Raw genomic sequence first — 121,896 nt, forward strand, 5'->3', positions numbered from 1 at the left:
CATCCTCTGAGCAAACTCATCTTTATCCAAGGCACAGTCTGCAGAGCCTGCAGATGCCCTGCGGGAGGAAGATGTCTACATCAGTGGAGACAGAAGAGTGCTGAAAGCACAAGGACATTCCTTTTCAACCTGATTTAAGCTTTGGCTTTAAGCTGTGTTACCCATTCAGCTGGACTCCAGTTAGACTGTCTCATTGAGTGTGATCCATGGAAACTGGGTGATTTCAGACTTGTATCACATTTAGTCCTGGATAATATTTTGATCACGTATAAATGAGTACAAGATTTGTATAAATGAGTACAAAAACCAGATACACAGCTCATAAAGCACTAATTAGAAGCCAGGGAAGTGGAAGCCTAAGAAGCAAGTGCACTCGGTGACAGGGCCATCAATAGATATGTTATCAACAAATTATCTTCAAAAAGTAGCATCAAAATGGACTGAGGTATGTCTATTACACTGCTACCATACGAGTGGAAGCAAAGTTAGTCAGACTAACACTTCAAGTGCTTTATTAAGGCCAAGTGAATGATGTAGAAGTAACCATCAATAATTTAACCATCAATTTCCCCAAGCACCAAGGGATTTAAATTTTTAAGCAAATGCACTTTGACTAATTCATGGGACTGGATTTATAATGTGATAAAATTATTACTGAAACAATTTGAATGGTAAAGGATGGCTATTAATTGAACACTGTTAAACTGCACTGAGTTGTGTGTCATTTGTCCCTTAGATATATTTATGCCCTGCACCGAAACTCTTCTGCTGTGGGCATGTTCACATCTGCATGTTCAGACATGCTTGCCTTGCATAGCCCAGTCTATGTGCTTGCTACGTTTGCATGCACACAATCTCCTCCTGCCATAAATGCAAAGAAGTTATTGAATCAGTCTAAATTGTTCTGATACTTACACTTCTTTTTCCTCATATTTTATCAGTCTGTGCTTGTGCTTATCTTGTTATTATCTGGTTGACACCATAGGTGTGTGGCCGTTCTAGAGTCTGCTTGTCTGGAACAAGCATGCGTTACAACAAGTAACAGAAAAAAACTATCCTGACTGGTATTTCACACTCAATTTTATGCACGGCAAGCATATGGTGTTGTGTGCATGCTTGGTCACTGGTTTCAGAAGGGGGACTGGGGGCATGAAAGGCCCACAGCACATGACACTGCTGATAAAACAGGCTGTACACCTGAACTGGCACTGGGAAAACTCATGGGATTTGCAGCTGCTTCTGACACCAGACCATGTTCTCCGGTCCCAAATTCTCAGTCACATACTTGTGCACATGCATGAGCCTGAAAGGCCATGGGTTTGTTCCCCAAAGGGGGATGGTAACAGTTTTGGAGTCTCAGAAATCGTAATGGAAGTGGAAAACCCCTTCCTGGCCAACCTGGGTCATGCTGACTGTTATGCAGCATGCAGCCCAGGGTAGAGGCTCAGCTTGCAGGCCACAGCTGCCCATCAGCACCTAACCCATGCAAGCCCCCTGTGACTCTGGACAAGGCCCCCTGAGCTTCATGGAGTGACCTGGGAATGGCGTCTCCTCTAGACATTTGGAGGACATTTGCTCTGCCCCAGGCAATCTGCATGGGGCAGTGGAAGTTTTACTAGGTTCTTCACTAGTGCACTACTAAGCCACCACCTTCTCTTACAGACTTTTGCAACTAGAAGACCGAAAAAGTTATTTTTCTGAAGTTTCTGTGGTTACTTCAGATTGTGATATATGGTTGTTTTTTCTTAATTTTGGCAAGCACAGACTGCTTGTGGTTGATAAAGGAAGAAGGGAAGAAGGAAAAGAAGATGGAAGGAAGGAAAAATGGCATGGTAGGTTGGCTGGAGCACAAACTAAGTTGAATGTGTGAAGAATATTCAGCACAATGAAGCAGTCGTCTCTTCATATGACTTTCAGATGTTTTTCCAATACAAACACTCTCAGTCGTAACAAAACAACAATTAATAAAGGTAGCCAAGTTATTTCCTCCTTATTCATTTGTAAAGGGTCACAAAACTATTTACTCAGCTCTCTGCAAAAAACACATATCAAGAACACTTTGAAAAGGCAGCACTTTCATGGCATTAACCTAGTTTGCTCTTGAATACAGAGCATTCTTTATAAAACAGCAAACTGAGCAACACAGACATCTACAAATTGTAACAGACTCTTGCAAAAGAACTGCATCTTTATCTCAATGTACATCTGCAATTATAAAGGTTGTGAGAAAGCTGCAAAATAAACCGCAACCCTGGAGGACCTGGTTCTTCACATCTACTTTCTTATGAACCAAACGGAGCTTACAGAACAAAAACAAAGACAACAAAAAAAACCCTTTATAAGAAGCTCAGAGAGCATTGAAAATTGGAAAAAAAAAAGAAAGAGAGAGAGAGAAAAAAAAAAAAAGAGTTGTATATTATTTGTGTATCCAAACAGTTTCCCAGAATGGTTTCAAGTTTTACAGTTAGTTTTTGTGAGGAAAGGAAAAGAAAGATAGTAACCTTTACAGTGGATGACAGTGCTGTGAAAACTCAATACCATGTGAAAACATATTATATTACAGATTGCATCATAAACTGGTTTAATTAATTAGACAATATTAGCTTCTGTTGACATAAAGTATTCTTATTTTACTAAATCAAATTATAGACGGTTTCGCAACCAGAACAACATGTTTTTCACCATAGGGAAAAAAAAAAAAAAAGTAATTCTGTTTTAACATGATGGCCTCAGTTCTCAGGTTGCATTAACCTGCACTCTGCAAGAGGTTCATGGAATCTCTGGATTTTACCCTGGACAGAGCTTCCTCTGCTTTCAGAGAATTACTGTTCCTTTATATTGGAAGAAAAAATAATCCATATCAGAGACACAAACTGGGTGCTCTATCTTCATCAACATAATTTGTTGGATAAGTACTAAAGTCTGGCAGCTCGGGAAGAGGCCGGGATACACAGTTCCTGGTGTATGTGCCATTTTTTATACCACCACTCTTCACAAACATTCAGAAATCCCATAACTTTTCTGTACATCTGCCACCTACTTTCTGAATAAGTCCAGTGCTAACTTCACCTTTGTAAGGAGCTTGGAGAGGAATAGATGAAAGGCATAATCTTCATCCTATAGATTATCATTATTATCATTACTGAAAACAGTGGTTGAAATATGTGTGGTAAGAAAACTATCTAAACAAGGGATTTAGCAGATGATGTGTTCTGGAGGAACATGTCAAAGGAGGTTTTGTACAGTGACAGTTCACTTGACATAAAATCATGGAAAAGTACAGTGGTAAAGGACTTCAGTTACAATGCTATGCAATAAGGCAGCATCAAGCATAACCACAGCATCCCAGATAATATTTGTCAAGTGGCAGGGATATAGGAATAGGGACAATAGCATTGCCACCATGTTCATAAGTAATTTGTTCAGAAGCAAACTACATCTGTTGTTGGAAAAGTTTTCTTCCTGTCTAACGTTGCTGACCTTTAATTAAGTTAATTGCATCTTATCTCACCCTTAGTGAATTTGGCAAGCAATTGATTCCTATCTTTTGTTTCATGGGTAGCTTCTATGTCCCTTCTCAGCCGTCTTTTGTTCTATTCAGAGTATATCCAAGTCCTCCTAAGTTGTGTTTTCTCTTGATGTTCTCTCTGATCTTCTTTGGACTTTCTCTTATTTGTTTACAACTGCAAGTGCTAAATCTGAGTAGAAATCTCATTTCAACTGAGGAGCCTCACCCAAGCAAATGCAGCAGTTACCTCCTGTGACTTTCACATGATGTCCCCGCTCCTCCAATATCTAATGGCACAATATTTGCCTTTTTTTCCAACAGCCTCACACTGTTGATGCCACTAAAACCTTGAATTATTTTAGCAGGAACACTTCCTACTCATTTTTCATTGACCTCTGCATCCTAACTACAGTGTGTCACATCTGTCTTAATTAATAGTTATTTGCTATTTTTTACTCTTTTTCCCTGTCTAGAAAGGCCTTCTTTTCATCTTATCCTATCCTACAAAGTTCTGGCAATCTTTTTAAGCCAATTTTGTAGGAAAACACTTTATTCCCTCATCAAAATTATAACCAAGGGTACTGAACATAGTGCTCCAATGCAGACTACTGTAGGCATCTGAGAACATTGAGTTATTGATGGCGCCTTTCTGAATGCTACAATTTTAGCTAATTAATTATCAAACTTAATGCATAAGATACATTCTTAATTTGCTCATGATGAGAAAGAATGATATATTGGTATGAAATGGAGAACACAGAATAACAATTCTTTAGGAAAAATAATAAAAAAAGACTTTTGCAGTGTCAAAAATGAGGACCACTTTCCTTCTATTTTCATTATTTTATATTTTAACCTTAAAGAAAGACAGAAATTAACAGAGTTGAAGTCATTGTTTACTGTTTGTGTGTTTGATCACCAAACTCTCATCCTGTGGCAGCCAGTACTTCTACATTCCCTGGACTTTTGATGTCATTCTTGTGAAAGTGAGCATGTTTTTATGAATTTCAAATTCAGTGTGACACCAGATTCAGAGTGGCCTCAGTTCAGGGCTGGCTGGCTTCAACCTCTCTCCATCTCTCCTGGAGCACTTAGGTGACTGAGCTCCTGCCTCCACCCCTTTGTAGAAAACCTTCCTGCTCACCGCTCACTCAGGGGTCAGCAGCCTCTCCCCTGCTGGCTGCGTTTGCCTCAAGGGCTCATCCTGACACAGCTGCCTTGCAGGATGTCCCTTTGGGAGCTGCGACTGCACTGATCCCAAACGAGGCTTTTTATAAAGTATAATTAATTTCTACAGAGGTTACCATGGCAAACAGGGTTCATGACAGCACAGCCCATACTCCCAGAGGAAGGAAAGTCTCATTTTTTTTTCCTGTGTCTTGGGGGAGGTTTGAGCTTTGCTTTCCATCCCATGAAGTGCCAGTGCATGGGAAGGTGCACATCCCAGTGAGTGCCAGGGTCTGAGCCATAAGGTCCCTTCCTTCCCACCAGCCTGGTGCCTGCTTTTGGTGGGACCAGTCCCTGGTAGCCAGTAGCAGTCAGCACAGACACTAAACTAAACCTCACATCTTCAGCAGTGACAGTGAAAGCTTCACATTTGACAGTCATGTGAAAATAAACAGAAGAGCTTGCACTGGTGACAGAGACATATGCAGAGATAATCCATTGGTCAGTATAGTCCTTTCTCCCTTTTAGTGCTGGCATGATCTGTGCCTGCATGCAGCTTCCCTAAAACCCACCTACAACCATCTGCTTGCCTTTCCCCTTTGGAGATTAAGTGTGCAAAGCATTAAAATGGCAGATTCTGACTCCAATTTTGCTCTGATTTAACTACTTACCATTTGAGGAGGTGAATCAGGGTCTCTTTCAAAAATGTGCCATCTAATAGCAGTGCTGATATTACATCTCTAATCTTGTAGGCATGGAGAAGTTTATAGGATGCAAAGTGCAATCGTAACATTTCCATGCTGAGCTGCTAGCACTGGACAAGTGGAAATTCAGCTCTCTGGTCCTTCCCTGGTAACACAGACACACCTAGAGAAAAACAACAGAGCAAGCTGTTTTTGGATACCATATTAAGGCTAAATGACTCTGCTGAAGACCTTCTGAACATTGTAGCTGAGTCAATAACATCTCTCCAAACACTTATTCTATTGCAGGCTGCTACCCAAGCCAACATTTGGAGAAATCTCTCCCAGCCCATAGAACCTGGTCTCTTTGGGCTGCGTGCTTTTTGCTGCAAGGTGAACTGCAGCTAGCTCTGTGTCTGTAAGAAGGGAGCACCCTACAGCAGGCATGGTGTAGACTAACCTTGGAAAGACAGCTCTGGGAGAGAGGAGTTGACAGGGATGGCTGCTTTTCACAGTTGTCACATGAACTGCTGAAGTCCTGTGGATTGAATTCTGATCTTCCCCACTCTGTGGGGGTCTCTTAATTAATTAATATATTAATGCAAAGTATGCTCTTGAAGATCCCATCCACTCTGCACATCCCCCTGGATGCTGCTGCTGGTCAAAAAGTAAAAATGTCATTCAAGACTTCCCCCCCCCCCCCCCCCCCCCCCCCTCCCCGCGTTTCTGACCCATATAGAAGGGTCAGAATCTCAGTGAAAATGTTCAGACAGCTTTAGCAGACAAGGAGAGCAGATCATCTCCCACACTGCTTCCAGCCACACTGTTCCCCTATTCTGTGAATAACGAACTAGCTTCCTAAAGCCAGTTGTTCCGCCTGCACTTATAGATATGGTTAATTCATGAGTTTGTGCATTAATAATAAAGCAGAACATCACTATAGAGAGAATATTGTAGTTACTACTAACAACTCTCCAGAGATCTGTGGGGTGCAGGACTCTGCTGCTTTTAATAAATAATATATTATTTCTATAATATGCCACTGAAGAAGATCTCTTTTAACCAGCTTCGCTCACCATCCTTCACCTGCTGTATAATTGTTGTGGTTTGTCTAAAGGGGATTACTTATCTCCCCTCGCCTCCTCCATTTAGCAAGGACGATCTCTTTTCTCTCAACTATTATATTGTCATTTTTTCCAAGGGGACAACATTTATATTGCACCCAATATATTGTCCAATATCCAAATGAAGGGCTGAACTTGACCAACACATTTCCGCAGGTCACTCAACAAAATCCTGAATGCTTGTACATGTCCATATTTAACTGCACAGTTGAAGCTGGTATAGAATAACATACAGCATTGTTTCCTTTCTCCCATAAAGGAATTAGCAATGCTAAATAAGGTAAACAAGAGTCATTGCCCTTTTTAACCACTCACACTTGAAAAGGTGGTAGCATACAAAGATGATGTAAAATAAAAACAGGAAATTTCAGAAGCTGAATTCTCTTCATTTTTTTAACCCTGCTCAGGCTGTTTTTGATTGCAGTTGGAGAAGGCAGATGTATATTGAAATGTGTTCAGAAAACAATTTCCATACAGAACAATTGCTGCACGGTGCAATCACATTTGAATTTGGGTATCTGGGAATGCAAGACTGCTATGTTGCCATGCAAAACACACTGGAAACTCACCTTACGACACTCATCTGACATGAGCAGGATAGACACATGTCTGGAGTAGGAACCTGATAATTTTCTTCCTTGAAAAGAGAGTATTTCTTTAAACCACTGATGTGTTCTGACATGGTGTCAGATTGTATCAGGGTGTGTTCCATAAACCAATTTTGTGTGTGTGTGAGATGCTGTCCACAAAAGACTCACCACTGAAGTAGATAAATATTTAAATTTATTTAATTTTTAATTTATGGGCTGTTTATGAATACCATTTTCAAGTTTTTCAGATTTCACAGGATAATCCAGTGTGTCTCCTCTTCTTCTCCATGGCTTACTGTTTGAAACATAAATATATAGAGAAGATCAATATTCTGTGTACTTACCCACAAGGGCACTACCCACAAAGAAAGCTCTCCTGTTTGGCTTTCATTATTGTTGCTCAACATTAAGATAGAATACTGTTTAAAATCACAATTTTGGTGGTTTTGAAAAGTGCTCTTAGAAAATCTAAACATAAAAATTACTGTCTCTCATCTAGGAGCTGATCTTGATCCCACCCCAGGCAATGGAAAAGCTTCTGATAGCCTAAGTGGGGAGAAAGGTGGGCTTGTCTCCATCTCTGATTTCTGTCTGTGTGGTGGGATTTTTCCTCTTGAATTCTGCTTAAGATAATGGGTGGTTCTTCCGAGTTTTACTGAATGTTTAAACATCCCTCTTACCTCAGGCAGGAATATTGGTGTAAAATTCCACCAAGGTAACAGAGAAGGGGAAAGCTGTCTGAACAAAATCATTCGTGGCATATAGCACAGTCTTTAAAATAACCACATATCACAAAGCTAAAGCAAGATATGAACAATGCTCAAACCAATAAGTCATTTTAATATGGGCTCCAGGAATCGTGAAAATTGCGTAGATCAAGAAACAACTGTCATGAAAAAGTCTGCATATAAGTAAATTAGCACATTGTGCTAGCACAGTTCACAAGATTTCTGGGACTTATTTAGCTCCTCCCTTGTGGAAAGTAAAAAGCCCTATCCAGGCCCAGCCTGGAAGTGGATGAAGTGATGTAAACCATTACAGCGGCAATTGCTTTATGAATCTGCCAGTGGGCATGCCTGGTGTACTCTGTCCTTCTAAAGACATGGTGCAGATGTGCAGAGCTGGGGAGGATGAGGCCCATGGGCTCAGTGCTGCTGCTGCAAAAATTGTTATGGGCATCTGGGGAAAATCCTGCTTACTCCCCAATCCCACAGCACATGGACTCACTCTACTGATTCTCTTGTGCCTTGCAAGGGACAAAACAGGCACCAGTTTAATGCCCATCAAGGGATACAAGCTGCCAACTTGCCAAGCCAGAAACAACACATGGCATGCAGAATTTCAAGCTAGATCTAAATGCGAACTGCTCAGTTCTTTAAGCAAAGATGCCTAAAACCAGCTGGTAAGATTTTGATGAGAACCAAAATAGCACTGAGGAGCTTCAGTGATGAATACGTGGATTTCAGGCGACTATCTACAAGAAACCGAATTTTCAAAAACCTGTCTAACCTGCTGAGGCACTTGAAATACCAAAAACACAGTTTCTGGCAAAAACATCCTCAGGCAACTGTAGCTGTGCTATCTTGCATGCCCAATAGCAGCACTCTCTTGGCTGCTCTGACTATCTAGGCACCTATCTCCTTGCCTATGGCTCTGAAGGATTCAGAAATTAAGTGCCCCTGTACCTAAATCTCCTGAAGAGGGTGATTTTTTATGCATACCAGGACACACCTAAGACAAACTGAGAGGCTACATCTGTTTTGGGGAAGAATATGGGTTCTCTAACCCCCAGGGTGGCTAGCAGGGCACAGTGTGCTCACACAGCTTATCTCACTTCCAAAGGGTGGCCAGAGTCAAGCTGCCCCTGGGACAGTCACCAGCATGGGCTAACCCTGCTACTGGAACTTGTCTGCCACTGCCAGGGTTGTCAAGAGCCAAAATGTTACAGGCATAGTCTCAGGCCTACTCCTGGCCCCATTCAGTATATTCACACAGACGTCCATTCCTGAACAGCTCTCACCAATACACTGGGATGCTCCTGGCTTTGGTCCAGGCAGTCAGTTAGGGCATGTGCCTGGGAGCACACCACAGGGCTGTAGAGAAATATTTTGTCTCAGACCATGTATCTGGCTTTTAGACAGACAAAACTGGAGATTCACATTTTGATAATTGCAGCATAGTTGCAGTGCAAGGAAGACAGCACTTACAATAAGTCAGATGTCCCCATGGTACCCTGCCCGCTGTCCTGTGCCTCCTGCCAAGGCTACCACTGCTGCTCTGTGGTGATTTAATTTCTTCATGTATATGGCCAGCTGTGCAGGTCTGGAGGGGAAGCCCTTTGCTGGCCTCCCTACCCTCTCTTCAAACTTTTTGCAGCTATTCAGGAAAATAATAATAATAATAATTAATAATAATAATAATAATTATTATTATTATTATCATATAATATAATAATAATAATTATTATTATTATATAATAATAATAATAATAATAATAATAATAATAATAATAATAATAATAATAATAATAATAATTCAAGTGTCTGATTGCTTCTCTGAAATCTGCTTCAGTGGAGGGCATTCCTCCCAAGTGCTAAACCCCGAAACCCAGTTTGCAGGGAGGAGAAGAGGTGATATGCCCAACGATGCATTTTTGAAAGGCTGAGGGACAGAAAGGAGGGAGAAGAAGAGGAAGGACAACTCGGGACAGTGAGACAGAATTGTTTGTAAAGGCAAAATAAAAGATATGGTAAAACTTAGAAGTGGAAAACCTGCCAAAAGTCAGGCTAGTCACAGTAGCAACGCTCAGAGAAGGTAAATTAATGGAGGGTAGAGGTTGCTGGAAGGGTAAATAAAGAACTCTGTTGTTGTTGTTTAATGCAAATATTGTTTTATTATTTAATGGCATGTTCTGTGGCCACAGCAGGCCACAGTTTTACCAATGAATTCCAACTCCTGGCTTGCAGGAATAGAGGAGAGAGTCAATTTAACCCTTCTTAGAGGATGCCCTTGGTGACCTAGCAGAAAGAAAGGGAAAGAGGACAAAAAAAATGATATGTTCTCCTGTGAAGAGGATGAGAAAGGGAAGTGGTTAGACAAATAGTGTGTGCATTTTTTTTTTTTAAGATCCTGACCAGAGATAAGGTCAAAAGAGTGATAGAAAGGTAAAGTGTCTGAGGGTGCTTGAGGTGGATAAAAACACTGCTAAAGATAAAAAACAGAAGTGAAGAGAGCAGAGCAGAACTGGCTGGCTGGAGAGAGAAGAAAAAACAAATGTGAGAGATGCACCTGCGAAACTCACAGCACTTCTGCTTGGCAGAGCACAACCATCAGCAAAGAGAGGGTGGGACTGTGCATGCAGGTGGTAAAACAGCAATGGGGAAGGACAGAAAATGGCTGAGCATGGAGATCCTGGGGACAGAAGAGAAGCCAGTTTCCTCAGATGAAAGCTGCAGAAATGGCTGCAGAGACATAGCACGTTTGCACCTGTGCATTAGGCACAGCTCAAGCTCAGGCAGCCACATCTCTGTGCCAGCACTGTTTGTTCCTTCTTTCAAGATAGGGGGTTGTGCAAAGTTGGCATGGGCTGGTCTCTGTGTTAGGGCCTGGGAGGGTGCCTGTGCTAGCAGTAGGGGTGGTGGGCATGGTGTGGGGGCTGCTGCTTCTCTACGGGTTTAGCAGTTATGCATGGAAAGTGCCTGGAGACTGAAGAGGCTGAGGCCAAAACCAAATTTAGGGGAGGTTGCCAAACCAAGCGCATAAGTTATTTGGGAAAAAAAGTCAGCAATTCAAGTATCTTTCATAAACAGATTGCCGGTTAGACTGTGCTGATGGGAGTACGCATGTGTGCTGCTGCCAGTAGCTCACGTATTTGGCTTTCACAGATTTATGGAGATTTGTGCTACATGGGCCTGAACTTGAAGGGTGCTAAACACTCTGATCTTGTGGCTGGCTGCTCCAGCAGGCACTGTGTCCTCTGCAGGGTCTGGCCACTGCCTGGGCTGGCCTCACCAGGGCCAGAGCCACACATTTCCAGAGGAATAAAGGACACTGCCTTAAAAGCAGTGTGCTAATGTGAGAAACAAAGTTGTGTGTTTTATTTATTTATTTATTTATTTTTTTCACTAGAGAATTACTTTTCTGTATTCCAAGGTAGTTGTGCAGTCATAATGAGGAGAAATGCTAAATAGATAAATGGACAGTAGAAGACCTCATTGTTCCAAAATAAGGTAGAAGCTTGAGAAAAACAGGATGAGCAGTGTGAGAACAGTAAAACAAAGATCACAAGTTCTCAAAACATAAGAAAGGAGAAATTAAAGGGTTGAAAAAAAGAAAAATTGTACATATATGATATAGAGGAGTGTCGAGTAGCTTGTGAACCTGTATTACTCAGCCAATGAGGAAACAGGGGAGGTGATCAGGTGTTGGGTAATAGGGAATAAAAGGTTATGATTTGTTTACTAAAATGTGCTTCTGATTGACAGAATGCCCGCCATTGCCATCGTGAATAAAATAGCTTCACAGAAGAGCCTGTCTGAAGAAAATTATTTGAGATGTTTCTCACACTAATGTGGTGAGTGAGAAATGAAGAATTATTACAAGAATTCACGGGTCACGTTTTTTTATCCAGGACCCTAAATCACAAAGCAAGACCCCAAAATCTTAAGTGGCTTAGGCCATGAAGTGGCCTGACATTTCTAGGATCGCTTGCCTCCACTCCCTCACATGCTGAGTAACATACTCCTTGCATGCCCTTAAGTAAATACATACAGACACACAGAAGTCACACACAGAATTTCTAGGTTGGAAGAGACCTCAAGATCATCGAGTCCAACCTCTGACCTAACACTAACAGTCCCCACTAAACCATATCCCTAAGCTCTACATCTAAACGTCTTTTGAAGACTTCCAGGGATGGTGACTCCACCACCTCCCTGGGCAGCCCGTTCCAGTGTCTAACAACCCTTTCAGTAAAGAAATTCTTCCTAACATCTAACCTAAAACTCCCCTGGTGTAACTTTAGCCCATTCCCCCTCGTCCTGTCACCAGGCACATGGGAGAACAGGCCAACCCCCACCTCACTACAGCCTCCTTTAATGTACTTATACAGAGCAATAAGGTCACCCCTGAGCCTCCTCTTCTCTAGGCTGAACAAGCCCAGCTCCTTCAGCCGCTCCTCATAGGACTTGCTCTCCAGGCCCCTCACCAGCTTCGTCGCCCTTCTTTGGACCCGCTCAAGCACCTCGATGTCCTTCTTGTAGCGAGGGGCCCAAAACTGAACACAGTACTCGAGGTGCGGCCTCACTAGAGCCGAGTACAGGCGGACGATCACCTCCCTAGCCCTGCTGGTCACACTGTTTCTGATACAAGCCAGGATGCCGTTGGCCTTCTTGGCCACCTGAGCACACTGCTGGCTCATATTCAGCCGACTGTCCACCATCACTCCCAGGTCCTTCTCTGCCTGGCAGCTCTCCAACCATTCCTCTCCCAGCCTGTAGCTCTGCTTGGGGTTATTGCGCCCCAGGTGCAGGACCCGGCACTTGGCCTTGTTGAACTTCATACAGTTGACCTCAGCCCATCGGTCCAGCCTATCCAGATCCTCCTGCAGAGCCTTCCTACCCTTGAGCAGATCGACACACGCACCTAGCTTGGTGTCATCTGCAAACTTACTGAGGGTGCTCTCAATGCCGTCATCCAGATCATTGATGAATATGTTAAAGAGGACCGGCCCCAGCACCGAGCCCTGGGGGACGCCACTAGTGACTGGCCTCCAACTGGACTTGGCTCCATTTACCACAACTCTTTGGGCCCGGCTATCCAGCCAGTTTCTAACCCAACGAAGCGTAACATCTAGATACATAGCTATTAATACAGCCTCTGCTGTGAGATGGTCTTTGGAGCACATAGTCCCTAGACAGATAGTTTGAGCTACTCTAAAAATTATTCCTGTTTGTCAGCTTGCTCTAACCTTTACTGCTGTATCACAGTGTATACTAAAATGTAATGCAGTTAAGATGGTTAACAGAACAACCTTTTTTCTGCCATCATTTGGGACATTTCACTCTTACAATCAGATTATCTCTGTTATGTCCTCCCTATTATGTGCTACTGAACCTCATTCCTGCTCACGTTGGCCACAGCCAATTTGGTCACATCACTTGAGGTGCTGGAGGCTCCACACCATGCAGTTCTCCACACCATGGGTTTCTGTGTCTCGGGGAAGCTGTGCCGCTCCTCTGGGCTGGGATCCTCACCGAGGTGGGTGATCTGGGTGAATTGCTCAAGAATTAGAGGTTCTTCTGGTGAACTAACGCTTTTCCTGGAGGTCTTTATTGCACAATCCACAGTGATTAAGGCTTCCATGTTCTCAAAAGGAAATGAATATTTTGTAGGCTACGTAAGGAAGAATTTGGGAACTTAGAAGGCTAGGAGGGACAGAGTACAAAAGAATGTAATTGGGTGAAAGATGAAACACTTCAAAAATTGCTTCAAAGGAAGGAGAATGAGAGGTGGTGAAATACTTTCAGTTAGCAAATTCACTGAAAGCTGTAGAATGTGGAAGAAACAATTTGCAAATTTTGACTGGAATCAGTCACCATTTAGAAAACAGGAGTTTGTTGTTGTTTTTGCTTGTATGTTTGTTTGTTTGTTTGTTTTTTAATTTTCAAAAAAGTTTAAGTGTTATGAAGGCTTTGAATTGTTAGCTTTCATTCAAAAAAAAAAAAAATCAAGGCCTAGTTTTTCAAATTTTGAAAGTTTGTTTTTCCACTTTTTATTTGGTAAAGGTCCTTCTGAAATAGACCCAAACATTAAGAAATAAGATCAAAATAGAAATATGCAACTTGAAAGTAAAAGAAACATATCAAGTGAAAAGAAACAAAGAATATTTTTTTTCATGAAAAGTGAAAAATTCCATTTCAGGTTGATCTACATTACATCTAATCCTCTCCATAATTTTGGTATGATCATCAAGGCAAGAACACACTATAGTTGTAGCTCTAATGAGTTACAACAGTGAGCTCCAATTTCTTCTTAGAAATAGCCTATATAAAAGATGGATCTGTTGTGTGAAACCCTGTTACTGGTGTGAAGTATGCTAAGTACCAAGCCTTTTAGCATACCTTATTACCTTTGGCAGACCTGGTGCACACTGTTGTGTCAATAATGTTGTTGAAAACAGACAGAATGCAACTTGGTCTGCATTTTAGTAGCCAAAACTAATTGCTAAGATTTGACCCCCGTAGCAGGGTATGGCAAAGCTTCCCGTAATATTAATGCTTAGGAAAATGTTTGTCTCATTCATTTTCTTGACAAGCTGTAGTTGAAATACAACTTCATCTCTTAAGAACACGTACAATGCTTACAATCTTTCAACAGATCATTTCTCATATCACATTAAAAACACATACTGAAAATCCTGTTCTTCCTTTTACAAGCTTTGTAAGGTGGTGGAGTGTGTAGGAACACAACACATCTAATACAGCTGAGGATTTATCCTGTTATCCTCTTTCTGACTATGGTACGGAGGTAGCTCGAGCATAATAACAGCTCCTTTCTTAAAATAGTCCATAACATATTGGCTAGAAAGATCAAGGAGGAGGAGTTCAAGCTTTTGCTTGAAATTCTTCATAATAAGTACCATTGTACTGCTCAAAGTTTAATGAGGTTTAATAGTATCACTTGAAGGAAGGGTGTTTCCTCCCTCCACAGAAACTGCCTTGTGAATCTGTACAGAAGTGTCCTATTCTTCCCCCAGTGAACTGAGGCTTTGGTTAAGATTGGTTTCAGCGGTGCACTTTAGGAATGAAAAATGCACATTAATATGCTGCTGAACATGCTGTGAAAATTTTGCTGGAAAATTCCTTCTGCGATGATATTTCTGTAGCTGCACATGAAAATCTTATTAAAGTATGCTTTATTTATTAACTTCTATTTTGAAATAGAGAGGATTTAGGACCAAGAAACTCATTTCATAAAAGATAGAGGGAGGGGGTACTTGATCTTAGATAGGCTCATATTACCTTTAATTGTGATTATATTGTAGATAATGTAGTCATAGGGGTGTCACATGATGAAGAAATGGATACACTAAAACTGCATTTAAATGAATATCTAACTCATCACAAATATTAGAGAGGAGGCAGAGACAGCATGTTGAAAACAAAGGAAATCTTCAAAGAGATGTGGGAGTTTGAGGCATGTGAGACATGTCTGAAAGATTACAGACAGTTAATTTTGAGGTGAGAAACTGGAAATATATATAAATAGCTGCCTAGGCTGGAAAGGCATACTACAGCAGTCTGTTAACATTTCTTATAATGGAATTCATACCTAAGAAATGGATGGGCAACCAATTTTAAATGTAGGAATGGGAAATTGTATTTTTCCTTATCTTTGCCTTGTGAAATTCACAGCTGGAAGATATTACTGTAGTCAAGAATTTAGCAGGAATTTAGCATTCCTTATTTATCCAAGAAAATCACTTAAAGAGAGAAAAACTACCTAGATTCATGCTATAAATCAGTAGATATGAATACAAGGGGTGGTTAGTTAGCAGACATATTTTTCCTACATAAATTTTCTTGCTCCTTACTTTGAACCACTTATACCTATTCTCTCTTAGAGGCAAGATGCTAGACACAAAAGGACATCCAACTGACTCTGTGTTAGCTCCTATTGCCCTTCCCCCTGGAAAGAGACAGTGGATACAGAACACTTTTGGGTGGAATAAAGAGCCAAGATAACTTAGAAAATGTTGGCCCGCTGTATGTGTGAGATATAAATATTCCCTCATCATGGCTGGAGGTTTGGGAAGCTTCAGACTGGCTGGAGACATCATGTTGTCACACGCCAGCCCGTTGGAAAACAGCTGGGAAGTCACCACAGAACAAATTACTATTCACAAGGCAAAACCCCCAAACAAAGCCTGTCCTTCAAATCCTGGTGTCCGAGTAGGACACAGCACGGTTTAGGACACTGAGGCATCAGCTGCACAGCCGGAGGACCTCCGTGGTCTGTCGCCAAGAGCCCGAGGGCCACATCTCATTTGCATGTGCAGGGTCAGATTTTAATCAGAGCTCAATGCACACAGTTAGAGCCTTGCAAGTGAAAACAGCACTTCTTCAAATCCAGAGAGAGAAAGGGTATGCACCTTGCTTTGAGAAGCAGGGGGACGGGATGTATCAAAGGAGAGACAGGCGTGGGGCCCACTCTCTGAAATTCAAGTTTTGTTTCTGACACAATGCATGGTGGTTTCAAACTGTCAGGTGAATGTGTTTTCCAGGCTTGTGCAGACCTGTAATAGGAAATGCCTGCTCACAAGTACATAAATATTTCCAAAGAGCCTTGCACAAACAGCAGCACTTCTACATACCTAGGCAGCTACAAAAATTCACCACGCTTTCTTGACTGTCTGGACTACAGCACCATTATTCAATCAGTTTTGCCTTTGTCACCTAGATTTTCTTGGAGCAATCTGGTAAAAGATGCTTCAAAGTCAAGGAGAAAAGTTGCCAGAAAAACCACTGGAGATAGGAGTGTGACTTTGCCCAGCGCTTGCTTTGAGGTCTCATACAGAACACACTCTTCTGATCTCATTTCTTATGCACTATGGAAGAGATGGAGGAGTCCATTGGAACTGAACATCCCTTTTCTACCCACACTCTACAGGTCACCCTCAGCCTACTGGGGAGACCAGCAGAACTTGTATTCAGTGATGTTGTTTGGGGATCAGCAGCATGTGGGGTAACTGCAGCTTCTGGTATATCTTCTCTTTGTTTACCCATATTAATCAGTGGGTTTGCAAAGAACTCAAACAGCTGAAAAGCTCTCATGTTAAAAGAAAATAAAGAGCTATTTCATTCTCAATCTTGAGTTTACATACTAAGTTAATTTAGACACAGGATCAGGCAAGCTGGTAGGATCAGAGTCACTCCCAATGTTCAGAATGCCAACAGACTAATTCTTCTCATATACATATCAAAATGCTGAGAGATATAATGTACTAGCTACTAGCTAAAACCCACTACCAGTAACTCATTCAGGGATTGATTGTATTATCTATATACTTCATATCTGTGTACTCTTCATATTCTTCACCTTTTGTTAGCTAACTGAAAAAAAAATGTGGATGAGATGACACATAATTTTGTTTTACCAAAGACAAGGTAAATTAATTGTGTATCTTAGCATGAGATTTGCTAAGATCTGTGTGTGGAATAGTCACTGATTTGTTGCTCCAGTTCAGGACACTTTCTGACCTGCAGTGACTGATGCATTATTTCACCCAAACTCCAAGCATGAAGCAATATGGTAACTTGTTCTTGAAGAAGGAAGTTAGCTGGTTATCAATATAAAAACAAAATGAAACAGCAAAAACAACAAAAGCATAGCAACTATCACTGCTTTGATTATCTCCAGTGTAAAACAAGTCAAGAGATTTTCTTGACCAAATTTAATTTATGACCTAGCTACACTCATTTTAGACTTCCTAGACTTCCTTCAAGGCAGAGTCACTTCCCATTACTGTCACAGACAGCTTCTTCTTTCCTAAGTGAATTCACTTGGAAGATTTTATGGAGATTTTTTTCCTACATAATTTAAAACTCTTGAAAAATGAAAAAGATATAGGCTAAAAACAGGACATGGAAAGCTTAGAAAGCATTTCTCTGCACGGAAAGTACTGGGGGTAGCTCCAAAAGACTGAAGGAGTGCCACAGTTAATGCAAAAGTTTAATAAAGGCCTGAGCTTCACAGGAGTGAAGGGGACTCTTGGGACTCTTACTCTCCAGTATGACAGCAACCCGTGGAAGCAGGGCTGCAGTGCAGAAAGCCCTGGAAAATCGAGAAAATGCTCTGAAATAGCACTTAAGGAAAGCAGAGAATCTGAGTGAAGATGTGAAAGGACAGACAGGGAATGTGATCTCCTCTTCAGTGACTTAGAAAGAAGGAACTCCTTGAGTCTCTCCCCATAGAGCAAATTCTGCACTCCTTAGTCATTCGCAGTGCTCTTCTCTGAGCCATCTTCATTGCTCCAGCATCACTCTGAGAGGAGTATGGCTATTCAGAGAAGCAACAAGAAGAGCTGCAATAGTACCAAACATAGGTAGAGGCACAATCTGTCTTGTGATGGCAGGTAACATTTTGGCACCCCCTGCCATGGCTTCCTCCAGGCATCATGAATTGCCTGTGTATTCTTCCCCTCCACACAGCCAAGGAACCACAGTATACCTGGTGTATGGAAGAGGAAAGGAAGGCCACACTTTGCACAGAGGTTGCTGATTTGTTGTCCTTCCCCTGTCTATGGCCATGACTACAAAACTCATAAATCCTCTTGCTCTAATCAGAGAAGCTCCATGTAGCTGATTGTCTGCCAGGCTTTCCAGCACCTCTTCCCAGTGGTTGCTTTCTCGTCCTGTAAGCCTAGTTTGCATTTGTGCCCAGGCATATCGTCTTAGGGTTGGCTTTTCTGAAATGAACATTGCTTTTCTGTGGAATCCTCCAGATCACAGTGTATCTCCATCCCATATCTCTTCCACATCTCAATTTTTATGTCAATTGAAAATTCATTTTTTTAAGGCCATTGACCAAATTATAAAATGGAATAGAACTCAGTGGAAGTACCTTTAATGATATTACATTTGTGACATTACGTAGAGTATTTAATCTGCATAATGCTCTGATGGTCTCTCGACACTTAAATAAAAATATCATATGGGACCAAATAAACATATTTTTTTAATGTCAACTACATAATAAGCACTCAATGAGCAATCTCAAAAAGAACAGCAGCCTACCCTAGGAAGATGGATTTACCACAACTCTCTGTATCTTGGCTTTAATTATATTACCATCTCCCAGTTTTTATTAATTGAAACCTATAACAACATTAATTTTCCTAAGGTCAAGAACAGGATAAGTCCTAGAGTTACTTATCTGTTTTCTGTTTTTAATATTAGCTCAGCAGTACCTGCCTTCCAGTTCTTTGGAATTTCTCCAGGGCTCCAGGAGGTATTAAAAGTCAACTGTATTGATCTACAAGCCTTTTATAATCTTCAGGTATAAATAGTCTTGATTTACTGACTTACTTAAGACTTTTTTATTAGCTTCACTTCCGTATTATCCTTTAATATCTTTGCAATTAATAGTGTTTCACTGCTATTAGTAAGTATGGATATATATTTTTAATATGTACTGAGCAGTTGTGATACTCCATCATAATTATTAAGTTCCTCTATTTCAATCCACAATTTTGTTTGTTCTGTCCCTGAATATCTCTTGCTACCCATTTTAGATTTCTTCTTGTGGGATTTTTTTTCCATTCACTGTTAGTCATTTACAACATTTGTCCTCCCGATTCATTGGCATCATTTTTCTTTGTTTCTTTGAATTTTGTATTTTCATCTCTTCCCCTTTTTAAAGTCATTTTTAAATCAATGTAAATTTCTTTTCTGATTAGAGATTGCTGCTTTTAAGCTCCACGTATTTGTGAATAAGTCTCAGCTGTTAGCCACAGTTTCCTGTTTATATTATTCTCACTCATTATTTTCAAGTTTGCAAAATAGTCCTTTGAAAAGGTGATATATATATTTAAGTATTTGTTTGTAAGTGCAAAACATACCATATACACATATATTTGTTAAAGATAAAATGGCAAGATCATGTACCCTAATCACTTTATTATTAATAAATAAATAAATAAATAACTTGTAATTTTATATGCAATTTTTCTTTATCTGAGAATATGAGAGGTCTAATACAGAATCCCCTGGGTTGGATCTAACCTGTTTTGAGGCATTCTTAAAATTCCAGGGATACTGAAACACTGTCAACATGAGACCACCAAAAAGTCAACAAGAGTTCACTGATCTCTATGGCATAGGCCGAATGAAAAATTTATCGTTGTCATTTTCCTTCTTCAGTGGAATTTGATCAATTCCAGAAATTATCCTGCTTGGAAAAGCTAGTAGGTACGTAGTTGGAGTTTAGCACATGCTGAAGAACTTTACAGATGAGACTGAATTTAAACATATATTCAAATTATTCCCTAGGACCTCTAGTATCCACCTGAAAAAAAAAAAAAAGAAAAAAAAAAAAGTCAGAAAAATAGAATAACAGCAACTGCTATTAGTAGATATAATTCAATTGCTTAAAATTAGGCATATACTTTACATCACTCCTATGCTGCAGTAGGTGACACATGGCTGGTTTGGCCTACAGCTTGTAATATGTTACAGTATAGCACCCATGGGTAATTAAGAGGTCAAATATATATACGTCTTACAGACTCGCATCTGAGAGTGTGTAGACGAATGTTCATGACCTGCTCTCCAGAGGCTTGATCCAGCAATGTACATTGGGATCTTCAACAATGAAAGCAAGTAAATGGTCACACTAAATCACAGGGCTACAGCTATGTTTAAAGGCCTTAATTACCAATTTGGGACTATAAATAGCAGAGTAGTACTATGAGTTCTAACCTTCCAAATTTCCATCATTAAAACCTGCTATCATTCTTTCTGAGTTAACGTCTGTCAGAACTCAACAGTGTCCTGGCCAGCACATCTACAACTGCTTAGCAGTCTTGTACTGAAACACAGTTCTGCACTGAAAGTGTGCCCTTGCTGGAATCAAAAATAGCAGCAAATCAAAACATCAGCTGCAGCAATAAATGATCCTTGGCTCCTGAAAGGAGATTCTGGAGAAAGGGAATGAAAAAGAGAGCACACATGCAAGCCCTGCTGCAGAACCACAGATATGCTGAGCTTCACCCAGAGAGGGAAAACCCTTCTACCATGCATATTGCTAGTGCCCAGGGCAAAACTCTTCTTTCTAGCCCAATGAATGTTTAAGTACTTACACAGTGTGAATCAACTGTAGTGGGAAAAGTTTTCTCCTAAATGAAATCCCAGTATGAATCAGGTGAAGCAGGGATTTGAACCTAACATGTCAGAGTTATAAAAGTTATGTGCTGCAGCCTCTCTGTTGCAGAATTATAAGAAGGACTGCAAATTATAAAGGATTTTGTCTCTATGTGTATCTGAACTCTTGAAGAATGTGAAGATAAGAAGTAGAATGAAGCTGATTGAAAAGCAGAAGCAGATGTAGCCCTGACTGAAGTCATGAAACTATGAGTTTGCAACCATGATACAAAAATGAGAGCATGTGCGACACTACCTGTGCTTTGAGGGTAGGGAGTACAACCCCAGACCTCTCCTCTTCCTCAGATCAATTGCATTCTTGCTCAAAGTGAGAAAGTGAAGCAAGACCTAGCAGTATTTTTGGTTTTGTCTTCTCTTCCTTGGCTTGTTTCAGATAAATAAAACCAGTGGAAGAAGTGGTGAAATGTCTGCATTCCTGCTGAACTTGCTTGGCCTTGGAAAGCAAAATGAAAATAAGGACCATCTAACCCATGAAGCATGAAGTTTAATGGTACAAGGGGCTGGACCCTGCCTCTCTGCCAGCTACCTTGCAACGTCAGTGCTTACAAACACATCTGCTGTAACAACACCCCCAAGCCCTGCCTCTTTGGGGGATGTTCTGTATCTCTAAATCACTCAAAAAATTCAGTCTAATTTGAGGAATGGTCAGTGAAATAAGTCATCTCCAACGATATGAGAGATACAAACACATGGTGAGCCAAGCTGATAATGCAGAAAATAGCAAAACTCTATATCATGTTTAAAAGCAAGCTGAAGTAAAATTGTTAGAGAGTTTCTCTCTTTAGACAGTTCAGATAGTTAAGTAGTTAAGAGCAGTCAATACAGAAATTAAACAACATTTACTGTTGATTAAGGAAGGACAAAATTTAAAAACTGATTTGCAGTGTCCAGTTGAAAACACCTAGCAGTACTCCTAGTTGCACCCCTTTGCTCATCTGCCAACCCCTTGAGCAGAGTTGCTCTCCTGAGCTGTGCGCCGGCGCATCCAGGCACTGCCAGCTCTGGAATGCCGCTCTCCCACCGCTCTGTTTTCCCAGTTGTCAGCTCTGTTTATAAATTGTCTCTTTATAGAAAATCCAGCACCTGCTATGGACACCTCAAGCTGCCAAGTGCTTGAGTACATCTCAAAGTGAGCCACTCCACACTTTAACAAATTATGCTCAACCTTTTATTTATTCTAAAACAGCTTCCCAGGATTTCTGAGGGCAAGTTTAGGCTGTTGTGAATGACCTGAACAAGCCATTAGAGTTGCAGAATTAAGACTGAGGGTGTTTCTTCTCTGAATAAAACAGCAGATCTGCTGGGCCTTGAGCATATCATACCATTGTCTGTAAGCCTGGTACTTTTACCATTACATAGCACTTAAAGATGAATCCAGAATATTTTTTTTAAACCCATTGAATCTTGTACTGTTTATTTCAACTGATTTGCAATTTTGGTATTACTGGAATAAGATGATTATTCATGGATTATTCCCAGGTGGAAAATATCAGATGCCTGGCTTTGTTCAAACTCGTTCCCGTCTTCCTTTAACCACCCTCCCTCACCCTAGAGGTGTTCAAAAAGCAAGAAGAAAATGCCCTGTAACACAGTAGCAGAAAATGTAAAGGATATGTGTCAGCCTTGCTGCTCGACTGGCCCAAGCACAGCCCAAAACACAGGCTGTCTGTGTAGGGGTGAGCATAACCCAGCTCTGGCTACAAAATCAAAGCAACCCCAAGGGAAACTCTAGCTGCCAGCCTGCAAAGGCACAGGTCCCAGAGGCACTAGTAAGCAGCCTAGGGGGGAGCTGAGGCTGGTGCATCTTCAGTCGAGGGAGGGATTTGGGGAGGCTGCAGAGGTTCCTCAGTCATGGAATTCACTCCTCCTCCCTTTGTACAGAAATAGCTCCAAATTCTTGACCTTCAGGCATAGTATAATCAGTCCATTTATTAGTCTGAGCTTTCGGGGAGGCTTCAGATGTGCAAAGGGTTACTGGGCTCAGAGATTAATGATTTTCTTGGGGTGGCTGCTTTTCACTGGGGTTAATGATTTGCTTCTGCATTTCTTACATTTTATGGGGCATAACTGGAATAACTCGAGGCTGTCAGAGTATGACATGAGCTTTCTTCATGTAGCCAAGTCAGAACTGATACAAAGGTGAATGAAATGTGTCCTTGAATGTTATAGATTTCTGATTCTCTCTGGACTGTTCATACCATTTGCTCCAGTGCAAAGTGAGCACAAAATGCCAGTGAATAAAAATTCTCCAACAATAATAGCCTTTTACCCAGGTCAGGCTGATTGTACAACTCACCAGTGACTCTGACCTATTTTGCACTGTAGTGCTCACAGCTGGACTACACTCACACAGGAAGGATCTGCACACCATGAACAAGGTGGTCCTGGTGGTCTCTCTTCAGGAAAGATGGCACCGAGTAATGCTGAAGAGTGACAGCCTAGAACCACTTTGTTAGGGGTTCACTGCCCCAAGATAAAAGGAGGTCAAGTGCTCAGTAGTAGTCCAAATAGATTACAGAATCACAGAATCATCTAGGTTGGAAGAGACCTCCAAGATCACCTAGCCCAACTACTGACCTAACACTAACCAGTCCTCCACTAAACCATATCCCTAAGCTCTACATCTAAATGTCTCTTAAAGACCTCCAGGGATGATGACTCCACCACTTCCCCGGGCAGCCCATTCCGATGCCTAACAACCTGCTCAGTAAAGAAGTTCTTTCTAATATCCAACCCAAACCTCCCCTGGCACAACTTTAGCCCATTCCCCCTTGTCCTGTCACCAGGCACGTGGGAGAACAGGCCAACCCCCACCTTGCTACAGCCTCCTTTAAGGTATCTGTAGAGTGCAATAAGGTCACCCCTGAGCCTCCTCTTCTCCAGGCTGAACAAGCCCAGCTCCTTCAGCCGCTCCTCGTAGGACTTGTTCTCCAGGCCCCTCACCAGCTTCGTCGCCCTTCTCTGGACCCGCTCAAGCACCTCGATGTCCTTCTTGTAGTGAGGGGCCCAAAACTGAACACAGTACTCGAGGTGCGGCCTCACCAGAGCTGAGTACAGGGGGACGATCACCTCCCTAGCCCTGCTGGTCACACTGTTTCTGATACAAGCCAGGATGCCGTTGGCCTTCTTGGCCACCTGAGCACACTGCTGGCTCATATTCAGCCAACTGTCCACCATCACTCCCAGATCCTTCTCTGCCTGGCAGCTCTCCAACCATTCCTCTCCCAGCCTGTAGCTCTGCTTGGGGTTATTGCGCCCCAGGTGCAGGACCCGGCACTTGGCCTTGTTGAACTTCATGCAGTTGACCTCAGCCCATCGGTCCAGCCTATCCAGATCCTCCTGCAGAGCCTTCCTACTCTCGAGCAGATTGACACACGCACCTAACTTGGTGTTGTCTGTGCTGCTCCTGCAAGCTTCTAGTTGTATTTGATATTCACAGATGATAGCAGAGAAACCATAAGATTTCAACACATTATCCAGACATTCCTGGAGGTGGGAGAGAGAGAGAGAGAGACTGACTTTATTTGATTTCTCAGAAGCATCTGGCAAAGCCTAGTAAAAGAGAAGAAGACCACCATAGGGACATTGTTACTATATGACCATTCCCAAACACTTCCAAGGAGCCGTGTACTACTACTTGCCAGGACCTAAGCACAGGGGCAGTGAACACCACTGCAGCTAAACAGAGTCCTCACCATCACTGCTGCTCAAGGGCCTGATCCAGCACAGATGTTCTTACAGGGCAGCTTCTGTCACTTAGCCATAATCCCCACTGGTCTGGTAGATGCCTTGATTATCTAATGGAGTGCGTTGAAGAAAAGAGACACACAGGCATAAGATACCCTGATCTTGGTTAGCCCAGGAGGTGAGAAGTGTGCAAATTATGAGCAAAATATGAAGGCGGAGTTTTGGCTGGATGAGGCTGAGTACAGTGAGGATGTAGTAGGCTGACTCAACTGGCAGCCGTAGCCCCGTATGCTTGCACCTCAGAGGAGCCAAAAGCTGCGTCCTAGCCATTTGTCCTGCTGCTGAAGAAAGGTCAGGAGCCAGGAGCTGCCTCCTGGCTTGATGCATTTCTACCACCGCAGCTCTGCCTGCAGCCCCAGGCTTAGGCACGTAACAATGTTTTCCCTGAAACATTGTTAAAATGCTTTGAAATCCATTGGTGCAGACTGTTTTTATGGATTTGCTCCTCCCCTCTGAAATCAAATAGATTTGTATATTGTATGGGGAAGTTATGCAAGGAAAACAATATTTGTCAGGTTTCCCAGATATCACTTAAAATACTGAGATAATATTGTGTTAAGCATGTGACCTAGACCTTAACGCATAGTTTTGAAATATACTTCTTTACTCTATATTTATTACGCCGAAGAAATCTAAGAATAAATTCAGAGACTTGAAGCATACATTTAGACCCTTGATGCTCTGAATCGACCCATGTCTAATTTTGTTCCAGTTAATTTGAAGAAGCTTTAAATTGAGTGCATTGCCTCTAACTTTAATGTTACTCACTTTTGCAGTTCTGTTTTCAAACAAAGGTATTGTATGGACCATAATAAGCTCACTGGCAGTCCAATCCTTCACACCACAGATTTGCCTTTCAGAATTCAAAAGTCATTTTGAAGCACTTAAGAGAGGTCTAAAAATGCGTTACTTTTTCTGAGTATGGATTAGCAGTGGAGAGAGATTATGCAGATCTAAATTTGTATACTGCAGACAAATATAGGGAAAAAGGGAATCTCTGAAGCCCAAGAACAGCTAAGAATAATTGCCAGTAAAGAGATGGAGTCACATGGATGGGCAGTAATACTCACATTGCAGCTTAAGGCAACTTTCACACTGAAATAAGAAACCAGAAAATACTCACTTCAAAACAACACTTAGCTTTACTAACCTACTTACAGTACTTCTATGCCTGTGGGTCATCTCATATGAACTGCTTTCTTTTCTTTTGTTTTAGCATTGGTAAATAAAATTTCTTCCCAATGTAATCCTGAAATAATACTATGTGTAGCCATACAGTGGTTTTAAACCCTATTCACCAGTGAAGAATTTCAGAAAATGACTACTAAGGCATACTAATACAGGTAAAAATGTTTACTAGAGTTTTGTTTTGGAAACCACAATTAAAACTATTTTCAAATCACGAGGTTAACTCTCATGTACCCATTAACGTTTACTTCCAGATCTTCCAGAAAGCTCAAAAAGTTGTGTGTCAGGAGAGTTTTTTGGAACACAGCCATCAGTTCCAAGCAGAGATGGTTGAGTGAACACTTTTTTAAGTGCTTGAGGGCTGCATGCTGGAAAACATGACCTACTTTGAAAATCTGGCCTACTGCAACAGGGAGAACAGAAAATATGGTGACTGTCAAAGGGCTCATTTAGCTATCAAGCAACACATTTCTACAGACTACTGTAAACATTTACTATTCTGGAAGTTATTATATTGGGATGGATTCATAGTGGAAATATATTGAGGAAAGTGTTATATCTGCCTGGATTTTGGCAAATCATGTCCAACAGGTATCCACTGACAGAGAACAAATAACTGTTGCCAGATTTGAGGACATTCAAATTTTCAAGGTTAATCTTTTTGAGTGTGTTTGGATATTAGAGATGACAGTTTTACTTGTCACATTGTACTGACGTGACAGATACCTGTATTCATGCCACACAGCTTGTGCAGGCATGTAGTCTTTAAAAGAGGCTGCAGCTTTTGGCTCCAATCAATAATACGTGCATCTTGACACATTGCTTTTGTTTAGGGTCTTGGCTGAAAGCCTAACCTTTGGGTCATTGAGTCAATGCTACACAGAAGATATTTTCCTGTATTTGGTAACACCAGTTTTCCTCACAAACAAGCCAGTAGTGCTAAGTGCACACTTTATTTTTCTATTTCATATTTTCATACATATGTCTCAGTGGATGACATTGCATACCATCTTTGTGCGTTGACTTGCAATAGCTCCCACTGACCTCTAGTATCTGTTCAATGCTGACCATCGATGAGCATATATGACGATGAGCATCTGTGACTGTCCCATGATGTGCACCCTCCAGTAGTGATGTTTCATGCTGTGCTGCAGAGCACATTTCAGACCATGCTTTGGAGTAGGTAGTTCTGCTCCACAAATCTCTCCTGGAATTTGCCTGAAACATTTTTATCTGCAAGAATTAATACCCATATTGCCATAACTTTGGCTTCCTTTTCTGTTACTATAATCAAGTTCTATACTGCATGATATTCTCTCATTCAGGCTACATGGGAACACTACTTCTAATGATACATGTATAAGACTCTACTTTCCTCAAATCCAACAGGGAAAAATCAGGCATAAGCTTTACGTACAGAATGGAGATAGCCAAACTATGAGCAGTGTGCTATGAATAATACACAACAAATCTTAAAATGCTGCACAAATTGTTCCCATGCAACTAAATGTCTCTTTTGAAGAAATAGGGAAATTAAAGTTGCAGCAAATAGAAATCTTCAGCAGCTTCCCTTCTGTGCAGTGCTCAGTTTGAAAACAGAAACATCCCAAGAACAGCACAAGAATTAGTCTAACTGTCTGAGATCGGAGAATAACTTGTGAGACCAAGTCCTTTGTAGCAGACTAAATCCTACCATGTTAATTCACTTTTTTTCAGAGTCTATTGTTGGATGCACCTCAAAAAAAATAAGCTTTTTTTTACGTCTACCATGGCTAGCACCCTTCTGGGCCACCTCAGGCAAAGCACCACACACTCCTATGTTTCAGTTTCACCATTTCTGCAATAAGATTAGCAATGTCTCCTTGTGGAGAGTGATGATCAGATGTTGAGAAGAGGTATTTTACCAAGATTTAGGAAAAAATCATGTAGCAGCATAGTGGGAGCTTTGCACAACTAAGGAGAAGACGGGTACTTTCTCTGAAGGTGGTGATATCACAGGATATGATATTTCTGAGGTACAGAAAATCGTTTTCTCCCTACTACTGTTAGGGAACAGTTCACAGGCTCACAATGCTGGTGGAGTGTCTATGTCTACCATCCATGACATCCACACACAGCCTCACCAGGCACCTGAATTCCCACCAGTGTCCTGCTGTAAAACCATATTGTCTCACAGCAGAGACTGTGATCAAAGCCTTGAAGGACCAAAGCAAGAGTGAAAATAAATATTCCCTGTTTAGGTGAGCTAAGGGCACAGTCAGTTCACGTCTGAGCGAAATAGATATGGGTGTCTATCCTAAAAGGCCAGTGGCTGAACAACTTGTATGTGTGAAAGGTTAGGAGAGATGACAGGCCTCTCAGTCCTTTGGTGTGACTCTTTTTTGTCTGACTCACTCACCATGTATTTATTGGTGAGTGTAGATGCTGTGTACCTGAATGGTTACAGGAGCAGGCTGAGATGACAAATATCAATGCTAGGGTCCCATCTGAAAGAAAACTACACAGAAATATGGAGTTCAGAAGCAGTCACCAGACACATTTAGTTTTCCAAAGTAGAGCATGGAAAATATGAGGTCAGGTTACCCATCTGAATCAGACAGAAAAAGGACTTGAACTGAAGTCTCTCACATAAGTAGCCTACAGCTGCCTATTGTGTCTCAGCCACAGGGTGGAAATACTGAAGGAGGGAAGGATGGGAAGGAGGGGAAGGATGGGAAAGAGGAAAGGAGGGAGGGAGGGAGGGAGGGAGGGAGGAAGGAAGACAAGCTTCAGATAAGGCAGCACTTCGCAGAAGATAACTGGTGCTAGAAACAATGTTCCTCAGTGCTTCCCCAACAAGGACTCACAAATACAGCATGCTGACCTTCATGGGCTTCCTTGTCCATTGGTCATCCTAAAAGATGGTCATCCTAAAAGACACTTGTCCTTCCAGCTAACTCAGATTTTCCCATTACCTTGTAGAGTGTTTATGTGGATTTCCCAGTGCACCTGAGGAACATATTCAACAGAAAGATAAGAAGTCATAAGAGATAAAGAGAAATTTTTTTTTCCAAAATTCTTCATCTTTCTGGCTATTCGCAAGTAGTCAGAAGACCCTCTTCTCCTCTTCTAGGAATAAGGTATTATAGTTAAATCTACCACGCAGTTCTAAAAATGCTATAGATATAAAATCATTCTTGCTGAGTCTTAGGTATTTGGGAAAGGAAAACAATGTTATGCCCCACAGCACGGTAAGCAAAACATATTTCATTTTAAAGTAGACTACTAAAAAAGTAAATACTAACAATTGTTATATAAAAACCTCAATATATTCCCCAAAACGTTTTCTGACCTTTTTTTTTAATAAAAATGGTTGTGTTTTCTTTTCCTTTTATATAGAGTCTACACTTTCCTTCCTAAGGGGTGAATCTGTGAATCTTTGCAGGAGGGTTAGAGTTTAATATTAAGCTTATTTATTTATTTATTTATGGCTAGATATATAAATGGCACTTGGTTGTATTGTTTCCTTTGATTATAAGTAATCAACATTTTTCTTTCATGTATAGCATTTCAGTCTTCCTTTAGGAGAGTTTGACAATAGTTTAAATGCATCAGTACTAGCAGATATAAGCATACTCTGAAATAAATGCACTAAGGTGCAACATACATTTTAGTCTCCCTTTAATTCCAATTAATCATTTAGTAGAAACTCTCCTACAAGGAAACATAACCACTAGCAAACTATTTTAATGCTGTGAGGACAAACAAACTCTCAGGCAAAGCTAAACACAGCTCACTGTAAATTACAGGTCAGTCCTTCCCCAGTTATGAAGGGATATAAGTAGACTAAATTGTCTCTTTCCATGCTCACAAATGAGGAAAAACATGAGGCAGAAAGAGTAGCCATTCGTCTAATCCTAAAATAAAGGTACCCAAGATAATGTTATAATGACAGTTTTGTACATACTAGGTATTACTTCTCTGTTTTATGCATTAGCCTATGCCCATCCTTGCAGACTGCTCTCATACGTGCAAGTAAAGGGAACAGGAAGCTCCCTCATAAAAAGATCTGACAAGACTAGAGAATATGAAAAACAGAGGAAGAGGAAAAGCTTACCTACAACAGACCTAACGGTAGGGATGTGATGGACCTGTACCATGACTAACATCACACCTAGCAGAGAAAGCGGACATTGTAGGACAACTATTTTTTTCCATAAACAGCTACTTCTGCATTCTGACCTCTGGGCCCAAGAAGATTTTCTTATTTAAGTTCACAGGGCAAATGGAAGAAGTGAACATGGCCTGGCAGGTTTTGAAGGAGAAATGCCTTAAATACATGGAAACAGATTGTTTGGCTGCCTGTGGAAAACTAACTCTGCTAGTTAGGCTTGATGTAAACTGTCCAGCTTCAGAAGAGCTTTCCCATTTAGTGCTCATGTACAAGATAGTTAACCAAACTGAAATCACGTGTATTTCATTAATAGAAGTTGCTGCTAAAATGAAACACATTTCCTGCATTCTTTTAAATAAAGCTTCCAAAAATAGTCTCAGACCACTGCCTGAAAAGTGAATGCAGTCCAAATTCCCATGGAAAGCATCAGCATGTGGTATTTTCTTCAGCTGGTATATAATTACTGACAAAATGAAATGTCATGTAACTCACCTGGAGTCCAGGAGCCACTGCCATGATCCATAAAAAGAAGGCTGTGTAGCATTCTATTCCTTTCTTCATTTAGTTGTTGAAAGAAAAACAATTATAATTACGGAGCATTTGCATCAACATAGCATTAATAGGGTCATTATATATATCAAATAGTAAATATACACTTTCCTGAAAATATTGGCAATGGCTGTACATCAAGACTAGGAAGAATAGCAGTAATACATGTAGAAAGCTTAAGTCCGAAGGCCAAGTCTTAAGAGATACTCGCCTTATGAGCGGTCTCACCTTGCTCAGAGTACTGAGCATTGTTTAGTCTCTGTAAATACCTTCAGTAACTCAATGGAATAAGTCACATTGCCAAGTCAGAAAGACCAACATAACCAACATAGATTCTCCTTAGCCTTTTTCTAGGAAAAAAAAAATAAAAATTATATATATATATATATATATATATATATATATATATATATATATATAATAATAATTATTATTATTATTATTAGTTTGTGTGTGTGTTTGTTTTAACTGACCCAGACCCTTAGTTTACAGTTCAGGGATGCTACTTTAACTCTCAAAATCCCTGATTTTCAATATAAGTCATCTTGGGGTGCTTTAGATGCACACAGATGGCCTTGCAAGCTATTCTAAAGATCAGTACTTAAGGTTAAGGTGGTACATTCAGATATCTCTGGTAAGTATAGCAGAAGTGTAGCAGTTATTTTCTTTGAAATAGGACATGAAGAATATTGTTTCAGTTGTGATTTATTTATTTATTTATTTATTGTGCAAGATATGTAAGAAACTCTTATCTTTATAACTATTTTCATGCAACACAACATAGTTCATTGTGACTGGAAGCAGGAAACACTATAGAAACTGAGGATGGTTAATAATTAGAACAATGTTAATTAAGTAGTGAGAAATTAGCTGGAACAATGTTTCTGAATTCCTTTCTGTTTGGAACCCCCTAAAAATCTGTTTGTGGGTGCAAATTGCCTTTCCAAGTGATTCCAGGGTTAAAAAAAAAAAAAGCTTCTTTCTAAAGTACTTGTGTTTGGGTTGTCTGCTAACCCTTAAGAGAAAGAGAAGTAACTGCTAAGCTATGACATTGATATGGAGGCTCCCTTACAGGTAATGTATACTTGATTTGATATTTCCTGTGATCATGGATTGAGATGAAATACTTCAAACGGAGGCATTCTTAATTCCCAGTGTTAGGTAGCTTTAGTTCTAATGCCTAACGGTTACATAGCCATGACCTTGCTGAATGATGTAGTATAATGTGACTGTACTTAATGAACATTTTATATCTTAGAATATGTATTTGTTCAATAAGACATATTTTTTCAAATATGATATAATATAATATAATATAATATAATATAATATAATATAATATAATATAATATAATATAATATAATATAATATAATATAATATAATATAATATAATATAATATAATATAATGTTCCTTAAAATATAAGGATCAAATACTGTTACTGTTAATTTCTACCTTCTTTTCTCTTCTCATAGTTTACCTAGTAAATGTCCTTTCTGTATTTCGACTTTCTGTGCATCTGAAGACGAAGTAGCTAGGGCTTCTCTGGGATATATGACACAGATGATAATCAAAATATCACCTATAATCATTCCCTACTCAAGAAATAGCCTTGATCAGTTTGCTTCTCTTCTCCTATGTATTTGGAGGACTAGACTTCTAGGATAATTACCTCACATTTTAGAAGGATTTTAGGCTCCAGTGCTATTTAAAAACAAGAAGCATCCACACTGTAGGCATTCTTTCTCCTGCAAATATGCAGTAAAGATTCATTTCTTACATACATACACCCTGCTCCTGTAAGCTTGAGAAATTGTGATTCCTTCTCAGGGTGAATCACAATAAGCAGTTTCTTGCTAGACTGAATTTCAACAGAAGTGCCTCTGGCCTTCAGCATTAGTAATCAAGCATTGGTTATTTTTCTGTCGATGAGAAATTTTGAGGTTACACTTGAATGTAACTTTTTCCATTTCCCTGTATCTTCATGTTCTTAGCATGTTTTTATTTGCAGTGTATCAACGTTGGTTAGAGAAACTGCAAGGAAACAAACTGGAAGGCTTTTAGTATGTAGCCACTTTGTTACATAAAACTGTTGCATATAATACTGTGTATCGCTAAGAAATTAAAATATCTAGTGTGGATAAACTACATATGAATATTTTCTGATGGCCTAAAGTCTGCATCAATTAAACATCCTTTGGTTTTTGCTTGGAAGTATAATTTGGTTATTTACTGTCATTTTCAGTAGAAAAAGAGTAATTTATATTTCTTATTTAGCTTCTTCAGCCTCCAAATTTAAAACATTGCCCCAAACAAAGAAAAGAGAAGGCACAACTTGGCATCACAAATTGACACTTTAAAAAAAGGTGTTACAACATAGAAACATTTTTATGCTCAATTACATTTCCCCAGTGTGAGAAACAAAGTTGTGTTTTTGCAATAGAAGGTGTTTTTGCAGTGGAAAATTCTGCTAACCTTGCATATTCAAAAGTGATTGTGTGGTATAGCAATGGGGAGTATGTTAAGCAGATAAAGGGAAGGACTCACTGTCCCAAAATAAGGAGGATAGTTAAGATAAACAGGATGAGCCATGCAAAATCAGTAAAAACAAAAATCACGGTCCCTCTAGTCACCAGAGAAGGAAAAACAAAATAAAAGGAAATGGAGAAATTAACAGTTGGTTAAATAAATCGTATATGTATGGTGTAGAAGGGCGTCAAGTAGGTTGTGAACCTGTAGTACTCAGCCAAAGAGGAAACAGGAGAGAAATCAGGTGTCGGGTAATAGGGAATATAAGATTATGATATGCTTTTTACTATGCGTTCCTATTTGCAGGATGCCCACCATTGTAATTGCAAATAAAATAGCTTCACAAAGAAAATGGCTGAGATTTTTTTCACACCAGGTTTTAATGTGCTTACACAGACTATCCAGTTTTGGATTGGAAATCAGGTTGTCATAGAAACTGCCCCAGTTTCTCCTTACACCTTGAGACTTCACCAAGGCTGTGGGAAGGGATCACCAAAGATTCTTCTGCTTTTCAACATTCACATAAGCATGTATCTTGATACATTTCAGTTTGTAACAGACAGATGCATTTTTACTTGCAATCACTGTGGAGTTTGGTTTTCCAGCATGATGACATGCAATAAAGAGGTTCAAGGTAAAAGAGCAATGGGCTAGATTATTTATCACAAAATACAGTGTCCTCCTTTGAACCCAGATTGTGTTGATTTTTTTTCCTGACAACTGCTAAAAGGCTTCTTTTGATTCACCATGCAGAGGTTTTAGTGTAACCATGTTGATGATCTAGGATATGAATTGAGTGGATACATGCAAAGAGAGTACTTATGATATCTTTCTTCATGTGGAAAAGATCACGTTTAAAGAAATGTCTCCAGGGAACCTAAATCTGAATATCTCCAGAGAAATAACTAACCAACAAAGTAGCTGATGAACTTAATGAGTCATCTGAAGACTTGAGATAAAAAAGGTAATTTCTTAGAGGAAGAAAAGATTAAAGATTGCATGTTTTAGGAAAAAAAATCATGTTCATAAAGTCAGTGAGAGAGAAACAATCCCAAACTCTTCAGCCAGTAGCAATCCTGATCTCGGAGTGCTGAACCCAAATTTGTTAAAAAAAGAAAAAGTGGAAGAAGTTGTTGTTTGATTTACATATTTTCTTAACCCATCTACTGTGTTATGTGAGTTATCTGTTGTTTGTCTGAAGAAATAAAGCAGTGAAACAAAGCAGATACTTGATCGGGCTCCTAGAAAGCCTGAAGTGCAGAGATGAAGCATTAGCATGGCCTCTGAGATGTGAGGCATCCAGACCATGAGGATAGCCTGCAGGACACAGAAGGACATCCAGAAAAACTCAGCTCAACTTCCCTGAGATGCAAGGAACTGAGGATTTAGCAGGGGGAATACAGACAGTCACAGCCCTTGTAGCCTTGCAATTTGAGATTGTGGGTAAGCAAATGCAGTGGGGCATGGATTGCCTCATTGGTTTTGGATAACACAGTGGGACTTGCATCTCAGCTGGAGCTCTCAAGTACCACAATAAAGCAAATAATGACACTCACCACCCATAAAGCTACAGAACCCCTGACTTTCTTTCAAGGAAGGCACCAGGATTATTAGTTCCTGGTTGGGTAACAAGACTAAACTCTCATAATTTCTTTTTTTTCTTTCTCTTTTTATTTATTTATTTATTTATTTTTCTGTCTGATGTTCTCAGTTAACAAAAATAAACCACATTTTCTGCAGCTAAATACAAAAAGTGTAGCTTTTATTAAAAGTGAATTAAATAATTCTATCTTTACCTCTGTTTTAAATGTACTTGGTCAGAAGGGAAAAGTCTAAATAATGTAACCTTGCAGAGTTTGTCTCTAGGGCAGAGAAATGCAAACGACAGCCTAGTTGTACATGCCTGAATGAGAACTGGGACTGAGCAGACTAGCCTATATTAACATGTTAGGATACTTGAATCAAAGTAGTATTATAGGCTTAAATCTAACCAAAGGTTGTCATGGATTTTCATGTTATACGTAATCCCATCGAGTTCTTTAATAATGAGCAAAATATTGGGAAAATAATCTATAGAGAGTTTTGTAAAAGAGTGATTTTAAAAAGCATTCTCTTTTCCTGTAAGATATGAAGTTTACAGGCTACTGACTGTGAGTACTATAAAGGCCAAATGAACTCATTTCTAAAATCAGGCTACTTATTTAATTGCTAAGTATAGATTTAGGTGCATGAATGTAAACATGTATTTGAAAATCCTAAGCCACTTTTCAGATATGGATCAAAATATGGTGATGTAGTCACATGCCTCAATTATATTCAGCAATGCATTTGACACTGAAGATGGGCTTAAATAGTCCAATACCTACATGGGGAGGGAGAACAGGTACTGCACAGGCTTTCATGCCTTGCATTGTAACCTTGTTCCCCAGGTTTGATTGAGCTGTGAACCTGCCACTAGTTCAGTGCCTGGATGTGCTTGGGGACCATCTGTGGACCCACCGGTCTGATAGTCAAAAGATTCTGATAAGGGGTGAAAGCCATGTCTGAAAGTTTTCTGGTGAGCTCCAGATAGTGAATAGCAGGCTTCCACCCAGGATTTACCTTTATTTATGTACTTTACAATGTCTTTCAATCCTATTTTTTCTGTCTAGCAATTATCGTGTTTATGTACAAAACCTGGCTTCCCCAAAATTACTTTTAAGGGGACTACAAGTTATTATTTTCACCAGACTGATTACAAGAATGACTAATAAATAGTTATCAGAACTTCTTCACGTCCAAGCATTTTAACAGTCCTGCTGTACTGATGTTGGATAGATTTCTCATGTTATTTCTGTTTTGAAGCATGGCCCTGGATCATGCTTGTTGTTGACCCAATTGCTGCTGTGAGGCCACAGGCCCCTGTCAGTTCCAGGGGTCAGACTCTAAGAGGTCCAGTTTCATGTCTAGTATCAGGTAAAATAAGAGATATTTGGGGTTTTCTTAAAGAAATTACAGGTTTGCAATATTAGTGTGGTACGTTCTCATGTCATAATTCATTCCTTAAGACAGATCAGGGAATGAGCACTTCAGCAGCTTGTGCTCTTAAATACAGAGAGGTACGAAGTCAGTTTTTCTCAAATCATAAATCTAAGGGGTAGAAATAGATGTCATGCTGTTGGGCGCATCTCACTGACAATTTCCAGTTGCCAGAACATTTTCTATCTGCTATCTGATGAAATGTCATTAACTAAAAGGCAAACGTGATGCTTTTGTGAACTAATTTAAAACTTTCATTTTTTTATTGGGTGGAGAATTGAAGATGACATTTTGAAAGACAAACAAACATCTTTGTTTTTTATCCTGTGAAAGCTGGAATGTTGTTTTTTGAAGTGTACAAAATAATAACATATGGTGCCATTTTAACAACATGTCTTTTCTATTACTGGTCATGCAACATTATTTTAGTTCATTTACTTTTGAGGCACTTGATTTAAGTACTGACAGGTCAGGATGAATGTGAACTCATTTCTTTTTTCATAGCACAAAAATATTCTCAGAGAAGTGAAACGCAAGGCTGTCTTCATTTTGTGGGTCTGCTTAGCTTCCAGATCTTTAAAAAAATAATAATAATAAAAAAGATTGCAAGTTATAGTTTCTACTGTTATAAAATTACTACTAGATGCAGAAGAAATGGCCAGAGGAAACTCAGGTGTGTAACTAAAATTTCCACTGCCTGTCACAGCAACATGAGACGATTCCTGCCTGAAATACTTGGACTGTAAAATTTCTCACAGTAAGCAGATCATTCTTGTCAAAGAAGCTGACTTAAGTGACTTAAATGAAAAGAACAAACATAAAAGCCTTTAATGTTTTGACATCCCTGGTAGTTTATGTTGTTTTCTCATACAATAAAATATTTATAATTAATCATAAAGGTTGTTCATGTCATGCTTTGTAGCTCTTAGGGCTTTCACTGCAAGCACTCTTATAAGAAAAGTTTCTGACAGCACTTACATTTCTAACAGGCTTTCTGTGAGTTTTGTCTACAGTTTAAAATAAAGTATGATGATCGATCTTCCTGCTAAATTCTAGGAGAGGAAATGTTTAACAGGCTTAGTGACATCCTATGATCAATCAAAGGGAAACTGTAAATGCACAATGGGTGTGTGAGTAAGATACAGTTTTACACTACCATCACTTTTCTGTTTTGTTAGTATTCAGATTTGTTCTCCAAAATATGGCCAACAACATCCCAGATTTCGTAAAATTATGTTTGTGATCATGGCCCACAGGTTCAAAACATACAGAAATAATACGTGTTCTCTATAAAAGATAAAAATCAGACTTTTGGTCTGCCTGCTTTCTGTCTCCAGTTGTGTATTCTTGTTTATCTCTCTGATATGTTATCACCTCAAAGTCTCCATTACCTGTGCTGTATTTTCTCCTCATTTTCTTTCTTCCCTTGGTTTTGATTTGGACTTGAATGGCCTTAGGGCACTGAAGGCTTGGAGGTAACTTCTTGTCTAAGGACAATGTAAGATGAACTGCAGAGCACAGCACAGTCACGCAATCCTGCAGCTCAGCATAAGCCCTGGTTTGTAGGGCTATCCTGTCCATGATCAGCGCATAACATCGTAGTAACTGTGTAATATGCTCTTGCTGCAACCTTGCATCTTCAGCAGCACACAGGTTTATAATCAAGCACATCTTAAATAAGATTTTCCACAAGCCCACAAGTATATAATCTGAAGTACAGTTTTGTAGTAGATAATACACAAACTTGCATCCACATAACTTTTTCATTGCATATATTGAAATGCAAATGCATAGGGTTTTACTCCAAGTCAACTATAGGATTAATGATATTTCAGCATGCATGTACAGCAAGTAAGTTGGAGTCCCTGAGCCGCTCTGCCTCTCTTGGCTCACAATTGCTAGGAGCAGTTTATGCATAGAGACATCTGAAGTACTAAGCAGTGCTTTGAAAAAAGTAGGTTCAACCTGCTGGGAGTGGTGAATTTCCTGAATGATATAATGGCATTGAAATTTCAGCTAATCAGACACCCTTTAAAGCATGTTGAAGAAATTCAGATATAATGTGCTCTGTAACCCCTCAGGACATGAAGATGGAGGTCCCATCATTGATTCATAGACAATCTAAAGATTTTTCAGGGTAGTGTTAAACTCTGAATATGCTTATATGATAAGTACTTCCTGAGTAAGTATGATAGGAACTTTCATGGACAGTGTATCCGATGTTCCCCAAACAACCGGGTATCAGGGTATCAGGATACCACGAGTGCCAGCTAGTTTAACTTGTTCCAAAAACACAAGGCAGAGATAAAACTTTTTGTAAGCCATCTTCAGTATTTTGCAAAATACAACTTGACCAAGAGGCAGATTTTGAACTTTTTATTCTCTTTTTCAGTCTGGAAAAGTGTGTTTCACCTTGAACAATCACATTACTATAAAAAATACTTAGATCAAATACCTCTGCCTTCTCACATATCTATGTTCATGTGTTACTTTACATTTTTAAAGGAAAATTACTTTTCCTCTGTCTTTAATTTAAGTGCCGTAACTATATGCTTTCACATTTGCTCCAATGTATATCGTATTCCAAACATTGTAATGAAGATGAATATTCCATAATTCTATCTGCCTGGCCTCAGCATTATCTGGATATTGTAGAAGAGTGGAGCTGAGGCCAATATGGTCTAACAATAGAGTTCAGACCAGGCACCCCATGCTGTGCAGCAGCACTGTGCTGTAAGAACAGTCTGATCTTATATAAATTGTAAATTCCTTTCCCTGAACATAATTCTTTCTTGTGTATTAAACTGCCTCAAAAAGAAAGTGTTTTCAAGGGTTTTCTGGAGAGAGGGTGGGGGCTTTCTTTGATTATTTTAATTTTCTAGACATGAAGATAATTATTCCCCCAATTTTCTGTTGGGGTAATTGGTACAATGAGAAACAAGTTGTGAAGAGTCATGCATTAAGCTTGAAATTTTCCCTGATATGCCAGAAAGCCATACATGGTTTGGCAGAAAATAAACCACTTAACTTAGGCTCCAAGTATATTTTTGATAAAGTTGTTGCAGCCTTTAATAAAAGTATTCTGTTGTTATAACTGGAGAAACTATGAAGCTCCCTTATCTAAGTGGCTTATCACAGGTTAAAATACAAACAGCACCAATTTCTGAATACACTGCTACTGATGCAACCCTTTCCTGCCTTGGGAGTCTCCTGACCTCTCATCTAGAAAGATGATTTATTCTCATGATCATTCCTTTGCCTTGGTTTGTGAGCAATACAGAAGTAGAGATGTGGATATATAGCTCTTAATAAATGGAAGAAGATGGACATATAGAAATCCCATAAAGTAATTACTACTATGATCTACTCCAGAGCTAACTACAAATTCTTCTGACTATTAAACTGATATAATTGTCTGCAAAATAATTGATACCTTTTACTTTGTATTTTCTGACATGGTCAATCATCACTGGCTTTTGTCTAAAGGTTTACTTTATTGACTATCTCTGTATGAAGCTATAACAGAAGAACATTAAAGATAATTAAAATTCATTTGTGGAATTTTTTTAAAAATCTTTTTCCTTGATCTTCTTATACCAAGGATCAGAAGGCATGTCACCTTGTACTTTCTGAATAAACCTTAAAATATTACAGAGCTCTGAATGCTGAAAAAAAACAAAATCAGAAAACAGGGCAAAACAAAACAAAACAAAACAAAGAAACCTCACCACTTGTGTCAATAATCTTTCATTTACTTTTAGAGGATTTGATAGGAAACCAAATTAGGGAAATTAGGGAAAATCAATAGGGAAATCGATTCCCTAATTAGGTAGTTTTGAGTGATTTGTGTGAGTAAATGGTATATTATCAACCCCCTTGATCATTTCTTTCACACAGTGAAGTTAGTATCTTTTGTAGACAGGGTCTTCATTCTCACATGCTTATAAACATGTGTTTTGCCTTCATTTTACACTTCCAGGAGAGACACAGCATCCAGCTGACCAATGTTGGTACAGATCATATAGATTTTAGCAGACTTCAAAACTGGTTTAATTTCAAGAGCAAACCCAGAGTGTGCATATCATACAATCATAGAATCTTAAACTCATAGAATCATAGAATGGCTCGTGTTGGAAGGGATCTTAAAGACCATCTAACTCCAACCCCTCTGCCACAGGTATGAATGTCACCCACTAGATCGGGTTGGCCAAGGCCCCATCCAGCCTGGCCTTGAGCACCTCCAGGGATGGGGCATCCACAGATTCTCTGAGCAACCTGTGCCAGGGCCTCACCACCCTATGACTGAAGAATTTCCTCCTAAAGTCTAATCTAAATCTATCCTCTTCTAGTTTAAGAGTATTCCCCCTCCTCCCATCATTATCTACCCAATAAAAGAGTCCTTCTCCATCCTTTTTATAAGCCCCCTTTAGGCACTGGAAGGCTGCAATGAGGTCTCCCCAGAGCCTTCTCTTCTCCAGGCAGAACAACCCCAACTCTTTCAGCCTGTCTCTATAGGAGAGGTGCTTCAGCAATCTGATCATCCTCATGGACCTCCTCTGGACCCACTCTAGCAACCCCACACCCTTCTTGTGCTGGAGGCCCCAGCCCAGGATGCAGCACTCCAGGTGGGGCCTCACCAGGGCAGAGCAGAGGGGCACAATCCCCTCCCTCCACCTGCTGCCCACCCCTCTGTTGCTGCAGCCCAGGATGCAGTTGGCCTTCTGGGCTGTATACCTTTAAACCAATTTAATCTGTGCAGAAACCAGTTATGAGGAGAGGCTGAGGACACTTGTGTTGTCCAGTCGGGAGAAGAGAAGGCTCAGAGGTGGCCTCACTGCTCCCTGTAATTTCCTGAGGAGGGAAAGCAGAGGGGGAAGTGCTGGCCTCTGCTCCCTGGTAACTGATGGCAGAACACAAAGGAATGGCACAAAGCAGCACCAGGGGAGGTATGGACTGGATATTGTGAAAAAATTCTTTACTGTGAGGGTGGCCAAACACTGGAACAGGCTTCCTAGAGAGGTGGTTGATGCCCCATGCCTATCAGCATTTGGATAATGCTCCCAGTAACATGATTTGTCTTTTCGTAAACCCTAAAAAAGTCAGGCAGTTGTACTAGATCTTTGAAGGTCCTTTCCAATTGAACAGTTTCCTCTCCTCTCCTCTCCTCTCCTCTCCTCTCCTCTCCTCTCCTCTCCTCTCCTCTCCTCTCCTCTCCTCTCCTCTCCTCTCCTCTCCTCTCCTCTCCTCTCCTCTCCTCTCCTCTCCTCTCCTCTCCTCTCCTCTCCTCTCCTCTCCTCTCCTCTCCTCTCCTCTCCTCTCCTCTCCTCTCCTCTCCTCTCCTCTCCTCTCCTCTCCTCTCCTCTCCTCTCCTCTCCTCTCCTCTCCTCTCCTCTCCTCTCCTCTCCTCTCCTCTCCTCTCCTCTCCTCTCCTCTCCTCTCCTCTCCTCTCCTCTCCTCTCTTCAGCTTGCCTACACATGAGAAGTTTCCTTCACACATCACTTTCAAGATACTTATTGTTCTAGGGAACTGTAATATGTATTTCCCATCAGAACTTTAAATTTTGATCTCCAAAAATGTCTCTGGTAGAACCGCTTTTACTTTACAGGTTCTGATAATATTCAAATTGTAACTGAAAGAATATTGAAATTCGGCATGGCCAGTCTGCATTTACAAAACACACAGCTTTCAGAGCTAAATACGTGCAGTGCTGTATCTGTACAGTCATGATTCATCTTCTCTGTCTTCCTCAGAGAAGTCCCTGCCAAGTTTCGCTGCTGGCAGTTTTGTATAATAAAAAGATTTGAAATCAGTATGTGGTTGGCAATAACTACAGAAATAAGTTAAAAGATCCCAGCATGTTATTTATTTTTAAAGTGTCTGGACAGTTTTCTTTCTCAAGTCAGTAGCACAGATCACCCTTTTTGTGTCTTGGGCTAGGCTTCTTCCAATTGCTGTTTCACAACTACAGTTTCACAACACTGAGGCAACAGACAAACTTGTCTGCCTTGGAGACAGTCATTGCTACCAGTTTACATTTCCTTTCAAATACTGCTGGAAAATTATGGTACAGGGGGGTTGCTACAAAAATACTTGTTAGTATCATTAGTGTTTAGTTAGAGATGAGACTAAACCTTTGACTGTATTGCAAAAATTGTGTATGAAGCATCATGGTTAAATCTTGATCCTGCTTCAAATGTCTCACCATTTTTTATCAAGTACAGAAAACTTGGGTTTAGCCACTTTGTGGAAGGCAGACAGGATAGCTCAGGTAATGAGGAAAAGCTTAGCTGACAGTGGGCATATCGTTAACATGAAATCCCAAAGAAAGACAGATACTGCTCGAAAACACATATCCTCTGCCTGGTGTATCTGCCCTGCCAAGTGGCTGCATTTTCCTCATGGCTTCCCGGAGTAAAAGAATGGCTGCTGTGCTGTGCTGTCGTACTGGTGTCACAGGCTTGCAGTGGGAGGTGCCTTGGGATGCCTGTTGATGTCAGTATATTTATAGAAAGGACTTGTCCATCCTTTGCCTGTGTCCTGCTGTGCTGCACTGTGCTGGCCCTTACACTCCTGTTTCTCTTAAGGACAGAGGATTTCCTGTCTCCTCAAAGCAGGCAGGTATGGTGATTTGTCTACAGACATTAAAATGACTGTTTTCTCATTCCTTTTGTTTACAAACGGCAGCATTTAAAGTCACAAATATGAACAGAATTGTGGTGACAGTCATCTGTATTGCCTTCTTCAAGGTCTTTGATGTTGCAGTCCCAGATAATTTAATTTCCTCTGTGCATCATGTCTTCAAGTCAGTAAGACTTTGAACTATATTTAAATGCATGTAGTCACAGAATTTATTTACATGGTTCAGATGATGGGGAAGAAATGCTTCTGGTTTTGAGGGCTCTGTCACTGTGCTATTGCATATACAATATGTTTGTTTTCAGATGGTTCATAAAATGCAAGCAAATTCTGATTCTGTTTTTTACCCCTCTTTACTGGTCCTTGTGGTAGGGTAGAAGGAGGCTTAGAAGAGACTTGGACAGAAATGAGAGTGATGCCTCAGTGTGTCCCATGGTTCTCTTGCAGGTTAAGCTGGGCTGGGTCCAGCCCTTCTGCCAGCCAGTGTTGTCTCTTCTCTCTTCAAAGGCAAGGGACCTAGCTACTTAACATGCTCTGTGCCAGCACACCCTGCTCTCAGCTGCCTTCAAACCCTGCCCATCCAAATTTTCCTAGCAAGGCAGCCACAGCAGGCAGAGCTGGATGTCAGCATTTCCAGGGACAGCCTGGACAGTTTGCCCTGGAGAGTGTATTGATGTGAAGTGAGGAAGGCTATACAGAATGACCAGAAAAATTCCAGGTCCCCTAGGCCTCATCCCAATGGTTTCCTACTAGACTCTGCTGGGGCTTTGTTGTGCCAGGGTCTCCTGCAGTTTCTATCCTTTGCACACACTTGCTGTGGGCAGCAATGAGGATTTCATTGGGAAGATCTGCTGCGGAGGATGGGAATGCTTGTAGAGCCCATCTGACAGAAGGTGACATTATTACGGTTGGGACAGCAGGGCAGATCTTCCTGTAGATAGCAATGACTGAGTACATATGTAGGCAATAAATAGACCAAATGTCATTGCTGTATTAGAGTCAGGCTGTGGCTGTACATCAGGACCTTGTCAAGAGATAATGCAGCTTTAAAGGTTATCAGCCAATGCCCCTTGTTGCTGCCTCCTGGGCTAGAAGCAGCTGTCTCCTGTGTTGTGCCAGTAGCTGTAGCTGTGGCTGTTCCTTAAATTCAGTATGCTTACAATCTGACTCAAAAAATTATGAAACGAACAAAAAGAGCGATCTTTAAAAAAGGCTCTTATTCACCAGGGAAAAAAAAAAAAACAAACCTCAGGATAGCTGACAAGGCATTTATTGACAATCTTATTGGCCCACTCCCCAGTTGTAGGGATGGCTGAGATGCACATGAATGAGCTGCTGAACCAGTGCAGTATACAGCAAGATTTGAAGGTACATGCCAGTTTGTAATCTGCATTTCTTGGGCAGCCGACCTGTGAGCAGCTCAGTGATCTGTGTATGGAGAGCAGTGGCCTGAGTTGCCATCCTCTGCCATGCCACGTCTGCTTGGGAATGAGCACTCTTGGCAGAGGTTGCTGGGATTTTAAGCAGGGTCATTGCATAACTTCGATTTAGACAAGCCTTAGAGGAGACAGAATAGGCACAACTGTGGGGACAGAAACTTTTGGGATGCTGAGACCAAGCTGCTGGGCTCAGACATTTGGTAATGTCTTGAATAGATCTGCTCCCCACAGATTAGTCATGTGCAATGGGAATCCAGTTTGGACACAGAGATAACCCAGATCAGAGTGCAGGATGTGAGTATGACACAGCTTGTGATTCAGAAAGCTAAAAGAGAAGAATATATGTATCCTCCAGTGCCAATATTTGGAGGTTTATTCTTCCAAAGCTTTCTGGATTTTATGCTGTGGAAAAACAAAACAAATCAAAACAAAAAAACAACCACCACTGTGCATGGAAAAGAAACAAACACAAAAACAAAACAACGCAAACTAACTAAATAAGTAAGTAAAAGAGACTAATAAGAAACATAAGTTTCTTAAGTTTAAAATGAAAAAAAATATAGCTTTCTTCATGGACAAACACTTAAGGAAATATTAAATGTGAACAGCTATAAATCCATGGCCTATTCCTACAAATACTTATTTGTGGTAAGTTCTTCCTCATGTATATCTGCATTTCCTGTACTGCATTCTTCTTTAAATATACATTGTCACAAAGCCTGCACTTCCTTATCCCTTCTGAAATAATTTCAAAGTATCTTCCAGATGTATCAAGCCATGCCAAATTCATGAGCTGACAGTTTCCAAAGCGTTCTTCATTTGAGGTTACTATGTGCAGTTATGTTAAAAGTTTAAATATTATTTTTGTAGCAACAAAATTATTTGACGTACAGTCTTGAAAAAATGCATAATATCTATCTGTTGCTATGTATATCATTTTATTTTTCAGCACAAAAATTCCAGAATTTTGAATGTGTCTTCTTCTTAGCATCTTGCTACTTTTTTATATCTGAGGTGATGACTTCTAGAACTGTAATATAACCACAATGAATCCATGCTTAAGAGGAATTCCGAAGTATGTGTGTTAAAGTTGTCTGCTCCTAACTTTTTGATTATGCACACATATTTCTTCTAGTAAGATATTTTTTCTGTGAATGAGCTTATCAGGAGACACCATTGGCTTTCACTCTAAGCAAAATAATTTTGATAGCTTTGATAAATGTCCATCCTAATTTGGATTTATTTTTGCTCCAACAACTGTTCATCATGCTGACTAAGTGCCCTGGGAAAACTGAGCAATGCACAAAGATTGGTTGCAGTTGTATGGAGACAGATAGAAATGTTTGAAACTGAATATATTTTAGTTGCTTCCAAAGGAGCTCCTCATCTGGTTTAGAATGATTTTGCCCAAAGGTTACTGCTGTGGTCAGAGTAAAAAATCCCTGTGAATTAGAGGGAGCCACGACTTCACTTGTCTGTAAGTGATCTCCAGAATCTTGTGAATGTGACAAGTAACAGACCTGAGAAAAGGTATTCTGCCTGCAGAAGGATTTTCTCATTTCAAAATTGGGCTCACTTTTGAATTTGATTATTTTTTTTTACACTCCATGTGAAAAATCTGAGGAAAAATTCATCTGAAATCAACACAAGTATTTTGTGTGGATGAGATGTTTAATTTCAGGTTTAATTGCTATGTGATTAATTTGCATATTATAATATAAAATAAATAGCTATAAATATACAGAAAAAAATAAGTTAGAAGACAGAAGAACAGGAGATTTACACCTCATCAGAATCCTTTAAGGTCTCCTTTACTCAAATGAAATTCAGACAAACAACCATGCCAAACACTATTTTGGATGTGATTAGACTTCTGGTTAGAAAACTTTTCCCTTAGCTCTTTCTGCTGGCTCTAACTAGCAGTAATACATGGTAGGTATATAAAAATGGTGTGGTAGCTACATGTTAGTTATGCCCCACATAGCATATAATGTGGAAATTATGTTTTCTTTTGTTCTTGCTTTTTCCCATATGGAAAAAAAAAAAAAAAAAACTGTCTTCCAGTTCCAGTAAGGTATTGATGAAATGAGACTGTGGTTTCTTTCCCATCTTAGGCTCCTTCTGGCAACTTGGTACCCTTTAAATGCCTTTAAATGTACTGGACAAGCGGGTAAGACAAAGAAAAAGGTTACAGATCACAGTGCCTGTGCTGATCTGCAATTTCTCCCTTTTTTTTTTTTTTTTTTTTTTCCATATGGGAAATAAGAATACCAGAATCCAGAAAAGGATGAAGTATTATTTATAACAAGAACTCAAAAGAACTCAACCTGTTCATCTGTGAAACTGTGCTAATGACTGTGACCTATCCATAAATTTCTTCAGCATGTCCTTCTATATAATAGCTAATCCCCCCCCCCCTACAAATACACACAAAAAAGACACAATATTTTTTCTCCTACTATAACAGACAGTATATTGTAACAAATCAAGCATTTCTATTTTTCTGAGATCATGACTTTTACTGACTTGGCAATTATGTAAAATCATCCATTCTCAGGCTCTTTCAGATGTTACAAGCCAACCCAAATGTAAGACCCATTGCATTCACACCAAGTATAAAATTGCAGGACTGCTGAACTGTTGTTTGGAAGGACTCTCTTGAGGTTATCTAGTCCAACCTCCTGCTCAGAGCAGGGCTACTGCCAACATTAAATCAGGTCAGCTATGGAGCTGTCTCACTGAGCCTTGGGAACCTCCAAGGATGGAGATTTCACTGTGCCCCTGTATCCTGGTCAAGTGACAGAGGAAGATGGTTTAGCATTAAAAACAAAAATAACAACAACAACAACAAAAAAACTGCTAGCAGTCCAGTGCCTGATAGCTCAGTGTTAGTACAGCCTCGCTGAAAATGTAAGCTAAATTTATCTCTGCATCCTGAAGGCAGGATGGAAAGTGGGGTGATGTTTCTATACTTGCTATGCGATCAATCATTTTTATTGCTTTTTGTTAAATGTGTTGTATGCTCTTACTTTGTCCTATTTCTATTCTGCTACAGTGCTATGCTTTGGCTGTTGGATGGTATATCGATCATTTGAATGAAGCTTTGGGTTGAATTTTCTGTGGCCTTAATGTGATAGGGGAGAAAGCCTCCAGGAATTTTACAGATGCTTCCAATACCAATTTCACTGGCAAAAAGTAAGTTCTTAGAGATGGAGACTCTATTAGGAGCCATCATTGTGTAAAAACATTTAAAAGTGAATCAAATAAAACTTTTTTTTTCTCCAAGTTGATTCTGATTACCTTGTAATCATTGTAAATCACTGGTACATCATTACAAGGTTAAAAGAAATGTGATCCTCAAAGCACACCCACAGCAGGACAACTTGGAAAACCCATGTGGCTTTGTGGCTGAAACACTGAATCGGGCAGACACAGATTTTTATTCCCAGCTTTCTATTTGCCCACAGTAGGCAAACCATTTCATCTGTTCTCCATCTGTGAAATAGAGTAAATGGCAGTGACCTACTTTATAAAGTGCTGAGATCTATTGATGAAAAAAAAAATAAACAAGAGACTTTGATGATACTAAATGAAAGTTGTTTTTTTTTTTTTTCTTTTTTCTTTTTTCTTTTTTTTTTTTCTTTTTTCTTTTGTTCCCCTGGGAATTACTCAGTGATGCTCTGAGTGTTCAAGCAAGAGATTGCTCTGATTTAAAAATCCTTTAGAAGCTGATTCAGTTAAATAAGTGCAACTTCTGTGATACAGGCAAGACCAAAGCTCAAGCCTGAAGCAATAAGTACAGGGGAAAGGGAACGTATTTGTAGATAGTTCAGGCAATGCAAAGCAAAATTATCTGAAGCAAGCACTTCAGTCACAACCAGTTCTCACTGGCCTTGACCACCTCTCAGTTCAATGTGGGATCATTCCATATAAGTGACTGTAATGGCAAATGAGATCCATTTTTTTCACCTGAAGTTCACCCATGTGTCATCCTGTGCAGCAATATAAACCATATTTGCAACTTTCAATAGATTGTGCAGGAGGACAAATAAAAAGAACTAAGGAACAACCTGTGCCAGACATGGACTTCCTAGTATATTTTAAAGTAGGGATGATTCATTTTGGCAGCAGTCCAAAGCCTGGGGGGAACTCAGCCTGAAGGATAGATGGTGTTGTCGCTGTCATCCTTCCTCATAGTTTTGTCTGGAACAGCTTAAGAGCCTTTTCAGCAGAGCATGCTGAATCAACTCATTCTTGGCCAGCTCAGTTTGCTTTTTGCTGAGCCCAGTGCCAACAAAGAGGAGGGTGTGACCACCGCAGCCTCTTTATTCTGCAGACTTCCTGCCCCCTTTGTCATGGTTTCTACTACCTGGACCCAGTGAAAATTCAACTATGTCCATTGTCCCATGTCTATTGTGACTGCAGTTGCAATTTCTGTGGATGTTCCCAAAGTGCAAAAAAGCTATGCGATTCACTGTGACATGGTCACAAATCTCCTTCTCTAATCGTGTTATCAAAAATTATTAGGGCTAAAAAATATTAATGTCTTTCTTTTCAGACTGTAACAAGAACAGGAAGAAAGTAAAGTAGAACACAATGGCCTGGGTGAATTAATTCAATTCTGGATGATTTTCTATAAATTTTAAGGGGAAGTGCACGTGCTTGCAACAAAGAGAGTTAAACATATTCTGCATTAGATGAGCCTGTAAGGATTCCAGTAAGATTATTCAAATGCTTGAATCCAAGAGAAACAGTGTCTAGCCAACCTATCTTAACTGCAATCAATGACATTTCAGCTAAGAAGCACTGAACAAAACATCAGATCTTTCTTTTCAAAACACTTACTGCTGAGGCAAAGAGGCAGCCCAAGCCATGACATGGAAGCCCCATAATTCGATCATCTCTCCAAAAGGAGATGTGCTTGTTCCTGATGACTAGAGCAGATGGTCTCATCCTATATCCAGCTTAGGCCATGAGTTTTCTGTATGATGGTAAATTGTTATGCTTGGTTGTGCTTTAGAAAGTACTGTCATCCACATAAAGTTTGCATGTTCAAAGAATGGCAGTGTAAAATTTGCAGGTCAGCCTTAACAGTTTTCCTCAAAATGAACAATTTGGTTAAGTAGATAGATATCCACATCAATGTTAATGCAAAATGCCACATGCTATCCATTAGACGCATAGTATGAAACACCGTATTTTTATTTTATCTTTGCCTGATTTGGAAAAATACCTTTATTTTTTTTAAGAGGTTCTTCTAAACTTGAACTTCTTACAGGGATGAGATCCAGAACCCATAATTTTGGGATCCAGTCAACAGAGAGCTTTGGGCATGTGTTGCCTTCACTGGGCTCAGGAACCTTAGCAGGAAAGGTAACATCCTTCTCCAGGCACCAGACCACAACTGGTGCCCTACAAAAGCTTAGCTGAAGATTGCAGTGCTAAGGAGAAGTGGGCAGATTTTGTCTCTTCTCTGCAATTTCAGAAACTTCCTCTTTCCTCTTCTAGACCAATGAATGCCAAAATAAATCATATAGTAAGCTTGGGCTTACTACCAAAATTTTCATTCATATTTTCCCATCTTCTGCAGCTAGACTAGAATGTGAGACATCAGTGGAATTCAGACCTACGACCTTCTGAACATTCACAACAAACCCACTTTGAAAGCATCATACACATCAGTCTCAGGACAGTTTTTGTTATCTTTGGTGTGGTACCATTACTAAAATAAGGTGGTAGGAATGTCTTTCCATGTACCAACACAGACAACAAACACCCTCAACATCGTCCTGTAACACACATCTGACATCAAATCTACTTTTGGCTACGGTTTTAAATAAATTAATGGCTTGTAAAGGTAGTCCATGTCTCACATATGAACCCTTACTATGCCAAATAGCAGATATCTATCTCATGCCTTGTTGGGGGCAAGGGAAATAGAAATGTTTGCTTTTCATAGCTGCAACTTTGGCTTTCATGACATCATCAAAGTGCATTGGAATTTAGCTTCTCTTCTTTCAGTACTTTAAAAAAAGAGGGAAGGAGGAAGGAGACAGGAGTTTATGTTACATGCCTTTCTAATATGTTGTCATTAGCAATAGTTTTAAAATGAAAAATAAGACCTAAAGAAAATTTTCAGGAAAAAAAAATGTGCAATGATTTTAGCATTCATTGACCAATTAACAGACCTGCTCACAAAAGTTAGAGAAATAACTTTGTTTTATGTTAGAGATAAATGAGTTGCTTTAACCACTCATTTTAGGGAAAATGCTGGATTTGAAAAGTAAGATTTTTGTCTTCCTACAGATTCTACAAATTGGCCACATTCTTCATAATTTTTCAGAAGTGGTAATTTTCTTCAATTTCCTTCAAAGACTGGATAGATTAGGATGATGAAAAGATGTGCTGTGATGTTCTTTAATTTTTAGGTTCTAGTATAGCACTTTACTCACAACTCAAATCTTTTAAACTTTAAATGGGAAGCTTCTGGTGGACACAGAAATATATACCTGACCATTGTCTTGAAGCTGAAGATTCCTCAAACCCCAAAACCAAAGCTGAAAATCACAAGAGATTTTTGGAAATGAGGAAAATAACAGGGACTCTACTACTCAGGGAGAGGAATGTCTACTGATCAATGATGCAGTCGATGACTATCTATTAAAATCTAATCTGTAGGATAAAAGAATAAAGGAACCATTAAACAGAACTATAAGGCTGTTCTAATCTATAAAGATAAAAGTATCTTTTCTTAGGATTTAAGTACCTTTTTTATGGTTCAAGGTCTTTAATGTCTCCCTGCAGCTTAACTGACATGGAGAACTGAGCTTTCCTGATACTTAAAATAAAATATTGCTGCAATTATATGAGGGTGCTTTCACTGGATTAAAACCAAATAAATCTGAGTTCACTGAAAAAAAAGGGGGTTGGGGGGAGAGAGAAGGAATATATACTGCCACAATTCACAGTAAACATAGAGAGCTATAATATGTAAAGGAAATTGGGAATAAATCAGGAAGTTTTAGTTTCCGGAAGCTGAAAATAAAAGGAGGCATTATTTTCTTTTTTTAGCTTCTTCATCCCATGTTTTATTTTTACATTTATTATCTTTCCATATTTAAAATGCACATGGTACGATCCACAGGGTGCAAGAAGTTATTTGAAAAGGGCCTCCAGTAGTTCTTACTGTATACTGAAAGGTACGTTACCGCCCTAAGAAGGATCCTTTGTTCTGGTTAAATAAAGCAAACAAAAATAATCTCACAACTTCTGTGCCTAATATGTATATGTCAATACAAGTTCTTATCTAGGATAGAAATTAAAAGGAAGATTGTTCTTTTTAACATAAAGCAGATAGTTCACACAGCTTTATGATTAAGACATTAGAGACTACATAAGAAAGCTAATATAATGAACTTGGTGTTAACATCTGTAAATAAAATCACCTCCAAATCTTGTGTCATGGATGAGAAGCTAGGAGTGGCAGCTCAGTTTTGCTCATTTGCTAACAAAACTCAAGGGAAAATAGTGACATGCATATTTGAAATGATCTGACTTGCAGTGTTAATACCATGCATGATAAACTCAATTAAGGCAATGTTATTGAAAAGCTGTTATACAACTCACAGAAAGTGTTTTACATGGTTAGTACATTCAACAGTGGGTGGTCAGTTACGTTCTTGAGACTTGTATGCTTTTGTTCAAAATTTGAAAAGATTTGGCCTAAACCAAAAAAAAAAAAAAAGAGGAAGATAGGCAATCTGTCAAAATAAATGATATATCCTACCTCAGCAAGAGCTATGTTAATGCTCTCCCCCAAATCCACACAAACAACATCTTCTAGGTCATTCCTAGCTTTTGAAGACTTTTCAGAGAGAAAACACCGAGCAAGTAAAGTCAGCTCAGTTTCACACCCTCACAATGTTTCTAGGTTTAATCAGCTAGGTGAAATGAAATCATGAACATTAAAATTGCAAAGTGTATATAATATATAAAATCTATTAGGGAAGAAGCAAATATATATTATACATATATCTACAGTATATGCAAATTTATATTACAAGCAAATTAACTTTGTGTATGTCAAAGATGATCAACTAGTACATCTATTTTCTGTGATTTCAGTATCTAACAGAAGGAAGGTAAGTATGTAGAAACCAGTGGATTTATTTACTTATGATTTATTGATAGGTGAGATTCATTAGTCTCTATAAACATCATAAAATATGTAAATGAACTGGGTGCAACAAAGGAAGCTATGATATAGGGCAGTAAGAGCTCTATGAATGATAAATGAAACCCAGAAACAGCAAACAAATTCAAGAAGTAAGTTTATACTGTGGAATACATACATAGCATATTTTTTGTAAAATCTTTTTATCAATAAACTAGATCTCATGTCCACATCACCTTTAACTTTAAAGGGTGTTTAATATAGATAGCAGCTTGTGACTCTGAGATCAAGTGGTTCTGGAAGCATTACTCTCAGGGATTGCCACTTGCACACAAACAAGAAAGTAGTGTTGGTCTTACTGTAATTGCTGGAGGGAATAAATTACTGAAGAACTTAGGAAAAATATTAAGTAGCCTTTTCTAAAAGGTGGCTATAATGAAGATTTGGCTGTTTAGACATAAAACTACTTTTAAGGTCTGTAGACTCCTTGCCACCATTACAGCAGAAAGAAATTTGATTTATTTCTGCCATTGTGCCAGAAAATTGACGGGCTTGTCATGGAGGGATCACATGATGAACCAGACACTAATGTCACTGCTGAGTTTTGTTGTTCCCTCTGACAGCTGTGAAGGCCTTGGCAAAGTGTGCTTGCTGGATTTATGAAGAGGAACAGCACTGCCACTGCTGCTAGCCATCATGAATGAAAGCATACAGACAGCATTACTAGAGGGGCCGGGTGGAATGAACAGAAATAAAAAGGCAGGAGAAAATGTGTCAGGCAGGATGCCATTCCTGTACCCAGAAATGATTATTCAGTTATGCCCTGGCTCTGGAGAAAGCAAGCGGGGTACTCTATGGAGGGTGTTCTTGCCAGTTCCTTCCCTGTCTGGTCATTCTTAAGGGAGGCAATTATCCAGAAAGGCAGCTGTCAAGCTGTGTGCCTCTAGTCTCCCTTCGTCTACAGGATCCTCATACAGCTTGTGTGGCATGTGCTGAATATATCCATCATGCAAGACTGTTGGTTCACAGCCCACAGCCATGCTGTGACACACCGAGAAAACTTGGCCTCACTTCTGTGTTTGCTGTTGGTTGGATGTTTATGCTGTTGTCATGTTGCTGTCTTCCAGTAACTGCAGTTTATTGTTGGTACTGTATGATTTGCTGTTGGCAGAATAAGGATGAAAGAGCAGCCGGCAGAGGAAAATAATACCCTCAGGGTCCTCTTTGGTGTGAATGAGGAAGTGGTCCTTCTTCCATCCTGACCTTTACTGCTCCCTTTCAGTAGGTAGCTATATTGACCTTTGAGACAAAAATGTGATTAAAGTTCTTGCATTTGTTCTGTAATAATTTGGAAATCTGTAGCTTCCAACATGGGACAGCTTCTATGGTGTATTAAGAGCCGTGCATATTCCCTGTGCCTTTGCCTCACAGAATGGAAGAAGCGCCCAAACTGAAAGGGTTGTGACCAGCACTAGTAGCTTTAGGGTAAAGGAAAATGAAGCTATTGCTAGAATCCATAATCTGAAATAATGCAGTTGTTTTCCATGGAAGAAGGAACTGATAGTGGTGCTTAAAACCACTCAAAAAAGAGGTAAGTGCTGATCAAGGTGAGAGCTAGGTTGTCAATTCAGTAGTCTGGAAGAATATAAGAAAAAGAGTTGATGGCTGTAATAATTTTGGTAGCTGTTCCCAAGCATTGTATGAGAAGAGGTTTAACAGGTCTTGCCTACTTCATTGTTACACTTCCTGTGAGCAAGGGATCACCTGGAAACTCAATAGTATCAAATCCATCAGCCTTTTGTCACGCCTGAGGCATGTAAATATCTTAGCCTGTTATAGTTGGGAAAATTTGGGCAATTAAAGGGCAGTGACTTATTTGAGGTCAGAAAAATCCTCTATAGCACAGCCAGCAAGAACATCCAAGTCAGATGTCAAATTATTAATATTATAAAAAATAACTGAGACAACAAATATAACTGATTTTAGTAGTTTATGCAAAATGTACTAAATAGCAAGAAAAAAAGTTTAAAGCAGCAGATAGACTTTTGCTGTACAAGGACTGTAGTCTAGATTGGGAATTGTTCCATTTCTCACCTGTCTGTCATATTTAGATTGCAAACTCTTTAGGAACATTTCACCTCTTTGCTTTAGACAGCATGGTGCATAGACCAAAACGTTTGCCAGTTCATGACTAGAACACAGAATCACTTAAAGGTTTACGTTAGAAGGGGCCTTAAAGATCATCCAGTTCCCCACTGCCATGGGCAGGGACACCCCGTACTAGAAGGTGCAGTAGACGCTACAGCCAGAGAACCGACAACTCTAGTGAACATGGCTAGACAGTACAGGACTGTTAGAAGAAATATTAATTCTCATTCAGAATCAGAGAACTGTGCTTTGGCAGAAAAGGGAGGTTGTATATACAGCTATTTTCATATACAATGTGTTCGACACCTAGGTCAAGATGTAATCTCGTGTCTTGTGGACCCAAACTATTTTTAACAGTTCAGTTGTGTGTGAACGGAGATGTGAGAGAAGAAACCTTTAAATGCATTTTGCATAGAAATCAATGCTGAAATCGATAGGTAAACTAAAGAGAAAAATAAGTAACAGTAAGACTAGACATTCCCAGCATCTAAAATGAAGACAGAAACATCCCTGTAACAGATTCTGTTTCTCCCTGGCTTTCTCTCTCTTGAAAAGTGATATAGCATCCTGATTTTCTTAAGTGGAATAGCTTCTAAAAGGCACACCTGTTACATTAGGAAGTGAGCATCAGCAAGATGGCAAAGCATTTCTAAAGGCAAGAGAGATGCCAGCATATTTTCAGCAGGTCTGTGGAAACACGAATGAAAAGGACCTCAGGCTCTATGTCCTCATTTAGTTGCTTGACTTCTCCATTACACAGAGGAATAAACAGGAAAGGATTATGGCTCAGGAGCAGTTCTGCTTTCCCTTTCTCACAATGGAAAGAATGAATGGAAGATCAAGGTGGGGATAAGTATTTCTCCACAGAAGAATAAGGCAGGGAGAATCTAGTCTGTATACAGTATTAGCACTTTCTGCATGTTTAGTCAAGACCAGAAGCTATGGACTGTGTTATCTCTCATATTTATTCTGTTCGTGGATGATGATGCCTACTTTATGTATTCAGAGGCATGGCAGATTCCTATCTCTAGCGTGTTGAAAATTGTTGGTTATTCATGACACTGTTACAGGTTTTATGCAACAAGGAAACTCCTTGGCTTGCAAAAACTTAGTGTGTTCCCAAACAGAACTTTCTTTGTGTACAACGGTTGATGTTCCAAATGTTGCACGATGCTAATTTGAGGCCAAAGGCTTCTGTTTCATAACAAACCCTGAGTGCCGCTACTTACGACTTAGGGGAAATTGGCCCACTGGAAACTGCTAAAAGTCTCATATTACCCTCCACAACTGTATTCTAAATTGGAACCTTGGAACTCAGCACTGTGACAGACTGAGAAAGAATATGTGCAAGAGGTAACTCAATATCTTTCTGGGTTCCTCAGTAAGTTTTATGGTGGTTTGTTTTTTGTTGTTTTGTTTTATTTTCTACAATCAGGTCAACTCCTTCAATAAATGCAAAAAAAAAAAAAAAAAAAAAAAAAAAAGACATTTAATTTAGAGCAGATCACAGGAAAACACAGACCTCTGAATATTCAATTAATGATTGCAAAATTTAGTACTTCTAACAGAGCACCTGCCACACAGTATCTCTCTATTGTACATAAATCTGTGTTAAATACAGGCCTAACATTATCTAGCATTCTGGAGTGAGGCATGGGAGATGTCTTCTCATTTGCCACTGTGTTCCCCGAATCAAGGCAGAGTGGAGAGACATCCATCTGAAACAATGGGACGAATATAAGTATCAGAGCCAAACGTAATTTATTAGTTGGATTTTAGTCAAAAATCAGGGGATAAACAGACCTTATAAGGCATGCCTTGTATCAATACATAAATAGTAAGGTTTGCTATTTGACTAGCTGCTAGATTGCCTTTTGCTATCCCCAAAAAGTAACTCAAAACCTTGCTAGTGCAGGCCTTACTCAAATGGCAAAGCCATGTCTTAAGAGGAATGGTGACTGCATCTGTTCGCATGCAGGTGCCTCACACTACCCCTGGATTTCATGTTTTGTCCTGTTTTTCTAAGCTGCTTTCCAGAAACCATTTCACCTCAGTGCGCATGCACATTCCTCAGTACCCAAGTCCACTCCGACGTTTTGCCTCAGATTTCCTGTGTTTCCTTCTCCTGTAGGCTTTCTTGGAGCCTTGGCACCTGGGAGAGCTGTGCCCTGTGATTCTGTCAGACCAAAGGATCTCCCAGATCTAGTTTTATAAGAGATTTGCTCTTTTGTTCTTCTCTCTATCCCTTTCTAACCAAGTGATTGCTATTCAAAGCTGCTATTCTCCATGTGACCTGCATTTAGTACATTTGTAAAGTTGTTTTACTTCTTTTCGGAATACTTCAAAAATGCAGTATGTTTATTTTTCTGTGAATGTGATTTTACAGCACAGAGGAATATACAAAAAAGGTATAATTGTGCACTGTTGTTTTATTCCTGTTGAAAACTACTGCACATGTAGGTTACACTGCCAACAACTGGTAATAATTTGAGTTCATTTCAACCATCTGCCTCAGAATTTGCATGCAACTAATCGCCTCCTGCTTCTACAAAACAAATACTTTTCTCTGCTCTTCCCACACTTACTAACATACTGACTGTGACAATATGGCCTGCTTTAGGAATCCTGCAGAAAACCGTCCCTAATTTACCCACAGTTGAGGCTCTAAACAAGGAAACTATCAAATACTATATTTATGAAATTCAGAATGACTCTTCCTTTAACTGCACAACCCTGAGCTGCACATTACAGGAGGATATTTAGACGACCCGTTTATCCCAGAGGTGCCTTATTTACAAGGTGACAATGAATGCAGCTGACTTTTGCACAGCATCTTTCACTGGGAAAACTTCGATAAGACAGTTGCAGCGTGGCATCTTGACGGACCATCCAAGTGATCCACTGAGCGTGACCTTGAGGCCATGATCGTGCTGATATTAATCTGTAATTACACGGAGCAGCATTTGAAACACTCTCCTCGGGCGTTTTGTCTTGCGTGTTTAGAGGGAAGTAACTCTTGTACTATGCTTGTGGCAACCTCCAGAGAGGACGCTACGTTTGGGTCAGCATCTGACCGTGTAGGTTAAGGCAGATTGTGCTTCTGTTAGGAGCAACTTCTCGTCCAAGCTGCTTAGCGTTGTACTGGGGGGGCACACAGCAAATTCTGCACAGTGTGTGTGAGATGCTCTAAAGAAGCGTGGTTTAAGTGGTGCTGAGGGCACAACCACCCTGCCTGTGGCTGAGGGGAAAGCCAGCAGCCCGTGAGGGCTCATGGCCGGCAGCAGGTACCCGCCCCTCCCCCCCACCTCCCCTCACGGGGCGCGCCCCGCCAACGGCCGACACCTGCGCGGGGGCGGGCGGGGCGGAGCCACGCGAGGCCCCGCCCCCCCACCCCACCCCGCACCTACCGCCGGCCGCCCCGCCCCCTGGGGGCCAATCGGCGCCCGCTCCCCGCTACGCCGTTTGCGCAGACAGCGCCGTTTGCGCAGCGTGAGGGGAGCGTTGCCCCCCCCCCCCTCACCCCCCCGCCCCGTCCCGCTCCCCGTGAGCCCGATGTGACCCGCCAGAGAAAATGGCGGCGGCGGCGGGCACTCGCGCCTCGCCGTCGGGACTGTCCGCCGAAGCGGCCGCCGCCGCCGCCTCCTCCTCTTCCTCCTCCTGCGGGAGCCCGAAGGGCGGCGGGGCAGCGGGGGGGAGCGCGGCCGCCAGCAGCAGCAGCAGCAGCAGCAGCAGTACCAGCACCAGCGGCAGCGGCAGCGGCGGGCCCCTGCGTGAGGCGGGCGGCGGCCGGGAGCAGCGCTCCGACTGGCGGCGGAAGCAGCTGCGCAAAGTGCGGAGCGTGGAGCTCGACCGGCTGCCCGAGGCGCCCCTCTTCCCCGCCTCGCCTTCCTCCTCCTCCTCCTCTTCCTCCTCCTCGCCCTCCTCCTCCTCGCCGGAGCCCCCCGAGGCGCTGCTGCTGCTGCACTACCTGCCCGGGCCGCGCTCCGGCCCCGCCAGCCCGGCCGCCTCCCCCAGCCGCTGCGCCGAGCACAGCGAGCCCAGCGAGCCGCCGGCCGCCGAGAGGAGGAGGAGGAGGGCGGCGATGGAGCCTCCCCTCGCCGCGAGGTGAGGTGACAGCGGCGGCGGGACGGGGACGGGGGTTGTGTGTGTGTGTGTGTGTGTGTGTGTGGAGGGGGGGGAGAGGCTGTGGGACGCGGAGGTGCGGGGCAGGAGGGTTGGGAGGAGAGGAGGCAGGCTGCGAGGAAGAGGAGGCTGTGAGGAAGGCTGCGAGGAGGGAGGCTGTGAGGCAGTGCCCCCGCAGCTGTCAGCGCCCGGTGCCCCGCGGCTTGCCCGGCAGCTGGCTGCGCAGCGCTGCTGCTCCTTCCCCCCCCCCCCCCTTTTTTTTTTCCTTTTTTATTCCTTTTTTTTTTTTTTAAAGGGACTTCTGGAAGGTCTTGAGGCCGGTTCGCGGCCTCGCGATACTGCCGGACTTTTTTTTTTTTTTTTTCTTGAGGCTTAGCCATAGAGAGGGGAAATCCCACCGCACTGCCCGTCCGCGCTGATTTCGGAGTGAAACGACGTGGTAACAGCGAAGCGATAATTAGCGAAGTGATAATTAGCGAAGCAGCGCAGCCTGGGCACTGCCTTCATGCCGTTGCCTTCGCCTGCTGGTCGCCACCAGCCCCGAGCCCTGAGGTGCCTGCCATGTGCCCTCGCCAGCTCGGTGAGGGTGTGAGGCCGATGGTGTGGGGCTGGTGATTCCTTACGGGTGCCTCCTAAGGCGCTGGGTGGCTTAAGGACTCGGGGTGAACATCAAGAGACCTGTTGTAATGAGAGGCCTTACTGCTTGGCTCGTTGTTCAAACCTCGTAAGAAGTGTGCTCCCCGGTTTAACAGATGGTGTGTGTTCTTTATGGTTGTGTCTTATGCCGGTTAAACCTTAAGGATATATTTTAAAGGTTAACTTGCGTGGGAAAAGCTGTAGTCAGAGCTGGCTTCTAGACCAACGTTCTATTTGTATGAATTCTGAGCTACTCGGATGAATTTTGGTCAGCGCCTAGGGCAGTGAGAAAATACTTGATGTGGAGGGGTTCTAGCAGATAAGAAGTCCCTCTGCGGTTATAGAAAGATTAGTGGAAATCTGAAGTGTTTCAGGAAGGTAAAAAATCACGTACAGATTTTAGCAAGTAACTTAATTCTGACTCTTTAGCACCATCTTTTCCTCTGTCAAGTCATGAAGGTATAATGAACTGTATCTTGTAATACAAATTGTTGATTTATGGCAATATAAAGAGGGAGTTAGGCTGAATATTGGAGATTCGGGAAGGTCAATGTATGTCACATCAGTGCAGGAATATTGATTCCATCCTTGCTAGTCAGTCCCAGGGCAGCAATGACAGAGCAGCATTGGAATTTTTCCTTTCGCATGGACAATTTTGCTTACTTTAAAGTACCTACATTTGGACAAGTTAGTGTTTTGAGTGTGCGTGCAAGTTATAACCCTTCTCCCCCACCCAAATGCTCTCTCATGTTTGACTAGGAATGTTCACAAATCACAGAAGATGGTAAATGGCAACTGATTGTCTCTTATTTATTTATATGTCTCTTCAGAGAGAGGCTATTTTGAATTTATCATGAGTATGGTTGAAAATACATGGCAGCGTTAATTGTAAGTGTCCTTCAGAAATACTCTACACAAGGATTTAAGGAATATCTCAGTAATTCTGTATGTCCTGTTACCAGTAAACAGATGTTAGATAAGTACTACTTTGTCAGGCTATATCAAGAATTTAAAACGTCTCTGCCCTTGTTGTGATTTCAGTAACTTGTTCTAGCCAAAGGAGGGGGTTATTTGTTTGTGAGTTATGTGAGTATGCAGTTAGCATATTACATGTTAAATAAGTCAGTACATGCAGTTGTTACCCAGACACTTATTAAGAGGCAAGCTGAAGGACGTGATCAAAATAATGTGTGGAGGTTTTCTGTTCTGGTTTTAAATAGAGCAGTTATCCTCTCCCATAAGGATCTACTGCTCGTTAAAAGATACTGTACTTGCTCCAAAGTCCCCTTGTCAGTCTTTTTGGTATTACAGTCACTTACTTTCTAAATAGATTTTCTGTTTGTGCGGGAAGACCTGCATGAGCCTTAGAATGAAGCTGAAAAGGGAAACTGACTCTGCTGTTAAGTCATAAATGTAAATATTACCCTTTTTCTTCAGTCTCTCAAGCGCTCTGTTTGTCACAAGAGCAGATCACATTTTCACTAAAAGCTGTGACATTGTAAGCTATCTCTTTATATCACTGTAGGAGGAGAAGGGAGTTATTTTACTAGGAAATGCAGCTTCCACATAAAACATTAGAACCTTTTATTCCATGGCAGTGTATTGATTTGGTTTATATAAATAGGTCCTAACAATGAGTTCAGTGGTAACTGTACTAAGATTTCTTGTAACTTAAGCTGTAACTTCTGATTTGGGGGGAAATCCATGAAGGCAAAATGCACCTCCTCCTGTGTGATCTTAACGATGTTCTTTTAAAACGTTCAGACAGTTCAAATGATGTTTATTTTTGTCTAATATTGGTGTTGGTAACTTACTGCATTCCTGGGTGCAGTGTTGGTTATGCTACCATAACCTCATTTTTATAGAAACAAAAAGCCGGAAATGCTGTGATTTGTCTTCTCTTTATACAGTAACCATGCACTGTGTGACTTGCATGAAAATTTAGTGTTCCAATTTCAGAATGTATGTGCTAGATACAGCAAGCTTGTGGGTTCATCTGCAAGAAAACCTGTGTAGATATTTATGCTGTATTATCTGCAATTCCTGTTTGGCGCCTGCTAGAGACAGTAAGAACACAGTGAAAGCAAAGTTTCGACAACAAGTACAGGAGTACTGGTAAAAGCTTGCTGGTCTGGGGTTTGGTTACAAATTGTAGCACCTTTAAAGGAGCGCACGAATGCATTAACAGAGCACTGGTTTGGGCAGCGAGGTGGGAACAGGGTGAGCAAGTTCCGTCAGAGCACAGCCTAGCGAAGGTTTGATTTTTCTTTTTCTTTCCACTGAAATGATACTTGTCTTGGCTTACGTTGTCAGATCGAACTTACAGGTAAAAATATATAGCTGAAAATAGCTACAGTAAATAGGCTAATGTAAAATATAATCGCGTGTTTTATTGCTTTTCATAACTCTTGATATTTTTCACTCGCTGCTTAAATAAGCCACCACATTTTCTGCTTCCAATTTAAGCTGAATCCTCCTGTGAGAGAAATTCCACCTCCTACCTCTTCAGTGCTCTGTGGCTCGAAAGTATTTTTGGAAGAGGGTCACCCTCTCCCATGTCTGATTTTTATCACTCTTAGTTATTGCAAGTGATAGGGTTCTGCTTAAATGGCTTGATCTGCTATGGCAGTTTCTTTGTTCCTATGCAAAGTAAATAGATTGTAACTAACTAATCTGGAGCTTTCTGTCTGGTTGGATTTAGTGATACTAAAGATCCAGTCTTCACTGTCACTGAGGGAAGTCTAGGTGCTGTTACTGAGATGGATACCTGGGGGCAGACATGCAGAACTGGGCCTTTCCCAAAGCTGCGAGATGTTCTGTCAATTACAACACATCTTTGATGATCAGTTTGTCCTTCTGTAGGTAGATTTGAACCTCAGAAGATCTTCTGGAGCGCTGATGCATTTGTTATTGTTTGAAGTCAGAGTAAAGGTAATGGTGCAGCTGTGCAAGAGTTTATCCTGGTGCGTGAGAGGATGAGGTGGGAGTAGAAGCAAGCAGCTAGGGGTGGGGTGACTGTGGGAATGCCGCTGTTGGCTTTTGCTGGCTTCCAGTATTCGCGAAACTTGGCTCCAGTTTGCTTAAAATAGAAATTGTGCGCTGCCACGTAATTGTTCTTCAAACAAGCTTTCAGAGGTAGTTCTTAGCAGCGGCTGTGATAAGAGAACGGATCTGTCGTGAGCTCTGGAGTTTCTAATGCTAGTCTCGGTGTTCTCGCAGAGCTCAGTGAAAACCCCAGGGTCGTCTTGTTTTACTGTCTATCTGCTCTGCTCTCACTTAAAACTCTAGAATTACAGCTCATTCTTTTGCTCGAGACAAAGTGGACGGAAACCCTGTAAGAGGAGGGCTTCGTTACTTGTCTCTGGGTGACTAGGCGAATCTTGTTAAATGGTATGTGGCTTTCTGTTGCTTCCCTCCCTTTTTATCTTTACCATGCTGCCTCCAAAAAGCTTACTAGTTCCTGCTTGACCACCGTGCAGAACTTGGGAATCCTGCTCAGTGGTGAATCTTCTTGATTTTTTCTTTTTACCCTGTAAGATAAATGGGGGGGGGACGGGTTGTTTTTTTTTTGAGGGGATGTGGGAGGGGTTGTTTGCATGGAGTTTTTTGTTTGTGGTTCAGGGATTTTTTTGAAGATTGATTTTTGTAGAATCTTGACTGAAAATTGTCGGGGGAGGGGGAACAGCTCTTTTAACTTGATGCTTAAAAATCATCTGAAATTGGGAATTGTTTATCTTCTGCCTGGAGTCTGACATGGCTTTTGAAATATATTAATACAACAGTAATGATCCCTCACCCCCCCCCTTAATTTTGCTCAGAAATACTTCCTAATTTTTTGATAGTGCTTGGTGTCCAATGGCGATGGACTTGAAGGTGTTTGCAAAAAGAGTTTTGCTTCTTTTTCTGTAACCTTAGAATATCATTGAGTATTCCTGTTTCTCTGCTATGAGATGAGATGGGAATTGAAGTCACAACCTCAGTTTCACACTTTCTCAGTATATTTCTTTTGTATCCCTTAAGTGTAAATTATTTGTGTAATTGATGGAAATCTTACATAGTCCTGCATGTTCTCATCTCCCTTGTCCTAATATTCTGGGTTGTAATGGAATAGCCACTAATGTACTTATTACACCAGGGGGCTTATGTCCTTCCATAGTGATTCTCATCAATATATTCCATATCATTTATTGCTGACACAATGCTGTTGATAATTAACCACTTTATCCAGGGTCACTGTGGAAGATGGGAGTGAAACACTGGAGAAATGATTGTGTCTGCTAGTCCACACTGACATCTAACCACATCTGACGTCTTGTTTTCTGTGCTCTTTTTCTTTTTCAGAGCATCCTGTCATCTTGCTTTTGAGCAAACAGAAATGAGCTTTTGCTCAGTTGTCAGCAGTGATGATCAGGTCACTTTGTGAGCTGTTAGTTAACCCTCAGAGGTGTGCAACTAATACTCCCTGTTTTAACCCACAAACACGTATTGCATTTCACTAGTTATTTCTGTCAAATAACACTCTTACATCCTGAGGGCTTTTCTGTATATCCTAGTGACCACTATGCTTGTATCTTCAGAATTGTTCCTCTTGGATACTGTTGAAGAAAAAAAATCTGATGTGTGAAAATACTCATTTGAGAAACAAATTTATTTTCTAAACAAATTCAGTGTTACCTCCCTGCTACTACCAGTAAATGTCTGCAGACTTGTTTTAAGTAATTCTGTAAATAGGCAGCTTCAAAGGTTAGTAGGTAATCAGGTCTCCCAATTACCTACAGGTAACATTTACCTGTATTTGAAGAGGCACATGAAATGCAAATATCTGAGTTGTATGATGAATCTTGCAATGACCTCCCATTTGCAGTTCATGTAGAGTTTACTGACCTTGTCAGATTAATACACTCTAGCAGGCAAGTGTTTGTTTATTGTCATGGTTAAGACAATATTCTAATTGTTTTGAATCATGACAGAGTCCTTTAATTTCTGGTTGCTAAATGTGTTCTTTGAAAACTCATTTGTAGTCAGGGACAGTTCTTTCAGTCTATCAACGTCTTGCACTTTTTTTTTTTAATTTTGTCATGTTTGTAGACTGCTGAGTTGTTTGGTATGATACTAATATTCCTTCCAATTTTTTCCTCTTGTTGTAGGTTAACTTTACAGTCCTGATTACATATCTAATGATAAATGTTCCATTAAAATGCATCTGAAATGTTTGTTTTTTTTCCACTAAAGTAAATATCAGTACAGATGCCTAGCCTATGACTAAAGACTTGTTTGCTTAATCTGCGAAAATATTGAAGTTGTGATTAGTACAGAAACTCACTGAAATAGTGCTAGTATGTTCTTAAAAAAAAAAAAAAAGGGAAGTATCTGCCATATTAAGGATCCATAGTGCTTATTAATTTTGCTGATTTGTTCGTAAAGTAAAACATATGTGATGGTTCATGGAGTTGTATAAAGTTCATTCTGAGGAATTTCAAACCCCAAATGGAAACGTGAACAGCTGGGTTTTAAACAGAGGGGCTGGATGAAGTTCCTCTTAAAACTCCAACGTAAATATCAATATGCAGAAGTTTGTTTTCAAAAAGTTATTTCAATAACATCTTGTATTTCCAGCAAATGAGGACTTCCGTAAATACAGAACAGACATTACTTTGTTGTATGGGTTTTTTGTTTTGTTTGCTGTGTTGTTGGTTTTGTTTTTAAGCTGTAAGTTCTGCATTTATTTGTAATCACCGTTTCAGCACAGTAGGCTTCCTGTGCTCTGCAGGCACATCAGATGCCCCAGCCGGTCGGGAGGGCAGGGGCAGTGTGCTTTCTGTGAGGGTTTCCTTCACAAGCTATGGAAAGCAGTTCGTCCATGCTGCAGAGGAAAATGCAGCCACTCTTCCATGCCTGCCCTGCAACTGTGGCCCCAGGCTGCTGGGCAAGCAGAGCTGTCTTTGCCTTCCAGCCTCCAAGGGCAGGGCAGGAATCTCCTGCACCGGTACCTCCTGCTCCACGTGGGCCCGTTCGCGCCCTCAGACGTCTTCCTGAAGTTAACTCAGTTCCCATTTGGTGGCCTGGCAAAAACTTGTTCTGAGTCAGAGCTGTGTGTTTCTTATTCCTCCCAGAGGTGCTAGTGAGGAATAGCAAGGGAAGAGGTGGTGGAGCAATGCAGGTTGCTCTCTGTTTGTTTTAAATCAGCGTTACAGGAAGAGGGAGGGGAAGGATCTCCCTCCCCGCCTTCTGTAGGAGAGCACGGAATGGCCCTCCGTAGGCCACGCGGATCTCAGGCAGAGACCAGCACAGATAATCTTCAGGGCTGTCATTGTGGGAATGCATTGTGCCAAACTGATTCGGAAAAGGTTGGGTGACTGTTTTATGGTTTCTCTCCCTGTGAAAACTGTTACGCAGACTGACACTGAAACTGCCTCCTTTGTGGAAGGCAGGCAGACAATCCCCATGAAGGGACTGAGTAATGAAACATTTCGGATTAAGCTAAGAAGCCTTCCATCTGTTAAAAGTTGGAAGGTGCTTTCATGTAAGGATGTGTTAAGTGTTATAAACTGACATACGCTGATATCTTCAGCAAGCTGAGGGAGGAGAAATATTAAGGACTGGCAGAGTGTTTAGTTCAGGCGATACAGGGCAATTTAGAATTGGAGTAGTGCCTGGCCATTGCTTTTGCTTTCTGTTGGAGGTCAGCTTGCCTTTCTGTTGTCTCTGACCCTATCAGAGCTCTGTAAAGTGATGGGGGAACAGCAGGTCCAGTAAGAGAGGATCAGCAGGCATTAAGGAAGCGCTCTCTTCTACCCCTGCTTGGAAACACCATCATCTGGCTGCCTTTTCAGAAGCCAAAGGACTTCAGGTCCATTCAAAAGCGTCCGTGTTGTCAGTAATTTCAGCTTTATTGTTGGTAGTGAAGGATTCAGTTCATAACAGAAATAAAGCTTTTTCCTTTTTCATGTATTTCAAAGGCAGGTGGGTCAAGTGACTTTCCTGGAAATGGAAATCATGGAGGAAGGGTTCAAAAGCAGCAGATCAGAAGAATAAACAAACAGAAACTGCTTCCTTGTACCTGAGATACGCATTACTTCACACGCTACTTCAGCCCAAAAGAATTTCTCGGATCAAGCTTTTTTTTTTTATTAGGGATAAAAATGAAATCAGCGCTTGCAGACTGCACTCCTAACGTATCCTATGAATCGTGTTTCACCTCTACAGTTGAAGCTAGATGTCGCCTTCTGAAGGGGAAACAAATATTGGAAGGCTTTGAGCTGAAAGCTGCCCTATGAGATGTCCATGAGAAAGGTCTTGATGCCATCTCATTCGAGTACTTTCTGTACCATCAACTGTTGGTGGTGGTACCTTTCCTTGACTGTTCCTGAGATACTTACTGTATGTGATGCAATTTTACTCATAACATCGCTAGCCTTTGGGAAGACTCTAGCATTTCTCAGAAAGGTACTGTCTTTACCCAAAACTCTTCCCCATTTTAGATGGTAAACTAATTAAATTGTTTAATGTTCATCTTCCTGAACTCATTTAGAGTATAATTATATTTGGTTTTGAAGTTGCCAAGTATAATTGGTAACTTACGTTGGAAAATTTTGAACTATAGATGAGCTCTTTAGAAAGTTGTTATGTGTACATACTGTAAGAGAAACAGCACTAATGTTTCTTCAGTCTCTTGAGCATGTGTTCCTGCATGTTCAGGTACAATGGTAAGCCATCTTGTCCCAGAAAATATGCTGAAGTATATAATTCCCCTCAATACCTCTGCAGAAAATTAGTATGCTGAAATGTTTGCTTGTTATGACTTGCTCAGCACCACGCGTGTGTGGCAGTATTTTAGTTCTGCTACCAGCAGTGAAGGTGCCCGATGAAGCCAGTTGGAGAAGGACAATGGTTTCAGTATTTTGAAATCAACTATGTATGAATTGCATTCCTATATTTTATAATGTACTGCAAAAGGGAATAGCTATTCAGTGCCAGGGCAGGCCACTTGGAGACCCTGGGAATCTAGTCGGCCAGGAAGAGTGCAGCCAGAGAGTTTAGGTTTTTGGCTTCCTTTCAGCCCACAATGTGGACTGCTGAGGAGCTAAGAGGAACCAGTAGGAAATCTGCCAGCTTTTACCATGTAGACTAAGTTCCATAGGGACTTCATCAAATTGTCTTTGACTTTTTTTGATTTGACAAACGATTTTAAAAAACGAATTTCTTTCCAGGATGCAACTTGTCTGTACTCATAAGTAGTTCCATTACCTTTACTCACAAATGTAGAAACAATTGGGAGCTAAATAACCATAAATAGCTGGGACCTAGGGGAAAACACAGGTTTTAATCTTGTGATTGAATCTCTAGTAAAGCCTCTATGCAATTGTGGTGCCTTATTATCTTGTTGTTCTTTGTAAGCAAGTGTCCACTTTTCATGTATTTCTATTTGTGGTGTTGGTGCCTCAGGCTGAGATAAAGCAATGTGTATCACTAAGTAAGTGACCCTTTGCTAATCTGTGTTTCATTCAAAGCCTGATCCCAACTCAGAGGGAAATCAGAACCAAATTACCACTATGTTCACCTTGGAGTGGCATGTGACTCTTGCAGTGTTCTGGATGAATCTTCTCCGCTCATCAGCCCCACAAAGCTACTGGCAGCGGGGTTATGCTAGCACAAAGACTGCTGTGCTCACAGTAAGTGCTGTGCATCTTGTAGCACTCAGCTGTGAAAAAGCTTGGTATGGGCCTTACAAGATATGGGTGCTTATCAGAAAAAGACAGACTTTCTGTGATGCTTCAGGTGAGGTGACTGTTGCATATAGCCAGGGCTTTCATGGAAGAACTTTAAGCGTTGAATTTGTGATTCAGACAAGAAAACGGCTGTCAAGAGTAGGGAACCAAAGGCTTGAGGACAGAAGTGTACCTGGAAGAAGATGAAAGGAAGTAGAAGAGGTAACACATTAGATGATGGGATACCGACATGAAGAAAACATGGGGCTGGGTCTGGAAAAAGAGAAGCCGGTAATTGAAAGACAGAGAATAAGTAGATGAATGAGTAAGCTGGAGGACTGGAAGGCAATTAGTTGGAGAGGGTGCAGTAGGAGAAGCCGTTGTCCTGAGAGGAGCTGAAAGTGGAAGAAGGGAGCTAGAGAAGATCAAGCGAAGGCTTAGAGAGAGAGAGAGAACACCAATCCACTGAATTTCAGAGAGGGAGATGGGAGTACACACAGAGACACATGCATATATGGCAAAGAAGCTGGGAGAGATTTCAGAGGGTGACTGAAATAAGAAAACTTGGGAGGAAAGCACATGCAGAGCTTGGTGGAATGAAGGGTGTAGGATCTGTTAGCTCAGCATGTGTTAAAAAGTGCAGGACCCCATGCTTTAGCAGAATCTCTGCAACCAAATGTGTTTAAATTTATGTGCATTTATCACTGTAAGGCTGCTTCTGCTAGACTGTGCTGATAGTGTTTTGATATATGCCGATTTGAGAACTTTAAAATTACGTTTCTGCCACGCTTAAAACCCTGATTCAAAAGATACAACAGTGAAAGTTGCCAAATGAAGAATATGATTGTTCTTTTTTTTTCTTGTTCTCTTTTTTGTTGTATAATGCACCTAGTACCTCTTCAACTATGCTTTAGAGGCCCTACAGTTTTTGAAAAAAATACTCATTTGCTTTTTTTTTTTTTGTTTAGTGGGAAATTATTCTACTCTGTTCCAATACAAGTTTATAAGGGAAAGACCACTGTACAAATTAATTCTTCTATTACCATTTGTACAAAGCTCAAATCAAGTTTCTCTGATCTTAAAGCTGAAATGTCTACACATCTCCCTGATTTGCACAACTGGTAAGTAGGTAAATTGGCTTGGAACAAAGCCAAGAATAGATGAAGACCCGATTTATGCAACTGCTGCGTTTTAAGATCTGTGAAACCATCTATGCAAAAGAGCTGTACAGGTTATACTAGTGGGACCAGATGTGCTTTGTCTCCCCTCTGTGGGGAGTATATAGCTTGTGATACAGGAGCTGGTATCTTAAGCGTGACATGCTTTTTTTTTTTTTTTAACCTAAATAATTCCAGTAAATCTTGTGGGGAGAAGATACCATTGCCTCTAGATTTCAAAACGCTTTCTTGTGCAGCCAACGTGATGACAAATTTATGGTTTGGTGGAGGCACAAAGCAGGCCTATGGATCTTGCCCTAAAGAAATGCTTAAAACTAGTTTTTCTTGCTTGAAACCACAAATATCAAGTGGGTAAGCATAATTACAGTTGAATTTCTCATTGTAGTTAGGATTATTAGCCAAGGTTTACAGCATTTGTCAGTAATAATCAGTCTATCCAATCTTTCTTCATGTTTCTTTACAATCAGTTTCAGAAAATAAAGCAATTACATGGAACTTGTTCTTTTTTACTTGTAAGCTCACTTGCAAGAAGCAACATCATGCTTTCCCTCCTGAAGGTCCAGTGTCTGCTTCATTGGATTTCTGAGCCTTATTGTGGTGAGGTTTGCATTTTGATACCTAAAAGGAAGTGGGAAATGATGCAATCTGGGGCTAGCACTGTTACTCCCTTTCCATGTTCAAATAAATGGCATGTTTTTATAACTGGGAGTGGAAAAAGCTGGCTCTCGTGAGGGAAATGGTCAGTATAGCTAGTTCTTACTATGGCAATTTTTGATAAGGATTTGTTGGGTTACTGTATACTTCTGTGCAGTTGTTAAAATAATCCATAATTACATGAGTAAAAATGTTTAACTCTTTCAGTTTAACTACGTTAGTATTTCAGAAGCTGTGAATGAGCAGTTGGTAGAAGTTGTGAGAACAGAGCTATTCTGTAATCGTACAGCAGTTTTTCTGGTTTTGTGTAGATGAGTGGCTCTCTGGCTAACGCTTAACCCAGACATACTATGCAAGTAAGTGGAAAGGCTCTCTTTAGAACACTTTCACCACTGTGCACAGGAAAGGTCAAAGAGATGCAGCTTGAGTCCTTTATTTGAATGTTCACATAGTATGTGTTGTTAGAAGTGTAACTTAAACCAAATGTGCCAGTGTCTTTGGTTTTCCAGGGTAGAATTGTTTGACGTTACATCCTTCATTTTTCCTGCATGATCTGGACTGAAATCAGCCCAATTGTATTTCAAAGGCTGAATCTTCTGACATCCAAGTGGACTTGGGGGGGGATGCAGTGACCGTAGTCATGGATTCTGCAGCCCATTGCCCGTAAGTTTAGTGTAGCAATTAATCCAGTGAGGGATGCTGGTCTTCAGTGACTACTTCACAGCCAGGCCAATTCTAGTACCTGGTCTAAGATTAACCTGTTCAGAAAAGTATTTCCATAAACAGTCCATTAGCATGGCACAAGGGCATGATTTGTTTCATGCACAGACTCACTTCCACAGCTAAGGTTCCATCAGTATTTCCTGGAAACTAGCTTTTATTTTTGCTTTCTTGTGTATGTGGTGTATTTTTGTCGTGGTTTGAAAAGCGCTTAATGCACCTATTCAAAGAAATGAGACTGCTGCTTTCTCAGTTAAGTTATTGTCCCATTTCTGAGAGACTGTTATTGTGATATAAGTCCTCATGGTAAGAAGTAAAATGAGTCTAAGCCATCTTAAGTCATCACAAATGTTTGTTTTAGCTTTAAATATTTTGCTAAAACTTAATAAGGAACTTACCTCTGTGTTAAAGCAAATGCTTTTTTTACATCTACACCAGAATAGCATGCTTTTCAGTGACTTTAAAATCAACATATTTCAAATGTTTCAGTGACAGTAGTTAAACTTCTATGCTTTCTATTTATGCGTTGATTTGACAACATCCCTCTTCTACTTGCTTAATACGTGGGAATGCCATTAACCTAATGCAGTAAACCTCCAGAGTTCTAAGGTATGGATTCTTTGCACTTTTTCTTTCATGGTAGAACTTACATTCTGTAGCAAAGTAGGAAAAGTGAAATTGGGTTACGAACACAGCGGGGTGGTCAGAAACAGGACTATAAACCAGTACAGCTGCCAAGTTTGCCAGACTGCTTGGTAATCGTCTGTTTAATTTGTTGCTTCTTTATCTGTTCATACATTGCAGCACAGCTGATGAGTAAAAGCTGTCTTAGTGGCACCTCTAGGAGAACATTCAGATTCAGTTGTTGGTATTGATTTCTTCTGAGTGAAGGAGGACCTCAGAAACGAGGGGGATATTTTCCCCTTTGTAGAGCTGGTGTGCTTCTATTTTCCCACATTTTTGTGGGTGTTATGTTGCTGTAGTAGATATTGCTGCTTCAAGTCACAATCCTTTTTGTAGAGATAAAGAAATGTGACTGAAAGAGATCATCAGTAGTGCTTAATTTGTGTGTATGCATATATACTTAAAATATACAATATATATGCGTTCCCCACCCCATGTCATGCATTAGTTGTAGTGGCAGAGAGAGAACATATGCATTATATCTCTGAGGGTTTTATAGAATCATAGACTGGTTTGGGTTGGAAGGGACCTTAAGATCACCCCATTCCACCCCCCTGCTGTGGACAGGGACACCTGCCTCCAGAGATTGCCCAAAGCCCCATGCAGCCTGGCCTTGAGCACCTCCAGGGATGGGGCATCCACAGCTTCTCTGGGCAGCCTGTGCCAGGGCCTCACTACCCTCTGCATAAAAAAACTTATTCCTAAAATCTAATCTAAACCTACCTTCTTTCACTTTAAACCCATTCCCCCTTGTCCTATCGCTCCACTCCCTGACAAAGAGTCCCCAGCTTTCCTGTAGGCCTCCTGTAGGTACTGTGAGGCTGCCATAAGGTGTCCCTGGAGCCTTCTCTTCTGCAGGCTGAACAACCCTAGCTTTCATACCGGGGGTATGTAACCCCAGGCTTCACACTGTTGAAACAGTTAATCAGCTCTTCATGTTAAAAATTTGAATTGTCTGACTCCAAAGCTAAAATTTTAAGTACCTGTTTGATCCTTACTTTAAAGTTATGCATTGTATGTTGTCGCAAACATTCCAACTCTTACTTTTTTTAAAACAAAATGCTAAGTTGTCTTATGCTCCATCAAAATTAAACTAGCTGATAGTACTTCATACTGCTCTTTGAGAAAAGATTTCTGAAGGAAGAGAGCTCATAAGTGGTTTTGCCATGATTGTTACCGTTACCAGTGGAGTGTGCTTCTTTCTCAAACCCTGTGCCTTTTTGAAGTATAATGAACACCACTGATTGTACACATCAGAGTTTGGCAGCTCCTTGCCTAGCGTGTTTTGTAGGAGTTCGGTAACATGAAAGAATCTAGAATGTTCACATGACAAGGTGGAAGAAACGAACATTTCATTTAAGAAATTATTTCAGGTGTTGATAATATTACTATAATTAAATTATCTTCTCAGTTTCAGAAGACTTTTTCCTGACCTTTCTCATACCCTACATAAATATTTTAAAAATACTTAAAAAATATTTTTGGTAATGGTAAATTTGGTAAAAATCAGGTGTATTGTTAACTGAAGGCATTAGAAGGCTGTCTGTTCAGGTGAGATAGTGTTGAACTAGGACATTTTGGGGAAGTCAGAACAACTCTAGCCATACTTTACAGAGAATGAAATGAGCTACAAAAGCCTCAGGTGCCACTTCTGTGAATGTACAAACTACAGTAGTCGTGAAATACTGTCCAGCTTTCTTGAAGGTATGTTCTAAGTACTTTTTCTGGTAACGGGTACTCGGCTTCTTCTACCTGTGAAAGAAGGGGTAGTGGGAAACATGGGTTGCAGGTCTTCCATAAAGTTTCACCATATATTAGGCTCTCAATTTAATTCAGCAGGACAGATACTTATTTAAAGGTAGGGTGGAATATTGTGCGTATCGATGCTGGTTCATTCTGGTTATATAATCATGTACAAAAGGATAGAAAGTTGTTAAGACAAGTGACCTTAGGGCTCTTTTATGGCGGTGGTCCATCCACAGGATATGCATTTGTCTTTCAGTTAAAGTTAGCAGATCTAGTTTTAGTACACGATTTGAATGAGAGGAATAATCATCATTAGCTTTGTTCTTTTTCTAAGTACCAGTTCCCTACATTAATATGTCGAAGTTACGTTATAGTCTAGTTCAGTACTGTTTGGATATCAGTAGCTACAACACTTTTTTCATCTGTGTTTTGTTTCCTTTCAGTGGTGATGCACAGAAATTAGTTTCAGGTTTTAGTTGGTATTTCTTAAAGGCAATTTAATAAGTAGCCACTTCAGTAGTCTTCTGTATTGTTGAAATGTCTGTGTTGGAGGTGTTGTGTAAGAGAGACTTTCTTGCCTGTTTCTTATCTTTTAATGCATTGCTTAAAAAAAATAAAATCCTTCTTTGGGGTAATGCTGATCTCAATATGGGTTCCATTTTTAAATCCTCACAGATTGTCAAAGGGTGGACAGCAAGCAATTTAGTGAGGTGTTTTACTTACGGCTATTCCTGAATAAAATATCTATGAAATTTTTGGAGGAAGGCTTATAAGACAGGTATGAAAACCTGATCTTTCCAAATAAGAGTGTGTCTTCTTGAAGATATAATCAGTTCTTCATTTTCATTTCACTAAAGTAAAACAACTATGGCTGTTTGCCACTGACTGTTAAAACTTAGTTGTTGACTTAAGGGGACAGTGAGTTAAATGTAGTGAAAATAATGTATGTAACAGTAAATTGTCACTTTAGTAATGGAGGAGGTGTATAGGGTTTTCTCCTTCACAGCAAGTAGCAACTGATGAAAATGTTTTGCTTTCATATTACACCTTAATAGATGGAACTGCTGTGAGTTCGTGCTCCTTGTTTAATTTTTCTCATATAGTTTGATTTTCATTCATTGTAGTCTCGTTTTCCCAGTAGCTAGGCTTTTTTCAAAGTAACTGTCATTTCCTTTTCATTTTTTTGTTGAAAAGTTGAAGTTGGAAGTGATTAATGATCTTCCAAGCATAATGCCAAAATTCTCCTCATCTCCGCATATATGACTTTTTTGAGATGCTTTTCATTAAACTCCTGTTTTTGAAGAGAAACTATGTGGCTTCATTCAGCAATTCAAAAACTGGTAAGGCTTTCTTGAATGCACGTTAATGTGCCAGAACTTGTTACTGCAGGAAGAAATGATAACGTGACTTCTAAAAGACATAAAAGATTCAGCTGTTATTAGTTTAATGTCCCTTAGACTGTTAAGTTAAAATTAACTAGGGAAGTTCTGGGAACCAGAGTAAGACACGCTTGGAAGCACAGGTGCACTTATTCTTTCTGGCTTTAGGACATCATGGTATTCAAAATTAGTAGAGAATTTTTCATGAGAAACTGTTAATAAAAGGAAATAAAAATCTGCTGCAGGAATGCATGTGTTAGTTTCAGAAATTCCTGCTAAAACCGTAGTACAAGAAGAGTATCTCACTTAGTAAATTTTATGTTTTGAAGTAGATGAGGAACTCTGTTTTAGCAACATCTAAAAGTGAAATGTCAAAATCTGCAAATTATCAGGCTTTTGGACTTTTTATAAGAGAACTCCCTGGAAAAACAGGGCTTCAGTCTCCTATCTCAACCTATTTTATTGCTTGTTACTGAACAAATTTACCAGCAAGCTTGGGTATGCATCCCTATGGAACAAGTGACAGTTATAAGGAACTTAAGAAATGTGAAGACAACTTGCTGTATTTTCTTTCCAGATTCAGTGTTATTTGTTTTCTCATTTAGATAGAATTGCTTAAGTGATTTCTGGGGCTACCATTAACACCAGCATAGCTCTAATGTCTTTTGGTCTGATTGCAAGTGGTCAGTATGTTTTATACTAGAAGCCTTGCTTAATGATAAAAATTTTTTGAATCAATGAAGGGATATACAGTGGAACATCATCTTCGCTTTTAATTATGTTAATTGCTGAATATACAAAGCTAGAAAAAGATGCAGACAAGACAGCTGCTCCCTACCACCCCAAACACTAGTGGCATTTGCGCATTGTGATGAATTAGATCTAGAAAATTTTAAAATTTTTGCTCTCATAGATTCGAATCCTACTGTCCTTCATAAGGAAGAAAAACTACAGACAGCTTAATTCAGTAAACTAAAAGAAAGCCTCCAGATAAATAACTAGCTTAACATACAATTGTCGTTTTTTGTTAGTGACTTTTTCACACATTGGCTAGCTTTTACATCGCAGAGAAAGTTGCTTTTAAGTTGATGTTGTTACATAGACGTGAATACCTTTTTTTTTTTTTTTTTTTTTTTGCTTATGGGTTCCTGGACAAGAAGAGAAAACAGTACGCTGCTCTGTGGATCACTGTAGGTAATTTGCTCCGTGTGCAGTGCCTTGTGTACCTGAAGGTGGTAGCTAGCAAGTGGAATAGTCTCCTGCCACTTGCTACTTAGTAACTCTCACTCCCAGATTAAGTAATATTTTCCTTTACCTCTTCAAACTAGATTCATTATATGCAAATGACACAATATATAATATTTGCATTTTGTGAACAGTAAAATAACTCCTTTCCCCCCTGACCAAATAGGTCTGAATTTCTTTCTCCTAGATGAGCTTTAAAAAAAAACTGCTGTAGAAGTCTCTTGAGACAAACTGTAGATAACACTTGCCTTGTTCTTTTAGCTTAGCTTGTGCATCTGTTTCTTTAGTTGATACTAAGATTGCCACAGATTTAATACAAGGGTACCAAAGGCTTGCTGCAAGAAAAATTCACCATGAACTGTGGTGCAAGAAAACAAAGTACTGATCTCCGAGTTAGTGTTTCCTGTTGTGTTCTTAATGTGTCTGTCATAGTAAGCTGTTTATTATTTAAGCAAATCTTCTAGTCAATACTACAGATCATATGGTATAGCAAAATTCATTTCTGTGCCGATCCTCTGTATTAACTTTACTATTATGTACTTCAAATTGAGCCAGCTGTATACCATGCTATTCATAACAGTTCAGTGTAAAAGTCACGTAACACTGTTTGTCACACACATTTCCCTTCTTATAATTGTTAAAACAAACAGCTGTATTTCTGCATTGTCCAAACCAACTGCTTTGTTTTGTTGTTGGTTTTTTTTGTTTGTTTGTTTTTAATCTAAGGATCCATAGAATAGGAACTGCTTCATAAAATGTGCTCAGTTATTAGGACAGCAGTTGAAAATAACCTCTGTTTCACAGATTTCTGCCTTCCATTAACTTAGTAACAAAGATTTGATGTGTTACACAGAAGGGAGAAGGGGCTTTTCTTAGTCAGGAGTAACTGAATACATGCAGCTAACTTCTGCAGAATGGTTTTTCATTTCCCACTTTTTGCAAGGGAAGGATTCCTTCTGAAGCCTTCTTTAGCTTCCCCTAATAGCTATTTTTGTCTTCGTACTATGTGTTGTCAGACACAACTTTCCCAAGTGTATTGAAACTTAAGTATTTGTTCTTTTTATTTGTTTCAGAGAGAATAAAATGCATCTTTCTAGATGAATGTCTAACTCTCCTCTGTTCAGACCTTGGGAAGGGATTGCCTTTTGTTATTAATGCCTTCAGGAGTTTGGGTTTATGTTTTTGTTTAATTCTGATGTAAGCTTTCCTTCATAGCTGAGGTACCATTTTCAGTGTGATAATGAAACAGTGTCAACATCCAGCTATGTTAATCTATTCCTGCCTGCCTATTAAATGTTAAGAAGGTGACTTAATAGTTTAGATAGTTTTGCAAAGCAGGAAATTACAGACTTCTTACACTTTGTCACTAACTTCAATGCCTAGAGCAGGAAGAGCTGCGAAGATCCCTAAGAATGTGTTCCAAGATGCAGACACATGGTGTTTCTGTTTTAGCTTCAACACTTATAAGGAAATTGGTTTAAGTGCCTTAAAAGTGCAGAAAAGTTAATTTTGATAGAAGATGATTAACAACTGTTAGTTAAGATATGACTCCCAATTGATTTTTTTCTTAGCCTGGGGATCAGTCAGACCTTATATCTAAGAATTTATTGCTATAGTGTAGTTACCATAGAAAAAAGCCTTAATGAAATAAAGCTTGTCTTGCTTCCTCTGCTGTTTTGGGCTGTATGCATGTGATACACTGACAGATCTGGTTTTGCTGTTGTTTGTTTTCTAAATGTCTTCTTGCATGCACTGCTTCTTTTGGAGTTTTAACATAAACCATAGTTGCATAGTGTCTCCTTTTCCCTCTCCAGAAGGTGAAGTAGGTCGTTCCAAATTCTCCATCTGCCAATTTGGTCTGTTGAATGAAGCATCCATCGAATTCTGAAAGTGTTTTATTATCAGATGTCCTAATCTCAAGCAGTATTTCTGTCTCCATCCTCCATCCACCTTTACCCGTAAAGGAGAAAAAGTTTTAGGGAAAGCTAAGGTGATAAATTAACATGTATTGCTAGGAAATACTGACTGTAAAACTGACGGTAATATACTGCTAATATGTAACTGTAGTTCTCCACATTGAGAGAACAGTGGTGTTCTGTTTTCTTTTCTTTTGTAGTTTAAATGCATTTGTATATAATGGCTTTTCTGGCATAAGTTTGTCTCAACAAACAGTGAAACAGTGGGATTTTTTATCAGTATTCTTGCGTGTTCGTGCTGATAGTGTCGTGTAATCAAGAACATGTAATCTCTTCTACCTAGGGCAGCTAACTACCTTCTTAAATTATTAATAGGAAAAATAAGGAACGCAAAGCCCATGCTCTTATGGACCAATTAGTCTTACTCAGTACTCAGGGGGAGCTCGAGGTGCTTGTGCCTTTACAGGAATTCTTCAAGTTACTGTATCCCCAAACTTTCCTTTTTCTATTTCTGTCTGTGGGGTTGTTCTCCAACCTTCATTTGTACACAAAATCGGTATATAAGCTGACTGGAATAGACAGTATGCATTTACTTCTGTGTTCCTAGCATGCCTTTTTGTAACTACAGTTAATCTTGGCTAACAGCAGCCTTTGCTCTTTTCTTGCATTGTGGTGTGGTAAGTAAACTTTTTTTCCCTGGAGGTTAGCTTAAATTTTTTTAAACACCTTGGGTCATGTCATGTGACATCCCTTGGTTTTCAGCATGCAGCCTACATGCAAAACAGAAGGTAAAAGTTTACAGCAGGTCAAAAACTGGTCAGGCAAACACATGCAGAGACATCCTTCTCCAATTCCACTCTGAGGCCACAAATTGTAGGTGATTGTGAGGAAGAATTTGAGTAGAGGAGTTGCTCCAAAGTTGTCGTTGTAGTTTTACCGTGCTATCCACAGATAGTTGCCATTTGATGTAGGATACTGGGCTAGATGTACTTTGGGTTTGATTTTATAAAAATGATCTTAATAAAGATGCTGTCATGGGAGGGCCTGTGGAGCTGTGCAGACTGCAGCTGGAAGCCTTATGAATGTGCAGTAGCTGTAGTTAGTTGCCTGTAAGCTGATTCCTATGTTTGTGTTCAAATAGTCCTATCACACTTCCTTTCTGTCCTGAAAATGTTTTTCTTCCTACTGTAACTAGTGAACAAAGGAAGTAGTTATTTTGGGGAGTAACCTCTTGAACAGAAAAATCAAAAAGTAGCATTAATCGCTTTCAGAGCATTAAGTCCTCCAATACAAATAACCTCGTGGCTGCAGGTCCTAGCCCTGATATCTTGCTGAACAAATTCAGGTTGAAAGAAAACAAACTTCAGATTTTTGTGGGGGCTGTAATTCCTACTTCTTCAGCTTCATTTTAGTAATAAAACTTTCTCCATCCTATGAATCAGTATTCATCAGTTTGATAAACTCCATTGCTGTGTTTGGGACATCTTCTCCACTGGAAAGTGTATCACAGTTTATATATACATGCCGTGTGCATATGGAAGACCTAAGTACTGTGTCTGCAGAGAATGACTGAAGCTTGTTGCTCAGAAATGCCATCCTGCCTGTTTTCCAGGGAAACTGTTGTGGGACCGTGCTAGGAATTGCATTGCAGAGCAAATTGAGCTTGATGCTTTTCCATTTTTCCTCTTTCCTCTCCATCTTCAAGTTTGAAAAATGGTTTTTAAAGCCAGATCCACAGCAGTGGGAAGGAATAGAAATGAATAACATAGGTGGGGAGGAGGAACTTCTTAAACTGACATTGCTGCTGAGAAGATGGAGTACGGAACTGTTTCAGCAAGTCACCTACCAAGATTGGGATAGCTTCTGACCCTTTCTTCCTCTCTATTGGTATATGTAGCTGTTTATTCAGGGCCTAGGTATTTAAATTACTTAATATGCTTCCGTGCTCGCTATCACTCCAGTTCTAATGTTAGTACTTGATCTAAGATTATTCTAGTGGCAAATCCAAGATCCTACTTGCATATAATCTTTTATGTACTTTTTGCTGTTTGACTTTAAAAAAAAAAAAAAATCAGTGTAGTTTTTCGTGTTTAAAAGCATCTTAAACACTTTAGAGTTTTGTAGATTATGGCTGGGACTTAGATTTGTAACCAAACTGAAAATCTTGGAGTAATCACAGCATGTGAAACTGAAAGTCAAAGCTGATACTTCACTGCATAAAAATAAAATCATGCAGGGATAATTTGAATAACATCTCTGTAAAGCAGAATCTAAGTTTCTCTTGAGCTATTCTAAATAAAATGCGAAAATCTGGTTAATTCCACTGCTTCGTGAATCACTCTCACTAATTCCTAGTAATGATTATTCTTTTAACCATGCACTAGTGGCATTGGCATCTAAGAAGCTGAGGAAAATAAACAACATATCTGTACTTCTACATCTGTTCAGGTGGCTTCAGGAGGATATCACTTGAGGATGTAGTCATTTTTAGAAATGTAGGAAAACATCAGTTAAGCCAAGAAAGTGTTTCCAGTTGAGTGTGTTTGTTGGTAGTGAACTTCTGTGCTAAAGGTTTCAAGGGTCGAATGCAAACGAATAAAATACAGCCACAGAAGCAAAAGTCATGCTGTTAGTCTCCAAATCTACTTATTGATGGAAGACAACTTTTTTCTTTTTTTTTTTAAAAAAAAAAAAAAAGGGGGGGGGAGGCAGGGGTGAGGTATATGGGAGAGCAATTTAAAAAGTCTGAAAGCATGCTTATGTATTCATGCTTTTTCTTTGAAGCTGTGGACTTCACTGAATGTTGCTATCTCAGCTGAAGCAACGTTTGAGGATACTGTGCAGATGGCTAATAAACATTTCCTATCTGTACCTTTCTGGGTCCTATAGCATGGGTTGACTGCGTGGCCATTCTTAAAACCATGCTTTCCCTTGTGATATCACTGGTCTTAAATGGTAATTAATGACTGATTGGCAACGTATAAGAAATTGGAACCTACTAGCTTGAATGCTGGCAGCCAACTTCTGACAACGTAAGTCTTAATAATTTTGAAATATATTCTTTCAACATGAACATTTTTCTCAATTAAATGTGAAGCCTGGAGAGTACATTTGCTCTTGGACTGTATGCATAAGGCCTGGGATGTAATAAATCCACTGGGTATCTCGATGTTTCAGAATGAGCAAATAAATTAGGTTCTGGAAATTGATGTGTACTGTAAAGATGCCAACAGTGTTTTGAGAAACTCTGAACAGGGAAGTTTGGTGGTGTTGCCATATCAGAGGTTTGGAGTTTGCTCGTTTCATGAGGGTTTGTGTTGTTTGACTGTGGGCTCTGGTAGACAAATTCTTGTAGAGTTTGACTGCAGCAGCTTAAAATGGCACCACTGTCCGCGTGCACAGCCATACAGTGTGGGTGGAAAGGGAAGCACATTTGTTTGGGTTGTCCCAGTTTACCCCAGTCTAAGTAATACCCCAGTGTAACCTATATCTGCCAAGTAAAATTGATTTGGTATTGTTATTTGTCCAAAACCCAAGTGGCTGTTCTTTTTGAAGTTATACGAATGCATCGTGTATATATATGTGATTTATTTATGGTATATCTCTATATATAAAAACAGCAAATGCTAAGAGGAGAGAAGGTAGATATAATAAGAAGCTGAAAGTTACAAGGAAAGTTTTGATGCGTTTCTAATGGAAACTAAATATAAGTACTAGGATAGTAGGAAAATGGAAAACAAGTAATGCTAGAGGTAGTATCTGCAGTCACCAATTGCCATGAGCACCTTTTCCAGCACTAATGAATGAGGATCTCCTGTTACTTAAAGCACGAGGTTTCATACTAAGGTGGAGCTCATTCTATCACTGTGCAAACCTTTTAAAATACGGCTTTTTTTTTTTTTTAGAATGTTCAAAAATAGTTTAATGCATTTTATATAAGAAACTTAGGGGCAGATAATTCATGAGAAGAATCTGAAGTCAAACACTCTCAAATATTTAATACTGACAAACATCCAAGATGGAATAAATACTGATATTAAGTATTATAAAACGAGCCCTGGAGAAACACAAACTTGAATTTTTAAGTGTATCAAAATATTTCTATATAAGTTAATTTTTTAAGAGAACATGATGATAGAGAGATAATTGCCATTGAAAATGTCTCCTCTGCCTGAAGTAAATAAATATATGCTAGTGCTTTAGATAATTCTTTTATGTTTGGCACGCATCTCACTGAAAACACCTTAGGAGCTTGTCCTATAACCAATGCTGTTTAATGCAGTTCCCTCAATAAGCAACTCAATGCTTTTTTTTTTTAATAGTGTAGTTTCAGCTGTGTGAGTCTACTTCCTTTTCCAAGACAGGTTGTTTCTTTTTGTGCTTGTAGGTTAGGATGAATTAAAAAGCTCTCTTATGAGTCACTGTATCCAAGTATCAAATTAAATATGAAATTAAAATTACTTAAGGGCTGCAGTTGAAGTAAGTGTTTTTGAGGTTCCCATAAAAATACTAGTGTCCACAGAACTTGTGTTTTTGATCTGTGCTTATTCCTGTTTACAGATTTCATGCTTTTCACAAGTTTATTTTTTTTCATTCCCAGATTCTTTTAGATCAATAAAAAGATAACATTGGTAAATTCAGCTGCTTTGATTCTGTTTAATGATATGTCTGAAAGCGTGAGTTACTGTTGTAACTTCATCCTGGTCAAAACCAATACTGTTACTTTGGGGAGGAGATTTCATAGAAAACTTTGAGGAATGCAGAAAAGAGATTTTTTGGGGTAGTTCGTAGTTCTGCCAAATATAGCTGCAGTTGGCATGATCGGAAGTGTATTACTTATATTAAAATAATATCAGTACTTATTTTCAATGTATTTTATGCCCTTAAAGTCCCAGATGGACCAAATCTGTCTCTAATTTCAACTACCATGTAGGTATATACACCAGAATATTTGGGTAATGTAATACTGGGAAGCAGCTGAAAATCAGGGCAGATTTTTTTGTTCCATGCTGTGGTTTGTTGTCATGTTGGTCATTTCTTTCTGTACTTCCTTAGATACGAGGTTGCTTTCAGCGTTCAAAATAGTATGATGGCTTAATCAGTAGAGTCATGATACTTTACTAAATCTTGCAAAATGATTGCTTTACACAGCCTTGATGGAAGGAAAAGATTTCTTGTAGCTGGGGAGCATGGCAGTCCTGTAAAGTGCTCTCCTTAAGTCAGAAGTTGCTGTTAATTTCAAAAAGAGATTCAAGAAGTGAGAAGCTGGTAGACTGCTGGAAGGCAGAAGTGAAATCACCACCCCCCAGACTCCGATTATTTCCTTGATTTGAATCCAAAACATTATCTGACTTTCTGTAATACATGCAGGTTTGCTTTATTATTATTTTTCCCCTGTGCAACTTTCCCTGCACTGGTTACTGAAGCTGTTGATCTAGAGAGTCCCATGTGTAGTCCAAGTGGGATCCAGCATGAAGAGCTGCACGTACTCAGTAGAGGGTTCAGGAAGCAAAGGGTTGACAGAGTTCTTGGTGGCCCACAAACCCTGATGGAGGCTGGCAGCTGTACATTGGAAGTCAGTCTTAACCCAAGTCTGAAGGTAACGGGGGCACCTCTATTTATACAAATCAGGCCAATGCCTTCTTCAAAGTAAGACATAGCACTTTTATATCAAGTAGTGATGCTTTGTTATGAATCTGGACTTAGGACCACATACGTTTTGCTAGATAAATTTTGCTTGATGTATGTATTAGCATTATTTCACAGGGAGGTAAAAGAATGATATCCAGCTGACTGAGTAGCTCTTACGTGTTGCATCTTCCCTCAAATATTGTATAAATGTTTAATACTATTTCTAGTTACTGATGCACAGTATTTCTTAAGAGAATTTGACTATTCTTCTATGAGTGTGTTTTTGTAAGTAATATGCCTGTGCTCATACATCTTTCTAGGTATACGTAATGCTATTTGTATCTTTTATGGCAGGGTGCCCATCGTTTTTTGAAACTTTTTTTTCCTAGGTGCTTGCTTGCAGGAGTAATATGTTGTCTGGCATCCTGGGAGAGGGTGGCTGTCCTGAAACCTGGATGTGAGGACTTTTTAATCAAATTCTGTTTTCCTCATGGACACATGAGGGAAACATTTCCCTATGCGTCCTTTCTCAAATCTCTGGTGACAAAATAGAGCTGTTGTAAAATGATGTTTCTTTACTGGTATGCATTCACACTACTTACTATATGAACGTGTTTGCAGTTTTTGTCATGTTTTAAACAAATGCTGAAGATATCCCTTTTTCTTGATCTAGACCCACAAGAAAAGGGTGTGAATTCACTGCATTTTTTTTTTTACTCTGACAATATGCAATTTAGTATCAATTATATTTCTAAAGAAGTGTGCATGCTATAAGTTAAAAACCTGAAAACATTGTTAAAAATTACATAGAAATGTAGCGAAGTTTTTCTCTCTCTCAGGAATAGACTGAGGATGATAACAAAAAAAGGTATTTTTTTTTAAGGAGCAGTCCATATACTTGCTGTCCCACAGTCAGCTTCCTTGCTTTATTGTCACAGGTGTATATGTTTATTACTCTTTTTTTTTGCAATTGCTTGAGTTACCTTACTAAATATTCTCTTCATCAGGTAAGATAAAATAAGTGACGAATCTTTATATTCTGTGGATTTTAAGGAAACTGGGATACGAGATGCTGAGACCATAACCATTTTTAGCCATATGCTTGCAGAAGTTTTGAATGCCTTTTCCTGCCATTTGTTTTGTCATGCTAGCTTGTTATTATCTTACAAAAATAAACATTTAATAGCAGCAGCCATTGTTAAGAGTGGGTGTAGTTATTGTGTGCTTGGCCTGCGTCTAGACTAGTTGATGGAGATCCCCAGGTAGTCACTCCCAGTTGCACAGAGAGGTAGTGCTCTCCCCATACAGCACGCAAAATTTTGGATAGCATGCAAGAGCACTATATGTGCCAGAGCTGAGGAACTAAAGATCCTCAGTCTGTCTGGAAGGCAAGAGCAGAGAGAACCTCTGACTTTCTGCTGATCAGAAATAACCCATCCATGATGGATCTGCCATGAGTGTGCAAAGGGGTTTAGTATGTCTGTATAGGCTGGTGTTTCTTCACCCAGCAGTTACTCAAAATAGATTGGCAAGGATTTTTTTACTTTATTTCTGCGCCCTAGGAAAGATTTTTATGCCGGAGTCAGAAATATATGCAGAGCTGTCTAGTCCTATTTGGCTATTGGAGCAAAGCTCAACGTGTGCATGAGTATTTGCAGGACAGGGACATTTGAATAGTGTCTGGTGACCAGTGTCAGTGAGACAGACCTCTCTTTAGCATGGCTTAGTGCTTCTTTAGTACACCTAATTGAATCTCTATCATAAAGAATCAATCAATGATATTAATTCCAGTGTAACTCAGTTTTTTTCTTCTCACTTTATATAGCTTGTACATACACTTAACAAATAAGAGCGTAAGATTCCAAAAGATGAATACCAAATAATAAAACCAGACACAGGCAAGATACATAAGTAAGAAAATAAATTAAGATGATTAGCATACTAGGGTCCTGCTTCAAGCATCCTAAATGCTGCTTTTGTCCAACTCGTAGATGACAATTTGTTACAATGCCATGAAACATAACCCTGGGGAGAAATCTGATTTTTACCCTGGATGCATAGCATTCAAATCATTCTTCAGAAGCAACCAGAGCAAACTTGTTAAAAGTCTTTCTGTGTCTCTGGTCTCCTTCTGTAAGGCTGTGGATTGGTGGGTTTTATAACTTTTTATGAACTTAGCTCTAGGTCACTTACAGATTTATTATTTGTTTCAAAAAGAATTAAGTTTGGTTCTCCATTTGCCTTGGATACCATTTGTAGTCTAACCAGTTATTTCGACTTAGAAAAGACTTAGAAAAAAAAAATTAGACTGTTATGTTGTTTGCTAGAAATAATGTTTATAACCTCATATTTTTTATTTGCTGTCTTATGTGGCTATTTTTATGATCTTTCGCTTTAAAATTCTCATTCTAGCAGCAACCTTGGACCAGCTAATATCTGCTGATAATTCTAGTTTTGAGCAATGCCAGAATGGTCCAAATTCCTTTTTTTTTTTTTTTTTAAGTCCTTCAGAAATGATTTAATAGGTTGTAGCTTCAGAAAATCTATGTAGCTAGTCCAGTCCAAGTTACTTCTTTGTATACTTTCTTATTTATCCCATCCATTTTGAGGTGGGGTTGTATTTTGCATGGTTCTATCTTCTCATCCCTGTCATCTTTAGCTGATTCAGAGTATAACTTTTATTTTAAATGTCTGATATTCTTATCTGTTGAGGCTAGGGGAGCCAAATTGTCTAAGAAAGTTTATCCCATGCATTATGGGTGGAGACAATCACTCAACATGCAGTAGGCAATTTGAAGCAGGACAGACATGAACTCAAAATGGTATGAATGTTCACATTTAATATATGAGTGTGCAATAAATCATCTGCATTGGGAACTTTATGACTTCTGTTTTGGGTTTTATCATACCTTTTTATCCCATTTTTCTGCTAATGATTTTAGACTTCTACATCAGCAAGGATCACATGTATTTTGACCTGACCTCTTCTGAATCTAGGCCAATTACTTTTCACCTAATACTCTTGTTTTGGGGTATGACAGACTTAAAGAAACTGAAGCCGAAGTTCAGTTTGGTGCTTAAGAGATTAAACTGTGTAACACCAGTGAAGAATTTGGTTATTAAAAGAGGAGTTGAGTTAGGTGATGCATGACCAAGCAAATACTTGGTCTTGTACTTCAGTGCGAGAGAACAGAGGGCTCAGATGGAGTAACCTATGGAAAAGTCCCTTTCTGATACTCTATGCATGCAATCCTGTGACTTTGTATAGATGAATTAATTGCATAGTTGTCTGTCAGTGAGCATTTGTATTGCAATCTTTGTTTTTAATGACATTACTGCCATTCTTGGAGTAGTGCCCGGTAGTGTGTCACACAGGGATGGGCGCAGGACACGCGCATTCTCTTCCGTTGCCCCAGTGTGAACTGGGCATGAACTGGATCCTTCTCTCTGGGTATCTGGAGTTTGTCATACAGTAATAAATTTATTGAATCTTTGTGTAAGCTCTGTTATCACACTTAGATATGTTCAAATACATAGCTTTGAGTAAAGAATTAAGCTGCACAATTGTTAGTACCCTTTGGTCTCCATCAATATAAACAATTGTGTATTTCCCATGAGACTGTGCATCCAGAAATTCTACTCAATAATGGAATAATCTTAGCTATATAGAGATGAAATACCACTTTCCCTCTGTAAACCTTCTGGTATGAAAGCATAGCGTTTGAGGGATCCTGTAAAAGAACTGCTGTTTTTACATCTTGAAAATAGCATAGCACATGGATACCTTAATGCATTTGAGTTAGTATTGAAAGATTAAGTAACAGCAGGAGGGATTAGAGAGACCTAGGAGCTGCTGTTGTATTTGCTTCAGATGTCTGACTGCTTTCCTAGGAAGCCAGGAGAACAGAAGTGCATGTCATTACTTCTCTGGTAAGCATCTGTTGCAGACAGAGGCCAGCATTTCTAGTCCTGCTTTGTAGGAGAGCTTATTTTCAGTGGTACTAAATAGCCCCTATGGCTAGGTGGCTTCAGAGCAAATAATCCAGCTAACTTCCTAGGAGTTAGAAAATGCAGGCAGATGGTGTATCTTCATAACTTTAGACATCTGTCTTCTGAAGGTCTGAGTCTTTGAGTGGTTCTTCACCAGGACATACGAGGTTCTGCTGGAGCTGGTGGCTCAGCTTGTATGTTTCTATTATGTCCTGTTATTAGTGAAATGTTTTCTTTGACAGATGTACCTTCTGACATGTCAGTCAGATATGCTTGGCTGTAGTGGCCTTTGAGGGCAAACGATGTTATAGGGAGAGAAGATGAGGGATTTAACCAAAATGAGTAAGTAATGAATATTACTAAACTAGCAGAGGATCAGTAGCTTTGGGTTTACAATCAAGTAACAAAATTCTTTTCTGCCATGTTTTCATATTCTGTAGATTTTTTTCCTTTTACAGAAAAATTGTGGAAGAAATAGCATAGGCTCTAGCTTCTAAAACTCATTTGCCACGAAAATGCACTGACTGTCACCTATAGTGGTGTTTTCCACAATGTTTCTCACACTGTTGTCTGGAATCCAGAGATCAGTGGAGGTTCCACAGAAGCCTTCCTGGTATTGAGTTTTGCCTGTTCCGTTACTTCACAGGCCCCATTTATTCTTTTTCTGTTTTGTTTATTTTTCTCCTAGCATGTAAATGTATATATAATTAGTAAGTACATGTATGTTTCAAAATGTCTGTAGAAGATGCATGTTACTGTGCTTGAGGTAAATAGAAAGGTGTTTGTAATACAAAACATTTTTCAATGATTCATCAAAGTGACATCTTGCTGATGTGAGGGAAAGGCAAACCATAAATGCAGAGCACCGCTCAGTGCATTCTCCTTGTGAGCTTCAGGGGACAGGGTGTTGGTCAAACATCACAGTCTGTGTTCTTCTCAAGGGAAGATGAAGAAGCCAAGGGAGTTAGGAAAAAGGGAATACTATTTATTGTTTCCCCTTTTGTATTTGTCAGCTACTCTAACAGAAGAATAGAACTTAATTTCACACTTACATAACTTTTGGCCGAAATCCCTGTAACTATTTTAGGAAGCCAGATTCATTAGTCTCTGTGAAGTAGTGTGTTTAGTGCTGTCTTTTTGTGGCAGTTGTTGCCATTTAGTGTTAGGTCGAGAGAGTTTCCTGTGAAGTTTTTCATTGTGAAGGAAGGTGTCATACTTCATCTTTTGCTTTGTTAGGATGGACGCAGGTGGTTAGGTGATGGATGCCTGCAGTAGTTGTTCAGGAGGAAAAGGAGCGGAAGACTGTCAGGAGGTCAGACTGTCTTGCCTGTCCATCTTGGTCTGGTTTTAATGATCTTGGTAACAGTACAAATATTTAATTGCAAAAGAAACTCTAAGGACTAATGCAAATGTTAGTGGCCAGAAGTTATCTAAAGCACTGGTAGCTGACCTTCTTAGTCGAGCGAATTTGCACTGAGAAGAATATAGGATTCCTCCCATACTCTTTGCTTCTCATTCACTGCTTTTCCTGTCTAACTCCAGGCTCTCCTCATCACAACCTGCTGTTAAATGCATCAGTTGTTCTCTGATAGAGCTCCTGTGTAACCACTACTTCTTCATCAATATTTTACCATAGCTATGATCATAGTTTGACTGCTGCTGGTATAAAAGTCACCCTTACTAACGTGTTTCAGGCAAATATTTAAAAAAAAAAAAAAATTACCCAGCAGTTAATTTTCCCCCCTACAATTGGGTGTTTGTGAATATGGTAGACAGAGCTTCCCTTTTACTGATGAATTGATTCTTTCCTATTTCAGAACTTTCAGACCTCTTTCCTGTTTTCCTACTGCTAATAAGAAAATCTGGTTCAATGTGGTTTTTGGATAAAGCTGTTCACCCAAATAAGATAGCAGAGAAGCCAAGAAATTTAACAGTTTCTAAGCATTGAGAAGCTCAGGCAAATGTATTGAAGCTACCATTCAGCTTTTTTTATACTGTTATATGACCTTTGTAAGAAAAATACTTGCAAAGAATTAGTATTGAATTCACTGAGACATTCAGAAGTAAAATTTGTTTGTATTTTTCACAATAGTTTGCTAATTAACATATTTATTGCATACCTGGTATTAAAATATTAAATCATTGATCCATAGAGATCCAGTTGTTACTAGCCTAACTGTTCAATTACTGTTTGCAAGTCTTCAAAATTCGGACAGAAGCAAAGGACGAGGTTTTGTCTTCTGCATTTCACAAGATTTCATTAGACTTGTATGTTCCCGTACAATGCATTAATCTTAGCATTGTAGTTCATGAAGCGTTATAGTTCATGGAGCATTCATTCACAGTGAAAAATGCAGTTATTGAGATGCATACCACTGAAATTCATTAAAAGCAGTATTTATCAGCTATGTAGTTGTAAAACTGCTACAAGAATTTAAAGGATGCTTAGTGCCATCTTCCTAGTTTGGCAGGGCAATGACTTCAAAAGTTGCTGTTTTCTTTTTCCTAGAAAAAGCCTTGTATTCTTTTTGGTTGTTTCATGAAAAGCTGAAACATTTAAGAGAAAAGTCCTTGATTCCTGATGAAGCAGGGGGTGGTATGTCAAGAAGTGTCAGGCTCCCTAGTCCAAGCTAGCACATTAACTGAGATTTGTGTTTTGACCTGCTCTTTAGCTTTGAATTACTGTTCAGATGAAGTACCACCAGACAGTCACATCATTACCTTGACTCAACGATGGTTTTTGCTGTATCGAGATCAGGATGCACGGTACCTTGCAGGGTCAAGTCCTCTGTGGTGTGCCCTGTGGGTTTTTTACTATTTTTATTTAGTACTAAGTTACAGCAGTACGGGGACTGACAGCCCAGTCACATGGGCAAACCTAAATTTGACTAGAACAATTTTGTTGTTGTTGTTTTGGATTTAAAAAAAATAAAATAAAATAAAGCCTCTGTAGGTTCGAGCCACAAAATGAGGGTATCTAGGAGTATACAGGAGACTTAATGGAAACAATATTTTTCTTCTCAATGCACAGACTCAACAGCACAAGAATACATAATAAATTATAATTTTATCCAAGTTTGAGTTAAAATCTGAAGATTTCTAAAACATATTGGAAACTGTTCTAGGAAAACTCACACATTACTTAAAATCTGGAGAGAAAAAAATGGTTTTGCTAAGCAGAAGCTTTCAGACTTGGTTTTTCCACCTGCGTGTAAGAAAAGCACAAGAGTTCTTTGTGCAGGCAAGAGCAGATTGGTTTAACTGTCACATGAGAGGAAGATAGTTGCTTCTACTTTTTAGAGAACAAGTACAAATTGTGAAGCCTTTCCTGTTGTATTACATTGTTCATGAATTTGAGTCCAAGGACCTCTAAAAGACTTTTTAGTATCTGTTGGGAACTCTAATCAGGGTTATATAAGAAATATTGTGTCATTCTTTCACTGCTAGGATAGTTTTCTCTCTTGTATACAAAACAACTGAGTATCTTGTATTCGTACCACTGAAATGGTTTGTGTCATGGAATAGCTAAAACAAAAAACAAACTAACCTATATTCTTAATTTGCACCTATATTTTTTTTGGAGCTCTGTTTTTCTTACGCAGATGAAGATTTTTGTCTTTGGACTTTACATTTTTCCCTAGACAAAAAAAAAAACAAAATCAACCCTGTGTAAGAATAGACAACGGGTCTGTCTCTCCCCCTTCTCCCCATTTTAAGCTTCTGGCATATTTGAACTCTTTCTGTTGCTGTCATGTCTTTCTGTGAATGAAGAATCGCTAGTTCTTATGTCTCTTTCTAGAAAATAACAGTATAATTTCAGTGCCAGAACAAAAATAATTTCTATGTCACTTGCTTTAAGTTAAGGCTTAACATCTGAAAAAAAAAAAAAAGAAAAAAAACAACAACAAACAAACAAAAACCTTTGGTGGATTGTTTTTCTATTTTTAAACTTTATTTTTTTCTGAGTCTTTAATCATTAAACATGGTTCCAAGTATCTAAAATTGGTTATTAATGGTAGGTTTAAATGTTGCTTGAAAGAAAATGCATTTTGTTTATAGTATCCATCTGCTTATTACATTTCAGCACTGAACAGGAAGAGTTATTTCCTGTCTCAGAATACTTTGTTTCCTTTGTCTCTACAGTAAGAGAAGAAAAAACAACATGCATTCTCTTTCTGATCAGTGAAATCTCATTATTCCAAGTCCAGATTTGTAATAAATGAACCTCAGTAATGTAGTGCTGGTGAAGATAGATGTTGTAATTCGAACGTCTTTTTATTCCAGGGAATATTGTAGGGAAAGTTGTAGGTCATGCTGTCATGCAGTCATACAGTACGCAAATGCAGTTGTAACTGCATAGCTAAACATTTTAGATGTTGAAGACTGCAGGCGTGAAAGCTGCAGCTCTAAATATGTAGTTACTTCTTGTTGAAACTAAGTTATTATCTAGTGGTTATCACCTTCCACTTAGAGTCGTGACTTTATTGTTTTGAAATCAAACTTCATCATGAGAGTTAGCTTAATTACGCTTGCTTATTTTTAAAGACAGCCAACATCAAGAAGGTGGGCGGGGATCATGTGCTGCTGCTTAAGAATGTGGTTTTCTTGGTGATTTAGCAGACAGCTCAACAGAATCAGGAAATCTTCCAGACTGCTCATATTTCTTTTTCAGTGTCTGAGAGGGATTTTTTCTTTCTTTCCTGTTGTTGCCAGCAATCACAGGCAGCTACATTGCTGTAGGTCAAAAAAGTACAAGCCAGATGGATTACACTTTCATTTTACAGATGTGAACTTGCTGTGAATTTTGCTATAATTGTAGCTGACTAGGAGTGCTTTTGAGTCATCAGTCACTCAAAGCAACTCCCAAGGACACTTGCATTACTTTCGTGACTTCTGTGCCTGGTTTAAACATACTCTGTGTATTAGTTTACAAGCCCTTTTTTTGAGGAGTTCACGTATGGGAAGAGGCACTACATAGTTGCATGCTTTTGTGTCCAATGAAGATGTGAGCTTTTCATTTATACTCATTTTGCAAATTGTTTTTGAAATAGAGATGGCAAGCTTTGAATTGCTGATGCATACATGAACAACACTTCTGAAACTTTTGGAGATTGACCTAACATGTAGGGATAATTTTTCTATTGGTTTAATATTTGCCAAGATTTCCATTTTTAGTGGGTGTTCAATACAAGCAATAAATACATCTTAAAGAAATACCCCTCAGAAAATGTATGCTGCAGATTGAAGAATAGCAAATTAGTTGCAGCAATTCTTAAGAGAGTTGCTGCAATCAGTTGGAATTAATGTTTTAGTAGCTTGATTGTAAGGAGAGGGAGAATAGGATGGTACAAAGATTAAGAATGCTGTAGTATTATACTTAACTAAAAATAGTTGTATGATTTTTTTTTCTTTGCTGTAGTCGTGACATGGAGAATAAAGAAACCTTGAGGGGGCTGCAAAAGATGGATGACCGCCCAGAAGAGCGCATGATCAGGGAGAAACTCAAGGCAACATGTATGCCAGCTTGGAAACATGAATGGCTGGAAAGAAGAAGCAGGAGAGGCCCTGTGGTAAGTAGCATTGAAGGGCATTATCTATAACAACTATTGCAAATAAAACTTCCTTAAGTTTTTTCTTTTAGAGACCTATTTATCTCAACAGTTTGCTGGCTTTTAATTGTGATCCTCTTGTTCATTTTTTTTAGTATGTTTAACAGGAAACTGTGGTTCACTTTCTTAAACGTACACATTTATTAAGCTTTTTGAAACAAACATATAGCTGCTCTGCTGGTTTTGTAGTATGGAGTACTGCTGTGGCAATACTGCCCTCTAATGTCAACAACAAAAATAGCTTTTTCATTAGGTAAAAAACTGAGTGCAAAACTGCAATCTAGTAGTATTCTGTACTTTGTTCTTAAAGGTTTTATGGCTTTCTTTCCATAATTTGAGAAAGTTAAATTGAGGTTTTCAGCATGTTATAATGTAAGTATATGGAATTTTTGTTAGATAGGAAAAATGAAACAGCAAACAAAACACTTGAAAGCATACTAGAAACAGAGAAAAGCAAATCTGAGTACCTTCTTCACATAAGTCTTAACTCTGATAAACTGTGGATGCCAGAGAACCTCATTAGTCTTTTTCAGTAATGCTTTTTGTATAAGTGGCTTAGAAATAATTTTAGAATCATAGAGTATTCTGAGCCAGAAGGCACCTACAAGGATCACTGTGTCCAACTCCTGGCTCCACACAGCACCACCCAAAAATAAAATCAGATGTCTGAGAACTGATGTCCTTGAACTCCATCAGGCTCAGTGACCATTGCCCTGGGGAGCCTGTCCCAGAGCCCAACCACCCTCCAGGTGAAGAACTTTTTTCTATCACCCAGCCTGAGCTTTCCTGTCACAGCCCCCATGCTCTTCCCTTGGGTTCTTTATTAAGTACTTTCATTTTTAAGAAATTGCAGACAGATCAAACCCCAAACTTATTAAACTATTTTTACACCAACATTAAGTATAATGCTAGTTAATCAATGGCAATTAGTTGCATCCAAGCGTGGTTGCACTCATCAATGTGACTCCCAGTGTCACTTGATGGGAGTGCTCATTTAAAGCTAAGGTCATCTGCTGTAGTACGCAAGTGTACTGAAATAAAAGAAATAAATGGTCTATTGGTAAGCTTCTGTAATAAGAAAGAATGCTGAAAATACATAACAGCACAAAAAAAGCAACAAAAACCTCTAATACAAAACAGTTCTTGATTTTTTAAACATCTTGGATACTGCATAGCTTGAAATTATGTTTCTCTGTTTAGCTGACTTTCTTTGAGATGTCTGGGTTTTTACTGTAGCTTTCTATGCTCCAGGTTCTCATTTACTAATATTTTAATATTCAGCTTCTGTCGAGCAATAGCAGCTGCTAACTGTGACTTGTCCATTTGTCCAAACTCCTCATTGTCATATTTTCCCGCTAGCTTGCTGAAACTCATTGCTTTTCTGGACAGCAGCATGGCTACGGTTAGATTAGTTAAATCCTATTTAAAAAATAGCATCGCTACCTTGTGGTTGCAGTCCAATACAGGAAGAAAGGAAATGGGTCTAGATGTTTTGTTGTACATGCCCTAAGCAGGGAGAACTCCTTCCCCCTGACCTTTTTGGTTTTGACAAAAAAAAAAAAAAGAGAGAAAAAGAAAAGGAGACCTCTGCAACTGCACGAGAGAGGTCTGCTCTTCTAATCTCAAACATTGTCTGGACTTCCCTTCAGCTTTGAGTCAAGCCTCTGAGTCAGAGAAACATAGAATTAAAACCGACTCTTACTTGGTGGGATTGCTTTCAATTATGCTCTGCTTTTAAGTATATAATTAAAATTAAAATGTTAATGTATTAATTAAATTTCTTACTATTTAATTATATTTTCTCATAGTTTATATCACTCTTTGGTCCAGACATCTGAAAGTTATGTTGAAATATTCCATATCTCAGTGCCGAAATTTGGTGTCAACTCAACCTGTATCAGGAGTGTAAATGCTCACTCTGGTTGAGCACATACCTGTGCAGGCAGTGTGGCACTGAGCATGATGATTAGCTCGCTTATTAGAAGTGATGTAGCTGTTCCAGCTGTATTGCAGGGTTCTCAAGGGGCACAGCACACCTTAATTTTGGTGTATTTGGTTCCAGGTTTAAAGTAATCTTATTTTACAACGAGTGGTCATATTGTTCTGTAGAAATAGTAATCCTAATATTTCTCAACTGATACTTAAAGTAGTTGGTAGATAACTAATATAGGTGGTCAGTGTCTGGAGGAAAATATTCCTTCCGATCTTACTGTCCCAATGGGGAAACTGTTGTCCTTTGATATACCATGAATGACTGAGAAGCACTTCAAGAATAAATCTGTTGCTGCAACAATTAACATAAGTGGAACAAAAGGACAGTAAAAATATCCTTTATTTTCTGTTTTGTATATAGTCTAACAAGATATAATGCCTATGAGATGTTAATAATGAAGCTTAGGAAATGTGCAAAATCTGTGTGTCTGAATAATGGCTTAGTTATATAATGCTTGCAAAGCAAGTTTTGATGGATTTGTATTGCTTTAATATAAAATGATTAATTTGTAATTCTAACGTTCATGGTTTAATTCCTGCAAGGTGGTGAAACCTATCCCTGTGAAGGGAGATGGATCTGAAATGAACAAGCTATCTCTAGAACCTCAAGCCGAAGGACAAAGCACTGCTTCTTCACCTACGCAGAAAGGAAGGCGTAGTCCTTCTCCTAGTAGCTCTTCTTCATCATCCTCTAGGACTGTTAAATCTGAGTCACCGGGTGTTAGAAGAAAAAGGGTGTCTCCAGTACCTGTAAGTTGCAAGCTGTGATGTAATTATTGATTTGGATATATTCTACTCTCTTCTGCTTAAATAGAGAGGCAATAAATGCGTAATTCTCATTAGGTAGGGCAAGGCAAGATGCAGAGGTGTTATGACACAGTATCACTTAAGAGTGAGATATGCAGATAATATCTCATGTTACGTTTTTCTCATGTAGAATTTTATTCTATGCTCTTAGGGGTTTCTTCCTTTTAATTCAGTCACGGTATCGATTTTTATATTATTTTTTTTAGAAAATAAATGAAGAAGTACAGATCTGAATGTTCTCTTAGCTTGATATGCACAAGGAGATGCCAGGAGTTTGGTTTTACTGTAGTTTTGTATGTTAGCTCTCTAAGCCAGTATAGTCCCTTGAGGACAGGATTGATTATTAGAGCAACATTAGGGAATTGCATACCTGGTTCTTGTTACATTACCAGTAACCAGAACAGTTATTGGTAGGCTATTTGTGATCCTTCGTTTCAGGACTAATATTTATCTACAGATTCAGAAAGTTTAGTACGTGCATTCTTAGAAGGTCAGATCTATACCATTACTTTTGAGATCAGGAATGGAATGGAACATGTTGAGCATTAAGAATTAGGTTCATCAGACAAGTTTGGGAATGTAATATTTTGAGCAGTAGTGTCTAACAGATTTGTTATTGCAAACATACTCATCCTCATTTAACTCATCTACAGTTTCACAGTGCAATTACAGTAAGAATAAAATCTAATAGCCATCACTGTCCCATTGTTCTAAACAAGGTTTCCAGAATCACTAAAATACATACTGCCATTCCACTGAACTAGGGATGAATACCACACAGCACAGCATTGTAGAACTCCTTTCCTCCTGATGAGAGAAATTAAAATGTTAAAATATATAAATAAAATAAATAATAGTAATTATAAAATTGTTCAGCTTTTTAAAAATTGTTTGTAATTGTTCTTTTTTTTTCTTTTGTATAAACCTTTCACATGAGAAACCTTGAAGTTCAGAATATCCTTTACTTAACTAATGGGCAGTAAGTCAATTACAGCCTTCTGCATCATAACTTAAAATTCCAAGTAGATGCAAATCAAAGCAGAAGATTTGAAATTGGATAGTCATTAAAGTATTTCATAACATTAGAAATGTGAAATGAAATGTTAAATGTTAATGTTAAATGAAAACAATTCTTATAAAAAAGGCCATTTTCTTGTTTCTCATCATCAAAAATAAATCAAAAGTAAATTCTTATTTCCTTTTGTAAACTCTAGGCATAGAATTTCTTCACTTGTATTAACGTTATAAATTTAATTTAATATTGATCTATTGAGCCATAAGCCAGTGATGATCTGGTTGAATTACACATTCTAATTCAGTAGTAATATAGAAAGTTTATTGATGAAGATTTGAAAATTTAAGCAACTTGAAAGACTTTCCTTTGTAATGTCAGACAAAATTTCAGTTACAAAGTTGCAGTTTTTCTTCTGTCCTCTTGTTCTGATCATAGAAGAGAAAATGAATCCTTTTAAATTCATGAAGTCTAAGCAGGTTGTAGTTTCAGGTCTGTACACCTACTGTATGTCATTCTAAACAAAATACATAGCTGAACTGATGGAACTGGAAACGATGGAACCAATTCTGTAGTTTCAGAGTGGACGTATAACACCACCTCGAAGAGCCCCATCTCCAGATGGCTTCTCTCCATACAGCCCTGAGGAAACAAATCGTCGTGTCAACAAAGTTATGCGAGCCAGGCTATACCTGCTGCAGCAGATAGGACCCAACTCTTTCTTAATCGGAGGAGACAGCCCTGATAATAAATACAGAGTCTTTATTGGGCCTCAGGTAATGAACATGTTTGTGTTGTCTATAGCTTTTATTAACTCATATTTAATCTTGGAAAATTGTGTACAAAACCAAAACAGATTCAGTCACCAACTTATGTTAATGTATCTGCAAAGATACCTAATTGCTTAAAAGGTGCAGTCTGTGCTTAGCTTGTATTTTTGTCAGATATGTCAGATATTTATAGCAAGTACTATTTTTGTCCAGAGCTTCTCTTATGCCTTCTTTAACTAGAGTCTTTTTCTTTGTAAATTTATTATTCCTACAAGTGGCTCCCAAGCATGTCTTATTAAGCATTTTTGTCCAAAATTTGGCAGCTTTCCTAGTTTCTCACCGTGAAATATTTCCTTTCATTTTTTTTAATGGAGTATATATAAATGACAAGCAATGTCACAATAATTCTAATGGAGTGATATTATCATTGATACCCGTAATTATATCATTTTCAGAGACTTCACTAGTACCTTGATTCTGTATTGGAGAACATTGGGTTTTGTGTAAACAGAAGTATCTCATTTAAGTTTGCTGTTATGATAGAGATATTTTTTAAGTTTAAATGAATAAATTTCTTTTAGTATGGAGAATAGCTTTCAGTTGACTTTTTAGAAATGAAAGGAGAAAACTGATATTATAATTGTCTGATTTTTTTTATGGGTATTCCTGAACAATGTTTCGGGAATTCACTTTATGAATGTAAGAAGATACTGATACACGCATATAAGATGCTATTTTGCCTTTTTTTTTTTTTTTTTTTTTAAATAGGAGGGCCTAGTATATACCCTCAGCATGGAAAACCGATGCATGTAATTATCTAGTCAGTAGAGCCCTAGCATATATTTTTCTTTGCAGACTTGTAGCTGTGGTCGTGGAACATTTTGTATTCATCTGTTGTTTGTTATGCTGCGAGTGTTCCAGCTTGAACCCTCAGACCCAATGCTATGGAGAAAGACACTGAAGAACTTTGAGGTAATCAATCTCATAAAGATCTAATGGCAATCTAAAATCTGCCAGGTGAAAGTCTACAGCGCACTATTTTAAAAATGCTGAAAACTGCTGTATTTCAAAGCCACGAGAATTAGTCTTTAATTGTTTTTCATTTAATCTTAAGAGATATGTAGGTAGAAAAAAAATCTGCAAATAAAAGGTGTAACTAAAAGAATTACTGGAGAGTTGCAGTGTAGTGAATGATTCAGATCTTGGATTTTCTAGTCAAACCTATTTATTTGCATCTCTGATTAGTTGAAAGTTAAATAAAACATGGGTCTGCAGAAGGATGTGTGTATACTTAAAGCTATTAGTTATTCTTAATAAATAGGGTTTTGATGTAAACAGTGTTTTCTTGTGATCTGTTTATTAGTAAAACTTCTGAAATTCCTGGTACTTCTGTTGCTAATATATTATTAAGGTCAATACATCTCTTCTAGTAATAGTTAAGCTCCAGTAATGTTGTCTTTAAATACAAGCTATTCATAGCATAAATGCTACTGTTGCTATCTTTTTCTGATGTTAGGTTGAGAGTTTGTTCCAGAAATATCACAGTAGGCGTAGCTCGAGGATCAAAGCTCCATCTCGTAACACCATCCAGAAGTTTGTCTCACGCATGTCAAATTCTCATACATTGTCATCATCTAGTACTTCTACATCTAGTTCAGAACACAGGTTAGTATTTTTCTAAAGGAATTAAAAGCTTCGTTATGTAGTTGTATATAATTTTGGAGAATTAGAATCACCTACATTCTTTTTGCTTAAAGCTGCTTTCATTTCAAACCATGTTAAATCTCTATATTTGCAAACAATCAAGACTCAAATGTGTGTTAGTCATTGTGGTAAGAAGTGGACATACTTGCTTTATATCTTCCATTTGAGAAATGTTAACTAGACTTGGGAAAAGAATTTATAGTATTAATTAATTTGGGAAACAAATTTTAGAAATGTGATTAAATGCAAGACTGAAGCATATATTAACTTTAGAAACAATTATTTGTGTGCATTTGTTCAAATACAGCAGTTGTGTAAATGTTGACAAATGAAGAAACAGGATTTCATGTTTTCTCTTGTCCTAGTAAATTTGTACTACTTTGGAGATATGTTTGTACATAAGAGAGTACACTGAAAATTTTCTGGGTAAACACACTGCTTGTAAACAATACTAAAATATGTGAGCATATGTTTAGATAAATTTTTTAATAACCTTTTTCATGTAAAATGAATGATTAAAATATTTTGAAGGGAGTTACTAAATTAATGTGCTTTTTCTAGTTTATACCATACTAAAATATGTCTTCTGTTTTAAGTGATATTTGATTCTTTGATCTCCTTTCTTTTTTTTTTTTCTACTAACCTCTACTACTCGAGTGCTCTTACATGTTCTTTTCCTGATATTACAAAGATCTTGTTTCTTAAACAAATGAATTGTTCATGAATTAGTGGGCTGAATGAACTGGGCATCCTCTAGAGAACCAAACTGCAATCAGAACTGAGACTTTTCCTGTAAAGTGAAACTCTAATATAAGGTCTACCTTGGTATATTATTTTTTGATTATAATCATATGGCTGGATGACTATATTCAGACATTTATAATTCTGATGTACAGACTGTGACCTTGATTTACCATTGTCTTTCCATTGTCTGTTTTTTCCAAATTGTTACTACATAGTAAACTACGCTTAAAAAAAAAAAAAAAAAAAAAAGAAAAAAAAAAGAAATACATAATCTACCCTGAAACCACTTAGGTGGCCAGTTCTTTTAATTAGATATCTTGTCTAGAATAATTTTTTTCATCAGGATGGCTTCACTGGATTGTGAACTTCATTGTAGTGCTTATCATTTTTGGCAGGATAAAAGATGTTTCCATTGTTTGCCAGTACACCTCATGGCTAGTTTCAAGCATTACTGGTTCAATGGGAGAAGTTAACATTTTGTGCAAGTCTATATTTGTCTTATATGAGTATTGGAGAACACTGAGCATCATATTCATTTGAGATAAAAGTTTAGTCAGTTCTGATACTGTGATTTGCAGTTATTTTTTGGTTTATTACTAATTCTTCAAAAATAATTTTTAAATTAATATTTGCGTATTTATATATACTGTAGAGTTGTTTTTTTTTTCCTTAAAAAATCCACAAAAACTTAGTGGAAAAAAAATTACAGTAGAAAAATCACATCAACAGTTTGCAAGGAAGTGGTAATGAATATATATATATATATGTAGAGAAACAAATGTATGTACAAAATAGTTTTATTTTAAAAACTACTGTTGCTGAACAAATACAAGATTCCTTAAAACTTCTAGACATACGCCAACTATAAATTAAGATTTGAATATGAATAATGAATTTTGCATATTTAAGGAATAGTACAGAAGACTATATCTGTTTTTCTTTAAATGCTGTTTAACTTTTTATTTCTTCTGTTGAAATCACCAGTTATATGAATTTAAAACTTAAGGTGTGGGATTGTTGAGATGGAAGCAATGTGCAAAATAGGCAAATGGTATTTTTTTTAAATCTACATGAGATGTGTAGGTATATTCACTTTATTAATGAATCTATTAATCTGTTTCTGTCAATAACAGAAAACGTGAGTGTTATTTTTTTATTAATTCTTGAGTTTTACTTACATTCATCAAATCGTATTTACAGTTTTCTATAATGCTCTAAACATTCACTCATGACTCAGTACTCTGAAAGGAGTATTATGGGGAAAAAAAGTATGTAGTTTTCAAAATCTGAAAAGCTCCTAGCTTTTCAAAACTAAACAATAAGTAAAAAAGCAAAGCTTGGTTTGTTAAAGAAGCCTTGGGGGGTGGGGGGGGGGGTGAATCTAAGTGCCCTAGGCTGGGCCTTTCAGTCTCTAATTGGTATCTGACCTAGTTTGAAAAGATGTCATGCGTTTTGTGACTTTCATTTCAACAAAATGTTGTCTATCCTCAGTGCTTCTAAAAATTTGGTTGCTTATTTATGCAGACCAAGTTTTAGGGAAAGTGATTCCTGAATAGCACATAGTCATTTAGAAGTGATTGTTCCAAACTGGAGCTTATTTTTTTATGGTTAAAGCCTGTTCTGAATTCTGATATGCTGTTTTAATAGTCACAATTACCTATTTTTTTGTAGTATGAAGGATGAAGAAGAACAGATGTGCCCCATTTGTTTGTTAGGCATGCTGGATGAAGAAAGCCTGACTGTGTGTGAAGATGGCTGCAGGAACAAATTACATCACCACTGCATGTCAATATGTACGTTGTCATCTCTGTCTCATTAAATTGTGGTGACTCTCAATATGCAAAAGTATTATAATATAGTGAGTTTCATTATTTTGTTTGTTTTAAAAGATAAAAGTTAACAAAAAAAATGCCCTTATGTGCTAATTGCAACTCTGTGAGACTTTGGTTCCATTCTAGGTACTACTGATATGCTGGGTTTTATCAGTTATTCACAATCAAGCTTTTAATTTTGTATTTTGAGAAGAAGTTAACTGCAATGATAGAAATTTGAATCTCTTTTAACTTTAAGAGTATGTCCAATCAGAGTAAGGTTAGGAACAGACTTTTACTCCTCAATGACTTGCCATTAGAATGCATGAAAATCCTCCACTGTCAGCTTCGATTATGTAAGGAATTGCAGAGTATTCTTGCATGCTACGTTAAAGGAAGTATACAAAGTTTGCTTTAACAAATAGAATTCAGCCATATGTATGTTTATACTTTTTTAAAAAAGTATATGCTTATGTTTGAGGTATAAAAAGACCCATATTTCAGCTCATTACTTGTAATATTACAGTACTCAAATGAAGCACTTCTGTAAGGAGGAACGTTTAACTACACATTTATTAGGCTGCTGCAGATGACTCAGTTCAGAAGTGTGTGTCCTGAAACTGACATTCTTCAGTAAATCTTGAACATACTAATGCCATCTTCCAGTTACATACACAGTAATACTGAAATATATATCCTGTTGCTTTTTTCCAGGGGCAGAAGAATGTAGAAGGAACAGAGAGCCACTTATATGTCCTCTTTGTAGATCTAAATGGAGATCTCATGATTTCTATAGGTAAGTGGTCAGTCTGAATATAACTGTTTCTGGTTCTTTATTTCTGTTCTTAGATGTAGTAAAGTGTTTACTTTGGTTAATGTCTCATTTGTTAATCTGTGCTGTTTGTTGTTAATCTGTAGTCATGAATTGCCTAGCCCTGTGGAGTCATCTGTTCTCCGTGTGGTTCAGCAACAAACTCAACAGCAATCTACGCTTGGATCACAGAGAAGAACCCAAGAGAGCAATTTTAACCTTACTCATTATGGGGTCCAGCAGATTCCTTCTGCTTATAAAGATTTAGCTGAGCCATGGATTCAGGTAATCTTACTTTTTAAATCTCAAGCTTGTTTTACAAAAGCATTTTGAACTGTATCACTAGATTTGCTGCTTTTAGTGAACATTATGTTTGCACAGCACTGACGGAAAACTATTTGCATTTCCTTCAGAAGAAGCTAAGATCATTGTCTTCTGGAAACCGTGAAATATGCTTATGTGTATTCACTCTTCTATTCTTAATGACTGAAGGATTTTTTGAAAGAGCTTAGAATAAGAGGAGTAATGTTTTGTTTTATACCTCCAGCTTTGTTTCACATTTAAACTTTGCATTGTTGATGCAATCTGTGGATGCAAATGTGCAGAAAAGAGGAAAGAGTGAGTTTCTAAATACTGTTGATTCTGAAAAAGGTTGTGGTGGTGGTGGTATCTACTGAATTGACCTGGCATAAGAAAACATTAACAGAAAGTTCATAGGAATCATTGGTTTGAATTGGAAGAGACCTTATAGGTCGCTCAGTTCCACTCCTGCCCTCTCCATGGGCAGGGACACCTCCCACCACACCAGGTTGCCCAAAGCCCCATGCAGCCTGGCCTTGAGCACTTCCAGGGATGGGGCATCCACAGCTTCTCTGGGCAGCCTGTGCCTCATAGTAAGGAATTTCTTCCTAATATCCAATCTAACTCTAACTTTTTTAGTTTAAAACCATTACCCCTTGTTCTGTTACTACACTCCCTGATAAAGAGTGTCTCCCCATATTTCCCGTAGGCCCATTTTAGGTATTGAAAGGCTGCAATAAAGCTGTACCCAGAGCCTTGTATTCTCAAGGCTAAACAACCCCAGTTCTCTCAGCCTGTCTTTGCAGGAGAGGTGCTCCAGCCCTGTGATCATCTTTGTGGCCCTCCTCTGGCCCTTCTATAACAGGTCCACGTACACCTTAATGTTGGGAGCATCAGCTGAATGCCAGGACTCTGGGTGGGGTCTCACAAGAGCAGAACAGGGGGCGAGAGTCACCTCTCTCACCCTGTTAGTCACTCTTCTTTAGATGCAGCTCAGGATACAGTTGCCTTTCTGGGCTGCAAGTGGTCTTTGCCAGCTTATGTTGAGCTTATCATAGTACCTGGTACCCCCAGGTCCCTCTGTGCAGGGATGCGCTATCCAGTTATCACCCAGCCTGTATTCATGTTTGGGATTGCTCCAAGCCAGCTGTAGGACCTTGCATTTGCAAACATAAATCACATGTTGTTTGCATGGCGTCTTCTCTCTTTGCTTAAAGTGGACAATTTGAGGTAGAGCTACAATAGGATTCTATTGTATGAGTGTCTAATTCTAGAGCACTTGTAACAATTCAAAAACTTGCTCTGAATCCAATCAATTTTATGGTTGGTTATTATTGGGAATAATTATATTTAATTTGCACAAAAAAAAATGTTTCCCAGTCATGTTTTTATTTTTTTTCTTTTTTAGTTTCAGACTTAATCTAAGGTCCATGTAATAAAATGTAATATTCCTAATTAATATCATCTTGACTGTGCAGGTAACACATAAGCACAAAGTTGTCAGTTACTGTTACCTACTATGGGTTGCTGGAGCCATATAGGCTAAATACTTCTTACTGGAGGTGGGCTCAACTGAGCAGGGATCACACTCTTTAAAGAAGAATGGTGGAACTTGTTTCACCTTTATTGCTGCTGCAACTTTTGTCTAGTAGAGCTAGAACTCAGGGTTGTTTATACCAACGTATACAAAGAAACTGAATACCGAGTGATTGAAACATAGTGAATGAAACTGGCCACACCATCTCCCAACTTGTCCTAGCAGAGTTTCTGGAAAACTGATGACACATCGTTTATGAGAATTCATTTCTATCATACAATTTTTTAAGAAATACTGTATACCCTCTGACATATTCTTGCTATTAGACTTATTTAGATGGTATTTCACCAGAAACATTCTCTTTTCTGATTGCTGCTCTTAAGCTGTAGTGTTATTCAATTTGACTCATGCAAGGTTGCTTCTTTGGCAGGTGTTTGGGATGGAGTTAGTTGGCTGCTTGTTTTCTCGAAACTGGAATATAAGAGAGATGGCACTTAGACGTCTTTCCCATGATGTTAGTGGTGCTCTACTACTGGCTAATGGTGAAAGCACTGGAAATTCTGGAAGTAGCAATGGAAACAACACAAGTGCTGGAGCTCTGGGAGCAGCTAGTGGGTCATCTCAGACCAGTATCTCAGGAGATGTTGTGGTGGAATCCTGCTGCAGTGTGCTGTCCATGGTCTGTGCTGACCCTGTCTACAAAGTGTATGTTGCTGCTTTAGTAAGTAGTTGTTTACTCATTGTATTCGGATAATTTCAAAGTTGCTTCACATCTGAAAGGGAGGGAAAAGGTGTTGGTGTGTGAAGTAGGAAATTGTAAATATTGTTGTTAAGCATCACTGATGACTTGACTATTAAGTATCAAAAAGCAGGATGTATAAAATCCACAGAAAGAATGAGTTGGCATGACTCTGCTGGATAAAAATAAGGAAATGCTTGCTAAAGTGCATAGTATTAACAGTAACTATATTGCTGACTTCTTGCCAATCTCAAAGGATACATGACTAATTCTAACAGCTAGTACCTATTAGCCTATTTTTCTTTTTTAAATTTCACTATTTTTAATATAATTTATATAAAAATATTTGCAACTTTTATTAAAATATATATATATATATATATATATATATAACTAAACTAATTTCATATATATTGTTTTTTCTACTTTCTCTTAGAAAACTTTAAGAGCCATGCTGGTATATACTCCTTGTCATACTTTGGCAGAAAGGACTAAACTACAGCGACTTCTCAAGCCAGTTGTAGAGACAATATTAGTTAAATGTGCGGATGCCAACAGGTATGGTGTCCCATGAACATTATGCTTATTGTTATTGAAATGCCTTGAAGCTTCATTTATTGCTATTTTATGTGAAACTAGAAGACCATTTACAGGTAGTGGTAAAGTATATACGGATCATAAGTATAAACATACCGTGGTATGTTTTTGTTAAAGAGTAGTTGCTACAGACAACTTCAGTCTTGAAAGATACAGGTTTTGAACACATCTGATGCTATTTTTCCAGTGTTTACAGATCTTATGTGATGCTTTGCTTTCATAAAGACTTTTTCCCATAAAATGAAAGAAAATGTCAGGTGCAGTCTTCAGCCTTTCAGCAACCTTTTCAGCCTGTTGGACTGCTTTAGTTTAATTATCCTGACTCCCCTTTGAAACTCTATAGCAAGTACCAATTACCAGGTTTTATGTGTTTAATATATTTGTATGTTTCCTACTTGAGCAAAGTCTGTTGTAGATCTGCTTCCTTAAGTGTTAATATAATAATACTGTTAGTTCTTACTTCGTAGCATAATGATAGAAGATGGCTATTCTCGAATGTTTTCTGGCAGTTCTGGCTTGAGCAGGCTTTGTCCTCCTGTCCCCCTGTCTGCTCTGCCAGACCAAGCATTTCTTTAGCTGTGTTTTGTACTAGATGCAGAAGACTATCAGCATGATTTTTGTCTTTCGCTTTAGTTCCTAATAAGCCGCGTTGCTTCTGAAACAAGCTGGAGATGTGCCCCACCCCCACTAACAATAGTCTAGCAATAGAGTACCTAAAGTAAAATAAATCTGTTGTTGTATTCCTGAACTTGTTCTGTTTTTACAAGAGACAGTTCTAATGCATTGTTGAATGATTTCTTTAATAAAGGAGATTATTGCCTAAAAGTATCTCTCTTAAGAATTTGAGAAATGGGGATGTACTGAGAGATGGGGAAGCTGATTCCTATTTATTTTATTTATTTGTTAGTGATAGATACTAAGTTTCTGGAAATGCCCTTGTAAAAATCAGTTAGTGGTAGCTTACAAGATAAAGCATTGTACAAGGTGATTGGAATAAAATGATGAGAAGTTGATTTCCAAGCAGAGTTCCAAGCTAATGGTCAGTAAAATGTTTTAATGTTTTCCCTTGAAATCATCAGCTCAAAGAGATAATTTTGTTTTTAATTTCTTGTAGTCGAACAAGTCAACTTTCAGTCTCAACGCTATTGGAGATGTGTAAAGGCCAAGCAGGAGAGCTGGCAGTTGGGAGAGAAATACTTAAGTCTGGTAATAATACCTCTTCATATATAAATGAATTACAATTACAAGCAAATATACTTGTTTTAAATTAAGTACAAAATTTATCCAAAAACAGCAACAGCGTTGCTCTTTGGAGTTTAGAGTTGGGGTTAGTACCCCATGGAGAGATGGAGTTAGAGATGGGCACAGGTGTATTTGTGTGACATGGTTCTGATCCCTAGGGAATTTAAACAGTGAAAGTATATATCTAATCCTTATTTTTAACTACTTTTTTTTTTTAGGGTCCATTGGTATTGGTGGTGTTGATTATGTCTTAAATTGTATTCTTGGAACCCAAACTGAATCTAGCAACTGGCAAGCACTACTGGGACGACTTTGTCTGATAGACAGACTTCTGTTGGAATTTCCTGGTGAATTTTATCCTCACATTGTCTGTGGAGATGTTTTACAGGCCGATACTGTAGTAGACAGGTACGTGCTTACACTATTTTACTATTACTCTTTGTAGTTGAGCATATTGTTGGTGATCTCTCAAAAAAATGGCAGGTTTAATTCCTGTAGACAAATAATGTTTATTACAGGAAAAAGTGAACCAACTTTAGAGCAAATGGTTGCCATTTGTAAATTTTTCATCTGTTAAGTAATTCTGAAGCATGTCTTTTTGCTACAGCAGAACTGATAGGTAAATACTTTGTCTTGAAATGGCTTTCTTAGCACAAGTTAACTAGAGCATATCATTGTATAAAACACTACCTTTTTTTCTTGTCAGGTATAAGAAACTTCTCTCCCTCTTAAATTTCGCCTTGCAGTCAATTGACAATTCCCACTCAATGGTTGGTAAACTGTCACGGAGAGTATTTTTGAGTGCCGCAAGAATGGTGGCAAGAGTGCCTCATGTTTTTGTAAAGCTTTTAGAAATGTTGAGTGTGACAAGCTCAACTCATTATGCAAGGATGCGTCGACGTTTGATGGCAATAGCAGATGAAATGGAAATTGCAGAAGCTATTCAGCTAGGCATGGAAGAAATGCAGTCCGGGGATTGTCGACACGAAGATTTTTTGCAGCTACCTGTACCAGATAACTCTCCAGAAGCTACAGAAAATAATACGCCTAACAATACTGTCCAGTTATCAGGGAAAAGTGGGAAAGGTTTAAGTGACAAAAAAGTGAGTGCCAGTCCAGAGGACATTTCTGAGACACTGGCTGGCCTTGCTGTGGGACTTCCTGTTTCATCAGTAACCACTGAGCAACCAAAGCCAGCTGTTCAAACAAAAGGAAAACCCCACAGTCAGTGTTTGAACTCTTCTTCCTCAGCCAATCATTCCCAGTCACTATTCCCAACACTTCTCTCTCCTTCAAACCCATCTGTACCAGCTGGCACTGTAACAGATGTCTCTAAACTCAGACCTCAGGGATTCGTTCCCTGCAAAATCCCTTCACCTTCTCCTCAAACACAGCGGAAACTATCTCTCCAGTTTCAGAGAAACTGTTCTGAAAATAAAGAAGCAGAGAAACTTTCTCCAGTTTTCACCCAAGCCAGGCCATTGCCATCCAGTCACATACACAGGCCAAAGCCATCACGACCCACTCCATGTGATATGAACAAGCAGGGGGAAACTTCAAAAAATGGTATGACGCTTGACCTGAACGATATTTCACAGTGTGACGGCAATAGTAGTAATAGCAGTGCAGTTATTCCAAGTGAAGAGACGGTGTTCACACCGGTAGATGAGAAGTGTCGGTTGGATGTTAATGCAGAGCTTAACTCCAGTATTGAGGACCTACTTGAGGCTTCCATGCCAACAAGTGATGGCACAGTTACGTTCAAGTCCGAAGTTGCAGTTCTTTCTCCTGAGCGGGCGGAAAATGATGATACGTACAAAGATGATGTAAATCATAATCAAAAATGCAAGGAAAAGATGGAAGCTGAAGAAGAAGAAGCTTTAGCTATTGCTATGGCAATGTCAGCATCTCAAGATGCCCTGCCAATAATTCCCCAACTACAGGTTGAAAATGGTGAAGATATCATAATTATTCAGCAGGATGTAAGTATACACATGGAAATTTAGCATAAATGTCTAAATTGAGATTCATGGAATTTAAAGTGGCGTTGCTGTGTTTCAGTTACAGAAACACAAACTCAGTATCTTCTCCTAGAAGCCGGAATATAAACATACACCCTCGGTATGCACATTGAGTGTGCAAATAGAAACCTTCTGTGGTTGTTAACAAGTTTAGAGAAGGTGTTTGGAAGAGAGACATTTAATGTGCCAACATTTAAAAAAAGCAAATAAGGAAGTGTAAAAGTGAGGGAGTAGAATATGAGAAAGTTTTCAGGAAGGGGTAGAACTGAACTAGGTCTTAGTGCTGACTTACTGTGAAGGTTATGATGTAATACTAAATCAGTTTCTGTAAAAAAAAAAAAAAAAAAAAAAAAAGAGGAGTAGGAAGAGATCATGCTGTCAGCACATGTTGAGGCAGAAGCTGCAAGATATTTAGAAGCCAGAAAAACAATGATTGCAAGTGAACAGAAGCACAAGAAATAAGAATAGAGAAAGGAGTGTTTTATGAAAGTTCACCAAAATGATTGAGTGTATTGACTTGATGGAATAAGAGAGGTGCTGGAAGCTTTTGAGGCTACATGTCTAGGAAAGGTGGCAGAATTGGTAGTGCTGCTGGAAAGAAGAAAGAAATCCTTACATTTTTTTTGGCAATCATTTGCATGAAGTAACAACATGTGAAGCACAAATTGCCAGGAGTAAATTAAATAGAAAACATGATTTTGGTTCTTTAAAGTAGATGATAAGTAAAAACCTGACTAGAAATGAGTTCAGAAATACAAAAAAGCCCTGCTCCTATTTGCGGCTTTATATCTTGCCTTTCATCTTTGGTCACTAACACAGAGGAAGCACTCTGTTGCTAGATATTGTAGGAATGTGTGGACTATGGAAAACGTGTGTGCTGGTCTCATCTGAAACATGTCTAACATGCGATATAAATAACTGTATGGGCAAAGAGAGGCATATAAATTTGGAAATTTCATAGCTTTCCAGAAAATGTACATCTTAGATGTGTGCTAAACAAGTAATTAACTTGGAATTTAACTTTTAGACACCAGAAACCCTGCCTGGACATACCAAAGCAAAACACCATTACAGAGAAGATGCAGAATGGCTGAAAGGTCAGCAAATTGGTCTTGGAGCTTTCTCTTCCTGCTACCAAGCTCAAGATGTAGGAACGGGGACATTAATGGCTGTAAAGCAGGTAAATATTTCAGTTCCTTCAATGTATTCTTCTTGTTCTTCAATATTTTTGGGGGGAATTTTTTATATAAAAACCTTCTGTTCTCACAGACTGTTCCCTAGTTCTTTTGCTCCCTGTCATATATACTCACATAACACATAATACAAACTCTTTATACTCATGTTATTAATATAATATTTTCTATTTCTTTCACTTCTTATTAAAGTAAAAAATATTCTACTTTCTAATATACATTTTGAAATATATATTTTATATGGTCTTTTTTCATAGTTTTTCAAATGCATTTTTGCTTTTATCAAGTTCACACATCAGTGACAGAGTTAGAACTGGAGCTCAGATTTCTTGGTTCCAAAGCGATACCCTATTTTCCTAGTTTTAACAGAGCAAAGTGAAGAGGAAAAGTTCTCTACTCCAGAAATTCTGTTAGTGTCTCCCCCTGAAGATCACTCTTATTTTTCTGTGACTGTCTTGCATGGAGATGAATTCTCAGCTGAAGGGACTTGAGATTAAAAGAACAATTAAAGTTTTTGGATGGTGAACAGAGATAGAAAGCCATCCATTCTTGTTGCTCTACTGAAAGGGTTTGGGGAGGGGGCATAGTTACAGAACAGATAATTATGTAAGGTAAATCTGAATATCATATTTCAAAACAGGTGACGTACGTCAGGAATACATCATCTGAGCAAGAAGAGGTAGTTGAAGCACTGAGGGAGGAGATACGTATGATGAGTCATCTGAACCATCCTAATATTATTCGCATGTTGGGTGCTACATGTGAGAAGAGCAACTATAACCTCTTTATTGAATGGATGGCAGGTAATCAACTGCATGTGGAAGAAAATTAAAGTATTAGTTGTCTTGGAACTGTAGTTTCTGCAAAAATATACAGCAAAACACTCCCTGTGTTGCTGAAGTTTGCAAACTTCTTTTCATTGATGATGTACGGATTTGTGCTGATTAAAGATTTACTTGCTTACAGAACAGTTCGAGCAGTCATAGCAGTTTTCTTACTGGGATTCTTTTTTGGCTTGAAATTTTCCATGTCTGATTTGTTGTACAGCTAGTGCAATTGAAAGCCTTGAACAGAAATTTTAGTACTTTAGTCATATTCTGCATCTAAAGAAGGAGCCAAACTGAGACAGACACCTTCAGCTTTATATGTTTCCAGCATTTTCTGTGTAGCTCCGTTTAAATAAATTAATAATTCAAATAAGTTTAAACAATTATTTAAAATAACTTTGCTAGAAATTTTGCAATAACTGTAACTTTTTTGTGTCGCAAGCATTTTCATAAAAACTGTGTCAGAAGACACACAAAGGCATTTGAAAACTTAAAGTAAATTTCTAATAATATACAGTAAGTAGGATGCTTCAAGGAAAAAGAAAAAAGTAGTTCAAAATCTTCAGTTGTAATTTAGTAAATTAAATATTTAGTAAATATACTAATTTAATAACAAATTAAATTTACTAAATTTAGTAAATTTTTAAATGGGATTTTATGTTGTTGTGATCTAGTTATCAAGACTAGATTTAGTGGTTTATACATTCTATTGCATGTTTCCTATGCACGAAAGCATTGCACTTCATGGTCTGTAGCAGAAACTACTTGGTAACACCTGGGTGCTAACAAGCAAAGCTAAGTTATGTGTTTTTACAATCAGTAATGCAGAAAATCTTTTTTTCTTTATTTCTCTGAAATTATATTACTTAGGTAATAAAATGTTAGGAGATGTCTTTACATCACTCAAGCCCAAGATATATTAATGTACTTTGATAAGCACAGTGTAAAATCCAGATCCTTGAGGATCTATATACCAGTATGTTAAAGTGTTTGTTTGTTTGTATTGTAAGGAAGGTTGATGTTTTTAGGAAGCATAAACATCTATGTCATTATAATATGCATGGTTCCTGGCAGAAAGTAATTAAGTAACTAACTATATTTCTGTTTACCTAGAGAACTGCAATTTTAGGAGGTGGTGCTGCGTTCCACTAATAAGAAATACGAGTGTTGATAAATCCTGTTTTGATCTTCTAGGGGGATCAGTTGCTCATTTGTTAAGTAAATATGGAGCTTTCAAAGAATCGGTTATTATTAATTACACAGAACAACTGTTACGTGGCCTTTCTTACCTCCACGAGAATCAGATAATCCACAGAGATGTTAAAGGTAAGAATTATTTAGAAGGTCTCCTAAAAATTAATATTTAGAAAGCAGCATCTATTGTGTCTAGAGAGTTGTTGCTTCTCTTGGATACCATCTCTAGAGTGGTATCTGTTGAGTATGTCTGATAAATTTAAGAACCTTTGTTCTACATAAATTAATCAAAACATTCATAGCATGCTTGGGGATATTTCCTACTTGTGCCAGTGATATAGAAGAATTTGTTTTCTGTATTGCTAAATTGAAATATAAAGTCACCATACAGCTTTAAATGTTAATTAGTTAAATTTGTGTAAATATTTACTGTGAAGTGATAACTAAATCTGAACAAGACAAAACAAAGAGGTCAGCTTTCTACTGTATAGCAATATTGTGATTTCTTCCTTTATCCTGATCAAACGTAAATGCAGTTGTGCTGTTTGACAAAAACAAAATGTGGACTTTACTGTGAAGTTCAAGCCTTATTAAACTTCTGCCTTTAATATCACTATATCTGTCCACAAACAAGAGAGAGATCCAGATAAGTATCAACCTAACTAATAATGGCAAACACTTGTCTTTTAATATTTCTCCTTAAAATTGGAAAACTTTCATTTGCTATGTAATTATTTTTAAAACATTCTTTTTAAAGAAAAAAGTATTCTTAAAAGCTACTAAAGGATGAAATAAGTTTAAATTTCACAGGGAGCTGCAGGCAATGAAAACCTCCAGGGTTTTAGATCACCATTTCTTTTATTGGTAGAGCTCTAAGCATTGTTCCAGAATCCTGTGTTTGGCCTACTTTGAAAGTTTGATTGCTTCTCTAAATCTCTTAGATGGCTTAAACCTATGTACAGTATCATTTGGGCGTAACAAAAGGTGACGTTATTGGACTAGTCCTTGACTTTTTAGATTTCCTTGATAGTGGGGGTGGGAATGTGAACATACGGTTTTGAAATGGAGGGAGGAAAATTGTCTGTTCATCCATTGCCTTTAATAGAAACCCAACTAGCAGTATTTTTATTATGCTGTTGACAGGTGCCAATTTGCTAATTGACAGCACAGGTCATAGATTAAGAATTGCTGATTTTGGAGCTGCAGCCAGGTTGGCATCAAAAGGAACTGGTGCTGGGGAGTTTCAGGGACAGTTGTTGGGAACTATTGCATTTATGGCACCGGAGGTAAGAAAGCAGTTTTGGAAGTTACTTGAAAAATTGTTTGAACTCTGTAAGCTAATTCATACAGCTAAATAACAGGAGACTGCTATAAATACTTCTAATGTATTTTAAATTTAGTTGTTCCAAAGAATAGGAGTGATACCAACATAGAAATAATGACATTTCTGTATTGTTGTCAAAATTGATATATTTAGATTTTTGCAAGATATATCGTGACTGTTGTTACAAAAGTTTTGACTATTTGGTCAAAAGAGTGCAAGATTATTTGATTTGTCCCTTGATCAGGCACTTCCATAGCTCTCCTATATGGCTGTCTAGTGGCATTTATATCACTGATCACTCTGTTAACCAGAAATGTTGATCAGAATGCACTTGATTTTTTTTTTTTTTTTGTACAGAATTTATTGTACTTAGAGTCAAGAGACTTTGAAGTGGATAATCTGAGCTTTGTTTTGTCTATCTGTTCAGGTTCTGAGAGGTCAGCAGTATGGTAGGAGCTGCGATGTGTGGAGTGTTGGATGTGTTGTTATAGAAATGGCTTGTGCTAAACCTCCCTGGAATGCAGAGAAACACTCCAATCACCTTGCTCTAATATTTAAGGTGAGGTATTTGTTGCTACAACTATGCTTCAAAAGACGCCAACCAGTTTCATGTATATAGCAGTGTGAATCTTAGAAAAGCATACAGGTAGTAGGAGTTGTTGCAATGGCCCTTTTTAATATGCAGAAAAAGCTCTGTTCTGAGATACAGAATGTAACAGGCCAAAAAAGAAATTGGGAATAGAGTTGATCAAATCATCTTCCTCTAGTCAAGGTTTTGAACTTTCTTACAGTTCTGTAAAATATGGGAGCAAAAGAAAGGTGTTTCCACCATAAAACATTTCTGTGTATTCATATTTCATAGTGGGGAATTTCCTTTGGTAAAACCTGATGTTCCACGACCAGATTTCACTGAAAGATTATCTATCATTATGCCATGCTGTATATAAATATTGTCCCTTCCTTTTCTAAGTCATCAATTTCAGCATTCATGCTTCTTACTAAAGTTAATTAGAGATATTTAATTCTAAAAATCTAGTTGAACTGTAGGCATGAATGAAGAAAATACTGCCATGGGTAAAGAAAGTGATTATAGTGTTTACTAGCATGACTGAAGAAAGTGTTTCCACAAAACAAAATTAGCACAGTAGTATTCAACTAAAAAATGTAATTGTCTTATGATTTGATGTCTGTGTGAATCTGGTGGTGTGACCCTAGTGTTCTCGATCATCTTGCCTAGTGAAGTTGAAAACGAATCTGGGGAGTAATCTTCACCTGAAAAGGATTGTCTTGTGGGTTGTTAGCAGAAACACAGTAAAGACAAAGCAAGAGAGCATATCTAGATTTAACTGAGCGATGTTGCATGACAATATGCCAACCTACATCCGTGCTTTCTTCCATCTCATGGCAGTTAACACCAATGGCAAGTAGTAGACTAAAGAATACCCGCAAGTTTTGACATAGAAGCTTTTTCTTATGGCTTGTCCTGCAGTTGATCAGTAAAGAATTTTGCTGCAAGAAGAAAAATTAGAGAAAAGTGCAAATAGAGAAGCTCTGTGAAAAGCAAGTGAGCATACATTAGTGGGGAAAGAGGCATAAAGGGAACTTAAGACCCATTTTATAATACGGAAGAAATTAATGTAATTCTCAAACTGTAGTGGGAAATGTGCTAAGCGTATTAAAACTATGCATTAAAAGTATGCAGTATAACTTGTCAGCTGAAAATTATCAGCTTGTTGAAGGATTTTGGGGTAGAAGAGTGGGCTTAAGAGTCACTGACTTCTAATTTTTTTATCTTTGTTCAGATTGCTAGTGCAACTACTGCTCCGTCAATCCCTTCACATCTATCTCCTGGTTTGAGGGATGTGACTCTTCGGTGTTTAGAACTTCAACCTCAGGACAGACCCCCATCGAGAGAGCTGCTGAAACACCCAGTCTTCCGTACTACATGGTAGTTAATTATGTGTAAGGCTGATATACTGAAGAAGATGCTACTGAATATGTAATAACTGTCTTTCAGTGCAGTTAAGCACAGCAGCTTGTGTTATTCTGATGGCCTTAATGACAGATACATCAAGGACTTAAGGCCAGTGGAGGACCCTACCTAAGTATGTGATTGACAAATCAAGATCTTTACCTAAGCTTAGTATGCAACATTTCACAACTTGTGCAGAGATTTGTAAACTGTGCCTTTTCAAACATCTGGCTCTGTGTCAACACAAAAGCATTTTGCTTTAAGTCTGCGTGATTATTTAGCAGATAAGTGATTTTTACTTTATTTGGAGCACTTTTTCAGCAATATTAGAGGCTGAGGGGCTCAGGATCTATTTTAATATAGCAATCACTGCTCCATCTTACATCATGTACATGTAAGCAGAGGATTCTGCAATTACAGTCAGTTTTCAGCACTGGTTAAAAAGAAGTTATGTATCTGTCCCTTTTGATTATACGAAGTTCTCTGTGTAAGAAATCCAAATGTTGATGGATACTTAAAAAAAAAAAAAAAAAAAAAAAAAGAAAAAATTGCCTTCCTTAAAGTAAGAGCAGGCAGTTGAGGTTCACTGTGCATTTACTGCTGGCTGTGTAATTTCTTTTGAAATTAAAGTTTTGTGCTTTCATTGTATTTTTAACTTTCAGGGAAAGGTGATCTTTTAAAATAGTCTTTAGAAAAAGATGCAAACAAACTGTGTCAATTAATATCTTGCTGACACAAGTTTTAAAAACAGATTTGCTGGAAATACGAAATGAAATAAAATGCCACCTTCAACAAGTCAGTGTTTCAGGCTCTCATAGTATAGTTTACTATAAAAAAAATGCGTAAAACAATTCAGAGTCTGAATCACGCAAAAAGTTGTTGAGCCTTCTTTTCATATAGCTTTTTGTACAATCTATTCTGGCAAATTAAGTAGAGAAACTACAAGTCAAAGGCCTCAAACCCAGTTCACACTGAAGTTTATGGGAGACTTTGTCCCGTACTTCTGTGGGAGCAGGTGCCAACTATGAGTAAATCTCATTCTTTCTGTAGCAAAACTGAGGCCGCATATGTTACTGATAATAAGTTTTACCTGCTGTTTTCCTTCTGCCATACATCATCTATTTACTGTAGCTGTTAGTGATAAGTTAATTTCTAAATGTTTAAAAAAAATTTACCATAAGAAAGGTATTTATTTTAACAAGAAACAAACTTGGACTTGAAAAGCAAGATAAAATGTGAAGTAAAGCTTCACCTATAGTGCAAAACTTTTGTTTTTAGCAGGTGTGTTTTTAAAACATGTTTTTAAAATGATTCTAAACGCAGGTTTTTAGATTCTGATGCATGTAATTCTGAAGGAAAATGGCAGCTTTTCTTTTGCTTTTTTTAATGGGGATATTTTTAAATCATATACTGATTGTGTTTAATCCATTTGATAAAAATACTGTTTGTGTTTTAACTCTTCAGAAGCCAGTTGAGTTGTGGAACTGAAATAGAATTGGTTATTCTCAAAGACTCAGGACAAACTTAATAAGCTATAGTACGTTTAAAAATGTACAATACAAATTGGAAGTAAAACATCTTAAAGATAAGTTTACAGTACTGATAGTGCTCATACTAATACAAAAAAAAAAAAGCAGTGTCATTAGTTGTGAATGTGTTTCTTTTGGAAATTTTACATTCCTTTGTCTTGGCAGATTGGCGGACTTTGAAGAGTTAAAAAGATAATACCGAAATGTGAAGTTTGGTAGCTCTAACTGTTTTGTACTTGACTTTTTTTTGACCACTTTAGAATTTCTCATTCTAATAAGATTGTTTCCATGTCTTTCTTATGTGCAAGCTTTAAAGGATGCACTCTTGCCAATTCATGTACTGGAAGATCAGTTGTCAGATTAATACTGTTTCTGGCAGAAATTTAAACTGTATAAACTGATGAACCTCAGCTAATCAGTATTACTTTGTAGATCACCATGCCTACCACATTTCAAACTCAAACTGCCTCTAGATGTCCAAATGCATTTTGTTTGAGTTTGTTTGCGTTTCCCTCAGCTTGCTGGTAATTGTGGTGTTTTTAAAATGCAGATGTGATGTAATATTCTTATTTTCTTTGGATCAAAGCTGGACTGAAAATTGTATTGTGTAATTATTTTTTGTGTTCTTAATGTTATTTGGTACTTAAGTTGTAAATAACGTCTACTGCTGTTTATTCCAGTTTCTACTACCTCAGGTGTCCTATAGAGTTTCTTCTACCAAAGTTCACTTTCACAATGAAATTATATTTGCTATGTGACTGATTCCTAAGATTTCCAGGGCTTAAGGGCTAACTTCTATTAGCACCTTACTGTGCAAGCAAATTTTACAGAAATCTCTGGGTTAAGAAATTTGGCTTCATTATATCCTTTGTTATTTTAAATATATCAAGATATTTTAATTAAAAGTTTTTACCCCATTGAACCAATTTTATATAGTATAATTTGTACCTATTTTGGTGTTTTTGTCTTTATAGTAAATAAAAGTTTTTGAACAAATACTGTCCTTTGCTTATTGTCAATACGCTCAGTTTACCAGTGTGCTCCAGGTCCTCACAACCCTCATCATGATGGATTTCTTCATTATATCTAATCTAAACCCTCCCCATGTGTAGTTTAGAAGAGTTACTAAATATCCTGGAAGTTAATTCTCTCTTGTCTGATTTTCAGTGAAGTGGTTCTGCTGCTTCTGATTTAAGTAGCAAACATAAATTCTTTTTTTCCACCAGACAGCCTGAGTATGTATTGCAAAGCTAGGGCATGTGGTTGAGGTGATTGCCTCTTTTTTTTGTTTTTGTTTTTTTTGGAGGGGTGGTGGGGAGGAATGAAGGGGGAATATTTTTATTTAAAAAATTATTAAAATTAAAGTGTTGTTTTGTGACTACCAAAATCCACATTTTGCAGGATCAACCCCTTTATTTCCTTTGTTACTTACGTGGTTTTCTGAAAATGGCAGTTAATGCAAAGGTATAACAGCAAAACTTGGCAGCAGCAATCTGCAGTTAAATTATGATCTTTAAAAGATGGAAAACACACTGTAATGTCGAGAAGGCAAATACATGACAAAACTTAGATAAATGGGGTATAAATATTCCTGTTTAAGAACAAGGGATGGCAGAGAGCACCTGTCCTCAGCATTGGGCAGTAAAAGTCAAGACACCTGTTTTAGGAAATACCTTTTCAAATGAAGACACATTCGGTTCTTCCACAGGCAAATAGTAAGTTATCCTAATTTTGATTTCCTTTGGTGAGAACAATACTAAATTTCTATTTATAACTAAAGTTCTGCGTGATGGTCATAGGTCGAGGTTTGACAATCTTTCAGCTTTGCAAGATCTCACAAAGTTAACAATTGCTTTCAGAGCACATGGGAATGTCAGGAGGATCGTGCATCAGAGTGGCTGTTCTGTCCTTACTGTGCCTACCTTGCAAGGACCTCCCCGTGTTTACCTTTATATCCATCCCCTTATTTTTTCTCATGGCTTAGTGTTCCTTGCTGAGCCGAGTCATGACAGTCGTCCTTTTAAGAGCCACAATATACTGTGGCAAACGTGTATGTTATTTTCTAATGAAGGCACACTGCTGTTTGAATTCAGAATTTCAGTTGTGAATGTTTCTTCAGTGTCATTACCCAGAAAGTCCCGAAGAGGGCAGGAAAGCACTTTGATGGAGCCAAAACCTAAGGCTTATGCTGACACGCTGTGCTGCTTCCCATCATTTCCCTGGGCTATTTTATATCAGTTTGCAGTGTTATCATCGTTCAGTTCCTGCACTTTGAAGAAATGTACAGGGCCAATAATAGAATTAAAGCAAATATGGAACAAATTAAGAGGCATTTGCAAGGCTCTGAGGTGTGAAGGGAATTCTGTTCATATCATAGCACTGCTGGGCATGGCGCGCAGAATCCCAAACTCTTGTCAAGAGCTCAGATGCACAGTTAGGAGTAAAATAAGACTTGATAATTTGCTTTTGGTACAGCAGAGAAAGCTGTTCCCAAACACTAGCTCCTTATGGTTATTTTTGGAATTGGTTTCCTAAGAAAGCGAGATCTGTGCTGCCATATGTAGTGGGTTTACATGGCAAGGTTTGGTAGCAGGGGGCCATAGGGGTGGTTTCTGTGAGAAAGATCTAGAAGCCGCCCCATGTTTGGGAAGGGCCCCGTTGTTTTCCAGATCTGAGCCAATAAGCGATGTTGTTTTGCGCCTCTGTGAGAGCATATTTAAGACAGGGAAAAAAACGCTGCGACACACAGCAGCCGGGAGAGTCAAGGGAGTGAGAAACAGCCTTGCAGGTGCCAAGGTCAGTGTAGAAGGAGGGGGAGAGGTGCTCCAGGCGCCGGAGCAGAAGTCCCCTGCGGCCTGTGGTGAGGACCATGGTGAAGCAGGATGTCCCCCTGCAGCCCATGGAGTACCACGGTGGAGCAGGGTTCCACGCTGCAGCCCGTGGAGGAGACCACGGTGGAGCAGGTGGCCCTGCACCGACGGAGGCTGCCGCCTGTGGAAGACCCCTGCCGGAGCGGATTCCGGGCCGGACCTGTAGCCCGTGGAGAGGAGACCACGCAGGAGCAGGTGACCTGGCAGGAGCTGCTGCCCGTAGGGGAGCAAGGTTGGAGCAGTTTTCTCCTGAGGGATGGACCCCGTGGTACGGACCCATATCTGGAGCAGCTCTGGAAGAGCTGCTGCCTGTGGGAAGCCCACGCCGGATCAGTTCGTCAAGGACTGCATCCCGTGGGTGGGACCCCACAGCACAGGGGACGAGAGTGACCGAGAAGGAGCGGCAGAGAAGAAGCGCTGTAGACTGACCATAAACCCCATTCCCCCGTTCCCCTGCGCCGCTCGGGGGGAGGAGGTGGAAGAGGGTGGATGGGGGGGGAGGCGCTTTTGGTTTCTTTCCTTTGTTTCTCACTTCTCTAGCTTGTTAGTAATGAGCAATAAATCTTACTATCTATCTTCTTATGCTGAGTCTGGTTTGCCCGTTACACTAATTATTGCGTGATTTTCTTGTCCTTATCTCAATCCTTGAGCCCCTTTCACATATTTTCTCCCCATTCCTCTTTGAGGAGGGGGAGTGAGAGAGCGGCTGTGGTGGAGCTCAGCTGCCCACTCGAGCGGAACCACGACACCGTAGTTCTTTGCAGAACTACGAGATGCCTCAAGATCAACTCCCCTTGTCTTTATGGGGGATTTCAACTTGCCAGATGTCAACTGGGATCACCACACAGCTGACACGAGCAAGTCCAGGAGGTTCATAAAGCACCTAGATGATAACTTCTTGGTGCAGGTGCTAGGAAAGGTGCCCCCCTAGATCCATCTGTTGCTGGAGAACAGAGAGGGTCTTGTGGGGGGAAGACGTGGCAATTGGCGGCCGTCTCAGTCACAGTGACCATGAACTGGTTGAGTTTGGAATTTATGGCAACAGAAGGAAAACTGCCACCAAAACTTGAGCCCTGGGTATGGGGAAAGCAGACTACAGGCTGCTCAGGAACTAGTCAGCAAGGTCAATCTTTAAGCACTGCCTCCTAACAGCACAGGATCAGGCAATTCCAGAATAGCGGAAGGCAGGCAGGTGGGGCAGAAGGCCGGCCTGGATGACCAGGGATCTTCTACTGGAGATTAGGAGAAAAAATAAACTGTACAGCTGCTGGAAGTAGGGTCAGACTATGAGGAAGGAATACAGGGATGCTGTTTGTGTTTATAGGAAGAAAATTCATGTGGCCAAAGCCCAACTAGAGATGAAGCTGACCATGTCTGTGGGAGACAATAAAAAACGTTTTTTTTAGATATGTGAACAGAAAAAGGAGAACCAAAGAAAATATAGGTCTGCTACTTGATGGGGAAGGTCTCCTCACAAACAATGACAGGCAAGGCAGAGACATTTAATGCCTTCTTTGCCTCTGTCTTCAACGCTGAAGATGGCCTTTGGGACCCCGTGTGCCCTGATCTGGAGGACCATGACAGTGGGAATGACAAACTCCCAACCAACCCTGAACGTGTGAGGGGTTTGCTGTTCAAACCTGGATCCACACAAGTCCATGGGTCTGGATGGGATTCATCCCAGGGTGCTTAGAGAGTTGGCTGACATCATTGCGGGACCTCTCTCCATTATTTTTCAATGGTCTTGGGAATCGGGAGAGGTCCCAGTACACTGGAAGCTGGCAAATGTTGTACCAATTTTCAGGAAGGGTTAGAAAGAGGACCCTGGCAACTACATGCCTGTCAGTCTCATGTCAGTGCCTGGTAAGATTATGGAGAAGATTATCCTTGAAGTTACTGAAGAGCACTTGAGGGACAATGCAGTCATTGGTCCCAGCCAACGTGGCTTCAGGATGGGTAGGTCCTGTTTGACTAACTTGATTTCCTTTTATGATGAGATCACCCACCCAGTTGATCAAGGCAAACCAGCTGATGGGATCTTCTTGAATTTCAGCAGAGTTTTTGACACAGTTTCCCCCAGGATCCTAC

The 121,896-nt window shown here is 39.0% G+C and overlaps 1 protein-coding gene across 8 annotated transcripts; it reads left to right on the top strand.

Annotated features, from left to right (window-relative positions):
* Positions 1–58,099: 58,099 nt before the first annotated feature.
* On the top strand, positions 58,100–117,934 carry MAP3K1 (mitogen-activated protein kinase kinase kinase 1). Of its 8 annotated transcripts, none has more exons than XM_068666237.1 (20): positions 58,100–58,698; positions 92,623–92,773; positions 95,348–95,554; positions 97,199–97,399; positions 98,249–98,365; positions 98,910–99,058; positions 101,513–101,634; positions 102,367–102,448; positions 102,571–102,748; positions 104,731–105,021; positions 105,476–105,597; positions 106,751–106,842; positions 107,097–107,286; positions 107,585–108,860; positions 109,927–110,079; positions 110,733–110,895; positions 112,114–112,245; positions 113,257–113,399; positions 113,865–113,996; positions 115,240–117,934. In XM_068666237.1, the coding sequence occupies exons 1-20, from the start codon at positions 58,166–58,168 to the stop codon at positions 115,387–115,389; spliced, it is 4,584 nt and encodes a 1,527-aa protein (XP_068522338.1). In that variant the 5' UTR covers positions 58,100–58,165; the 3' UTR covers positions 115,390–117,934. The 8 variants fall into 8 exon arrangements, with proteins under 8 accessions (XP_068522338.1, XP_068522340.1, XP_068522344.1 ...); XM_068666239.1 differs by lacking the exon at positions 58,100–58,698 and adding an exon at positions 59,111–59,268; XM_068666243.1 differs by lacking the exon at positions 58,100–58,698 and adding an exon at positions 59,163–59,296.
* Positions 117,935–121,896: the final 3,962 nt, after the last annotated feature.

The sequence above is a fragment of the Anas acuta genome, chromosome Z, assembly GCF_963932015.1.
Source record: "Anas acuta chromosome Z, bAnaAcu1.1, whole genome shotgun sequence".
NCBI lineage: Eukaryota > Metazoa > Chordata > Aves > Anseriformes > Anatidae > Anas > Anas acuta.

Bases quoted from the DNA above. Each gene is read 5' to 3' on its own strand.
- MAP3K1 (XM_068666237.1), top strand. From the start codon at position 58,166: ATGGCGGCGGCGGCGGGCACTCGCGCCTCGCCGTCGGGACTGTCCGCC. The intron at 108,861-109,926 runs GTAAGTATACAC...TTTAACTTTTAG, and splicing joins TCATAATTATTCAGCAGGAT to ACACCAGAAACCCTGCCTGG. The intron at 110,080-110,732 runs GTAAATATTTCA...ATTTCAAAACAG, and splicing joins CATTAATGGCTGTAAAGCAG to GTGACGTACGTCAGGAATAC.